The 126,253-nt window shown below is 39.3% G+C and overlaps 5 protein-coding genes across 5 annotated transcripts; 4 read left to right on the top strand and 1 right to left on the bottom strand.

Moving 5' to 3' along the window:
* Window positions 1-26,848: 26,848 nt before the first annotated feature.
* fam43a (family with sequence similarity 43 member A) lies at window positions 26,849-29,572 on the bottom strand. Its single transcript, XM_053513868.1, has one exon. It carries the CDS (start codon window positions 29,393-29,395, stop codon window positions 28,352-28,354), a length of 1,044 nt encoding a protein of 347 aa, XP_053369843.1. The 5' UTR covers window positions 29,396-29,572; the 3' UTR covers window positions 26,849-28,351.
* A 2,600-nt stretch (window positions 29,573-32,172) lies between these two features.
* Window positions 32,173-38,401, top strand: lsg1 (large 60S subunit nuclear export GTPase 1). The gene is made up of 14 exons (XM_053512627.1): window positions 32,173-32,366; window positions 33,478-33,604; window positions 33,680-33,800; window positions 34,366-34,452; window positions 34,545-34,631; window positions 34,719-34,779; window positions 34,873-35,049; window positions 35,175-35,537; window positions 35,628-35,729; window positions 37,147-37,289; window positions 37,378-37,502; window positions 37,591-37,670; window positions 37,747-37,917; window positions 38,009-38,401. The coding sequence occupies exons 1-14, from the start codon at window positions 32,265-32,267 to the stop codon at window positions 38,186-38,188; spliced, it is 1,926 nt and encodes a 641-aa protein (XP_053368602.1). The 5' UTR covers window positions 32,173-32,264; the 3' UTR covers window positions 38,189-38,401.
* A 1,607-nt stretch (window positions 38,402-40,008) lies between these two features.
* Window positions 40,009-52,557, top strand: tmem44 (transmembrane protein 44). The gene is made up of 9 exons (XM_053512649.1): window positions 40,009-40,271; window positions 40,452-40,566; window positions 40,658-40,748; window positions 42,102-42,268; window positions 42,437-42,523; window positions 42,625-42,795; window positions 43,099-43,299; window positions 43,527-43,670; window positions 52,269-52,557. The coding sequence occupies exons 1-9, from the start codon at window positions 40,150-40,152 to the stop codon at window positions 52,437-52,439; spliced, it is 1,269 nt and encodes a 422-aa protein (XP_053368624.1). The 5' UTR covers window positions 40,009-40,149; the 3' UTR covers window positions 52,440-52,557.
* Window positions 52,558-57,296: 4,739 nt separating this feature from the next.
* On the top strand, window positions 57,297-101,040 carry atp13a3 (ATPase 13A3). Its single transcript, XM_053513634.1, has 34 exons — window positions 57,297-57,457; window positions 66,986-67,064; window positions 74,301-74,398; window positions 74,820-74,993; window positions 75,566-75,745; window positions 76,008-76,078; window positions 76,160-76,243; window positions 77,354-77,423; window positions 79,268-79,402; window positions 79,530-79,602; window positions 79,722-79,853; window positions 82,011-82,193; window positions 82,305-82,462; window positions 82,551-82,739; window positions 82,819-82,880; window positions 83,036-83,186; window positions 85,169-85,285; window positions 85,422-85,439; window positions 85,529-85,682; window positions 85,772-85,892; window positions 87,185-87,309; window positions 88,152-88,324; window positions 89,441-89,563; window positions 89,709-89,788; window positions 89,913-89,955; window positions 92,121-92,230; window positions 94,051-94,147; window positions 94,333-94,405; window positions 95,373-95,550; window positions 96,510-96,685; window positions 97,271-97,359; window positions 97,470-97,550; window positions 98,276-98,368; window positions 100,192-101,040. The coding sequence occupies exons 3-34, from the start codon at window positions 74,348-74,350 to the stop codon at window positions 100,390-100,392; spliced, it is 3,765 nt and encodes a 1,254-aa protein (XP_053369609.1). The 5' UTR covers window positions 57,297-57,457; window positions 66,986-67,064; window positions 74,301-74,347; the 3' UTR covers window positions 100,393-101,040.
* A 5,954-nt stretch (window positions 101,041-106,994) lies between these two features.
* tdo2b (tryptophan 2,3-dioxygenase b) lies at window positions 106,995-111,223 on the top strand. Its single transcript, XM_053513546.1, has 12 exons — window positions 106,995-107,077; window positions 107,175-107,283; window positions 107,393-107,483; window positions 107,581-107,651; window positions 107,725-107,852; window positions 109,072-109,258; window positions 109,382-109,489; window positions 109,584-109,695; window positions 109,795-109,852; window positions 109,956-110,035; window positions 110,165-110,255; window positions 110,576-111,223. The coding sequence occupies exons 1-12, from the start codon at window positions 107,043-107,045 to the stop codon at window positions 110,739-110,741; spliced, it is 1,236 nt and encodes a 411-aa protein (XP_053369521.1). The 5' UTR covers window positions 106,995-107,042; the 3' UTR covers window positions 110,742-111,223.
* The last annotated feature ends 15,030 nt before the right edge of the window (window positions 111,224-126,253 follow it).

Below are 126,253 nucleotides of genomic sequence, written 5' to 3' on the forward strand. Positions count from 1 at the left end.
TTACTGACACAGGCACATGTCTGCCCCTCTTCAGATTCCTCACTGATCAGTGATGAATCTGTCATCATGAGAAAGAGAGATTCCCAGCAGGTCTGAGAAAAAGCCTGTTCACGGTCTTTAAGCAGAGCAGCTGGGGGAATGGACACCAGGCCCGGTGTTTTGCTCTTGATTAATTGTAACTACTTTCCAGGACAAGGACTTCCCTTGAGGGGGTAATCAGAACGGCTCCTCGCGATTAAAAGGTTAAAACAAGCCTGTTGTGTCCTTTTATACGGTCTTTACTCGGAATTAAAGGCACACATGATGCGCGGTGTACTTAAAGTAGAAACAGACGACAGCATTTCCTACTTGCTAAGGATGTGACCAGTGCATCCGAAACAAACAGGAAGAAAAAGATGATATCCCAGGTTTCATTTCTAGTCTATAAGGGATTTCAAGTTACTTATAGTTGGGAGCTCATTACGTACTGGGGGCAGTCAAATCAAACTGGGACTTGTGATAACATTTCTTGTGAATGAAGGCGTCAAATTGATTAACAGTTACAGAAGACTTCAGGCGCAGTACAATGATGAGATTCTTGGCCGCAGTAAAAAAATTGAACGGTGCAAACGTATTAAAGATGTTTACATATGTTTGGGTCATTAAAGGAGTTCCTGGGAGGCCAGCATTTTGGGTGTCAAGCATGCAGTCTTATCATGGCTCTGGCGTGCTGTGGAAACGCTGGGATGAGTGCAGTAGTGTCGCAGGGGATTATATAGAGAAATATATTTTTTTAATTTTTTACTCCCATAACTGTGTTCTGTCATTCTGCACTATTAAAAGTCCCGGTTTGACTTGAACAGCCTTTGAAGTTTAGTAAAATAGATAAGTAAATGCTACAAATGACCAAAATCCTTGTTTTGAAAGTAAAGATTTACTGTTTTTTTTGTTTGTTTTTTTCATTGTTAGAAATGCAGTAATTGGTCCAGAGAAGGTCAGAGCATACCGTAGCAAGTGCAGCTTTGAAAAGTTGATAATGAACAGGATTTACAAAGCAGCCAGTGTAATTATGAAAATAATGAATGTCGGTTAAAACAGTGACTGGTTTATGTGAGGAGACATGATTGCGTCATAAAGCCTGATGTGTCCTATAATTAATAATCGGAACACTGCATCCAGTGTAATAAATGTGTTTGCGTGTGTCTGCTTGTTTAATCTATTTCATCAGATTGATTATCTTCCCTCTGTGGTTAATATAACCTCATGTTTATGGCACAAATGGTGAAGGCTCATATTCTCTGGTCTATGGATACGGGTTCGAGACACTTCCACACTGCATACTACCCTGCCACTAATGATGGCTCAGTGTGTTAAGGCAGTGAGTTACTGATCAGAAGGTTGCTGGTTCATGCACCTAGGCTGCCGCTGTTGAGCCCTTGAGCAAGACGCTTAACCCTGTCTGCTCCAGGTGCACACTTTAACGACTGACCCTGCGCTCTGACCCCAGCCTACTAACAAAGCAGGAATATGTGAACAATAAATAATTTTAGTGTGCAGTAATGTATATGTAACGAATAAAGGCTGAACTTTTGAAAGGCTGTTAAGCTTTGCCACGTTACATGACATCAGATCCCCAGGTCCCATTTTGTGAAGATGCAGAGGTCTATAATACTCATCGCTCATGTTACTGGAAGACATGAGGCTTGTGCTATTGACGTTTTTAAATCAGCCCTGAGGGGGCAGTTAAACCTTTCCTGTAACTTGGTGGGGGGGAAAAAAAGAAAACAATCAGGGCTGTTTGCTCACACCGTAAGCTTTGGGCTGCATGCTATAAGGAAGTGTCCTGTTGGTGACCCTGTACAGACGTCAGTGTAGCGTTTGTCTTATCTTACTCAGTGTTGACGTGTGCGGAGTTCAGAGCACTTTTTTTTAGCCTTCACATTATTTGCAATATATTTCTGTCACATAAAATGATTCGATGAGAATTGATTTTGCAAATCTCTCAACAAAACTTGAATTGAATTGTGCTTTATTCGTGTAGTCTTCAACACAATGTGACACCATTATTATAAAAATAAAAAAAAATAAAAAAGCATTGCATGGTAAATAAAGCTTAAGCTTAACCCAAAAGGGGGTTTTGTTTTTAAACCCCTTAAACTCCTCATCCTCTTAACTTTCAATGCATTACAATCATTCATAGTAATATACTTTAACATGAACAACAGAATAATAAACTGAGAATTAAAATGTTTCTTAATTAATTTAAAAGTACAATATATTAACAGGACATTTAAAGGATAGACAGACAGAACATACTAGACTAGGAGGAGGTAGGGATGGGAATCACCAGTCACCTCCTGATACAATATTATCACCATACATTGGTGCCAATTAATATTGCGATTCTATAAGTATGACAATTTTTTAAATATTCAGATTCGATATTGCATTTTCCGAGATTTTGTTACAATTTCAACTCTACAATGAAAAAAAAAGTTAAAAAAGTAACCAAATGTAGCCCGTTCCTTTTAAACAAACAAATACAAATTTAACGTTTAACTTCAAATTAAATTAAACAAAAAGTTACATTGTTACTGAGCCGCTCGTATCGCTGTCATTCACCATTATTAATATTTCTGAACAAACTTAGCAAATAATTCACTCAATTTACGCGTAGACTGAAAATGTGTATATAGTTCAGAGTGCACCACCTGTAGGAGTGTAAAGAAATGTCTAATGTATGCGTTTGTCTACGTACGTTTCTAATGTATGCGATTTTCAACTTGAGACTGGTTTAATGAGTGGAAAATAAGACTGATTCGCTCACAGAATTTAAGCGATTTTTGATTACATAATGCCGTAAAAATGCATTTCTGTTGCACCTCTCTGAAGCTTCTGCGCTCGGAACAGAATCGCTTATATCTGAGGCTGATCAGCCGATCACTGGTCACGGTGAATCGAATTGAAAAAATAAAAGTCAATTCTGGTTACTGGCTGATTGACCAGTTCATCTTTATTATAAATGTAAAAATAGTTTTTTAAAAATTGGCTTTTAAAGTCTGTTCGCAAAACGTGACTCACCATACAAAAGAAGAATACAGTAGCAAAGTTGTGTCATGAGGACATCCAATAAACCTTTGAGGAATTGTTATAATAATGAAAAATGTTATATACTCATCCCAGGACTCTTATTCTTATTCAATCTTATCATTTTGATTCACATTCACATTTCTTACAAACCTCCATAATTCATTTGATTGTGTAAAACTGCTTTGTGACAATTACAGCTGTTAAAAGCGCTATACAAATAAGACTGAATTGAATTGAATTGAATTACTGACTATAGACCAGCTGCGTTACATCAGACCTTAGACATCAGACTCCACTAGATCTTAAAGTCTAGCTGTGTAGATTTGTGTCCATTCAGCTACAAGATGAGATGTTGAGATCCGGCACTGGTGTTGTATGAGGAGGACTGAATGGTGTTGGAGCTCATCCCAAAGGTGTCCAGTGATGAACAGAACATTTGAGTTCTTGGCCTTTGTCAGGTACTTGTTTTGTTCACAGGATCGTTGTCACGCTGGAACAGGTTTGGGCCTCTAAGAAAAATTGAAAGGAAAATCATGTCTCCATGTTTGTTTGCCGACATTTAGGCAACGGCTTGAAGAAGAACCAGCTACAGTATGGGTGTCCACATACATTTGGCCATATTGTGTAAATCATTCTATTAGTCTTCTTTGACATAATTTCTGTTATATTGTATTAAAGCATTATAGAGAGCAGTGGGGAAAAAAATGTACATGATGATAAACAAGATCTGCATGAATTATGCAACCTCAAGATGAAGCAACAACAACTTACATATCAGCCCAAGTCTGAATCTGTGTAATTCTTTCTTTGTTAATATTGACTTAACAATATTGAATGATGGATTATTGGATTAGGTTACCATTCGCAAATGTAATTTAATATAATAATACCGAACATTCCTTCAACACAGGAATTTATTGTTCTCTACAAGCTGGCACTATAATTCCTGACTCACCTAATAATGACCTAACCCTGTCCTAAACATAAATATTGCTACATGCAGTATGCATATAATAAGCAGATTCAAATCCTGCAACGTCACCCAGCAAAGTGAAACTCTGTTTTGTTTTTCTTTGTTTGTGCACATGATTTAGATGTGCAGTGTTTTATTTAATTGAAATACTGTACTATGCTTTAAGTGTATAGTGTAAATGCTATTGGTTTGTGACTTCTGGTTTGGAGTCCTAATATTTAGAGATGAACACAGAAGGGGGAGAGGAAACAGCCTTAGCACTGACACTCATTTTCTGCATCTTCACTTTCTACACACTCTCTGGTGCATTCAGTAACAGAGAGATGTGAGATTGTAGTGGTGTTGCACCACATTATCACCATCGCATGAAAAGACCAGCTCTCTTTGATGTGCTTCGTGTGCCACTCACTGTGCTTCTGACTGTCTTCGTGTAGGAAAGGACCGCACTTGACATTGGTGTACTGTACAGTGTACCAGTCAAAAGTTTGGACACAAGTTTGGATTTACGTATCTTCTACGTTCCAGAACAATACCAGAACCCCTCAAGCACCATGATGGAACTGGCTCTCATGAAGACCATCTCAGGAACGCAAGACCAAAACGTAAGCTGCAGAGGAGAAGTTCATTTATTTTGGACGCCTTCAGCATCATTTTACAAAGTAAAAACAAATAAAAATCAAGAAAGATCATGAGGGTGTGTCCAAACTTTTGACTGGTGTGGTAGTGTTTGGTCGTGTGAGTTGTTCTGAGATAATGAATGGAAGTGGCTTATACGGTCTGTATTTCTGTGTTTTCAGGATCAACCATGAGGAAGATACTTAGTATTCGGTGTCTAATTTCTCCACTTTCCCTACCTATATACGGCTGGTTGATGTTATTTGGTTTTGCTGAAACATAGGCCTACTGTTTTGTAATCAGTATACCAGTGGAGGTTATTTGCATGTTTGTGAATAATAAGCAATATGGGTGTTATTGTAGATCGTGAAATTGTGAAAAGGGTGTTCAAGTCAAACCAGGACTTGGAATTGTACAGAATAAGAGAACCCACTTCAACTCCAGTTATTTCTTTATACTAATCCCCTGCTACACTAAGCACTTACAGTATCCCAGGGTTTCTTTACAAAGGCTAATCAGAAAAAAAAGGTATGAATTTGTCCAGATTGACCCTATTCCAGAGTGATGGGCGCATCAGGAAGAAGGGGAGTGCATGAAGCGATGCACACATCATGCGTAGTGGCCACTGTTCAAGCCTCTGGATAAGCAATTTCCCCCTGGGATTAATAAAGTTCTTTGAATCTTGAATCTTTAATCTGGGGTTGCTTCAGTTGCTCAGGTCTAGACTTGGGTCTAGCAAATTTATTTGACAATAAAATAAAGTCAGCTAACGACCTAAATGTACTGAATCACCAGGATATCACATCAATGTGGTTTTTCTTACCTGATGGCATATTAAAGGACATACACTGTGAAAGAGTGGTTCTGGAAGCATAAGAAATCATCTTCACATATAAATTTGGAAATGCCACCATATTTGGAAGAAAGGGGCAAAAACTAGAAAGCAGGAAAGACTCATGAACTTATGGGTAGACTTCATCTCTTACCAGTTGTCTCTACAATGGGGTCAGGGGTAGCTCAGTGGTTACAATGGGGTCAGGGGTAGCTCCCCTGTAGTGGTTAAGGCAGTGGTTAAGGCATTGGACTACGGTTCGGAAGATCCCAGGTTCAAACCCCACAACCACCAAGTTGCCACTGTTGGGCCCTTGAGCAAGGCCTTTAACCCTCAACTGCTCAGATGTGTAATGAGATAAAAATGTAAGTCGCTCTGGATTTCAATGGTGAAATATCCATCTAGGGTCCTTTGTAGTCCAACTAGGGGCCGTTGAGGCCAATTGTAACCATTCCCATTTCATGACCTTGGTGGGACCTCCAGGCAACAAATACACTCTCATTCACACACTGTGGAACGCCAATTATCCTAACCTGCATGTCTATGAACTGCAGTACCCGGAGGAAACAAGAAAACTCCACACACACACAGACCAAGGTGGGAATCAAACCCGGACCCTGGAGATGCAAGGCGACAGTGCTAACCACTACGCCAACTATACAAGTAATACATTTTAATATAAATAACCCAAAAATTACAGCATTGATTCACTCAACTAACATGAGACCTAAACCCTTCAGTATGGAGCTGCATTTCACTTACCAAAGACAAACATGTTCCCAAAAACAGGTGACGGTGGAATTACAGGTCTTCGCTCTTCTCTTTTGGAGATGTAGGTGTGGTTAGACCTGAGCAGTCCAGACATGTTATTGCTTTGACCACAAGACTCCGGTGATTCGCTGAAACTGACACCTTGCTCAACAACTCTATTTACGGTGCTACATACAGTAATACCTTTAAATAACTGCCCAGAAAAGCTTCTACTGTATTCTGTACTGTAGTCAGCTACAGTCAGATCAGTTGCATATTTTATAGCCCAATTATACCTGAATCAATAGTCTAATAGGTTATTACACGCACTGTTCAACAGATTTGCTTCAAAGGTTCCCTATAAAACCTGTACTTCATTCACCTTAAATTCCATGTGACAAGTTTAGCCTAAGGTTCTCATAAACCATGATGTGTGTGTGTGTGTGTCTGTGTATGTTTACTCTGTGCAGTCATCCTTGCCAAATTTCTTATTTCATGTGCACATTACACGACTCTTTAAATGAAATGAAGCCCTAATTTCTTGAACAGTGACACTGTGTGTAAATGATCTGGTATGCTTCAACTGAAAGGCATTTTGGGTTTGTCCTTAAAGCATGCACAGCAGCTTTATGCAGCTACCTCTTTGTTAACAGACGAGCTGTCCGCCCCATATCTTCTTTTATCTCATGTTTACCTGTCTGCCGAACTTTAAGGGGCTGCAATTGCTAATGCATTCCATTAGAGCAGACCAGATGCTGTGAGAGCTGACACGACAATGGCTTCTATGTTATGTTAATGGTAATTGCATTAATGTAATTTGGATCAAGTCAAGTGGTCATGTTTAATCTTCAGCTATACACCATGTAGCCACGTTGTTAGTAATACCATATTAAAACATGTTGCTTTGGAAAAAGTGTCAGTTCTTCACATCACTGAAAGGTGCATTTAGGAGTCTGGACCATGTTGACATGATTTTGCATCTAAAAATTGTTACATACTGTATTTATGCCACATCCTAAAGGTGTTCTGTTGGATTTGCGTCTTGTAACTGGGAAAGCCATTAAAGTACTTATGACTCACTGTAATGCTTGTGGAACCAGTTTGAGACAACTTGTGCCGGGTGGTATTTTATACAACAGTTAGTTTCGAAATTAGTAATCTGATTAGACAAGGGGCATTCCATAAGTGATTTTATAGAGCATAACAGCACTGGGATGATTAACTACTTGTATCACTCCATTGTCACAATTGTTAATTACACTACTGGTCGGTCACAGCATGGGTGAAAGTAGGGCGGTGCGGTTCGCAGTACTGGAAAGAGGATAGAGCAGCTGCCTGCCAAAACCCACATTCTAAACCAGTCATGGAAGCACTTTCAGCAAGAAAACTAAAGAAAATCCGATAACGTTGCGTCGTATTAAACAACACTTTGTCATCTTAATAACGACTTCTAAGTCATTCCGAAGCGCCTCTGAACCGTCCATGTTGTTTTTTTTTCATAAACTACAATCTTTTAACATAAGGATGAATCTTAAATCCCTCTCTAATCCCTAATCAAGGGTGTGTCTAACAAGTGATTGTACACCCTACATAGTGCACTAGCTTTCCATTTAATGCTATTTGAAGTGCAATAAGTGAAAATCTAAAGTAAATACTATACATTTCTCAGGACTGTCCAAAACCTACATGGTTTATGTTTATAATCTGTTGATAACAAATGCTGTTGAGAATTGATTGTAGAATTGTTGTATAAAAGCAATATCATGCTCAAAGTCATGCTGTTGTACTGAATATCAACACACATCAAAGCCGTGTTTGTATTCAGGAAAACAGGTGATATTACTTAATTATCATGTTAGAATTGAGATTTCCCACTCCCACATTTCACCACCAGCAGCCCAAACCTACATAGCCTCTGATTTCTGTTCTTGGCTGATTGGTTTTTTTTTTTTGGGGGGTTTTTTTTTGCTGCTGCCGGCCATCCAGCTCAGTGTCCAAATTGTATGAAAACCCCAGGAGATACGCAGTTTCTGAAAGACCTCAATCAGCCTGTCTGGCACCAACATTTATGCAACAGTCAGTTATTGACATATTTTTTATAGATGTTTTATGTTAAAATATTGTGACTTTTTTTTACTTTTATTTGCATGAGTTATGCAGTGGACTGCTAGGACATGGTGAGTGTATGTGCATTCCTAATAAAGTGGCTGGTGTGTGTCAGCGTGTCTGCTTGACTGTCAATTAGACACATGTTCAATACTAGTAGTGTAGCTAATAGTCATTTAGAAATTAAATGGCTTGAACAAAAACATCTGGATCAACTGGAATTAGTATAAAGAATAAACAAAGACTAAATTAATTATCCATTCTTTTATGCATTGAAATATTTTCAATCAAAATACGTTTATAGCTTTTTAATGTTGTAAGTAACAAAAATGCTCCTAATTAAAATGACCAATGTATTATTGTTTTAAAAAAAAAAAGATTCTATAAAAATATGAGATTTATAAATAAAGTGTCTTAAGCACTAAATGTGGGAATTAAATAGTGTGCAGTTCCTTGAATGACCAGTAGGCTTCAAAAGTGAGTCCATCCCCATAGAGCCCCATGTTAAAATGTCCAACTTTACAACAAAAATAAACATGTTTTGGTCCCTATAGCTAGATTTCCCATTCCTGACAACTGCACAGGAGTAAATTTTTATGTAACTCATCAGTTACATTTTAATTACTTAATTACATTAAGCCATTAATTTATTTCTGCATAATTATGAGTATAAGTTGATTGTCTGCTTGTTGTGTAATGCATCATTTAGCAAATCAGCTAACTGGAATTGGGGAACTTGACTTTGCAGTTGTGTAGACCTTACAGCGCATTCGTATTCATGGGACAAAATGTATGGATGATTGCATTAAATTAAATGCAAAGTAACATTAGCATATACAGTATATATATTATCATTAACCTTAAAAGCATTTTAGCTAAGCTGAAGTTGAAATAGCTAGCTTGTGGTAAGCAGGCTTGTTCAAACCAACACCCAGGCTTTAACTGGCTTAAACTGGGGTTAAGCTGGAGTCAGCTTCTTTCCAAGATGGCGACAACAAGAACTTCTAGATTTAAGCTTCTACACTCCTCTTCAGAAAAACGTATGGTTGATGTCCAGTGGGTTTGTCCTGTCCCTTTTTCACACCGTTTATGATCTGAAAACTTTTCCCATTTCTTCCAACATAGATTTATTGGATATTTTCTATTTCACTATTGGTTCAACATAAATTAACAAACAAACTCCAAGTAGAATACTAACCAACACCCAAGTAAATACGAAATATGAATCAGATCCTTGATGTGTCGCATCATAATGAATTAACATAAGGAATTAAATACCACACCCAGTAAATTTACTGCTATTATATACTGTACAATACAGTCCTAAAGCATTTGACATGTCATAAGGTGTGTTAGATCTAGATGCCGATGTGAAAACTATACTATACAGTATGAACCTCATCAAATCAGCTCCACTACTGTACCAAACCACTAAAGAAAACCATTTAATTGCCTGTTATTTGGCCTGGGAGTTACTACTCTTCCAGCAGACGGCCTCTCAGTCTCTTCTGCATGACTAATGTCGATTTACAACACTGTATTTGCTGAGACAGTAACATGTAATACTAGAGCGTATAACATGCCTAGGCTTGTCCTAGCAGCAGCTGTTAGATACAGTCTAACTGCTTATCATATTCTATTTAGATCCACTACAGTCATATATCACCTTCACTGTCACTGCTAACTAACATTAAGGCTGAATGGAACAAGATCTCATGAATTTTATCCTTATAGAAATAAAAACAAGCAAGATTTACTTTTTGGGCTGTAGTGGATTTTTCTGTTTGTTTTTTCATTCTTCATGAATTAATATTAAAGGTTTGATTGCTTTGCATACTCTTTGTTTTTCTTTATCGTGAACCAACCAGCTGTTGTTACAGTCATAACTCACATGGGAGCTAGGATTTAAGGTCTACGTTACAAGATACCCCCAACGTGCCCGCCTTTATATAAAGCCTTGAGACAGATGTTTTTTATTATTATTATTATTATTATTATTATTATTATTAATATTTTAATTTGGCTCCATCAATCAAGTCCTAAGGAAATTCAATTCAATTCAACTTTATTTGTATAGCGCTTAAAACGATTATCATTGTCGCAAAGCAGCTTTACACAATCAATAAAAATAATGGAAGTTTGTATGAAATGTGAATGTGTATGAATGAAAATGATCGGATTGTCCTTGATGAGCGAGCCGAGGGCGACGGTGGCAAGGAAAAACACCCTGAGACAGCAATAGAAAGGAACCTTGAGAGGAACCAGACTTAGTAGTCTGCAAATGTACAGTTGTCTGTGTTCTAAATTCTAATTATAAGCTGAAAAAAATAAAAACACCGGACATGCAAAAGTCAAACGGTGACTTTTGATCGTGCAAAATAACAGAACACAGTTATGAGAGTAAAAACTTGCTTTATTTCTCTACTGTATATAATCCCCTGCTACACTAATGCACTTGTCCCAGTGTTTCACTAGTGCTTGGATACCATCAAGATAGAAAGTTTTCTCAGTACACCAAAGCCATGATCGGACTGCCTTCTTTACATCTGAAACGCTGTCCTCTCGGGAACTCCTTTAATAACCCCTAGCCAACTTCCCATAACATGCGAGTGGTGCTTAATTAGCTTCAGGTCATTTAGGTCAGTGCATCTGAGCCCCTCAATGTAAAACTACAACACCAACAAGTAGTGCCACCCTTATTCATGTGTCATGTGAGAAGAAAACTTGACAGTGTGAGAAGACACATGAAAGCTGGGAGTGTGCAGTCACATGTGGATGACTAGAGCACAGGGTGTGTGAAAGGGTGTATCTGCAACATATTTCACTACTTTTGTCATCTGTCACACCAAAGTGTCTAGAGAGTTTATTTTTCACCTACTGTAGCACCGGGCCAGCCGTTAGATATTATGGACAGGGGGACGCCATATGATTATAAAGCACACAGGTAAAGTGAGTTATTTTAAAACACAGAGAAAACTTTGCTTTTATCTTAAAATTAAATAAAGAAGGAGAAAATGGCATCCAATGAATGATGATTAGAGGAGAGTAAAATCAAACAATAGGTAAAGAAATCACTACATAGAATTCAATCCTGATTTCTAATCAGGAGTGGATAAATATATAAATAATTTATCTTCCCCTACTGCCCCATGTTCATGCTGTACGTGCAAGTGACGGTTCATTTCAGCAAAATCAGCAACAGCCAGATGAGATTTTTTATTTTTTATTCACATTGATCAAATTAAATCCAAATGCTTTAATTTCTCAAACACTTCTTTAGACTGATCATACATAGCTAGTACAGGTAACCTGTTTTCACACTATTTAGTGCGGTATTTAATTTGTGGGGGTAAAAAAGCTTACAAACAAGGCCCATTCAAGTCAAAGCGGGACTTTCTGGTGAATAAAGTCGTAAAACAGGAAAGGATATTTACAAGAAGACGTCAAGCATTTTTTTAAATTATTATTATTATTATTATTATTATTATTATTATTTAACAATTCTGTACCCTGTGTATACCACCATGCTGTTTCTAGGCTAAAGACATTATAACACACAATTTAAAACTGCACACATTTTACAAAACTATACAGTTCCATACATTACTTGTTAGATCAACTCGGAAATCTACAGTGACTTCAAAACAATGATTATTAGACAGACCTAATTTATGACTATTTTTGTGTTACCTAGGTGGTGTAACCTCCTCTAGATGTCCGTACAGCTAAGTCACTGGCAATCATTATGTGACAAATAAAGACCAGTTTCTTAGTTTTTGGGTTAAGGGGGAAAAAATTCCTTCTCAAGAGTGTTTGACTGATGGTACTATTAGTTACTCCGGATAAGAGTGTCTGGAATGATTAAAATGCAATGTAATGTAAATGTTAATTTATTTTAAGTTAAATTTACTGCATCAGATGTCTTTGTATTTTATTGCATTGCTTTTGAATTACTTGAACTTTAATTGGGTCAAACTCCTCGGGGTAATCTTCCATGAGCTTCTCATAATATTATTTTTTACAGTTACTTTCTCATAGAGTCATTTTACAGCCGAAGAGTCAGCTTGATGTATTTTAACTAGAATTCTGATATAGTGAATTAAAGTAAACCTTTTATGCAAAATTAAAATTAAATATTCAGATAGTTCCCCAGTTTGCATATACAACCAAAAAAAAAAACATAGGGAAAAAATTTTTTGGTACAAATTTTGACCATATTTGTATTGGCCGGCACTTAACAAGCCAAGGACTTAACAAGATTCTCCTTCTATTATGACCTTACGTAAGTAGACCCGCTCCCCCTGGCTTGTTGCTCATCTCTGCAGGTGTTTGTTAGGGGCGTGGCTCAGCAGTAGCTCATTTACATAGATACTAAAAAGATGTATGGAATAAGAGTGAAACAGAGGAAGTTTAAAGGAGGAAAAAATACATTATCTGAGAGGTATAAATATAAAGTTAATAATAAAGCTTTTAAAGTTTTCTTTTATTCTGCACAATCAGTCCTGTTTTTACTTCATGCATGGTTTGTTAGAGTGGCTCTTAACTAAGCGTCTGCGCAGGAAGATAGTCTCGACAAAATTAAAAAGTAGACAGTCCATAGTCACGCTCACAAAGTAAAGTTCCAGCTTTTCCTAGACTGTCAGAAATACAGTATATTAATACAGACTATGGCTATAGCTGCCGAGGAAGGCTGTTTCTATACAGTGAAGAAGGAAACTGTAAAAGAGATACTGTACATTATATCTGTCTGCCGAGTTAAGTCTGAAGTCTGCCTGTAGTATGAACACAAAAGGCAGGACAGGATGTCAGGCCATGCTGTCGTCCTTTTCTTCTCGAGTAACTCCTCCAATCTCGCGTCTCCAGGCGAGAGAACAGTGTGCTGATTTTCTTTCGAAAGAATGGGAGTGGAGGCAGCCAACGAGAGGGAGGAGGGAATGAGTGCAAGTGAGAGCTCTGGCAAAAGCAGCGAACAACACATGAACGACAGAAGAAGCGCAGGAAGCGAGGAAGATAAACAAGCGTGAGAGGCTGAAAAAACAAGCCAAAAGCGACTCCCCTGACACTACGTTCTGTGTCCTGCATTCGTATTTCACACTCTAACGATATATTTAACTCTACATCTACGACTTTCCTTAAACACCTTATTCTAAATACGGTTGCATGAAAGAGTAATCAATTGTAAAGTGAATCCAATTTTCTGTTGCAGTGACTCAAATCATATCTTTTTTTTTCGGAGCCGTACACATCCTTATGTGCTAAACTGATGTATGCTCCGTATACAGCCGCATCTTAACTTCTCCTTTCTTGTGGCTTGAAGTCTTCACTTTGATACCTCAGACAGCCCAAAATAAACTCGGCTGCAGAGCAGCATGTAAACAGGAAACCGAGCAGGAGGTCAGGGGCTCCAGAGAGGACCTGAAGGAGAGCGGTGCCTATGTCCGACACCAGCAGCGGCACTGTGGACAGGAAGCTGATGCTCTGCTAATCAGAAAGCAAAAAAAAACAAAAAGTCTCAGTGTTGCTCAGATAGGCAGGAATGTCTGTAAAACAATGGCTCTGGAGAATGAGAGTCAGAGATTTTTTTTCACAGGTATGTGAGGCATGAAGAAAGATTAAAGGAAAGCCAAAGTGCAAAACAAAAAAATTCTTCTGGGGAATAACAATTTTGTGGCATTTGGACAATAGGTCTAACACAAGCCACTTAACAGAAAAAATGTACATATTGATGTACAGTGGTGTGAAAAACTATTTGCCCCTTTCCTGATTTCTTATTCTTTTGCATGTTTGTCACACTTAAATGTTTCTGCTCATCAAAAACCGTTAACTATTAGTCAAAGATAACATAATTGAACACAAAATGCAGTTTTTAAATGATGGCTTTTATTATATAGGGAGAAAAAAATCCAAACCTACATGGCCCTGTGTGAAAAAGTGATTGCCCCACTTGTTAAAAAATAACTTAACTGTGGTTTATCACACCTGAGTTCAATTTCTGTAGTCACCCCCAGGCCTGATTACTGCCACACCTGTTTCAATCAAGAAATCACTTAAATAGGAGCTACCTGACACAGAGAAGTAGACCAAAAGCACCTTAAAAGCTAGACATCATGCCAAGATCCAAAGAAATTCAGGAACAAATGAGAACAAAAGTAATTGAGATCTATCAGTCTGGTAAAGGTTATAAAGCCATTTCTAAAGCTTTGGGACTCCAGCGAACCACAGTGAGAGCCATTATCCACAAATGGCAAAAACATGGAACAGTGGTGAACCTTCCCAGGAGTGGCCGGCCGACCAAAATTACCCCAAGAGCGCAGAGACAACTCATCCGAGAGGCCACAAAAGACCCCAGGACAACATCTAAAGAACTGCAGGCCTCACTTGCCTCAATTAAGGTCAGTGTTCACGACTCCACCATAAGAAAGAGACTGGGCAAAAACGGCCTGCATGGCAGATTTCCAAGGCGCAAACCACTTTTAAGCAAAAAGAACATTAAGGCTCGTCTCAATTTTGCTAAAAAACATCTCAATGATTGCCAAGGTTTTTGGGAAAATACCTTGTAGACCGACGAGACAAAAGTTGAACTTTTTGGAAGGTGCGTGTCCCATTACATCTGGCGTAAAAGTAACACAGCATTTCAGAAAAAGAACATCATACCAACAGTAAAATATGGTGGTGGTAGTGTGATGGTCTGGGGTTGTTTTGCTGCTTCAGGACCTGGAAGGCTTGCTGTGATGGATGGAACCATGAATTCTACTGTCTACCAAAAAATCCTGAAGGAGAATGTCCGGCCATCTGTTCGTCAACTCAAGCTGAAGCGATCTTGGGTGCTGCAGCAGGACATTGACCCAAAACACACCAGCGAATCCATCTCTGAATGGCTGAAGAAAAACAAAATGAAGACTTTGGAGTGGCCTAGTCAAAGTCCTGACCTGAATCCTATTGAGATGTTGTGGCATGACCTTAAAAAGGCGGTTCATGCTAGAAAACCCTCAAATAAAGCTGAATTACAACAATTCTGCAAAGATGAGTGGGCCAAAATTCCTCCAGAGCGCTGTAAAAGACTCGTTGCAAGTTATCGCAAACGCTTGATTGCAGTTATTGCTGCTAAGGGTGGCCCAACCAGTTATTAGGTTCAGGGGGCAATTACTTTTTCACACAGGGCCATGTAGGTTTGGATTTTTTTTTCTCCCTAAATAATAAAAACCATCATTTAAAAACTGCATTTTGTGTTTACTTGTGTTATCTTTGACTAATAGTTAAATGTGTTTGATGATCAGAAACATTTTGTGCGACAAACATGCAAAAGAATAAGAAATCAGGAAGGGGGCAAATAGTTTTTCACACCACTGTATATCTACCGTTTGGAGGTTTACTGTAAAGGTATAATTCGGCACGATTGGGCGCTTGGTGATTTCTTTTGCCATCATAAGCAAGCATAAGGTTTTATTATGAGAATGTGATATAACCTCCGACAGAAACTCGGCAGTGACGTGACACTGGTGATTTTTGATTGAAGACAAGACACACGGCTGTATTTTAGATTTGCAGTAGTCTTGAGATGATACTGAACTTAAGAGATATGTTAGGACCGTTATAATGGTGTACAGGATAGCTAAGGAGCCTTTATATTGCTAATTTTGTTGCATAATTAGGGTGGAACTTTTGATTTTGCATAATAACAGAACACAGTTATGAGAGAAAAAAAAACTCTCTTTTTTTTTCTCTATATAATCCCCTGTTACAATAATGCACTTATTCCATCATTTCACTAGCATGTAAGTGATCGAAGCCTCAGGTTTGAAATGCTGGCCTCCCAGGAACTCCTCTAATGGCCCAAATGTGTGGAAATGGCTTGGAATAAGGTCAGAATGGACCAAGGATGCGACAATAACCCTGAGTTCAGCTGAGTTCTTGTAATGTACAAAGGGTGCAGCGGGAAGTATAAGGTAAAAAAAAAGAACATGTTTAGTGATCAAACCAGGCCATTTAAATTAATGATGCAATGTTTGTCCCAAAAATCCCGGCTATAACTTTGCCTGCAAATGCAACTCTTCTGAAATTTTTGGAGGGTGGGGAGTGTGGGAACTGCTTTGATACGTGTTTCAATTCGGTTTTGACACACAATACAATCAAGAAAATCCAGGCCTTCTGTGTAAAAACCATCCTTTAACTCTGGAGCTGGAGGCAGAGAGTTCTCTCAGTTCCCAACATGCAATCATTAGACAAGTCCCGGTTTGACCTGAACACCCCTCATAGTAAAAACAATCCACCCTGCAAACCAATACAATGAATGTCACACTTTGAAGATGTTTTTGTTTTGATATTTGCAGAACAAAACATGTCACGCTTGGAATATTAAACCTCAGTCTTATCGTTGTTTCATCACTGGACTGATCACGGTGCATTGACTGCTCTGTCTGCTAAATGAACTAATTAGGCTATTGTGTCCGCCTGGCATGATACTGTAGAAAATATCAAAATTTCTTCCTAAAAATCTCCAGTCTTCCGGGCATCTATATTCTCTACTATTACCTTGCATTCACTGAGCGTGTGCGACATAACAGCACAACAGCAGCAAAGAAATGAAAATAATGAAGGTTATTTTTCATGAATGACCATTGTACAACACAATGGGTCTCCTGCTTTTTTCGTCAAATTATTCCCGCTACCCACCTACACCCCCCACTCACACTCACACATAGTTCCTACTTCTTTTTCTTTTTCCTTCAATGCATTAGTCTGGTGCATTACTAAGTGATTGGACCCACCTAGGTTATGTCAAAATCTTGTCTAAAAATGACCACCGTGAATTTTGCATTAAGAGAAATAAAGGTACGTACATGATCCAGATCTTTCCACTAGAAGCCAAGTTGTATTATTCACTTCAAGATGAGTGGAGTAAAACTGTATTTATGTAAAACTCATCTGTAAACATTGACTCTTAATACAAGACACAAGACTTTATCCTTTTTAAATATTAAGGCATCTTTCATACATCTGTTATGCAGTGTATAAATATAATTATGAAATGTAATACGTAAAGACTTTATTTTTGTTCTACTATTGCATTCCCATTAAATTACTCCATAATGAATCATAGTTCGCTGGAAAGTTTTATCCCTGAACATACACTTCTCAGATTTTATTCAAGCAGTGATTAATGATGATCCGATGTTAATTACACTCATTAAACTTTATTTCCAAAAACTACTGCTAATTATTCTTTACTTATTTCCTTAAGATTGTGTAAATGGGTCCAGGTTTGATTTCCGTCTCCCTGATGTTCTCCCTGTGATGGTTTGGTTCCTACGGGTACTCCGGTTTCCTCACACAGTCCAAAAACATGCAGATTAGGCTGACTGGCTTTCCCAAATTGCCTGTAGTGTTTGAATGAGTGTGTGTGTGCCCTGCATCTGATTTAGAAAATGTTGTTTTGCTGGTCTTTTAAGTATTTGTGTTACGATTTCAGCTGCTCACTTTCCTACACTTACATCCAACCTGATCTTGGCAGTGATTCACATATAATGTATGCACTGTCGTTGTAAGATTCATGCAAATCCAGCTACATGGATTTAGTAAATGGATTTAATCAGAATCAGTGATTAATTCACCACTGAAACGCCAGTTCTCCATTCCAGGTGTCAGGTGTGCCAATGGCGTACCATTAAATGCTGGCGATCATGCTTCCAGCCTAATTCTCTTGCATTTCTTTGTGTATCTGTGTATCTCACACCCGTACAAGGGACAGGAATTTAAAGTATGTGAAGGTCATGTTGTAGTGATTGGGAGAAGTCAGAGAGAGCTGTGCTAGTCGTTAATTATATCACACAAATAGCCATAAAATGAAAACCACTCACCGGGAAAGTGAATAAAATTGATTATTTCGTTCTTTATTTGTCCCGGAGTTGGATATTTATTAGGCAGCAAGTTAACAGTCAGATTGTGATGGCTATGAGTGGATCAGAACAACTGCAAAATGGCTGGGGTTTTTGCAGTATGCAGTGGTTAGTAGTAACATGTCCGATCCCTGTATGCAACACAACAACGCAACTTTAGTTGTTAATGTCTTGGTGCCAGATACCACAACACAGCTTAAGGGGTCTCGTGGAGTCCATGCGGCGAGGAGTGTCGGTGCAGTTTTTGGTTCCACAAATTGGGCAGGTGGTTTTAATGTTATGGCTGATTGATATATAAAAGTGAGTGCTGAAATGAATGAATGTATCTAATTATTATTATTATTATTATTATTATTGTTGTTGTTGTTATTGTTATTATTATTATAAAAATAATTTTAGTGTTTTTTATAATCATTTTTGATCATGGTTTTTCCAGACATGACTTAAAGCAAAGTTTATAAGCATTTAGGCTATAACAATCCGTACATTGATTGAGAAACGATTCTTTACTATGATTTATGAACAATTTACAACTTTGATTCACTACTGATTCACAACATTGTTTCAATTACATTTTACCATGAACCAGTCAGATTTAATTAGAAATACATAATGGCTTAGAAAACATTACGCATAATTTACACAATCTTGAGCAATGCACTGTGCACTATAACAATTTATCTGTTAACTATTTATGTGGTGGTGAGCATGGTCAAATGATATTTCATAGGGGGGCGGTGCCACCCCGTGACGCCCCTGTAACAATTCCCATCTGATTCACAATTTTGATTTGCAAACAGTTCACTAATGATTCAGAACTTTTATTCACTAAAGATTTATAACTTTGATTCACGACTGATTCTCAGCTTTGATTTATAAACCGTTCAAATTTTGAGTCACTAATGATTCAAAACCTGTATTCACTAATGAGTCACAACTTTGATTCACTAAGGAGTCACAACATTGATTCACTAATGATTCCTAACTTTGATTCATTAATGATTTACAGCTTTGATTCATTAAGGAGTCTCAGCTATAAGTTCTTTAACTATCATTCATATAGAGTTTCCAGCTTTTGCTGACTGATAATGCACGACTTCAGTTCGCCACGCCTGTTTATTCAAGATTCGACCTTTATAGCGTTGAGACTAAATCAACATATAACTTTTCTAGAGTCGAGATTCTGCGACTGCATGACTCTTGCTTGAGTATTTTGAACTTCATGTAATCGGATCTGTAACATACTGTACTTTTAATACCCTGTAAAAGGCTTTGTTCTCTTTCTGCACGTGTTTCCCAGAAAGCTGAGACTGTTGCTGTGGAAGACTGACAGGCTTGTTAGTTTGACCTACAGTGTGGTCAGCTCTTCAGTGTTCGCTGTCGAGACCCACCTTCTTTTCATGCTCAGATTTTCCTTTGTAATTAAATTTCTTGCTGATTTGGAGAAGTTATTGTTTGCCTGCTTATCTCCATGGAATTGCACGTTCAGGCCAGTTTAACTTGCCATGCCAAAATTAACAGCATTTAAACCCTGCATAATATATTTGATTTGGAAAAGACATTGTCATTGTCTTGAACCTCGTATTTGTTTTTCTATTTGAGCTAACAATACGTCCCCTGCCCCTGATTTGAGGTCTATTTCAAGGGGTTTTGTGGGTGACTAGTGGCTTCAGGCTTGCCGGAGACCTAAAACAAAAGTAACAGGAAGGAAGTGACGGTGATTTCACTTTAAAACTGCCATTCTCTTTCTTTGTCATCGCGCACGGAAACTTTTCTCCACACGTCGGCTGCTGGACGGCTCTTTTGCAGCGTGCGTGCAAAGTAAAACATACTAAAAAGCCTAACTTTCTGCAGCTGTATTGGGTAAACAATGAGGCATCGCATATCTGTGGTATTCACCTAGTGGGAGTCAGAAACTCATTTCAAATAATGATAAAAAAAATACAATTATAAAAGAATAATAATAATAATAATAACACCACAGTATATCTTATTATTTTTAGCAATTCTTGCCAAAAGACAAACTGTTCTAAATCCTTAGTGGATTCTCATGTGACCCAAAGAACGAATGGTTGCCTTGTCAAAAAATATAATAATAATAATAATAATAATAATAATAATAATAATAATAATAATACAGGAATCTCAGTAGTCCAACTAGTGTTTTTTTTTCTTTAGTGAGACCGTAGTGGGACCTTAAGTCAACATTCCCATACCCATACTGGCGATTTAGAATTAGCCTAGCATGTTTTTGGCCAGTGGGAGGACATTGGAGAAGAACATGCAAACTCCACGCAGATCCCAGGCGGGATTTGAACGCGGACCCTTAAGGTGCAAGCCGCCGTGTCGCCAATAATAATAATAATGATGATAATAAAGTGACGTTTTTTATTATCTATTTTTTTAAACAATGAGCTACAGTATGTAACCTCCGATTACATTCCTAAAACGAATAAACAGGAACAAATCCTTCATGACAGCCAGTAATCATTACTGTAGGTATGAGCCGGTAGATAATGTGTTCTTTCTTTTTCTCTCTCTCTCTCTGATCTGTTTACTTGGCTACGTGGGGCTCCACAGTGGACCATCTGTTAGGATGATGAGCTCGTGCTGCTCAATTATCTAAAGATTTTCAACACGTGCCAGCTTATCTCCGGGACGTTCACCTTGGAGGATTGTAATCGTTTGCACGTGGACCAGGTCTTTATCAGGTTCATGTGATGAAACATTACCGTTATAACTACTGGTCCAAATGTTGTGTATTATTCATTGTACAGTATAATGAGCGATTAAAATACATTTTCAATGGATTGTATTGTTTGGTAATGCAGCTTAAAGTACATTGTTATCCCAAGTTTATTATTATGTTTTTTTTAATGTTGTTTTAATTATGAGGGGTGTTTGAGTCACGCCAGGACTTGTAATGAGTTTTCTTGTGCATGAAGACGTAAAAACTGATCGACTTTAACTAAATACTTCAAGCAAGGTACAGTGATGAGACTATTAGCCGTGAATGATGATCCCGGCTGAGGTAGCTCAGGAATTCAGGAACTTGCGGAAGAGACACGTCTTTGTACACACAATCGTTCCTAGGAGGCCAGCGTTTCAGACATTAATCAGAAATGTCTGATTAAGTCTGATCATGGTATCCAAGCACTAGTGAAACACTGGGATAAGTGCATAAGTGAAACAGGGGATTATATAGAGAAATAAAGGGAGGTTTTATTCTTATAACTAGTATTCTGCACGATCAACAGTCCCGCTTTGACTTGAACGCCCCTCATAGATTGTGTAACTCATGTCCGTCCGGTTAGACTGTCAGAGGGCTTAGGTTTTGTAAAAAAAAAATTAAAAACACAACTTTCTTTGTGCACAGAATACACTTTTTATTGCTATCCCATTAAATTTTGACTTCCTGTGTGGCTCCACACTCGTCCCTGGCTGTGTGCCCAAGAGAGATGAAACCCATTAACGCTCTTTTGTCATAACCAAAGAAACAATCCAGGGCTAATAATAACCTCACGACAAAAATAAAAGCTGGGAGCAAAAAAAAAAGTCACTCGGGAGCTGTTTGCCAATTTAGACAGTCAGAATTCAGCAGGAAACTTGTCACTTAGCAAAACACTTTCAAAATATAATGGCTGCTTGGATGTCAGATATCTCAGCGCAGGTAAACAAGTCGATAGAGAGGTAAAAATGTCTCGATCACCAGATAAATTCACTTGCCTGTTCGGGTCACTCAGGTGTAGCATAGCCTCAAACTTGCAAGTTTATACGCAGTTTGTGCTGTTTAAATCAGTTAGATGTTAGATGACCTGATTTGGCGAAGTCGTTGGTATAAAATCGTACAAGGGGCATTCGAGTCAAACCTGGACTTGTGATAAGACAACTAATGAATTTGAAGAATTTGAAGCACAATACAGTGATGAGAATCCTAGTTATAGTAAAACGTTTGAATGGTGCATTTCAGTCATTTACCAACACCACTTGCACATTACAGGAACTCAGCTGGGGGACTTATTATTCCAGTCCTGACCTCGCTCCGAGCCACTTCCACATGTTTGGGCCAGTGAAGGAGTTCCTGGGAGGCTGGCGTTTCAGACATGACGTGGACATTCTTTTGATTGTGTAAAGCTGCTTTGTGAAAATGACAATTGTTAAATTGAATTGAAATTGAATTGACAGCTTGTCCCATCATGGCTCTGGCATTCTGAGAAAACGTTCTACCTTGATGGTTTCCATGCACTAGTAAAACAAAACTAAGTGCGTTAGTACCGTGCAATCAAAAACCGAAAACCCCGCTTTGACTTGAACACTCCTCATACATTTGCGAAACGGCAGGCCACTTGCTCAATTTTTCCAAAATCAAGCTCTTTCTAATGTGTGTAAATCCCTCCGTAAGAGACGCACGTAAGAGATGATGGGGTTTAGATATTACAGTGAAATAGGGCATGATGTTTGTTTTATTGTTTAATGGGACGGCCCCAGATAGTGAAGGATATTGGACACCTAGTTTCTAGGTTTTCCCCAAACGAACTGCCTATCTACAAATAACATCAAAAAGATGGGAGTTCCCCGGATCCACCCTCGATGGGGTGCGTTATCTCAGAATGCACTCTTAGATATAAAAAAGTATTATGGAAGTGTTAAATGTAATGTAAATTGCTATAAAATAGTATATAAATAAAATAAAATGTGTTCTACTGTATATATTTACAGGTATATACTCTATAGGGTTACGGGAAAGCCTGAAGATTCGAACCCCCTACCTTGGAAGTGTGAGGCCACAAGGCATGTTCATATCCTTTAAACTGACCCTGGCCTAAAAAATAAAAATTAACGATAACATTAAGCGTTGTTTATTTCTTACTTCTCTTTTGATCTCTCGATAAGCATTGTTCATTTATCAGTACTTAAAGTTCCACTGTGACGCCCACCCTATTTAAAACTGCTTTCGTTATTACCTTTGTGGTGAAACTCCTACCTACTTCACTCCTTTGATCTTTTTTACAATCTGATGTTCCAATAGCATTCTGAGGTTTCGGTTTTCGGTTTGGAGAACCCACCCGTCTCAAATAACAGCTCCTCGAGCGGCTCCCCTTCTTTCATAAGCAAGAAACGGATGTCTTTGTCGCAAGTCGCGCATCACAGGAAGTGCGAATGTTGGTGTGAGACAAAAAAAAAAAAAAAAAAAGTCATCCAGATAACAAGACATTGAGACATCCACATAAAAACTATTATTCTGAGCTTGCAGACCATGGTCTGCTGAGTCTTCCTGCTCGCTTGCTATTATTATCCTAGCAAAACGGAATAGACCAAAATAACTCCTCTGAAATTACTCTCCGGGGCGGGAGGTGGGGGGGGGGGACTTTTGTGTGAGAAATAATGAAGAATATCATCACCCAGTGGGGTCCTGAAGTGCTAAAATGTCATCAGTGTGTGATAATTAAGGACCGTGTTCCTGACGGAGTTGTATTCGAGGTGGGCACCGTGAGCACAGGACATTATGTTCAGAGAGCGATGATGTCCGGATGAGTGTTTGTGCTTGACGATCACACCCACCGGCAGATGTTTTTGGTCTTATTCCTGCCCTGGCTTATGAAATGACTTTTCCCTATAGAGGTATCTAAACAAAGGAGGTTACGTTTGAGCACTGTTTGTTCAGATTTCTGCTGGCATGCGTGTGTGCTGTTTGGGATGCGTTCATTTTGGCATGATCACCTTTTTTTTTTTTTTTTGGTTGTTTTAAACACTGTTGGTGTATAATTTTTCAGTAGAGCAGCTGTGCATGATAAATCACATAGTTATTTCCTAGTGAAGGAAATGAAAGGTGGCCCAAACCAGCAGAAATCTGCGAAAGAATGAATAAACGAGTGAATAGATTTTATTGTAAAATTAGGTATTCTGTGATATATCCATATAAGCTTGGAGGAAGCCGGAGATTACCATTTGTGTGTGGGATGTTGCGCTCATGTGTATCCATGGTACACTGCTGGAAAAAAAACAGCCATAGGTTCTCATCAGGGAGGGTCCTGTTTCACTTGAGAATGTTTTTTCCAGTCTGAAGGCGTCATCGAGACATGATCCCGGGATCCGAGAGAGCGTGCCGGTTTTCAGACGTCTGACACAAACATATGCTTGGTCTATGTATATGAGACCTGGTAAACATGTGACGATGTAATCCCCATAAACAGCTTAGCACACTTGTACAGTTACAGTCCCGAGAGGCTGTTGGTGCTGGTATTCTGTAGCAACCTTAATGAAACATTTTGTACATTTTGAAGTTGCAGAACAATAATAGTTCCACATTGGGATGTTGTGGAATTGGGTCGTTTTTGAAAGGTAGAATTACTTTAATGAAATGACGTCTGAACAACATTGTCTACGTCAGTGGTTTTTAACCCCCACTTAACACCCATGTCAATTAAGAAAAGGTTGTTAATTCGTTGATTAGTTAAATCAGGTCTGCTGGAAGTTTAGAAAGCACTTAAATGTGCAGGGCATTGGTCCTCCAGAATCGGGGGTTAGAACCACCGGACTACATGATGATGGAATGACGTTGTGAATGAACAATGACAATATTAATACCAAACTGATGGCCTGAACGAGACTCGAACTCTGGTTCTTGCTGCACGATCACTGGAGCACTAGGGAACATGCTGTTCAAGATAATAAATGCCCAAACATCATATTACAGAAGAGTTATTTACGCACTAAGATGCACATCATGATAATATTTCTAAAAGAAAATGAAACAGACAGGACATCATTACAAGAGATTGGAATTCTAAAACCTGTTAAAAACTCAAGGGAGCACGGATGTGCTCGGACGCTACGTGGATTGACGTTAATCGGTGTGAACGTCCCGAATAAAGGTTATAATTTTGTTGTTTTAAGGATGCATTTGCAGCATTGCATTTGGGTCATGTGATTAAAATTATCTGGACGATATGTTATCGAAGTCATCCTAACTTTCAGAAACAAAAACATCATTGCAACCTCATTACGACTATATGACAACACTCATTCAGCGAGTTACGGATTTAACCCAATGCTACTGTACGTCTGTACTGTATGTGAACTGAACTAAAAACAGTCTATATGCTAGTTAACACCAGCATGACTGTGCTTGCTTTCAAAAATAAACGCGTAGATAAGCATCTCCGCTGAGCAAAGCTTCTTTTGTCGATTTTGTCCCGTGTTTTTCCCGACAGTGATAGCATTTAACCTGATCTTTGGTTTTGCCTATTCCATTCTTGAATTGCTTGAAAACTGAACGACACCGCCATAGCAGTTGTGCCATTGTGCAAAAAGATTGCAGCTCAATGGTTGCACGGTGTATGTTCGAAGATATCGTTGTGATGATCTCTTGATTAAGTTTCTAGTGTAAAGTCGCAGAGAGAACATGATCGCAACTGGCGGGTGTGTTTTTGCGCGCGTTCTGTTTTTAAGGTTTCTAGTGGATGGATTTTAGAAGTGGAGTCCGTAAAAAGATGACATAAGTCTGCTTGGGAATGCTAACATTCACACATTCACACAAGTTTCCTAAAAGCCTTGCCTGGAAGTAGATCAGCTAAAGAGACTAAATATTTGACCTGATAAGCAAACATATGTATTGTCAATTGCAACAATGGGCATGTTGTAATACTACTACTAATAATAATAATGATGATGGATTTTATTTATATAGCCACCTTCCTAGTCACCCAAGGACACCGTCCAAAGTTCAGACAAGCAATAGGTGAGTAACATCAAGTAATAAATAATATAAGATAAAACAGTTGACAGTTATAAAGTTCAGAGTGCAGCATGTGGGATAAGAGCTTTTGTATAAATGGGTCTTAAGACGTGAATTGAATGTGGTTGGACAGTCTATATTAAGTATGCTTTCTAAAAAAGAATTCCAGAGACGAGAAGCAGTGCGGCTAACTGCTCTAGACCCCATGGTGATAAGCAGGCAGGGGGTGTAAAGAGGAGACTTGATAAGCCAGAACGGAAAGTGCGAGACAGTGTGAAAAACTGTACGAGCTCTAAAAGATTATGGAGTGATTTAAAAGTGTGGAGGAGAATTTTATACTCTATTCGGTATTTAATAGGGTGCCAGAGGAGTTGTTGAAGGTTTGGGGTGATGTGATGTGTAATAGATATTCACATTATAATACAGACAACTTTTGTGAATTTTGGATGAGTTGAAGTTTATGCGGGAGTTTATGTGGTAGACCAGTTATTAGTGAACTACGGTAATCAACACAGCAGGTGACGAATGCATGTGTGCGAGTGGCAGCAGTGTGTGGGGTGAGGAACGGGCGGAGAAGAGGAATGTTGCAGAGCTGGAGGTAACATGATCTGCAGACAGGACTCGAGATAGAGGACAGAGAGCCATCAAAGATGAACCATAAGTTTTTGCCCTGAGGAGAGAGACAGAGAAACTGTGTAGGCTTACTGCTATATGCGAGTCCTTCTTAGAGTCTCTGTGTGAATTGCATTAGTGTGTAATGTGACAAATCTGGACAGTCTACATTCTGCACTAAAACATCATCCCCACCTTGGTACCATCCGCTTGAATAATCGCTCCCGTTTACAGGTTAGCACAACCAGGTGAATAATTGAAAATAAGAATGTTCTATGATTTTTTTTTTCTTTTTATTATAATTATTATTATTATTGGCCTTTTTTTCCAAGATACACAAAAACAACAAACATTAACCTCTTTAAAAAATAATACATATTAGGAATATTTACATCTCAATACATTACATATTTGTCTCTTTTGCACAGCAAAGATAAGAACATAGATTTGTTTTTTGTTGTTGTTGTTGTGGTTGTTGTTTATGTTGTTGTTTAAGAATATTTAGAATGTAACAATGTTGTATACAGCATCATTAACATAACGAAGTAGATACACAACAGTGCAAAAAAAACAAAAACAAAAAAAAACAAAGGAAGTCAAAACGGAATGTCCTGAACATAGCTAGCATTATTCGGATAGTTGAAGTGAGTCGTCCAATTGACACGTGTATACACATATATTTACGACTGTTGTTGTTATTGTTTAAAGGAGGATCATTTCCATCATGGAAATGACTTGGGTAAACAATCTTGAATGTAAAACTTTGTTTAATGTTAATGTAATGAAAAGTATTTTTATATCACACATTACTCTTTGTCCCAGCTTCTCAGTCTGAGGTCGATTGTGTGTCTTGGTTTCATTCTCTCTACAGCTGGGACTTCAATTCAACCTTTAGCCACCAAGTGAACAACCACAAAAACCATCACAAAGATACCTGTGACCTGTGCTTTTTTTTTTTCTTTTCGTGACAAACACATCACATCCTTGCTTGTGTGTCATTTCTGTAACACTTTACTGCCTAAACTACAGATACAGGGGGTGTAGCAGGCAACCGTTGACTTTGTTTCCGTTTTAGAATAAAATGAAATCCAGTGTTCGACTTTTGCTAGACATGGCAGCCTTCAGCAACACTTTCCTTTATCGACTTTGCATAACAATTAATCCAGGGTCTCATAATGAGCATTTCCATATTATATTATATTTATACTTTATATTGCATGCATTATTTTTAAGCAAATGCAAATGATATGACAATTGTGCTATTTGTTCTAGATTTTAAATATTTTAGAATGCCTTTATTGCACAGGGATATAATCTGGATTTTTTTTTTTCCAATTTAAAGAAAATCTTTTTTTTTTTTTTTTATCTGTATTATCTTGACAATTGGTATAGATTTGAATACTTTGTATTCCACAGGTATGTTTAGGATTTTTTTTCTAATGCAAAGAAAATCAGATTTTATATTTTAGCTTTCTGTTAAACCCATGTGCTCACCCATAAAAAAAATAATAATAATAATAATAAACACCCTTGGATGTCATCTTAGATCAGAAGTCTTGGATGGAAACATGGCTTGTTCGTGCAGTCCAAAGTCTCCAAACCTGGAAGAGCACAAGCGCGCGCTCTCTTTCTCTCTCTCTCTCTCCCTCTTTGTGTGTCTTTCAAGTGAAACGGATGATAATAACAACATTGGCACGAATAAAAAAATAAATGCTGACTACAAGTGAGTAACGGTTCTCCTCCTGGACCCGACTGGCGGCTCAGCCGACCTCTGGAGCTTTCCGCGCGTCCGCATCGTCGGACCCGAGCGCGCCTGGATCGTGATTGTTCTCCAGAGACGACTCGCTGCTCGTGCTCTCACCAGATAGCAACCTGGTCACCCTGAGGTCCGCTTTAAGAGTCCGCACGTCGTTCCCGATGCCCATCTCGCCCAGGTCGCTAATGAGCTGGCACAGGCCGGGTTTCTCGCTGCTCGCGCGCTCCTCATCCGTGTCCAGCACGTCCTCGCATTCACACTGCGTGGCTTTTTCCTCGGCTTCCTCTCCCAGCAGGTCCTCGGTGATGGAGCCGAGTTTGGGCGCGCTCCTGCTGCGCTCCACGGGAGGTTTGTAGCAGCACTGGCCGTTCAGCAGTTTGCGCATGGGCACCAGCGGGATGGTCTGCTCTCCGATCAGCTGTTGCTGCTGGTGCCGCGCGTCGTCCCGCCGTTTGAGACGCTTGAACTCGGCCAGCGCCGTGGCTGAAGTCTGGTACAGGAGCAGCGCCATGGCTTTCGCCTTCTCCGGCCGGGACACGAGCACCGCGTGGCAGCGCAGCATCACCGCCTTGTGCTTCATCTCATGCCGGTAGACCCATGCGAAGATGCGGGGCAGGCGCGGATCGGCGACGCAGTACGTGATCCTGTGCAGAAGGTAAAGGTGTCCAGGTCTGCGCGCCTGATCGTCCACATGCACCATGCGCACCCCGTGCGCGCTCACCGTCAGGCGCATCTTCGTGCCGCTCTTCCCCATCTCGCTCTTGTTCCAGATCTTGCTCACGGCCACATCCGTGCACCCGTCACCCTTCGACTGGATGGTCGTCGCGTTGCCCAGATACAGCACCGTGTACGTGGGGTCCTCGCTCGTGATCTTCACCTTTTTCCTCTTGGACTTGAACATGCTCCCGACCCGGTTCAGCGCGCTCTCCGGACACGCCTTGGCCAGCGTGGTGAGCGCGGAGTAGTTCAGACTCACCGCGTAGCCCTTGTGCTTGGACTGCTTGTCTTCCTCGATCAGCTCGAACTTGTTCTTCTTCCAAGGCAACATTATAGTCAGGTTGTGCACAGGCTGTGCCAAAGCAACTCCAAAAAGAACAGTCCTACTGCGTCAAGTGTCTCGCAAGGCGCGTTGCATGTCTCAAAAGTGTCTCACTTCCTTATCAGGCAACGCCAACACCAAGAGTTTATCAGCTGTCCCTCCTGCAGCATGCTCAGCCCAGGAGCCGTCAACTAACCTCCCCAACCCAGACGTGCGTAATTATACACTGGGCTGAACCAAGTCAGAGTCTCTCATAGGGGGAGGACTGGAGTCCCTGGAACAAACCAGAGAAGACATTCAGGGCCACCTGGTAGATCTAAGGCATGTTCATATCTCACACCATGGACTTTCTGTACCTTTAATATTTTTTTATTCTTTTGTATGGATCAGAAACTTAAAAATAAATTTTTCCAGCTCCCCCCTCTGTGCTGGTTTTGTGCTGGTCAAAATTAAACCTATGTTTAGGACACAGACTGAGGAGTTATCAAACCAGACTGAGTTTTATTTTATTTTTTTATTTTTTTACAAAAATAAAGAATAAATATGAACCAAATTACCAGCAGTTAAATAAAACATTGTGTTCAATTGTGGAGCAATCAATATAAGATGTTAAGATGGATTTTATTTTATTTTTTCAGTGTTTTGGGGAGGTCTGATTTACTTGGTAAAAGCTTTAAATTTAAATCTAGAAATGTGATTTGGTTTCATTTATTATTCTTTTTTATTATTATTATTTTTATTTATTATAAAACAATCGCATGCTGCCATCTACAGGCCGTAAGAGGTAGCACAGACATTTCTACAGGGGCTGTATTAAGCCTTATTCAGACTGGATTAACTTTACATGGTTTTCTTTGGATAATTTACTAATTTACAATGCTACTCTGTGATTTTATTTCATTCAAGATCAAACCCGATAATATTTTTCTCCTCTTTCACCCTCTTCCTTTTTAAATTAGGCCAGAAATACAAGCCTTCTGTTTTTCCATTGACATCAGCGGGGCTCAAGCACTGTGACATCAGCACGACATAGCCATCGCCTTGATAATGCTGTTTTAATAGTGCAGATGTCATAATGTGTAAAGGCCTATTATTATTATAGGGGTCCAGCCGCTATGACATCAGCTATTAACATGTCATAGGTTGTGAAGTGCCCTCTTGTCCTTTTAAGGATTTTTTTGACCAACACTCCCCAGGTTAGAATCTGCTGCCCTTCAGGTGCCAGAAAATCTGGACCGCATGCATGGCTCAGGGCCCTAACATGAAATTTTGCTTCGTAACTCATACACACTTGCAGGTATGTATGCAAAACCCAGTACAGAGCTGGGTTTAGAGCTCATTAAGCTGAACAACTTTCACATTACATGTCATGTTCTACTCAACTGTTATTTTGGGTCTTTTGCAAAACACACCCAATGGATATTGAGACACTCTTTCTCTTGTTCTTCTAAAGACTTTTCAGGGGGCCCTTAGTCAAACATTAATAGAAACGCCTGTGACAAAACTACCTGTGCAAACACCCACCTGCCAAACAGAATTTCTGTTTTATATATCAGTGCCCAAACTTCAGCCACTGAATGTAGTGCCGGTCCTGAACCCAGATAAAATGGGAGGGTTGCATCAGGAAGGGCATCCGGCATAAAAACCGTGGCAAGTTGTGTGTGGACCGGATGGTCTGCTGTGGCGACCCCTTGACAGGAGCAACAGAAAGAACAGCAACGTGTATAGATTATTATTAGCATTAGTAGTAGATTTGATAAATCACAGTTCAAGTGTCCCTGATTTGACCTGGTGTAACATCTATCCAAAGGTTCTTTTATGTTTCTTGGTCTTGCCTGTTTTTTTATTTATTTACTTTTTTTTTTTAAACAAAATGACATACGCATATGTACCAAAAAAGTTATTTTTCTATATTTAAAACTATTTCTTTTTAATTTCTTATCTTTCTAGAAAATATATACAGAAAGCAAACTTATACTTAACCCTGTGTCAACATGAGTATCCTATACTGACAACCAAAGACATTAACCAAAACTATGTGGACACCTGACTATCAGCCATAAATGTGTATTTTTTTTTTTTTTTTTTTTTTGCCCAACACATTTAAAGGACACACTTGTACAGGGGTCCCTCGCTGTATGCAGTAGCTTTACAATTTTCCTTCACTGGATATATTCATCATATTTACTAAGAATTAAAGTTTATAACATCAAAATAATTCACTGTGTTAAGAGAAAACATCCATCCGTCAACGCTAGAGGGCGGCAGGCGCATGTCAGAAAGGGAGGTGGTGGAAACAAGTTTTTAAATTTAGTTTGATATAAATAAATCAATAAATTAATTTTTAGCTTTTTTTAGGATAACCAAAAATAGCTCAAATATTGTTTTATGTTTTATATGAATATTTCTTTAAAATTGACAGGTGAAACCGGAACCGTATTCCAGGAGTAGAAGTTTTTAGACGACACTAATAACAGTGACATTCAAGACTCAACCAAAATTAAAGGTTGTATTTTGTTCCCATAATAATATTCTTTATAGGAATATTTTAACCAATTCTGAACAAATAAATACTTAAACCAAATTACAAAACATTAACCTCAGATAAAGTTATATTTTCTAGGTGATATCAGTAAACACACCCCTCTGCGTGACAAAATGGAACGTTCCACATGACTTCCGGTGAGTCCTGAATGACTTGTTGTTTTACTGCACATGCGCACTACATTGGGCCGGAAATAACAGCGTGAGTGCACCCTAAGTAGGGCACTTTATTTACACCGAGGGGACATTTGGGACGTGGTCAGACGCACATGAGGCTGTTAGTGTTGTGTGTTAAGGAAGAGTAAGAGGGATTTACACACACGCGTTAGTCAGGATGGGGAAGAAGAAGGCCCATGGAGAAGGGACAGGTTTAGGAAAAGCTTTAATGAGGGAGAGACTAAATGCAGCCCGAGGACACAGAAGAAACGACACGTGGGTACGATAGAAACTGGACTTATTTTTATATACGTTCATCTTCTCTGCCTTTGCTAACCAGCTAGCTACATTAGCTTAAGTCAGTAAGGAGTGTGATTATAGTGTTAAACATTAATTTTCACAAAGTCTGGTGTTTCAGTGTTTTTGTCAGATGTTACTATGGTGTACTAAAGTATAATTGCAAGCATTTCATAAGTGTCTAAGACCTTTTGTGGAAAAATACATTAAGTTTTTGCAAGGAGTCAATATTTGCAGTCTTTTTTTTTTTTAAAGAAATTCACCCTGGCATGCTGTCAATCAACTTCTGGTCCACATCCTGACTGATGGCAGCCCATTCTAACATAATCAGTGCTTAGAGTTTGTCAGAATGTGTGGGTTTTTGTTTGTTCTTGGTTTGTGGATTAATCACAACTTCTCCAAAAGTTGCTCCTTGAGGATTTTTTTGTACCCTTCTTTATTCATGGCTGTGTTCTTAGTCCAAATCCTGAGTGAGCTCCCACTCTCTCGGCTGAGAAGCGACCCCACACATGAACGGACTCAAGATGCTTTACTGTTGTCATGACACAGGACTGATGGTTCAAACATAGCAATCGTTCCTGTGCGCGGTACAAATCAGTCATAACTAATGTAGAACCAACCTTAGACCTCTTAGACTGCCGTCTCAAACCTCTCTAACAGAAAATCTCTGTTAAAACCTAAATTCCTTGTTTAAACTACAATCTTGGACCCTTTCATAGATTCTTAAATTGGTTCAGTTTCCTAAACTAATTCTGTTGACTTTTTATTAATATACCAAGTTTTTTATATGCAAACTTTTTTTTAAGTCTGTCCATGAGAACGATGCCATCCAAGATCGATAATCTAGTAGCTATCAGTTCCCTCTCACGCTACAGCTCCTGTATATAAAGTGTATAAAGGATGTACTGACGGTCGCATGCTCTAAAGGGAACACAGTCGCACAGTAAATGGACTCTTCTTTAAAATCCATTTTAGCCCATTCTTTGCATTACTATATTTTATACAACAGGCAGAAGTTTGTTCTGGTTTCTACGGTGATGTAGTTCTTATTTTAAATGTAATTACTTATTCTCTCTCTCTCTCTTTTTCACCAGCTCCACACCAGTGAAGTGAACGATGGATACGACTGGGGTCGCCTGAACTTGCAGTCTGTTACGGAGCAGAGCTCTCTGGATGATTTCCTCGCCACAGCCGAACTCGCAGGGACAGAATTCACCGCAGGTAGATCCTTCTGCTGCACCTCCTCTATCCAGACATGTCAGTAAAGTGTCTGACTCTTGTGCTGTGACTTTGCAGAGAAGCTGAATATCCGGTTCGTGCCAGCTGAAGCCAGGTGTGGCCTACTGACATCCGAGGAGTCCAAGAGACTGAAGAAACTACATGAGGACAACAGACAGTTCCTCCGCATCCCACGCAGGTGACTGTATGTCTGTAAGCTCTGCTTTCGGACAAAGGGTTCTGGAGTTCATGTCGGCAGGGTTAAGGTCACAGCGAGGTCAAATGTCTGAAATAGCGTGTTGGGGGGGTTACATGGTGTATCTTTTGCTTGCTGGAGTTCGTTGTAGCTACGCCACAGCAAGATGAAAATCCCAAGTCTCCAGAATACCTCAGTTCATGTGACAAGAACCAACCAATCAGCTTCACTCTTTCCGTCTTTCTGGATCAAATGGGGAAAATCTTTTTCTTTCTCCATGAAGGAGGGGTATACCCAAATCGCAGTGTTTTTCTCTTTTTTTTTGCGATAGAAAAAACTCCCACTTTATATGGAAACGCTGTGATGACAGGATCTGAAAAAAAAAGTAAATCAATACAAATCAATTCACATAAATTACCCATCATATACAGTGTCTACCAGTAACCATAGCAACAGCAACATGGTACATTATGGGAACTTTTTTAGCACCAGAATTTCTGATGGAACAGAATTTTCCACAGGTTTCTCACTCCATCATGATAATGTTTTTTATTTTCCTTCCTTTCAGGCCACAATGGGACGAGAACACAAGCCCCGAGATCCTCCAGCAAGCCGAACGAGACAGCTTCCTGACCTGGAGACGAGAGCTGGCAAGGTCTTGGAGCTCATTTCCGATTCGCCTATTTATTTGTGACTTCAGATAATTTTTTTAATTTTAAAGTTATTTTTTATTTTTTGCCGTGTCAGGCTGGAGGAGGAACAGAAGCTGATTCTTACCCCTTTTGAGAGGAACTTGGACTTTTGGAGGCAGCTTTGGAGAGTTATCGAGAGAAGGTACTTTCGCTAACATGTTTTGTGTGTAAAAGCAATGCTCTGAATCTTCGTTGGAACAACTCAGTATTATATTTTTTACCTTTCTAGTGATGTCGTGGTTCAAATCGTCGATGCACGAAACCCTTTGCTGTTCCGCTGTCCTGATCTAGTGAGTACATTTCATAGGGAATTTGTTCAGCGTTGATTTGCTAGAGTCTCTGTTTTACTGGAACGCTTTGCTGTTGGGTTATTCGCCCTTTAGGAGAAATATGTCAACGAGGTCTCCGGTCACAAGGTGAACATGCTGCTGTTGAATAAAGCGGATCTGCTGACCCGGGAGCAGCGTCGTGCCTGGGCCAAGCATTTTCAAAGCGAAGGGATAAGAGCGGTGTTCTGGTCCGCGCTGGCCGAGGCACAGCGTCTGGAAGCTGAAGAAAAGGTGAGAACTCAGTCATCATTAATTAAGATTAGAAATTGGTATCTGATTTAAAATATATATATATATATATATATATATATATATATATATATATATATATATATTTCTTCTGCCTCATGTTAAAGGGAGAACATCTCGATGACCTTGAGGAGCAAAGTGATCCAGAAAGCGAGCAAACCACAGATGAGGTATCAGGTGCACCCGAAGCTTCACGGCAGAGGAGTGAAGGGGAAGAAGATGATGATGATGATGATGATGAGGAGGAGGAGGAAGAGGACTGTTTTGTGGACTGTACTTCAGAGACAGACTGGCAAACCTGCTCCGAGGCATCGGGAGACGAAGAGGAGAAAGAGGAGTGCGCGGCGTCCTCAGATCACGCTTCCTTCTACAACTCGAGCCGTCTGCTGCACAAAGACGAGCTGCTCGAAATGTTTAAATCTGCACATTCTGGGCCCAGGTGTAAGGAGGGGCAGCTCATTGTGGGACTGGTGAGTGTGAATGTAGAGGTGAACTTGTACACACAAACTCGTTACACAGCCTGTTTATCAGCCTGATGGGGGATTTGATCTGTGTTTAAGGTGGGTTACCCTAATGTTGGGAAAAGCTCCACCATCAACACCATCTTTAGGAATAAGAAAGTCTCCGTTTCGGCCACGCCTGGACACACCAAGCACTTTCAGGTAAGGTTTTAGCTAAATAGTTATATTATACAATTTAAAACAGGTTGAAAAGTTTTTGCTTGTTTTTTATCCTGAAAGACGAGACACAGTAGATGTGGCCAGATTCTGGCACCTTTTTAACCTCTGAATAAACATTGTGTTTATCCTAACCCCAATATTTTTCATTTAATTGTATTTAGGAAAAAACACAGAGGCTTTTGTTAGGTGATGCAGACACGATAAACGGTGACGTTTAGCAGTTTCACACAGAGCGATGTTAAATATAGAGAACAGCTCTTTTCAACAAACAAAAACCATCAATATACATTCAGAAATATTAATTCATCTACAGAAACGAGAAGGTTGATACACGAAAAAGGCCTTAAGAGGTTAAACCATTTAATGTTGGCACTAGAAATAGGGTTAAAAAAATATTCATGTAATGTATTGCAATTCTTTCATGTAATCAATTCACGTATCACCACACTGACTCCAAAATCTTTTTTTTTTTTTTTTTTTATCTGCCAATTATCTTTTTGCATCGGAATTAGTTAAATGTTGTTGTTCTTCAATAATCCTGCAGGTGGTGCACTTTAAACTATTCACACATTGGCAGAAAGGTGTGGTACTGTATGGTAGAAGCAAATTGTTTGCAAAATCTGAAAACAAATTAATATTGAACTAGATAGTTATACAATTGTGATAATAACAGGATCGCAGTACAATTTGGTGTTATAATAACACTGTATCAGGAGGTCCCTGTTGATTCCCATCCCTATTTGGTACTCAGTAGTCAGGTAGGGTCATACATAAACCGTATGAATCTTTCTTACATTTTTCTTGTGTAAATAATAACCATAGAGCATCAACTCAATATTTTATTGTTGGAAACTATTTAAAGACCGTGCAGGAATGATTTACAGGAAAATAAATGACTGAGATGTCAGGTAAATGTAAAATAGTGGGTACTCTTTTTTATTTTTATTTTTATTTTTATATCTAGCCATAACTTTACTCCCCTGTCTTATGTCATTGTATAGAGATCCTGATTTAATTTTTTTCTTTTTAAAAAACAATATGGTATATATCTATATAGCTGATCCTGGGTGATAAAACATAAATTAAGTGAAATGATGACTGGAGGAAAATGCTATGTTTTCCTTCCCATCTCTAATATCATAAGGCAAAAGTTTGAATAACATTTTTTTCCGTATTGGAACAATTTCGGAGATTTCAAAACTATGAAATAACACACGTCATTAGGCACGTAAGTAACATCACTAACAGTCAGTTCTTATTTTAAGACATTGAAGGTCAGCTGTTGTGGGCGATCCAATACTGAAATGGAGATTGAAACAGAACGTCGAATTTTATTTATTTATTTTTTTACTCAGCCTTTTGAATCAGTGTTAAATATTTCTGCTTGTGTGTGTTGCAGACGTTGTTCGTTGAACCGGAGCTTTGCCTTTGTGACTGTCCTGGTCTGGTCATGCCTTCCTTTGTTTCCACCAAAGCCGAGATGATCTGCAGCGGGATCCTCCCTATCGACCAGATGCGCGACCACGTCCCAGCCGTCTCTCTCATATCCTGTCTTTAGCCATGATTTCTTGCTGATGTTTAAATGTACCGCTTTATTAGTAACAATTAAGTGAACCCCTTAACTGAAGTACGTTTGTCAGACGATCCCACGAGCCGTGCTGGAGGGAACCTACGGCATCAACATCGTCAGGCCAAGAGAGGACGAAGACCCGGATCGCCCTCCCACCTCTGACGAACTGCTTTCAGCTTATGGATGTAGGCCAGAAACTATTGTGACTTAAAATAAAATGATAAGCAAACTTGGTTATGGTCTGGAGTCAACTTGTAAATGTGTACGTTTCAGATATGAGGGGCTTCATGACAGCGCACGGTCAGCCCGACCAGTCCAGATCAGCCCGTTATGTCCTGAAAGACTACGTCAGCGTAGGTGTTTACTTCCACATTTACTCCTCGAAATTAATGAATATAGTTTAATAAATTTTTTTATATATCTTTGTAGGGAAAACTGCTCTATTGTCACCCCCCTCCCCTCATCAACGCTAAAGACTTCCAGCCTCAGCACTTAAAGTTTATAAACCAAACTATTGAAAGCGGTCCATCATCATGTCTCAGTAAACCTCAAAAAGTCAAACAGATTGAAAACACCGTCGATAAAACCTTCTTTCATCAGGTAATTTTTTATTATTATTTTTTTTATGATTACTAAGTTTTTCCTTAAGAAAAAAAAAGTTTTTCAGTTGTGCTGTTTTGATGCCTCCTAGGAAAACGTCCGAGCGCTGACAAAAGGAGTGCAGATGGTGATGGGCTACAAACCCGGCAGCGGCCCGCAAGCCCAGTGTAAAGCAGGAGCAGAACAGCAAGCTGGGAAGCCTTGGAAAAAACATGGCAACAGGAACAAGAAGGAGAAAGTCAGAAGGCTCAATAAACACCTGGACGCTTGAATGTTGCTCTGATTCCGCTCATGGACAAAGACATACTGTATACTGCAACTGTCTCTATTTGAGACTGACTGTCATGATGGAAACTTTTAAATAATGGACATCTTTCTGAGAATTCATTCATAATTCCACCATAAAAAAGTAACATATTTGTGCATGATCCAAAGTGATTTTGTATTAACGACACATTTCTAATAAATGACACACCCATATTTATAGAGTGTCTAAACTGTTATTTTTATGACTATTGTAGGTTACATAAATGCCTTTTAATTTCCTTAATATATCCTTATTATATTCCTTATTAATTTCCTTAACATATCACCAGTTTACTGATTTATAACTGATAAACATTAGTCTGTTCATCTGACGCTGTTGTTGATGTTTTGGCTGATCAATGTTTGTGTATTGCAAACCATTGAGGTCCTCATGATTCTTCACTTTTTTTATTAGCATAATACATGGGCATTGTTTTGCTGGAACAGGTTTGTCCATCTTTCTTCCCCTAGTGAAGAGGAAACTGTAATGCTATAAAATACAAAAACATACAACTGGCACTTGTGATGAAATCTGTTAAGAGCGTTAAAACAGATTGATATTTACAGACGACTTGAAGCACAGTACGGTGTTAAGACTCTTTGCCGACGTAAAATGTTTGAACAGTGCAAACCGTTTAAAAGAATGCCATAGGTTCATGAATGACGATTCTGAATGAAGTGGCTCAGAGCCCACTGCAGTCGTTCTTGTGAGCATTCAGCGAGTCGTACAGTATGCAGGATCCTTAAAAACTGATGGGACCATGGAGAGCAATGGTGACCACTGAGTATTTATTCACATTTGTACAACAGTGGTAGGACCACCAGTCAACATTCACACACTATGAGCAATTTGGAAACACCAATGAGCCTAACCTGCATGAGGAACCCACTAAGCACAGGGAGAACATGCCAAGTCCATGCGCTCAGACCCTGATGCGGGAATCGAACCCAGGATCTGTTCTAACCACCACCCCACCATTCCACCAATACTATGAGGTTTATGAGGTCATTAATATGAATTAAAGGTTTTTCCGTGTATTTTTCTTCTTTATATACAGTACGGTATTAGAAAACAAAAAGGTGAATGTAAAGTTCACTGTGAAATGCCAAAAATAAAGTTTTAGTTTTCCTGAATCTTGATTAATGATTTTTTTTTTTTTTTTAAGAAATTCTCCAATATAATGATCCACAGAAGTCTCCATGTGCACGAGACGGTCACGTGATTCCGCGAGACCTCCTTTGTCATCAGTCACGTGAGTCTCAGGGATCCGACACGCGCGCGAAGCAAGTAGTGAGGGGAAGTTTGAATCATTTTACTGACTCGGTTCTTTCAATATCGTTCGTCAAAATGAACGATTATTTTTTTTGTCATTTCGTTCATTTAATCAGAAATAAAATAAAAATGTTGCATTTTCAATTAAAAAAAAGACTCCCAATACGGCTACATACACAAATTTTGGCTACAGTCCCAGGACATATTATAATAAACAGAATGAGTAGCTCATCTCTCATATCTTCCAGTCTGAGTCGTTCGTTCTTTTGAAGACATTGCACCGCATAGCGTCTATGGGAGTCACGTGACAAACGAACGAACGACTCGGAGTAGAAGAGTCATTGAGGAAGAATCACTCAATTCTGTTTCCTGTACATAACCTACGAAGGTTTTGCGATGATTTGCGCATGCGCGCTCAGTAGAACACGAACGAATCACTCTTCTTCTGAGTCACGTTCATGAACGACCCATGATGAGAGGCAAGGCTTCATTTGGACACGCCCCCTTCTGCTCGACACAAGCTTAGGCACTTCGGTGTCACACGTCACGTCAATGTCTCCTGTTTGTGTTTGTGTGTGTGCGTTGTTTGGAGTTTTTCTTTAACACCTCACACACTCCTACCCTACCTTACATTACAGTTTCATCTAAAAAGGATGAATAAAAACAACTTTTCAAGCGTGTTTTCTCAGCTGTGGAGTCACTTTGACTCTCAGGTTGGTGTTTCCACAGCTGTAGGCTTCACCTCCGCCTCATTTCTCATCATTTCCTACCTAATGTAAGTCAAAGGTAGATAGATAGATAGATAGATAGATAGATAGATAGATACTTTATTGATCCCAGAAGTCAATTCCAGACAAATTGTCTAATTTGTTACTATTATATATAATAAGGGCTTAAATGTGCATGTGCTTTCTGTTATCTCTCTCTCCCTCTCTCTCTCTCTTTCTCTCTCCAGGCTGGCATGCAGCAGGTCTAAGCTGAGAGATCCTGCAGACTGCGTGTTGTACTCTCTGATTGGAGACCTGTGTCACCTTGCTGGAGCTTTTCTCTCTAATCAGACAAACGTCCAGGTAAAACCAAACCCGAACAAGTCAATCTGCCTTTGTTTATCTTTAACAGTGTTTAAATTCCCTTTGATCTAATTTGAATTTCTCTTTGTAGCGTATTATGGCTTTGATGATGACAGCTTTGGATGTTATGCATTTCATTTCTGTCACTTTGCCTTTTTGTTGCTGGTTTAATTCCACCGCTGGTAAGATGGCTTATTTATGTGCATATTATTATTATTATTATTATTATTATTATTTTCTTTTAGTAATAAGTGATAAATAGAAATAGCAGAATGACCTAAATATTAAGTGTATCAATCTAGTACCATGGGCATTAATGTTGGTTTGTTGTTTTCATCAGGCTATAGGGGCATTAAACACAGAACCTCACCAATGACTGGAAATTTTAGCACACAGTCACTTTATCACATATCTTTGCACTGGTATCACATTTTAAAGCATAGTTTTGTAAAATGTATATTTATATTATATTGTATATAATTTATATCATAGTCTTTTTTTATTTCCTAAAATCTGCACAGTCTGGAGTTTGTTGCAATTGCATTTCACTACTGTTGTACCATATATGTGACAAATAAAATTCTTGAATCTTGGATCTTTTTGATGTCACACAAGGTAGTATCAAAAGGTTTTAAGATTAGCTCTGTTTGCAAGCTCTGCTTTTTTCATCCGACATCCTTGCTCAGATGCCTTAAAACCTGGCAGTAGAATTCACTATTGACGGTCTGGCTCCTGGGGATGAATTCTTACAATAAAGACGATCAGAACACGCTCGGTCAAGATGCAGACCTGCCACGCCTTTTTCAGTCATGGAGATAATTAGCTCTTCTACTGTGTGGACTGTTGTTTCATGGGTCATCCACGGCACACTGACCAAGTTCTTTGTAGACTTCAACACAATGTTCCTTCTGCTCTTGGGTCAACAGCCTGGGGATGAACTTGGCAGCAACATTGTGCATGAGGATTACCTGGACTGTTTTGTATGACACAATGTTCTTCTGCTCTTAAAGCGCACATTCCATTCAGAACACCTCGAACGACTCATTATAGCATCGCCGTACACTTGCCAAACAATTCTGTGGCAGATTTGCACAGTTATACGCAAAATTTCACTCTTGCTCTTTGTTCTAACTTGCTGTCCATGATGAAATAGCAGACATTGTAACAGCTAACAGACGTGCTTAGCAGACGAACAGCTAACGTGGTCATGATAGCATCAATTGCACATAGGATGATGTCTTTTGGCACACTGATTTTTGAAGGTCTGTGCTTCCTGTGACTGTGCGTGGGCTTGAAACTTTGTGATACCACCTTGTAATTACTTAAACCCTTTTAAAAAGGCTTTGCCCTTGTCTTCATGGAACTGGCTTTGTCATACCAGCATGCATTAAGTTCCAATATTAATGCTCCAGCATGCAAAGACATTTTAGGGAATAGTGTGTGAGTACAAATTTGTGGCGAAAGTTTAAAAGAAGTCTGGTGTGCACATACTTTTGGTCACTATAAGTGAGTTCTGCATTTGTGTCTTGTTCGAGAGCGGAGAGCGAGAATGTTAAGCAGGAGGAGGAGGCAGAACGTCCTCATGGTCTGTCTGCTGTTTGGAATGGGAGGATGTGTTTACGCTGATGTACGTGTACGTCACATGCAAGCGGTCGCTTACGGTTCTCCAAACAGCAGGAAGCTGCTGAATGTCATTATACAGGTGAGTGACCTGATCCTCTCTTACCTGCACACCAACATGTGTGGTTTACAATAAAGCATGCCTTGGGGCAATTCTGCTTTCCTTAGCAGTTTAATGTTACCCAAGAGTGTATTTAAGTTGTTGTGGTTTGTGTGGTTTTTTTTTTTTGGTTTGTTTTTTTGAGAATAGGACCAGACTGAATTGCTTGGCTATGTGCTCGGGCTTCTGTCCTTCGCTATTAGCTGGACCTCCAGGATTCCGTTCTTTCTGAAAGCTGTGAGTAATGAGCTTTTGGATTGGGATTTGTTTCTGAACTCCAATGACCTCGAATCCACTATGTTGTTGTTTTTCTTTTGTCTAATTTTTGCATCGTGCAGAACAAAGGAGAGATGAGTACTTCAACGCATATTTCCTCAAGATGTTTTAGTGCCCTGGCTGGAGCTCTTTATGCCTCTGCTATCCTGCTCTATGATTCACGACTGGAGTCTGTTGTTAAAGCGCTGCCATGGATTCTTTCAGGAGCGTGCTGTTCAATTCTGGATGTCTCTGTATCTTTTTCATTTAAGTTCAGTCTTTATTCGTCACATGTACATTACTGAACAGTGAAATTCTTTATTCTTTGCATATCCCAGCTTCTTGTTGGTCAGCTGAGGTCAGACCACAGGGTCAGCCATTATACGGCACCCCTGGAGCAGATAGGGTTAAGGTCCCTTCTCAAGTGCCCAAGGCGTCTCAAACCACGGACTTCTGATCAGCAACTCAGAGCCATAACACAATAACCATACAACATCCTCATACCTTATAATAATTTTGTGCTCCTGCTGTAATCTTTAACTATCTGATTTTTTTAGATTTTGCTCATTTCATGTTACAGAAGCTACTTTAAGTGGCAGTCCACTGGAGCGATGGATTCAGATATGGAGTGCCTTTTGGGCACGGTTACATCTGGTCTGTATTATGATAAAAATCCTAGAAAGCATATTTCGTCCTGGAAGAACAGCTCATCAAAAATGCCTAAGACAGGAAATATAGATGATCGGCCTATTCGAAAGGTATTTATAGAAAGATACAGTGTGTAATATAAATATACATGAAATATATTCTCTCTAATTATTTCTTGTTTAGTTCTTTTATCTTAAACTACAATAATTATAATCATAGACAGTAATTGAACATGATAAATATTTGAATATGTAACACTATGACACTTTTTATACTGGAACGCCTAAATAATACTGATGTACAGTGAAACTATTTGATGGATTTCAATGTTTTCTAGGCGTGTTTAAAGGTGGTTACCGTCCCTCAGGAGAACTCGGCAGAGAGCCAGCCGCTAAAGGGATCTGAGAAGGTGATCAGGGTGGATGAGTGTTATTCCTCAGGCAGCGCTACTGATTCGTCTCCTCTCAGCTCTGATCTTGAGGTTAGCAACCCCCTTTTCAATAAACCACACCCTGGTCAGTGCAGTTCCTGTAATACTGACCATAATGAAAGTAATTATATAAAAATAATTGACTATTTTTGAATTCTTAACTAGATTACCAAAAGCTGTCATGGGGCAGATGGAAAGGTAGCTTTTTTTAAGGGGATAATGTGGAAATCATAACAAGTGCATTTAACTGACAGGCAAAGCAACTCTGTCAAAAAAAAGTTAAAATTTTAATTTTTTCCATATTTTTTTGCATTAGTGTAAGATTCAGATGCATGGTTTGTATTTCCTACATTTTCCTATGCAGGATTTGTAGATGCTGTAAAACAGTCCTTGCCCTTTTTTCCCTCTTTAAAAAAAAAAAAAAAAAAACCTTTTTTCCAGGTATTTGCTTTCAGCCAGTAGGTGGCAGTAAAGTCTTTGACAGGTGAACAAATGGTGTATAAAGTGTGTACTGCTGCTCCAAGGAATCAAGAAAATATGAATGAGTGGCAAAATCTGCCATCTAACCATTTATTTTGTTATCTAAAAAAGGATAGATTTATGATGATAAAAATCAGATTTGGGTCATGGTTAGCACTGTCTACTTGCGCCTTCAGGATTAGGGATTCGAATCTCATCTTCAAGCTCTGTACGTGAATAACTTTGCATGTTCTCCCCATGCTCTGGTGGATTTCCTCCAGATACTTACATTCCAAGCCCTGACTGGTGTATCCACATTGCCAGTAGTGTATCATAAGTGTGCTACACGCCTGTAGTTCGCCAGAGTAACATTATTGTCATCGCGGCCAACCGTCGCTGACTGCACCTAAGCACTGACACCTGCCACTCCTCCCATAAATGTTAAATAAATATACATACTAGCAAAATTCACGTTTTACTTTGATAATGACCATAATGTTTTTTTGTTTTTTTTCAATTATTAATAGCCTTTGATTACATACAAATATTGGTGCGTGTAAGAGTCAGTAAGTAGTCTGGTTCATGTCATTCTTGCGTGTCTGTTAGCCAGCTTGTCAGGTTACCATGGAAACAAAACCTCAAACTGAAGCCTTTCCATAAAATTGAGAGGTTGAAAATGTTATTCATCCATCCATAATTGTTTATAACAGTTATCATATGTAGGATTGCAGGGGGCCTAAAGCCTATTCCAGACCGATTAGGGCACAAGGCCGGGTACATCCTTGATGTGGTGCCAACTTATTGCAGGATAAAAGCACACACACTAAATCATATACTGTGGGTCTGAAGGAAACCCATCAAGCACGAATAGAACATAAAAAGGTCTCACCCACAGACCAGAGGTGAGATTCAACCCCCCAACCCTGGGGGTGCGAGGCCACAGTGTCGACCAGTAACTTATTAATAAATTCAATGCTGTAATTGTTGCCAAATCCTCGTTGTATATTAAGAGAATATTATGCATCTTGTGTTCAAATTGAAGAACTACTTGAAAATATTGCATTTTAAAGATTATTATTATTATTATTTCTATTATGAGGTTAATGCGTTCTGAAGGTGATCTCAGTATAATTACATCTGTTACTGGAAGGCTGTAGAGTTAGAGAACATACAGTGATGAACACCAAGGTGCTATCAATCAAGTCACAAAGGAAACGTATTGCTCAGGGTTTGGTGAGAATAAAAATATCCCAGACTTCGAGCATCCTGCAAAACTCCATTAAATCCATTATTACACAATGGATCATTTTTCACATCCTGAATCCTCAGAAGTACTGATGAAAGAAGTCAGTGTCTGACTTTAATGTTCTGCTTAACTTTTACTACGTCCACTAGTATACACTGTACATACAGTATAACCTGTACCTTGTGCACATGATTGATGCAGTGCCCTAAAAGCACTGGTTCGTGATCTTGATTTTTTTTGTGCAGCAGGAAATCCTATTTGTGTGCCGTGATGTCTGGCACAGCCAAGCTGTTCCTTTCAAGAATGTCTGGCTATTGAGGATGTCATTAAATTACTTACAAAAGTGAATTGCTCAAAGTGAAAACAATTGAACTTTGTTTTATTGGCTAAACAGGAAAACAGCAAACGATGTGAAAACTCTGAGAGGCGCAACGACTATGGAGTAGGTTATAGTCCAGGGTTCGGTGCTCGTGCTGTCCCCTCCTACAAGGGTAATCTTGAGGAACCGCTCTAGGGCAGATTCTTGCTCCTGCACAACCTTTGCACTTTAGTCATGACTGAATTTTGACTCTTACTTATTTGTACACAGTGTCTCTCACTCGGTACTGGATATTAATTTCCTTTAACTGAATACCAGACCTGAATTAAGTGGAGTTGTTGCTGATGTACATCAAAAACCTCCATAACCTTTGATCTGTACATTAAGTAAAATACTGTAAAGTCCCTGTGTGTTTTAACTCTCTATCCTGGCGCTAAGCCATGCTTCCATGACCACCACACAGCAGGTAACTCTCAAAGTTCTCCTTCACTGTGTCTGGAAATGATTTTCATTCACGCTAATCCTTGAGAAAAGCTGGATTTGGAAGCTGTGGGAAACGGCTGTAAGGTCTACAGGGATTCGGATTACTCGGCTATATTTTTGAGTGGCAGAGGTACCAATGTTATTATATTATTATTTACATCCATATGTAGTGTACGTTTCATTTGGCTAAGGATTTTTTCCAAAGCAGCTTAAAACTGAGGCAGGATGCAAATGAGTAGGTGAGTGGGTCTTGAATATCTTGGGATCCTACGGCATTACCATTTCCCTTTAGTAGAACTAGGAGGCTCAATCCTGTTCCAGCGGTACACTGCCCCTATGTGTAAAGCAATCTTCATGGTTGATGTTGAAGAACACAGGTGTAGTGACAAAAAAAGTGCAGTTCATCGAGTGTCCACTGGGCGCGTCTCCAAAAGTGCGTCAATCTTTATGGAACCCCATGTTAAACCCAACTTTACAACAGACATGGTCAAATGGTCTCCATACCTAAATTTCCCATCCATGTGGGAACAACTGTATAAATCATAAAACGATGCATAATGAGGCGCGTGGCAGGCCGATTTAAATGACACTAGCAGTCTGCCATGCATCACTTTTGCTATCCAGCTAACTGGAATTGTCGTAGTTTAACTTGCCACAAGAAATGTAGGAGTTGACACGGGATGACGTGAATGGTATGGATGATGGAGTTGAATCAAATGCAAAGTAATATTAGATATACATTTTTGATAAGATGAAGTTAAGCTAGCTAGCTTGTGGTAACTGAGGTAAGTACTGAGGTACCAAGACCAACCAACAGCCGAACTCTCAACTGTTCGCTCCTTCTATTTGCCCATTTATGGATCAACCAGGGTTTGGATGGAGACAGCTCCTGCCAAGTTGGTAATAACCAGAGCTCCTACAGTTAAGGTTCAGAAAACCTATGGGTGATGTCACAGTGTTTGTCTAGTTCTTTTCATACAGTCTACGGTCTCGACTCCACTGAACACCTTTGAGATTACTGTATACTGTACCTAGTTTTTGCTGTTTGGTAGTGTTGATTGCAGTGTGATTGAAGTAGGTCTAAAGCAATTAGTTCTCAGGTAATTAATCAAGAGTAGTTTCAGGCTTCCTTAAGGTGTGAATTGTGGGCAGGGCTTAGCTACATATATTGAAGGTGTCTCCGCGGTTAATAAGCATATCCTGCAACAAAGGTAGTGCACAGAAAATTGACTTAAACTCTTGTTTGCCAAGAAGTTACAAGTTTTTATAGACAGTTACCTCAGTCTAGCATGTGTCTTCAACCTATCTCTGTCAGTTCTCACAGACCAAGATGCTTTTACTCACACAGCAGAGGCAGATCTCCCAGAAACCTCATCTACCCTCCAGTACTGTCTCATTGTCCTGCACTGGTGGTAGGTGGGCTCTGGAACTGCCAATCTGCTGTAAATAAAGCAGACTTTATCTCTGCCCTAGCTACTCATTACTCTTTTGACTTTCTGGCACTAACTGAGACCTGGATATCTCCTCAGAACTCAGCTACACCGGCTGCCCTATCCTCTGCCTATGTATTCTCTCACACTCCACGAGAAACTGGCAGAGGTGGTGGTACGGGTCTCCTGTTGTCCAAGAGGTGGTCCTTCTCGCCCATCACCCTGTCTCATCTCAGTTTTTCATCATTTGAATTTCATGCAGTTAAGGTAACCTCTCCAATTAACCTCCACATCTTGGTTATTTACCGTCCTCCTGGCTCTCTAGGAAACTTTCTAGATGAAATGGACATACTTCTTAGTCTTTTTCCTTCTGCTAACACTCCTCTCACTGTTCTAGGAGATTTCAACCTTCCATCTGATAAACTCCAATCCTCTTTCCTTCTCCCTCTCCTCAACTCCTTCTCTTTAACCCTAAACAGCTGCCCTCCTACACACAAGGCAGGAAATTCTCTCGACCTTGTTTTCTGCCGCCCTTCCCCAGTCACAGATATGACTACTATTCCTCTTCATAAATCTGATCATTACCTGGTATCCTTCACTATAACCCTTCCCATTCTATGTAAACCTAACCACCAAAATGTCTCTTTTACCCGCAAAAACCTTCACTCTGTCTCCCCTTCCTCTGTGTCTTCATACACCCTATCATTCCTCCCAGACCCAGACTCCTTCTCCTCTTTACCACTAGAGACTGCGACTGAAACTTTCCTCTCCTCTCTCTCCTCATCCATAGATCTCCTTTGCCCGCTGTCATCTAAACCAAGGAAGAAATCTTGTCCTGCTCCTTGGCTATCTGATGTACTGCGCAACAACAGGAGAGAATTAAGAACTGCGGAGAGAAGATGGAAGAAATCACAGCTTGATGCAGATCTCATCTCTTACCAGACTCTTCTTTCCAAATTCTCATGTGATGTGACTTCTGCCAAAACTACCTTCTTCAGACAAAAGTTGGAAGCGTCTGCACATGATCCTGGCAAACTCCACAACATCTTCTCCTCACTACTCAACCCACCGACTCCTCCTGCCCCTTCCTCTCTGACTGCTGACGATTTTGCCACATTCTACGATGGGAAGATTGTAGCAATCCGCCAGTCCTTCGCTCTCAACCAAAGTCCTACGGCAGAACCTCAGGACCTTTCCTTCCCTCCTTTAGCAGAATTTTCCAACTTGTCATCTGACGAGATTCAACAGATCATCTCGTCATCTAACCCCACCACCTGTTCATTAGACCCAATCCCTTCCACAATGCTCCAGGCCATCTCACGAGACCTCCTTCCCTTCACCACAGCCATCATCAACCAATCCATATCATCTGGTCATGTTCCTGCCGCTTTTAAGAAGGCGAGGGTTATTCCCATCCTCAAGAAACCCTGCCTGGACCCATCAGAAGTTAACAACTATCGCCCGGTATCACTGCTCTCTTTTATTTCCAAAATTCTTGAAAGAACGGTTTATAATCAAATGTCTCTTTATCTCTCACAGAACAACCTTAATGATCCAAACCAATCTGGATTCAAAGTGGCACATTCCACAGAGACTGCCCTTCTGTCAGTCACTGAGAAGCTCCATGCTGCTAGATCTGCTAAACTTTCATCTGTCCTCATCCTCCTGGACCTGTCAGCTGCATTTGACACCGTGAACCACAAGATTCTATTATCTATCCTTACAAGCCTTGGAATTTGTGGAACAGCGTGGCAATGGTTTGCTTCTTACCTTAAAGATAGGTCATATGAGGTAACATGGAGGGGATCTACATCTGCCCCACGTAGACTCTCTACTGGTGTCCCGCAGGGCTCAGTACTTGGTCCTCTTCTGTTCTCCCTCTATACCCGGTCTCTTGGTAAGGTCATATCATCGCATGGATTCTCATACCACTGTTATGCAGACGACACCCAACTTGTCCTCTCCTTTCCTCCCTCTGACACTCAGGTTTCCACCCGGATCTCAGCATGTCTGGCAGACATCTCATTTTGGATGGCTGCTCATCAGCTGAAGCTCAATCTCAGTAAAACCGAACTGTTGTTTATCCCTTGTGACTCATCTCCAGGTCAAGACCTTGTGATATCCATGGACAACAACCAAATCACTCCCTCAACCAGCGCCCGCAATCTTGGGGTAACCGTGGACAATCATCTGTCATTTTCCCCACACATCGCTAACCTTACTCGCTCTTGTCGATTTCTTCTTTACAATATCAGAAGAATTCGCCCATTTCTTTCTTCACAGGCTACTCAGGTGCTTGTTCAGTCCCTTGTTATTTCAAGACTGGACTACTGCAACTCACTCCTGGCAGGCCTGCCTCTGTCCACGATTCGTCCTCTGCAACTGATCCAGAATGCAGCAGCACGACTCGTTTTTAACCTTCCCAAGTTCTCCCACACCACCCCACTCCTCCGCTCCCTGCACTGGCTTCCTGTAGCTGCCCGCATCAAATTCAAAACACTGATGCTTGCCTACAAAGCCAAAAATGGCCCAGCACCCACTTACCTCTCTGCGCTAATTACACCACGCACTGCACCACGTTGCCTCCGATCCTCCAGCACTGCTCGCCTCATCCCACCATCTCTCAGGGATCGAGGGCGGCATTCATCCAGGCTCTTTTCTGTTCTGGCACCTAGATGGTGGAATGAACTTCCTCTAGATGTCCGTACATCAGAGCCTTTGACTATCTTTAAACGACGACTCAAGACGCATCTGTTTCTCCAGTACTTGGACTAACTCCCCTCCCCCCGAAAAAACAAAAAACAAAAAAAAAAACACCTCAGTTGTGTTGGACTAATGGTACTTAGTTATTAACCTAGTTAACCCAGTGTAAGTATGTATCCAATGTTGTAAACATTAAAGCACTTTTTGTAAGTCGCTCTGGATAAGAGCGTCTGCCAAATGCCTAAATGTAAAATGTAAATAAGATGAATACACCCCAGGTCTCCTTGCACAACATCAATGCCTGACCTCACTTAAGCTAAAAGCTTAAAAGCTAAAAAATATAGCTACAACAAAGCTAGTGTTAAGCCTTCCCAGAAGATAGGACAAAAAGAAAACATTTACATGCATGTATCTACAAACCTTTGGCCATATAGTGTACTTTTTCTCCACGCCATGTTTATCTAGATGAACTTTGACTTGAACTGTAAATTCAGCCTTATGTGACTTGTGTTGCAACATCTGACACAGACTGGATGCCCATGTATGTTTTGTAATAGCTGTAAAAAGATTGGTTATATGCTTATCTGGTTGTTTAATGTAAAAAACATTTTACATTTCCGCAGATATCAGTTCAGCCAAAACGATCATCAGTCAGGTTTTTGTACAACGACATCAAATGTGGTAAACTTTTGTTGAGTTTTATTTTTGTTTTGTGCCTGCTAGGAAGTTATTTGTCTCATGGCTGTTTCATTCATAGTGAATTCAATGATTGTAAATTGACTGCTTTTGCACTGATTTGCCTCTACAAAATATTTCCATGTCAAGTTACAGTAACTGTTTTAACAGCATCCTTAGAGCTTGGAGGGGATTGAATTTCTATGTGGCAAACGTGACTCCTATAGATGCTATGCAGTGCATTACACAGGGAACAGAATTGAGCCTTCCTTCTCATGAGTCTCCTGGTCCGAATCGTTCGTTCTTTTGTCACATGACTCCCATAGACGCTATGCAGTACAATACATTCAAAGGAATGGACGACTCGGACTAGAAGACTTTGGAGAAGCACCGCTCAATTATGTTTCCAATTATGTTGTAATGCACTGCATAGAGTCAATGAGAGTCACGTGTCAAAAGAACGAACGATTCGGACTAGAAGATATAAGAGGTGAGCTGCTCATTCCTGTTATCATATGTCCTTAGCTGCATTGTATTATTATCATAACTGGAACTATAGGCAAAATTTGTATATTTAGGGTCTGTTTATTGAAAATGTAAAGTTTTTATAATTTCTATTGAAATGAACTAAAAGACTAAAAAAAGAGGTTTGTTCATTTTGATGAATGAGATTCAAAGAACCGAGTCACTAAAATGATCCAAACTTCCCATCACTAGTTCTGACACCTTTCTATTGAAACCAGTCTAACCTTTTCCTCAATTTGATCTACACTGGCACTTCTATTGAATCAGACTACATGGGCCAGCCGTCGCTCCCCCCCGTGCATTAGTGAGCCTGGGCCATCCATTGTAATGACTAGAGATCTGAATCAGAGCAATTCCAAAACTGCAGCTCTTTTGGGATGTTCCCAGGCTGCAGTGGTCAGGTCCTACCAATAGTGATCCAAGGAAAGAAAACCCCCGAACTGGCAACAGGGTCATGGGTGGCCAAGGCTCACTGATGCACATGGCGATTAAAAGCTAGCCTGTGTAGTCCGATCCAATAGAAGTGCTAGTGCAGTTCAAATTGTAAAAAGGTTAACACTGGTTGTACAACATCTAAAAAGAAATTATATCAAAGCAGATATTTAATCAGCACCTAAGTATCATGATAATATGGTATCGGAAGGTCCCTGGTAGGAATGATTCCCATCCCATCCCTGTTGTCCTCACACAGCCTTTTTGTCCTTGGGTGGAATGCCTTACAGTACTGTATATGCTGAGCTCGATATTCCGGTCCGGTCATGCCCCTAACCCTCCAGTATTTTTTTTTTCTCATTCATGCATTCCTACAGTGGGACTTTCAGGACACGCCTTCCCAGTGGAGTTCACAGAATAGAGACGAGCAAACAATGGACGTATTCCCTCTGCAGGACTGGACGGTAGACCAGAGGTCAAAGTCCAACACGAAATCCAGCTCTAACGCCTTTAATGACGCCGATCTGGAGAAGAGGATGGTTTCCTAATCACCCGACATTAACTTTCAGATGCTTTGAAATCATTCTGGATGATTCTCAGGAGATTTGTCTGTACAATAATATTTAACAAGATATCACCTATAATAAAAAAAAGAGTGAACGTTTATATTTTGTTATATCTTGACGTATGTGGTCCATGTTTCCATTTGAGACTCATGTTTTTGTCAAGGCTTTAAGGAGTTCCTAACATGCATTTTTTTTTTCCAAAGAAATGTTTAATTATTCTTGTTTGTCACACATTTCCTCCTCATACATGCCACAGCACTGAATAATGAGATCACACTGAAACAGTTGAAACATAAGAAGACCGAGCCGAAACAGATTATTTCAGGGAGGTGGCTAATAAACTAGTCTAATAAAAAAACAATCTCGCCCTTTCACAGGCCTAATAGTGCAGTAGGGGTTTTCCTGTATTTTGATAGTCGGGCAGTTTTATCTGAGCTGTACTGCAGAAAGGTCCAGCAGCCTCTGATAAGAGCCAGACCAGACGACCAGGGCTTTTTAAGCTGTCCCTTAAGTCACCGCCGTGGCCATATTTGTCCTTTGACATGGTGGCTTGGTTGTATTGTGCCCATGTCAGTCTTGTCTAACAGATGAGTACCAAGAAGACTTCCCAGAAAGTCTGATAATAGGACAATGTCGTGATTAGAGATTGTTGAACACATTGTGGAAGTGGATCGGGGATGTATTAAATGACTGATAAGGTTCCAAGGACCTGTAATTCAGAGTAAATCTCCTTTTTATTTTCAGCTATTGTTCGTTTATCCAAATCTTTTCATCGTATGAAATATTCAGGATATCTAACATTTTTGAATTATTTTTGGCTGCTTCCAATCCGTCTTTGAACAAAAGGTCTGTTGGGACCACCTCACTGGCTTTAGGTCACGTTGGTGTACAGTCAGACCTAAAAAATAATTGGACACAATTTTATTCCTCTTTCTCAAAATGTAGTGAACAGTCAAATCCATAAGTACTGTATTTGGGCAAAGACAATTTTCTCCTTTTCTCTCGAAATATGATTAAAGTGGACCCTCGAGCACAGCCCTTAACACTATCTGCTCCAGGAGTGCCGTATCCTGGCTGACCCTAAACACTGATCCCAGCTTCCAAACTAAGATATGTGAAAAAAAAGAACCAAGAATTCTAAAAGGCCACGGCTAGAGGAGGCTTGTGGTTTGCCATAATAACACACATCCTGATGACAGCCCGTAGTAAGTGTAATAACAGGTTTTATTGTAACAAGCTGTTGCTAGAGTTAGAATGTTTTGTGTTGAATATAAAACACATATACAGGGGTTGGACAATGAAACTGAAACACTGGCCAATTTAGTGTTGGCGGTTTCATGGCTAAATTTGACCAGCCTGGTGGCCGATCTTCATTGATTGCACATTCCACCAGTAGGAGCAGAGTGTTAAGGTTTAATTAGCAAAGTAATAGCACAGTTTTGCTCGAAATATTGCAATGCATGCAACGAGTTTAAAGGAGGATAAATTGTTGGTGCGCGTCTCGCTGGCCCATCTGTGACCAAGAAAGCAAGTCTTTGTGATGTATCAAGAGCCACTGTATCCGGGGTAATGTCATCATATCACCAAGAAGGACGAACCACATCCAACAGGAGTAACTGTGGACGCAAGAAAAACGTATCCTCAACCCTCCTGTTTCCACCAAAACTGTTTGTCGGGAGCTCCACAGGGCCAGTGTACATGGCCAGGCTGCTATAGCCAATTGGCATTCTCATTGGCCCAATACTTGTGCCTCCATTCTGGAGAACCATGTGCACCCAGTGGTTCAAACATTGCATCCTGAAGGCGGTACCGGGTATCAAGATGATAATGCACCAATACACACAGCAGGACTGGTGACAAAGTGGTTTGATGAACATGAAAGTGAAGTTGAACATTTCCCATGGCCTGCACAGACACCAGATCTAAAAATTATTGAGCCATTTTGGGGTGTTTTGGAGGTGCGAGTCAGGAAACATTTTCCTCCATCAGCATCATATAGTGACCTGGCCACTATTCTGCAAGAAGAATAGCTGAAAATCCTTCTGGCCACTGTGCAGGACTTGTATCTGTCATTTCCAAGACGAATTGATGCTGTATTATTGTGGTCTAAAACCAGGCGTTTCAGTTTCATTGTCTAACCCCTGTATGGATATATATATATATATATATATATATATATATACACACACATACACAGAAACGGATCAATTCAGCTACAGTAAACATCGGCACACTCTGTATGCTGCTTGTCCAATCAGATTTATGGACCTGAACAAAGTATAGACTGTAAGAATCTCAAATATAGATTCCTATATGACCTTACTGACGATTGCCTGGGCTTTACTTGACAACCTGTTGTTGAAAAGGTCCGTTTTATTTTCTCTTGTTAAAACATGGAAAATGAAGCCAGTGTCCACATTGTACATTAGAGACTGGATACGAGTATTACAACATCTCAAACTGCACATATGAATGAGGTTCTTTAAATTAAAAATTTATTTGCCACGTACATAATAGAACAGAAGATTTTCACTACAATAAAAAATGATAACGTAATACAATAATACATTAAAACTAAAGATGTACAATATTGCAATATACAAATTTACAAAAGTTATCAAATAACATAAGAATTTAAATAGAATATATATAAATTATATAGGATTTACAAAATTAAATAAAAATGTTATTTGTGACCTACACAACCATACATAGTATGATATGCAATAAAATGTTTGTACGACTTTCCGAGACCTAAAATGAAAAAATTTCTCTACTAGTAAATTAATTACACTATAGAGTACAGTTAGATCAAAAGAAATTGCAGACTACAGAAAAAAAATAATAAACTCTGAGGTACAAAAGTATAAGAATGTAAAATATATAATTGTAAACTTTGAGGCATAATAATATAGAAGGGTAAAAATATGGTGTTTAGCAGCAGAATAAGTAAAACATTAAGTGTGAAAGAAAATGTTTGTGTGTGTCAGCAGAAGTGTGATTTTCCGTGTTCCCAAATGCAATTTAGTTCTCATTTTATGTGTAACTGAGTGTTATGCAACATAACAAAAAATGTTCAATGTAGCAGGTATTATGCTACATCATAACCCTGATGTGTAAGCGGGAATGTAGTGTGTGTGTGTGTGTGTGTGTGCCTTTATAGCTTAAACGTTGTAGTCACTAATACTGGGTGAGCCAAAAATGTCCCACACTCTGGCTGCAGAACGTATTTTAATAAACTATTAGTTTTATACAAATACATCATTTTTCGAAATAATCTCCCTGCTTTCCGATGCACTTTGTCCATCTGTCAACAAGCTTTTTTATTCCCTGATTAAAAAAATGTTTTGGGCTGAGTCGTGAGCCATTAATGCACTGCTGTCTTCACTTTTTCATCAGAAGTCCTTGTAATCCTTGTATTCAGGGGACCAAACAGGTGGAAGTCAGATGAAGCGAAATCAGGACTATAAGGGAAGATGCTTTAACACGTCAAAACAAAGTTTTTGCGGAGCATCGACATTGTGGACAGAATTCTGCGGACATGCATCGTCAAGTAAGATCATGAAACCCGTAGATAGCAGTCCTCTGTGTTTAATCCGAAGTTTAGGCTTCAGTTTTTTAATTAGCATCTCACTGTAATGACCACTGTTGATTGTTGAACCTTTTTCCTGATAATGTTCCAATAGTGACCCTTGAGAATCCCAGAAAACTGTAAGCATTTATTAATTTTCCAGCTGATGATTGTCTATTTAACTATAAACCCTCTTAGGTGGTAACAGGAACAAACCTTGAGATGAATCAGACTCAACAGGAAACCCATGCTCATTTGGATAAAATCAGCTAGCAGGGATTTATCTGCCGTTTATCTGTAGAGCATCAGGAGGCTGGAGGTTCAGTTTAACAGATGTGTTCAAGTTGCATAGAGACCACTTTTATTATTGGAGGCTCAGGAACAAAACTGTTTGTAGGAAATTCAGTCCTGAACTACTAATTATTATTTTTTTATTCGTACAGCAGGTCATTGTCAAAAGCAGCTTTACAGAATCAGTGGTAGGTTTCTCACCTGCCACGCCAAAAGCCTGTGTTCAATTCCCACCCACTGCCCAAACCCCAGCCACAGGATGCAGTGCCGGTCCCAAGCCCGGATACAACGTGAGGATTACGTCAGGAAGGGCATCTGGCGCAAAACCTGTGCCAAGTTGTGTGCAAGACTAACAACTACCGAACAGCTAAAGAACAGCCGTCTGCATCAGCCGCGACTGAGTACCAAGATCAAGAACATCTTCGTGGTAAAGTAAAACCATCTCCAGTCACCACACGCATCCCAAGCAGACCAGACAAGGCCTCCATGGAACAAGATCTCCAACCATAAGATGAGTCAAAGAGGTCTGGAGGCCAGAGGGAGTCTGGATCACTGGTAGCTCAGAAGCACCATGTGCAGTTTGACCGAGAGAAAGAGCGAGAACCGTCAGTGTCCTGGAGCTCCACTGGGTTTTTTTTTTTTTGAAGCAAAAGTTCTCAACATCAGTGCATGACGCTGCAAAATCTAGTGGAAAGCCTTCCTAATGTGAGTGGTGTTTTTTCATAAAAGCAGAGGAGGACTACATCTGGAATGGGGCGTTGATTAGGTGCATTTGGGTCTAACGGTCATGGTCAAACATTTGGGCAGGGGATTACCCAAATAAAACAACGAAAAGACATGATCCAGCGTGTGACCAGGACGCTCCTCCAGCACGACACCAGCCTGACACACGCGCGCGCGCTCTCGTTCCATGCGGTTAATCGTGAACTCATTTCCTGTGCGTCACTTCCTGTGCAACGCGCACGAATCCAGTTTAAGGCAGTCAAAGCCACACGGGTTGGACTCGCACGCGCTGTCACTTCCATACACGCCGTTTCCAGGACAATCACCGCTCGGTGTGTGTGTGTGGTGGGTTCTTCAGGAACAACACCGCGCTTCATCATGGCTTTAAGGTGATCTTCAGTCCAGGTGGTGCTGGGTAGGTGTTTGTCTGATTTACACACACACTGCGCGCGCTCGACCCCAGTGTCAAGTAAGAGATTGGGCTATAAAAGCTACACACATAATCGCTCTCTCTCTCTCTTTAAAGTGTTTTTAGCTTAGCTTAAGCTAGTCATTAGCATAGACACACTCACACGTGTATGTTGGTGTGTTTTGATTCAACTGGCTTTAGGAGTTATTAGCCGAACGGATGCTAACCAGCTCGGATCGCGAGCACTACATGCTTAGTTCGCGCGTGCGTGCGCGCGCGCGCACACACACACACACACCTCGGTGTGAGCTGTGTCTCTGATGAAGCTGTGTGTGTGTGTGTGTCCCACTGCCACGTGACTCCAACTTCCGCCTCGTTCATCGCATCTCATGTCTCTCAGTCCATTAAGACGTTTCTCTGTGGCGCGCCAAAGCCTGTTTATGAGGATTACCGTGACGTCATTTGGAGCTTGTGTGTGTGGTGGCTGTGGTCAGGCATGATGTGTGATGTTCTGTAGTGTTTATGTGGTGTTGTCATGTCGTGTTGGTGCTGTGGGGTTGTGCAGTGTTGTTGTTGTTGTGGTCAGGTATGATGTGTGGTGTTGCTCTGATGGTCAGTTATAATCTGAGGTGTTGTGATGATCAGGTATGATGTGTGATGATGTGTGGTGTTGTGTAGTGTTGCTGGGGTGTTGCGATGATCAGGTATGATGTGTGGTGTTGTGTAGTGTTGCTCTGGTGTTGTGATGATCAGGTATGATGTGTGGTGTTGCTCTGATGGTCAGTTATAATCTGAGGTGTTGTGATGATCAGGTATGATGTGTGATGATGTGTGGTGTTGTGTAGTGTTGCTGGGGTGTTGTGATGATCAGGTGTGATGTGTGGTGTTGCTCTGGTGTTGTGATGATCAGGTATGATGTGTGGTGTTGCTCTGATGGTCAGTTATAATCTGAGGTGTTGTGATGATCAGGTATGATGTGTGTTGTTGTGCCATGTTGCTCTGGTGTGTTGTGGGTGATGTTGGGTTTGAGCTGTATGTGGTGTGGTGTTGGTATAATGTATGGTGTTGTGTTATGTAGTGTTGAGCTGTGGGGTTGTGTAGTTCTGGAGTGGTCAGGTATAATGTGTGGTGTTGTAATGTGCTGGGTTGTGTGTTGTGTAGTGCAGGTGTTGAGCTGTTACCTTCTGGTACCTACACCACCCACTGGGCCAAAAGCTTACTGCTTCAGTGATGCAACACGAGCCCAAAACCATCCACGAATATGACGTACCTTGACACATTCTAAACCAGTCCCATATTAGAGGGCAGGACAGCATCCTGTAGGGAAGGGTAGGGGGTTGGCGCAGATTGGTTGTAGAGTTTGTTTAAAACTGTGATACACTCTGGGATTTTTCTAATATTGTGATACCGATAGAATCGCAGTACGTACAAGTAAAAATGACCTTGAGTTATCGTCATGATATCGTATCGGGTGATTCCCATTCCCAATACGTCACATTTCTGGCGTCATCCATCTTTTAGTTTTTATTTAGACACGTGCATACACACACTACCTTGAGGATGAGAGCCATGGTACTCTTAAGTGTTGTGTAAAATAACTGAGTTGCCAGATCACACTGACAAACTCGTCCATGGGAAGTGCTGAAAAACGGTGTGCAAATGCAGAAGGGTAACCAGATCTGCTGATTCTAATAAAAGCAGAAAGAAATCCATAAAGCATAACCTTTGAGTGCGAGTGAGGGAGAGAAATACATGAACTTGAATGTGAAAGGAATGAAACTTGCGAGTCAGAGACGAAACTGTTTCTCTCAAGTCGTTTTGACCTTGATGTGTTTTCGGAACGGCGATCACCAGGGAACTCCTGACACAATGTTATCACGATACCTTGGTGTCAGTTTGCTGGTATGAAGATGTATGATTTATTTAACAATGTTTAACTATTTGCATCCCTTAAGTTGATTTTTATCTCTTATGTATGTCCTTCACTACAAATTTAATCCATTGCGGAGGCGAGTTCTTAAAGCGGAAAATGGCATAGCGCAACACATTCTCCAATAGGAAATGATGTAAATGCAGATAATTCGTTCCAGCCAACCAAAAATATCACCAATATAACGCTAATCATATTTTTGCATATCAAAAGCATTTAAAAAAACATAAACAAAGTACAATATGCAATAAATAGACATTAAACCACTTAACCTTAATTTATGATTCCGCTTGGCACCGGCTGCTTTAAAAACCAAACTGAAAGTGGCTGCGGTAGTTCTTCCTGCCATCCTTGATGTTAATCTCGAGACCCATGGTGCTATGTCTTCACCAAATATTGCACAAAATGCACAAAAAAACCACCACGAAAAATATATTTAAACTGGCTTCACTTGATTTTTCCACTGACCCAAACAAGTTTTTAACGGCTACTGGAAATATATGCTACCATCTCAGTTGCCTGTATGCCAAAGATGCTTTGAATGCCAAGGCAAATTTCTTGCAAAATTTTAGGTTTGAGGTGAAAATCCGCAAGGCGGGGACGTTTGTATGCCGATCGGTACGACTGTATGTGAGAAGGTGTTTCAAATAAATGAGTATACATTTTCAGCTCTTCAGAATGACCAGATAGGGAAAAAATAATAATCTGAGCCATATCTACTAACATAGATATTAGTGGTGATGAACACAAACCTAAGCGAGTGAACTAGAACATCATGTATTGTAGAAATGTCAAACGGACCCAGTACACAACCGATGAGGTTAAAGTTCAACCACTTTTTCAAGTTTTTTTTTCCCCCTGGTGTCTTGTTCGCCAACAGACAGAGACAGAGCCATCTGAGTGCGCTCTCTCTCTCTCTCTCTCTCTCTCTCTCTCTCACACACACACACTATTTCATAATACAATAAAAGTCATTTATTAACTGTTAAGTCTATTAATGTTTGAAATCATATGTCTAGATTAGGCTACTAAGATGAACATGGATACAAGATGTCTGTGTTTTCCTGCCAGATCCCGCTCCCTCACGCAGCGCTACTCCTGCCAAGCTTACTCAATGCCATATTATGAGATTTTTGCTTATTTAAAAAATTAATAGTTAAAGGTCAGGTGGTCATGTGTGACCACAACTGGTTTAATCGAATACAGGTTTCTGAATGAACTTGATTAAATAGCAAAACTAAACGTGACATTTGAGTTATCTGGTTTTTTTAGACCAATGAGCACGGATTAAGAATTGGTGTTATCTGAAAGATCTGTCCTTTTAAAGCAAATTTCATCTGTTAGTCATTTTTTAAACACCACTCAGAAATCTAATCTTTAGGACTTGCTGTTCACACTGTTGTTTGAATGTAATCAAATCGGATTTGGCTTGGTTCAGACTGCAGCCCGAATCCGACACTTTATTGACCTATCTGCCAGTGGTTGCTGTGGTAACGATGCCGGATGCTTGCATGCAGCAGGAGATTTCCTCATACATCACCCTGTTTTTGTACACTCCATCTAGCTTTTCCTGTACTGATGCTACCCCAAAAAGTGCTATCAGACATTGCACTTCATCCTCTGTCCAGGTGCAGTTGACTAGGCCTCACCGGTTTCAATAAACCAGTCCAGGAGCATGATGAAATAAAAATGGCCGTCCTCTAAAGTGGTCTAGATGGTTTGAAGTTTATGTAATCACCACGGCAAAACTGCAAAAATCGGTGAATCGTGATAAACCATACTTGCAGTTACCACTCCTTACAGTTACTGCAGACTCCACATAGGTAGCGTGGGGGTTTCAGACTTACGGACAAATCCGACTTACGAACGTGGTCCCGGAACGGAACTCTGTATATCTCTACCTAGGGGTGGGCGATATAACCAAATTCTTAGATCACGGTAGAAGCAATTTTCTACCTCGATAATGATATATACCACAATATAGCAATTTGTATCTGAAAAAGCATAAATAAAAATTCACACACAAAGAAACTGTTTTACATAATGTAATTTTATTTAAACTGTGAATTGCTGAGGTTTGCCGCATTTTTTTTTTTACTTTGGCCATATTTGTTTGGATGTTTGGATTTCAGATGATAGAAAAGGTTTGACGTGTTTCCACCACTTGTTAAAACAGTGCACTTGCATACCTTGCAAATTCGTTCGTCTCATTCGTATCACTTTTCTTATACCCAAACAATTCCACAACACAGACGATGCACCTTTTTTCTTTACAATCTCCTCGTTGTTGGTTTTGTCACATGTAAGCAAACTCACTGCAGCTGCACCGTCTTCTTCCATTGTCAAAGTGTATGTGAAGCCAAACACAGTGGGATGAAACCGTGGCACCTGATTGAACCAAATATCTGCGCGGCCCAGTGGACAGCACAGCGCGACTATCGGAATAGCGCTGAGATGATCTGGTTTATTTGCACAGCCCGGTGGATTGCGCAGCGCGGACTAAGTTGAGCAGCGCTGCTCGAATCACAAACCCACTGTTTTTTATTTAAAAACAATTTATTCAAAATGTCAGGACTGTTTAATATTGTTTCTGCCTTGCCATGCCTGGTTTGTACATGCGCATCCCAGCGGAATAAAATGTATTTTGATGGTCGGCGGGGTCTATTTCTACCAGCGTCGCGCAGGTTTGTGATTCGAGGAGCGCTGTTCAAGTTGGTCCGCGCTGCGCGATCCACCGGGTCTGGATATTTGGTCTGCCCACGCCGGCTCAATCGTGGCAGATTCGTCCCACTTTAGATGTGCTTCCCATAGATGTGAATGTGTAATGCGTGGTTACGTAACGTGCACCGTCACATGATCTCAACCGCGATTAAGACGATAGACCAAAATCTCTATCGGTTGACAAATTTCTACCGGTTAACCATGTCTATCGGTATATCGCCCACCCCTATCTCTACCTATCGAGCGTGACATGTGTTTTCGTTCTTTGTGTTCTAATTGCCTGGAAAATGCACTTCCTCGAAGGGGAGTTCAGGTGAAGTTCATTTAATGCTACAGACACTGAAACAAAGCGTGTTTGGGAAAAGCAGCAAAACATGAAGAAAAGAAAATCAAGCTGCCGGAATGGAGAAACTTAATTGTGATTCGTGTTTAAATTTGCGTAACAGGATGCAGCAGTTTAGTAATTGGGCTCTTTACGTTTTTTATTTTTTTTTAAAATAAAAATTATATCAGATTAAAATATGATTGATTATAGTAATAAAGTGAGCCTCTATTAGTAAAGCCTTTATTAGATGGACATCTGTAATCATTTGCCTTCTCTACTACGCACATAGAACTACGCATCAATTCTCGTCCTTTCCTCCGATCCTTATAGTCAGATTTACGCCGAACTTTCTGCATTCTTCTCTCAGACTCCTGGTAACACAAGCGACTTGAAGGAGCCGTGCGAGAGGAGCGTGCTTTGAGCTGCTGCCGAGGTTACTTTTCACAGACAGGGTCTAAGATTTTTTTTTGTGCATGTGTGTGCCTGCCAATGTTGATACTCCGAACCGGGATGTGAAATATCCTGACATGGTGCAAGTCTCTCGAACCACATCGGGAGTGTTTGTCTTGAGCAAACAAGAAAAAGCGGTGTCTCTTTAGGAACCTGTACGCGGTTTACCTTCATCGCGTCCAGGGGCCGCGCATTAAAGTGGTACGGATTAAAAATAGGGACGAACGTGAAATGTGGGACTAAAGTGAGAAACAGAAACCTTAAATTAAATCTGAGTACCTTCAGGAGCGAAAGGGCGAACGTTTATTAGGGTTGGGGCGATTTTGAAATTATCATATTGATAGTGTGATCAATTATGTCTTGAGATCTGTGGGTGATTTGATGTTTGATTTATTTTATATCTAATGAGGGGGAAACGAGTTCCGTATCGAGTTTATAAATTTAATGAATTAATTAAATACATTTTTCCCTCTCATATGAGAAGATCCTCTTCATCTGTTTATCTTCTCCACCCGGCTCTGCTGTAATCTTAAGGGGCGTGGCTTAAGAGTAGCTCATTTACAAACGGCACATTTGCAGGAGAAGTGAAATAAGACTTGCACTTCTTTTTTTTTTGTAATAAATTACCTCACAGGGGTGGGGTGTTTTAGCTGAGGGGTTAACACACACACACGCACACACTTTTTGGGCCAACGCTGAGACCTGTAAGAACTTATTAAAGAAAAAATACCGTTTAAAAAAAATATATAAATTTTTAAGTATATTTAAAAACTGGTTTATCAAATGCGTTTGTTAGGAACAAAAAGTGCTTTAGGAATAATTTAGTGCAAATGAATCATTTAATGTTTTTAAATAAAACTAAAATGCTTAAAAAATTTATTTAATTAAAAAGTGAACCAAATTTATTGGTTACGTAGAATCAAAGGGCTCGAGCGTAACAAATCACTAGACTAATGAAAGATTTAGAGTTTTATAATATATAATAGTAGTAATTTAAAATAAGTTTTCCCTGGTGTAGTAGTGAATCAAAATAACAAGCTTTACCCCGATTCCTCATTTCAAGCACCTCGCTCCCTGTGAACATTACCTTTTATGGAGTTTTGTGGGTGTCGCCATATGCTACAGAGGTGCTTCTGAAACTCGCGCACAAACATTTACACAACTTTTTCTAAAAGACTGATTAACATTGAGTTGTCTGAAGATGTAAGACGCACCCTGAACATAACCTCGCACACACTCCAGTTTTTTTTTTTTTTTTTTTTTTTTTGAAGTTCTGCTTTCTCTCACACAACACCTCTGTAAACAGTCTCTTTGTTCTCATTGTAGTGAGCGCAAAAACAAAAAAAAAAGAATATTAAGCTGTGTTGGGTTTGAAGGCATCAGCTGTGTGTGTGTGTGTTTTTGTTTTGTTTTCTTTGTCTCAGGCTCTTTCTTGGCTCTGACGCTGCAAGTCATCCGAGATCATGTGCTCCGAGTGTTTTTTTTTTTTTCTGTTACTTATTGCTTCTTTCCAAAGAGATGTTACTTTGTATCGACTCGCTCTCTCTCTGTAGCTGAACTTTTGATTCGTTCAGGTTCACAAGGCCACTGTTAAACCTATCACACTTGCCTTTGATGTGTATTACAAGTGCTAATCCTGTGTGAACTACAGATTGTTTACACACCTGATCTCCGAGTACCGGTGATGCTTTTTCAATGCTAATTCCGGTTGCTCAGCAAATACAGTTTGTCTCTACTTACGAACAAGTTCTGTTCCAGGATTGCGCGTGCAGACGGATGTTGACTTTTTTTAGACTGCAAACTAAGTTTGTGAGGGAATTCCCGGAAGCAATTCTGTCAGCTGTTTTCCACTGTATTGGACTGTGAACTGGGTTTTGTTGAGGATTTTCCGATATTATGATTATTCACCATCAAGACAGCTTTACAGGACAGACTTTTTTTATCATCGTTCTCCAAGACTGATTCATCGACACCGGTGAGGCTGACTCGCACAATTAGGCATTTTATACATATAGTTATTATAGGAAATATTGTAAATAATTGTAAATATTGGTATCTGGTGCACTGCAGTGGCTATTTTTTGTACAATACACGTGAGAGCTACTTCTGCGATTTGTTCGCATCTACAAAATGTTCATAGAACCGTGGTCATTTCGTATCTGTAGAAACTCGTAACTCGAAATGTTTGTAAGTCGGGGACTACCGTTCGGATGTTAATTTCGTGAATACGTCTCGTCCAGGCGGTCTTCGTCGTCATCATAGGGTAAAAAACCATAATGCCGACTGTCATTTCTACATTAATAATAATAATAATAATAATAATAAGACGTGCAGGTTGGATTTGTTGGTCCTGTCGAGCATGAAACGTCTCTGTGCTTAAACAAAAGACCTACTCTGATTAGCAGAGGAAGCGATAAAGAAAGCTCATTTAGCTTCAAGCGGCCCTTGCAACAAAACCCTCGCTTCTCCGAAAGCTTCCATGAATTATTACCTCCCGTCATTAGGTCATTGCTTATTATTAACAATCGTGGTGCCGCTGTCTGCAGCCAGAGGCCGGGTGGGGTGTCTATATAATATAAGTCTTTTTTTTTTTTTTTTTTACTGGAAGGTCGACGAGACTAATACTTTCTGCTTACGACGCACGATGTGCAGCCTGGGATCAAACACCCTCCACAGCCTAGAGCATTCCTTCTGCTAAATGTAGTTTCCTGAGCTGATCGAGGTGTATTGTATTGCCTTTTTTGTGTGTGTGTGTCTGGAAACTTTGTTGCTGCAATGTTTAAATGCACGGAGGAGAGGAAGACGCCTTATAGATATGTGAAGCATTTTGAAACTACATTTGTGCAAGAGTTCTCGTACTGAGCGTGGCTCAACTTCCTGAACGAACCAGAATATCGCTGGTCGGTCCTAAAATCTAACCTGCTTTGCTTTTAAGGATTATGTGGTTCCCTGCAAAAAAATAGGCCTGTTATTATGATGAAAAGGCCCAAAATTCTTCTTAGGATTAAGTCTAGTTGGTCACACAGAGTCTTATTTAATCTCGCAGCCTTTGAGTTCATGAGTTGAATGCTCTGTTTTGTCGCTGTTCTCTTTTGACACAAATGAATATGGACAGAAATAAAGTTTTGGTCACTACCCGGGGAAAAATTTTAAATTTTAAGTAAAATAAATACGTCTAAAATCTTCTGAAACGGCGTACAAAGGAACAGAACGGCTATTTTCGTTACACGGTGAGACTTTTGCTTTGGTTCAAGGACTGAAAACAAGCTTCGGTTCAAGGACTGACGTGAAGGACGTCATTACGGAGAATTGAGTTTCAGGTGGACGGGACGAGCGCAAATCGACACCATTTACAAGACATGGGCGCTGTGGGAGAAAATGGTTTCATGCTTTATCAGGAAAACATGCCGGCGCACTTAGAGCTTTATTCGGATGGGATACACATCACAGGAATACATTTAGTATACAAGATACATTACATTTGCAAACACGTTTGAGGCACCCAAGGATATTTAGTACTCAGTCACATTGCTACTGTGTCTGTGTAACCTGTTTCAGGTTTAAGAAGACAGTGTGTTCTGAGACTTTGTGTGTTTTTTTTTTTTGTTTGTTTTTTTTTTTAATGAAGGATGTTTAGTTGCATAAAAGGAAAACACGAGAGTTTTCAGGTACTGAAAAAAGTTTTTTTTTATTGAAATATATATTTTAAAATTATTTAAGAGCAATTTTTTTATTGTACAATATAGAACTAAACAAAACAGTCTTTCAGCGTTCCTATAAAGCAGTTTTCCCGGAAATGTTTTGGCTCCAGGCCACGAACGTCTCCGTCCTCATCGTGATTCGAGCTTGTGATCTCCTGACGTTATTTTGTTCATCCAGCGTTTCCCAAATGTTCACCAGTTACACAAGCAAATGTCTTCTAAACGATGTCCAGTTCATCACTATCCACTTCAACCAGCACTTTCTGCTAAAAATATCAATCTGTAAACTTCGTCACAGCTTTTTATTAATTTAATTTTCTTTTTTTCTTTAATGTCATTAGAGCTTGTGATTTGTTGGTTCCCACTAATCCTTTTTTTTTGTGTGTATGTCCCTTTGTGGTTTTCAGGGTCCAGGTCTGCATCGTGAGAGAGAGCGTGAGTGCAAGCTCTTCCACAGCCTTGGGCCCTGGTGCCCCGGGTTTTAAGGTAAAACCAGCTCACATTCTGTGTAGAGTAAATTCAAATTGAAATTTTATTTGTCACATACACATACATACACAGTATATGATATGTTGTATGCAGAAAATTTATTATTTTTTTTTTACAACCACTCTTGACTTACAAAAGGAAAAGAAAAATTGAGTATTTTAAATAAATAATTTGAACTAAGATAATAAGAATAAAAACATTTTACAGATTAGAAAATGTATTAAAAAATACTTGGCTGTAAAACTTACATTATGTTCAAGTAATCAAAATTTTAAATGAATTGAGATGGATTTAAGTTGAAATGTCAAGCCATGTCACAGCATAGCGGCATAATCACTGTGCAAAAGTTTTAAGTTAAAATTTTTTTTTTTACAATATATTAATTTAAATGATGTAGATTAAATTTGAGAAATGGGGGGGGGGGGGGAATGTTATCTTGCATTTATGCAACACATTCAGCAGCGACATCATTTCCCCTCTCGTCCGTTCCAACCACTCAGCACTCAGCTTCACCAGTATAATAATCACCGGGCCTGATCATCTGCACCAGTTTCTCACTGGTTTATGCCCTAAAGTTAGATTTTTTTTGTGGTGAAATGATTCATAGGTCACTTTGTGATTAAACAAACAAAAAAAACAACTTTCATCTGAAACTGCTCAGGTACAGGGACCGGATTCAAAATTTATGAGGGACAAAAAGTCTTTCGATTGGACATAACTCTTTGAAAGCAAATATGTAACGTATAACAGTAATGATTAAACTTTTAGCCTGATGAACCTGACGAGTTGTTTAGATATTTTCAGGGGGACGTTATGGTCACACCAGCGTTTGTTCTGTTCATAATTTTTATATATAATTTCCTAATTAGTACTATATATTTCTTCAATAGTCTATTTTTGGTGAATAATTTTTAATAGACTAATAAATCTTAGTCCTGAAGATTTATTTATTTATTTATTTTTTCATTTTGTGTTTTGTGTAAAAATGTCTTCCCAGAGTTTTTTATGGTAAGGAAAACAAAAGTAATAAAAATAAAATAATTAAAAGTTTAGTCCTTCTTTGGATTGACCCAACATGTGGTTCTAGTTCTTACAGATAATCTTCGTCATTAGATGTTTACCTGATTTACACCTTTATTACCCATGTGACGTATTACTTAACTGACTGATTCCTTAGCACATTTGTATGAGCCGTGGCAGTAATCGTTGTGGCCAGTCACATGTTCAATCCAAATGGTTAGGGGAAATACCAGTACTTTTACTTCACTACACTTCTACATGGTGTTGCATTGCCTAACCACAGGGGTGTGTAGTTTATGAAGCGGGAATGTTTGGCCCTTTGCTGACGGTTACTTGCCTTTCCTTCGAGCTGGTGACAAAAACTAAACGAGTCATTAGGATCACGGTCTGTTTGTATCTGCGGAAATTCGTAACTCGGATGTTTGTAAGTCGGGGACTAGCTGTTTTTAAGAGAGAAACACTGGTCATTGTTTTAGAAAAATCTGACACAAAAGTTTGGAAACATGTCGTCTGGTCCAGAGTGTAAATTTGGATTCAGATTGGCCTCGTATCAGTCATTTTACAGACGGACATGTCTCTCATCAAACGCTCATCTTCCTAAATAACTCAGGTTAAAGGTTTACTGACAGTCCTTCGTGTACTGGAGTGGAATTTCAAGCAAGCTTAATGGATACAAAAATAGAGTAAAAAAGTGACAAAGGTAAATTATATTCAGCTCCACCCATTTGACTGTTATAAGTTTTAATAGTTCACTAAAATCTAACCTAATACAACTTTTAATTATAATGTTTTTTGTAGTTCAATTCAATTCAATTCAATTTTATTTGTATAGCGCTTTTAGCAATTTTTATTGCCGCAAAGCAGCTTTACATAGTCAAAAGAATTATTTAGGTTTGTATGAAATGTGAATTTGTATGAATCAAAATGGTCAGTTTGTCCCTGGTGAGCAAGCCGAGGGCGACAGTGGCAAGGAAAAACTCCCTGAGATGGTAAGAGGAAGAAACCTTGAGAGGAACCAGACTCAACAGGGAACCCATCCTCATTTGGGTGAAACAAAAAGCAGTAAATGATCTGCATTTATACAGTGTGTAGGGTGGGAGGCAGTTCAGCTATAATAGCTGATGTTAATTGATGTTAATATGGAGTCCAGGTAGTTATTGAAGACCCAGGTAGACTTGTAAGAAGTTCCAGTCATGAACTATCGAACTGTCAAGTCCCCAGAGAAACAGTTGCCAACACCAGTCAAGGCCAGAACCATTTTCTAGTTGAGCTTTGCCAGTTAATAATAGATTTTTGGTGTTTAAACAGCTCGACTGTGTTGATGGAAATAAAGCAAGTCATCATGACATCTGCCTTTTCATTAATATGACATCATCAGCATTAGACTAGCTGTAGGCTGTGGTCTTGTGTATGAGGACAGAAAATACTTTAATTGTACCGTAACTGTAGATAAGCGTTTTTTCCCCCAGTGTATGTAGATATAATTGTGGCTTTTGAGTTTAAGGATCTGCTCGAGTGTAGGCCGCACACTGCAAACCAACACGTATGATGTTGTGGAAGTGGAGGAGACAGACGCATGGCGTACCAAAAAAATGAAAAAGTGCAGGTTGTCCAAGTCTGCCAGCACAAAAGTGCTTTACTAGTTACAGCAACATCAACTAACACAGAGTATTGATCTTTAACACAATATTTGATATTTCTGTTTATTTCACATTTTAAAGATCCAACCTGCTAATCGTCCTCTCCATCTACACGTATATTAAGAGAAAGACCAAATGAAAATATAGAGAACTAAACACTTTTTGGTGGACAAACATGGCACTGTTTGAGTAATAATATAATATTGAATATAACACTGTGGAATCTTGGATTGTGAGCATAATTCGGAAGCGGAAACAGACTTGTATATCAAAACACTTGTAAACCAAAGCAAATTTTCCCCTAATAAAATAATGGAAACTCAAATTATTCGTTCCACAGCCCAAAAAAATTAAATGCATAAAAATAATTAACACAAAATATAAAGTAAGAATACAAGTTAACCTGCACTTTACCTTTTAACAAAAGTAAAAAAAAATAACCCATTTATGTGTCCGTACATGTGCATGCATGTGTGAACCTAAAGTAAGAGGAGGGGAGAAATCAGACTCTCCCACCCTCTTCTCGTCTTACACAGCAACCCTTCTTCCTCTTTAATTTAAGTTTTCCATGCACACATTAACAGAAATACTTTTTTTCATTGCTAATAACACTCAGATGATCACACGCTAACGGAATCACTGCTGTAAAGTAAAAATAAAACAAATTGACCTGCACATTACCTTTGAAAAGAATCATGACAGCAGTGTTTCCATTTGTGTGTGTGTGTGTGTGTGTAAAAAAGAAGGGGCACAGTGTCTAATGACCAGGCTGACGGACAGAGAGGAAGAAAATGGACCTCTCTAATAAAACTTGCTTTTGCTACCATCAACCATTGTCTCTGCAGCAATCCACCAATCAGGCATATATGGTAGACTGGCCAGAGAGTCTCATCAGACCTGAGAATTTTTCACATGGTCTGAGAATCCTTCAGATGCCTTTTGGCAAACTCTAGATGGGCTGCCATGTGCCTTTTACTATGGAGTGGCTTCCGTCTGGCCACTCTACCATATAGGTCTGATTGATGGATTGCTGTAGAGATGGTTGTCCTTCTGGAAGGTTCTTAAATCTCCACAGAGGACCTCTGGAGCTCTGATAGAGTGACCATCAGGTTCTTTGTCACCTCCCTGACCAGGGCCCTTCTCCCCCGATCGCTCAGGTTAGATGGCCGGCCAGCTCTAGGAAAAGTCATAGTGGTTTCAAACTTCTTCCACTTTCGGATGATGGGGGCCACTGTGCTCATTGGGACCTTCAAACAGCAGAAATTTTTCTGTAACCTTCCCCAGATTTGTGCCTCAAGACAATCCTGTCTTTGAGGTCTACAGACAATTGCTTTGACTTTATGCTTGGTTTGTGCTCTGGAAGGAACTGTCAACTGTGGGACCTTATATAGACAGGTGTGTGCCTTTCCAAATCATGTCCAATCAACTAATTTACCACAAGTGGACTCTAATTAAGCTGCAGGAACACCTCAAGGATGATCAGGAGTCTAAACCAAAAAATCAAAACTAAACTGAAAATACCACATATGGAATTGGGTAATTATATAACAACAACATCAACAGTCAGTTGTTAATTTAAGATACGAAGGTCAGCCTTTCTAAAACGGTTCTTGCAAAAACAGTATTATCAAATGCAAATTTGTAAAAACCCATCAAGCACCATGATGACTCTGAAACTGACCCCCATGAAGACCCCCCGTGTTGTGTTTGATTGCAACACCACAGCAGCTCAGCTCATTCGTTCTGACATTCTACACGGCAATATTTATCTGCTTAAATAAATTAAAAAGTCTGGTCAGTCACATGATTATGATCGAAAAATACCTGAAATGAGAATTACGTAATCAGGAACGTGATGGCGAATGTTTCTTTAACGTCTGTCTGTCTGATGCATGATGCATGCATGTTAACCTAATACACAGATTTGCGTAGATTTATTATTATTTTTCCATCTTTAAAGAAACAAATTGTCAAAGAATGCTGCTTAAACTCTTCACTGTCTGGGCAGCTGGTGTAAAATAGTAGGAAGGGCAAGGTCCTAAGCTAAATTTCCCCTTTGTGTGACATGTGCAAGAGCTCAGCTGAGATAAGATCAGACTCAGTGGCAGGGTGCAGAGAGAGCGGGAGCGCCACGCTGCCTCCCTGCCGCTGTATTGTTGAGGGCGGCCGGACGCCGAGCTCTGCACCGGCAAACCCGAGTCGCTTTCTTTTGTTCTATTGTGACTCGGTGAACTTGTGGAATCTGATTAAAACCAAGTGATTCTCTGTCTTGGTGTGTGCATGCAGTGTGTACAACTAACAATCGCACCCCATATGTAATTGTAATTGATGTAGACAATTACAGCAGGTAACGGCTTCTGTGATCCTTACTATGTTCAGTCGCGTTAAGGAACTTGAGTAACATGTAATAATGATGTTGGCCCACTGTTTGCAGCTATAACAGCTTTAAAACTCTTTAAACTGTTCTTTGAAGTTTTTTCGAAGGTCAGGCCAGGCAAGTTCTACCACACCAGAAACAGGAAGAGGCCATCCCCCAAACTGTTCCCACAAAGTTGTGAGCGTGAAATTGTCCAAAATGTTTTGGTATGCTGAGTCATTAGGAGTTCCTTTCACTGGAAAGAAGGGGCTGAGCTCGACTCCTGAAAAACAACCCCACACCAGTTACAACATGACTGTACAAGAGTGCACAAAGAAAGGACCATGAACACATGGATGAACTAGTTTGGTGTGGAAGAACTTGACTTGACTAGGGATGCATTAGAGTGGAGACTGTGAGACACGCCTTCTAGTCATACAGTGTCTGACCTCACAAATGCGCTTCTGAAAGAATGGCCAAAAATCCCCATAAACACACCCCTTAAACCTTGTGGAAAACCTGTTGAGAAAAAGAGGAGAAGCTGTTATAGCTGCAAAGGGGGCGGGGCCAACATCATGTTAATCCCTATTGGTTAAGAATTAGATGTTACTCAAGTTCATATACATGTGAAGGCAGGCAAGCAAATAATTTTGGAAATATAGTGTATATTTGGTCATACAGTGTAAAAGGTTTGGTTTTCTGTTGTGTGATTTGTTTTTGGTGAAACTTTCACATTTTGGAAAAATCATGAAAAATGACCATCGACTCCTGTTGTTCTTTCGCCTTCACTGGAAAGTTGGCTTCGACTGGAGGATCAGTGAACAATAGCTGCTGACTTCATTTTTCCACCAAAAAGTACTAAATCATTATTTATTTTTCTTCTAACATTGCTATTTAACTAACTTTTTATATACAGTGCAATACCAAATCTTTATCTAATACAGAAATCCCCAGAGTGACCTTTCCATCTTAGTTGGTCTCCCGTTACCAGTTTACGAGTCCATAACACGATAAGCCAACCCTGCCATTTTACTCGAATTTATTGACTTAAATATCAGTAAAGTGGAAGATGGATAAAAATACGCTATAAAATAAAAACATAAAAAAAAAAAAACTATCTACGACCATGTCGAATTCAGGCCAAATCACAGACATGCTGATTCTCATGGGATTATGATCAGACGACCTCCTCAATTATTACAATTCACACAAGGTTCCCCAGGTAATACTAATCCCACGTGAATAGGGCTCTTGTGTGATGCTGAGGTAACCTAGTAAAAAATATTAGATGTTGAACCCAAAAGTTGCACCGTTGGATTCACTCTAACCTTCAAAAGCATTCAATAATCTAAACTGACTTTTCATGGTTCAAAGGTGACATCAAAGGCTTATAAAATCAACATTAAGTGTTAAAGGAAAACTTGGGAAGGAGGATTTTTTTTATCCGGTTCCACTCATCCAGGCTTTTTCTTTCGTTTTGTTTGGTTTCGTTTCTTCCTTCATTTTTTTTTCTTTGTTTCTTCCTTTGTTTTTCTTTTTCTGTTTCTTCCTTCCTTCATTTTTCTTTTTAACTTTCTTACTTCCTTCCTTGGTTTTTCTTGTTTTTTTCCTCTTTTTTCTTTCTTCCTTTCTCTTTCTTCCCCCTTTTCATCCTTATTTTTTTGCTTTTTTTCCTCCCTTCTTTTTTCTTCCTTCCTTTCTTCTTATTTTCTTCCCACCTTTTTTGTTTCTTTTTTTTTCTCTTTCTCATTCTTCCTTTCTCTTCTCTTTTTCTTTCTTCATTGGTCTTATACCTTTTTTGCCTTCTTTGTTTTTCTTTCTTTTTTCTTCCTTTTTTCTTTCTTTCTACAATCCTTTCTTTTTTCTTACTTTTTTACCCTTTTCTTTATTTTTTCCCTTCCTTTTTTTCTTTTTCCTTTTTGTCCTTTTCTTTCTTTCTATTCTTTCTTTGAATTTCATCGTTGTCATACGTTGTGTGGTCAGCTTTTGACTTTAAGGAGTGTAATCTGAAATGTTCATGAAGGCTAAAGGAATATATTGATTTGTAAGGAAAAATAAATCTCTCCTTCTCTGTGTGGTGGGAATGAACAGACAGTGCAGCTGTATTTTTATAAAATGCAGCTGGATAGATCAGGGTCATGACCTCTGTGTGTATGCGTGTTGGTCGATCCCATACTTGTGTATCTCAAACTCTTTGACACTGTGTGATGTTTCCAGGTAAAGTAGCAGTACCCTTTGGAGTGGAGGTGAAACCAGAGCGCAGGATGGAGAAGGAGGAGCTGAAGATTGTTAATAAAGGGATGGAGGATGAAATGGTAAGCTCTTTTTTTTTTAAGATCATTGTTTTTTCATGAGTAAGTAGCTGGAAATAAAGCGCCGGTGCTGCGGCTGTGTTCTGAGCCCGTGTCCCCCCGTGTCTCGGCTCCCTGCGTGCTGCTGTTTAGGAAAAGTGAGCACGTCAAGCTGGTCGAGTCTCTGGGTGTTGTGCAGAGGATTACAAAACGTCTTCAAGTCATGTGACCAAACTAGTGGTGTGGGGGGGGTTAGGAATTCTCAAATCTCCAACATTGTGACCAAAAGTATACGACACCTGATCGTCACACCCGTATAAGATCCTGCTCTTTAACTTTATTAATGCTCTGCTTAGATCCAGGGAAGTGTGTTGCGATTACCATCCACCCATAGCGCAGCACTGAACATTCCAGTTTATTAAGAACGTTTGTGTATATCTTACAGGAGCTAACCGGGTACAGGCTGTGCCGCTGGAAGCTGGCCTTGGTGGCTTTGGGCGCGCTGTGTTCAGGTGGCTTCCTGCTGCTGCTGCTTTACTGGTTGCCCGAGTGGTGCGCCAAGGCCACGTGCACCCGCACGACCGTCCGCGACGCCCAGGTGGTTCTGCTCCGGAGCACTGTGCGTACTCGTTGTACTCCTCTTCCTTCTTCTTCTTTGTTTGTTTTTTTTCTTTCTCTGTTAGTTCTTTTTTTTTTTTTTTTTTAAATCCTTTATATATTTTATATTATTAGGGCGAGTCAAAAATGATCCGCCATCTGGTTGTGGAATAACTAACTTTTACAAAAGACAGACAATTTTTTCTTTCTCTTTTCTTTCTTCTTTGAATTCTTACTTTTTTCCTTCTTTCTTTCTTTTTTCCTTGCATTTTTTACTTTCTTTTTTCTTTCTTTTCGTTCTTTTTTTTTCTTTTTTTAATATAGAAGTTTTGCTATAACTGGAGCGAGGATCATTTTTGTCTTGCTATTGTAATAATAACTAGATCTTTTCAGGTTCTCATGGTAAATAATCGTTTAAAAACATTTACTCCAGGGGATTGTTACCTGCAGGTTGCTCATATGACAGAATCTATGCAAATATAAACCTTTGTAAACATTTTCTGATTTGTCTATGTAAATATTGAGTGTATATTTAAAAAAAAAAAAAAAACAATACGCACAGTTAAGTGCAAGTGTGTGTTTTTGTCCGTTAAGGACGAGTTCAGGCGCTGGTTCATGGCTAAGGTGCGCGTGATGCTAACCCCTGGGAATGGCCCTTACTGCAGCCTGGACTCGCAGAGCACCACCCACATGGCCAACGGCCACACCCCCAACCCCTCCGACACCCCACCCGAAGGCTTTATCAGGAAATATGCCGAGCACCAGCCTGTACAGGTAACCGCACTCCTCTCCACACCTTGTCCTACATGGAGATATATTGCGCGTATTCACAAACCGCTCTTGCGATTTTTGATGACTGCCTAAACAGCCCACTGCTCACAGTGTGAGTAACCGAGTGAGTAACGGTAAAGCACATCATGAATGTAAGCCTTTTGCTTATGACTAATCACTGCATTTGCTGTGGTGTTTTATTGAGTCAGCGCTGAATTTAGGGTTCCTTTTTTTTTTGTTTATTCTTTTACTTTTTTCTCCCCAGATCCGCTATTTTACACTCCACAGCACAAAGTACTACTGGCAGGACGCTGTACAAAACTATGAAGTGTTCACGTAAGCAGTGTTATCTTACTTTTCGCAGTATTGATGAGTATTCATCATGTTTATCTTCGGTCGTTTATGCTGCGTTTGCAGGGGTCTTGAGGATCTAAAGCCCAGCTGTTCCAGCATCCACTCGGAGCACTGCGGCGGCCTCAGCCAAAACGAACAGAAGTACAGGTAACGGCTGAATGATCACAATAATGACGGTTTTTTTTAATACAGGTCCCCGACTTATGAACATTCAAGTTACGAATTTCTGCAATACGAACAGACCATGGTTCTATTCCCAGTTCAGTCACAGAAGTAGCTCACATGTATCGTACAAAAAATAGACACTGCAGTGCACCAGATACCAATATTTACAATTATATGTATACAGTAAACCCTCAAATTGCGAGTAACGCGGTTTGCGAGTTTCGCAAGACGAGCAAAGATTTTTTTTTTTATAAAATTTTATTTTAAAAATTTTGTGCGTAAAACATATTTTATTTTGTGTCTGAATGCGTGTGTGTACAGCGCGCGTGTGAAGCAATAGCAAGTCTCATTAGAGAGGTTAAAAATCCATTTTCTCTCTCTGTATCAGCTTGCTCTGAAGTGTTTTGAAATACGAGCCCGCTTTTAGAACGAATTATGCTCATAATCCAAGGTTTTCTTGGCCATGGTTATGATAGCAGGGTGGGGAAAGGGGACAGATGTTAGTGGATTGGTATGCTCTTACATTGTATATTCGTGTCAAAGACGTATAGGACTTGTTGGACTTAGGAACAAATCTGACTTACGAACGTGCTTCCGAAACAGAACTCGTTAGTAAGTCAGGGACGACCTGAACATAATTGATCACACCATAAGACATCTGATTCGAAGGAACGGTACAGACAGACAAACAAAAAATCTGGTGTAATGTTTCTTAACTTGAGACCGGTTTTGAGTTGTTGTTGTTTTCTTTTTACGTAAATACACCTAATAGTAATAATGAGCTTATTATCCCTATTATGGTCATTATCCAGTTTTAATAGATTTGTTAAAAAGAAAAAAACGGGTGTAATCATTGAAGGCTGCAGGATCATGTGTTTTCTCTTTAAGCCCATTTTGGCAGACACGAGGAGATCTCTTCACATAAACATTCCTTAGCATCCCGCCCCAACCTGTAAAAACTGGTCCAGCTTCAAACCTATAAATCAATGTGTGCCCTGGGGTGATCACGAGAACACAGAGGTTGTTGTTTATTGTTATTGTTATTATTCTTTTTGTGTTTCTTAACCAATTCTCTTTTTCAATATTTTTTAGGAGACTCTTTTTTGGAGATAATGAAATTGCTGTGAAAGTGCCTTCCCTTTTCAAGCTGCTAATCAAGGAGGTAGGATCTTCAGCCCCTAAATAGGGCAGGGAAGTTTTATGTAATATTTGTTCCAGGATGGCGGCTTAGTGGTTAGCGATGTCGCAACTGGGGTTGGGGGAAGACCCACAACTCGTAATGTGTGCCTGCATGTGCAAGGGAAACCCTGTGGATCTAAATGAAATTTAAAAAGTGAAGAAAAAGTTCCTCAAAAGACCACTAGCTCCAAAAGTGAGTAAGTCGCCACCCTGTAGGCTCCCATGTTAAAATATCTTAAAACTTTGGTACCAAAAAAAGAAGAAAAAAAAAAATAATTTGATCTCCATTGCTAGATTTCCCGACTCTACAGCGGGTGACTTTTATCTATCTCATCAGTTAAAATTATATTGAACAAAATTAGGGATGTGGTTAAATGAGTGACGGCTGCATTGCAGGTGTCAAACTGCTAAGCTGAGGCTAAGCTAACGCTAGCTTGTGGTAAATTTGGTACGTAGATCCGTTAAAACCAACACCCAGACTCTGTTTGTGGAGGTTAGGTGGAGTCGGCTCCTGCCAAGGTGACGTCAGTAAGGGTGTGTCCTTTCGTAATACTGTACATGTACATACAAGTACCCTGGGATCGGACCCTGCTCCTCTGTGATCGATAATGGATGGAATATTGAATCTATGCTAACTTGTGGCAACCTTGACTGGTTACATTGACCAGTTTAAAGTATAGAATTCATTCAGAAGTCGAAGAAGAAGGTGGTTGGCATTCTTGTTATCCAAGCTCAGTTGCCTGACCTACATGCCAAACTTGGCATATTAACTATTTAATGGCGACCTATTTTTGCTAAATGCACTTTTTTAAGGCATTTCAGACATTCAGGTGGGTCTCCAGTGTGTGCGCTGATTAGATTTTTTCTTTAATGTCACCCTCTTAAATATTCCCTCCCCCTGAGCTCTGCTGTTCTCTGGAGGGGCTTGGCTTAGCACTAGCTCATTTACATAGACACTAAAACGTCGCATTTGAACGAGGAGTGAAATAGAGTTGACGGTTTGAGAAGTATTTCACAGATGTACTTCGGAAGACCTGAGACTTTGAAAGAAATGGTGTGATAGAGGACCTTTAAAGTATTAAATACAGTATCAAGAGGAAATGTTTTGCACTTTTGATCACAAAGTAGTGGTTTTAAAGATTGATTAAGGCTATACAGCACATAGAACTTTTACACAATAAATAAAAAGTATATTCATTAAAATGAAAAGTAGCACTCGACCTCCCTTCCATGGCGCTTATAATTTTCTTTAACAAAGCTTTTTACGGAATCTGCCAAGAAAAGCATGTTAGCTCTTGTTTTTATCATGCTTGTAAAATTATTTAGGTTGCAAACAGTATGTCGTCATAGTGTGTGTACGGCCTTCTTGTTTTTCCAAAGATTATTATTACTTTAAAATATCTTTTTCCACCTTTCAGAGCATCATTGTGTAATGCTTTTTTTTTGTCTAAACATAAAATTCCCCCTTTTTTAAAATGATGTCATAATGGTATTGGTATGTTCCCTTTAAATGCCTGTGCCCACTGTCTTTGAGGTGTGCTCGGGTGGCGATGGCGCAGGATGCTCGGCCCTGCTTATTGTTGCTTACAATTATATCACAAATATTCATTCTGTTTAAAAAAAAATCTAGTTTCCATGTGACTCAGTTTTTCAGAAAAACCACTAACCTGTCCACAGTGCCATGTGAAACCACAACACAGTTTCTGCCTGATTTGCAGTCGACCGGCGCTGTAGTTTCACATATGTGTCAGGTTCATTTATATCCCTCTTTCTCATTCTGTCTCTCTCTCTCATACTTGACATTTCTTTTCTGTCTCTTCTTTCCAGGTTCTCAACCCCTTTTACATCTTCCAGCTCTTCAGTGTTATCCTGTGGTGTGCTGACGAATACTACTACTACGCTATGGCTATAATGTTAATGTCAATCATTTCAATCGCTACCTCTCTCTACACCATCAAAAAGGTGAGCATCTCTGTTTCCAATCCCATGTGATGGAAATATTATTAGTACATCAGGTTTTTTTTTTTTTTTTTTTTTGTGGCTTGTGTTGTTTGTAATCCATTTAAAATTTTGTTTGTCTGTCTCGTAGCAATACATCACGTTGCACGACATGGTGGCTGCTCACAGTATTGTTCGTGTATCAGTCTGCAGGGCAAACAACGGTAAGCCTCAAGGCTCCACTTATATACAGACATAAAAAAAGGGTTTCGATTCGAATCAATACCCCTCCACCCCGGTCATCTTCTTTTCCTTCTTCTTCTTCTGTTTCTTCTTAATACAGAGATCGAAGAAGCCATGTCTACAGACCTGGTCCCAGGTGACGTCATGGTCATCCCCAGTAATGGGACCATAATGCCCTGTGACGCCGTGCTGATTAGCGGAACCTGCATCGTCAACGAGAGCATGCTCACAGGTCACTGCAAACCATTTTTGTTTTAAACTTGACGGACGGGACGGGACCGGATGGACGGGACGGGACCGGATGGACGGGACGGGACCGGGACGGGGACGGACGGGACCGGGACGGGGACGGACGGGACCGGGACGGGACCGGGACCCGGACGGGACGGGGATGGACGGACGGACGGACGCACGCACTTGATTGATTGACGGACGGACGCACTTGATTGATTGCTGGACGGACGCACTTGATTGATTGACGCACGGACGCACGCACTTGATTGATTGACGGACGGACGCACCCACTTGATTGATTGACGGACGGACGCACGCACTTGATTGATTGACGGACGGACGCACGCACTTGATTGATTGACGGACGGACGGACGGATTAGACGGACGGACTTGATGGACTTGATTAATGGACGGATGTACTTGATTGGATGGGTGGATCAGATAAAATGGGTGGATTAGGTGGATAGATTGATTTGATCGGTGGATGGGATGGGATAGAGGGAGGGATTTGATTGGTGGATGGGATGGGATGGAGGGAGGGATTTGATTGGTGGATGGGATGGAATGGAGGGAGGGATTTGATTGGTGGATGGGATGGAGGGAGGGATTTGATTGGTGGATGGGATGGGATGGAGGGAGGGCTTTGATTGGTGGATGGGATGGAGGGAGGGCTTTGATTGGTGGATGGGATGGATGGAGGGAGGGCTTTGATTGGTGGATGGGATGGAATGGGATGGAGGGAGGGAGGGATTTGATTGGTGGATGGGATAGAGGGAGGGATTTGATTGGTGGATGGGATAGAGGGAGGGATTTGATTGGTGGATGGGATAGAGGGAGGGATTTGATTGGTGGATGGGATGGGATGGAGGGAGGGATTTGATTGGTGGATGGGATGGGATGGAGGGAGGGATTTGATTGGTGGATGGGATGGGATGGAGGGAGGGATCTGATTGGTGGATGGGATGGGATGGATGGAGGGATTTGATTGGTGGATGGGATGGAGGGAGGGAGAGATTTGATTGGTGGATGGGATGGGATGGAGGGAGAGATTTGATTGGTGGATGGGATGGAGGGAGGGATTTGATTGGTGGATGGGATGGAGGGAGGGATTTGATTGGTGGATGGGATGGAGGGAGATTGGATGATAGATTTGGTGGATTGGATGGATGGATGGATTTAATGGATGGGTGGATTAGACGCTGTGATAATTATTGGAACCTGCATTGTCAACGAGAGCGTGCTCGTAGGTCACTGTGAACCTTTTTAGTTTTGGATTTGATGGCAGGACGGACTTGATTGGATGGGTGGATCGGATAAAGTAGAATGATGGGTGGATCGGATGAAGTAAATGGATGGGTGGATCGGATGAAGTAGATGGATGGGTGGATCGGATGGAATTGAGGGATTAGGTATGGGATGGAGGGAGAGATTTGATTAGTGGATGGGATGGAGGGAGGGATTTGATTGGTGGATGGGATGGAGGGAGGGATTTGATTGGTGGATGGGATGGAGGGAGGGATTTGATTGGTGGATGGGATGGAGGGATGGATTTGACTAGTGGATGAGATGGAGGGATGGATTTGATTGGTGGATGGATTGGATTGATGGATGAATTTGATGGATGCATGGATTGATTTGATCGATGGGTGGATTAGATGGATGAATAGATATTATGGTTTGGATGGATGGATGGGTAGATCGGATGGAATGGATGAATTGATTTGATTGGTGAATGGATGGATGGATTTGGTGGATGGGATGGAGGCATGGATGGATGGATTTATTGGATGGGTGGATTAGATTGCTAAATAGATTTGATGAATTGGATGGATGGATTGGATGGATTGATTTGATTGATGGATGGATTGGGTGGATTGATTCTGGAGGAAACGCTAGATATCCAGCAGCAGTACTGACAGTAACACAGTCATTTTTTCGTTATATAAATACGAAAAAAAAAAATCTGATGTTTTTATCCCTGTCTTGGCTATTTTGTAAGCTCCTCATGGTGGTGGACATCCAAATGGTTTCAAAACATAGTTTCTGGAGACAAGTCTGAGAATTTGGATTACAGAAAGAAAAGACTTTGACTGCACGTGACAGTAAAGCGTTCATCGCTCTTACTCACTTTTTGTCTCTCTTTTTGTCCACCAGGTGAAAGTGTGCCAGTCACAAAGACTAACCTGCCCAACCCACAACAGGGAGACAGGGGTGCTGATGGGGACAAGGAGTACAATTTGGATGAGCACAAGAGACACACGCTGTTTTGCGGCACGAATGTCATCCAGACCCGCTTTTATTCAGGAGAGCTGGTTAAGGCTGTGGTGGTCCGGACCGGTAAGTGGGTGCGACTTCGTGCTCTTTGAGACTTGGTGACAAATCCTGAAACTGCAACTAAAAAGACACTGGTGTGCATGCATGCTCATGTTTGTTAATGTCCTCTTCTAGGGTTCAGTACAGCAAAAGGACAGCTGATCCGGTCCATCCTGTACCCGAAACCCACTGACTTTAAGCTGTACCGGGATGCCTACCTCTTCCTGCTTTGTCTGGTTGGCGTGGCTGGCATTGGCTTTATCTACTCCATCGTGCTCAGCGTGATGAATAATGTAGTGCCCACTTTTCCAAAAGTATAAATACATATCTTGGCAAAAATACTGTGACGCGCATTCTCACTGACCGATTCTGTATCCGTAGGTTCCTGCTAAAACCATCATCATCGAGTCGCTGGACATCATCACCATCACGGTGCCACCCGCTCTACCCGCGGCGATGACGGCGGGTATCGTGTACGCACAGCGGCGTCTTAAAAACCTGGGCATCTTCTGCATTAGCCCGCAGAGGATCAACATCTGTGGTCAGCTCAACCTCATCTGCTTCGACAAGGTACAGTCAAGCACATTGTTAAAATAATCTCTGTTTTTACTTTCTTCACTCATTCTTTGTCTTCCTCTTCCTTGTACAGACAGGAACGCTCACAGAGGACGGTTTAGATCTCTGGGGCGTGCAGAGAGTAGAGGACGGCAGGTACGAACTACAATTCTCACCACAGGCTTTAATTACGTTGTGATGTACAGTAGCTTCACGTGTTGCGTTGTGTCCATGGTCGTCTTCTTTTTGGTAAATATCTGCACTTTTGTATGTTGAGTGTCACCGGTCTGTGTCTTTGTCTCACCCTTTAGGTTCCACCACTCTGAGGAGAACGCCTATAAAGAGAGTCTGGTGAAGTCTCACTTCGTGGCCTGCATGGCCTCGTGTCACTCCCTCACCAAGATCGAAGGAAAGCTCTCTGGAGACCCTCTGGATCTGAAGATGTTTGAGGCCACCGGCTGGGTTTGTTTTTGTTTTTTTTATTTGTTGTTTGGTCTGCAAAATCACATGTAGAGTTTAAATAATTTTATATATATATATATATATATATATATATACAGTGGAACCTCGGATTACGAGCTTAATTTCATTCCGGAAGTGGGCTCGTATTCCAAAACACTCTTAAACCAAATTAAATTTTCCCATAGGAAATAAGAGAAACTTAAATTTTTCGTTCTACAGCCCAAAAAATAAATACATAAATATAATTAATACAAAATATAAAGTAAAAATAAAACAAATTAACCTGTACTTTACCTTAAAAAAATGTAAAATTAAACCCGACAGATAAGGGTTTTCGTTTGTGCATGCAGAGTGTATGTGTGTAAAATGTGCGCGTGCACACACACACACATACATTAACGGATAGACCGTTTTTAAAACCATTTAAAAATTAGCAAGGAACATTCCTAGTCACACTCACGTGAGCGCATACTAACAGGATCACTGCTGTAAAGTAAAACAACAACAACAACAAAAAAACAAATTAAACAGCTCCTCACCTTTGAAAACAATCGCGACAGAGAGAAGTTTGTGTGTTTATTTGGCAACCTGAGAGGAGGGGGGGCGGGGGGGCTGAAGGGGGGCTCGCGCGCGTTTACAGCCTCCTTCTCTCAGGTTGCCAAACAAACACACAAACTCTCTGCCTTACACAGACTCAAAAACACTGCAAGCACTAAGACCCAGCAGGGGAGACAATGGGTCTCGGCTTTACAGCTCCCCTTCTCTCAGGTTGCCAAATAAACACACAAACTCTTCTCTGTCGCGACTGTTTTCAAAGGTGAGGAGCTGTTTAATTTTTGTTGTTGTTGTTGTTGTTTTACTTTACAGTAGTAATCCCGTTAGTATGCATTTACGCGAGTGTGACTAGCGATGTTCCTTGCTAATTTTTAAACGGTTTTAAAAACGGTCTCTCCGTTAATGTGTGTGTGAGTGTGCGCGCGCACACGCACATCTCTCTCTCACACACACACACACACACACACACACACACACACACACACACACACACACCGCGTGTGTGTATTCACCCAGCAGGAGAGACAATTACTTACAATTCTGCTGAAAGAGAGAAAAACCGTTGGCTCACTTGTGATGACGTAACGCTCGTTGTTAAAACAAGAAGCGCATGCGTGAAACACGATACTCGGTGCTCGTTAACTAAGACAATGCTCGTTTTTCAAGTAAAAAATTATTAAAAATTGTTGCTCGTCTTGCAAAACACTCGTAAACCACGTTACTCGTAATCCGAGGTTCCACTGTATATATATATATATATATATATATATATATATATATATATATATATATATATACACGGTACGGTTTCCTCCCGTAGTCTAAAGACATGGTTAGGCTAATTGGCGTCCCTGAACTGGCTGTGGAATGTCAATGACAATAAGCAGTTGAGCTGGATATGTCTCCATAGTGGGGAGTGTCTGTTCTTTGATATGCCCGATGGCACGTGGACAGACCAAAGAACCAAAATGTAAATTAATAAATAATATGATTGCACATTTGTCCGTTTTTGTTTAGCATTTTAAAGGTGATTGTTGTAATTCAAACAACTTGTATAACATGACAAATCACACTGAAATAATTGTATTAAAAAAAGTATTTTTTTATACAATTATTTATGCATAGTTAAAAAAAATGTAACTATGCAAATTTTGCAACAACAGTTCTCGAAGGCATACTTGGTCATGTGAAAAGAGCAATGTTGTAACAGAGTTTAAAAAGAAAACTGGGGGGGAGGGTACACTTTGGATACGGTAACGAAGTGCACTAAAAGCTACATTGCTTTAATATAATCTATCAAAATGGGAAGGTTTAATGCCTTAAAATAGACTTTTTTATTTTGAAAGCTCCTAATATCTCTAGTACTTTACTGAACTTTTTTAGCTCGTTATAAATCAATTTCAATGTTGTTATGCTTTGTGTTGCAGATCCTAGAGGAGGCCACCGAAGAGGAGACCGCTCTCCACGAGCGCATCATGCCCACTGTGGTCCGCCCACCCAAGCAGCTCCTACCTGAACCCGCGGTGTCACAGGAGCAGGACATGGTGTGTTTACTCTCTCTCTCTCTCATATCGCACGCTAGATGAGATATTAACACATGGCTCATGACTTCTGGTGAATAAAAAAAAAAAAAAAATTGGCATGTATTGAGGCTGTGTTCTCCGATTGTGTTTTTTCCAGGAGCTGTACGAGTTGTCGGTAAGTAGTTGAGTTTTTTTTGTCCACGTCTTCTCGGTGGGTTCTCTTGCGTGAGGTGGAGCACCTTTTCTTAAACCTGTCCCTTACAGGCGTCTTATGAGATCGGAATCGTGCGCCAGTTCCCGTTCTCGTCGGCGCTGCAGAGGATGAGCGTGGTGGCGCGGAGACTCGGTGAAAAGCGGATGGACGCCTACGTCAAAGGGGCGCCCGAGGTGGTGGCGAGTCTGTGCAAGAAAGAGACGGGTTGGTTGAGTTTGCATAGGAGCTTGGATTTAGTGTGAATGATTTCGCAGTGTGTTTCGTCGTTGTAATCTTTTTGTTATGCTCCGCAGTACCGCAGGATTTTTCCGAGGTTCTGGAAGGCTACACTAAACAGGGTTTCCGTGTCATCGCTCTGGCACACAGGCGTCTGGAGTCTAAACTGACCTGGCATAAAGTACAGAACATTAACAGGTACTGGACATCTCACAGTACTTCCTGCGTGTTTCCTGTGTGAACGCAGTGTCAGCTGTCTCTCTCTCTCTCTTAAATTTTGGTTGTGGTACAAAAAATGCCTATAAATGCTTATTTTTATAGTTTAAACCCTAAATATGCTCCCAAAGCACTTTCATTTAATTGCAAACTCGGCTTCATACATCACCAGTGTTAGGGGACGTTACTTTTTAAAGTAACTAATTACATTACAAGATTACTGTCTTAAAAAAGTAATCAGTTACATTACAGCGTTACTTTCTGATAAACGTAACTAGTTCAAGTACTTTTCTATTGCAGAAAATTATTGCATTCCTCATGCATGTTGTTTTAGTCAAGACCTTTATAATTATTCTACCATCATCACTCAGCGAAGTTTGGTCCATAATCTGTTAACTACTAATACCCCTATCTCACCTACATGGTTTTGCGCGGTGGCTGTAAGTACGGTACATCATGATTCAACGCGAGTTTTGGCGATGTGGTTAGGTTTCCATCTTTCCACGCATCGTCCTCGCATAGTCAAACCGCATAGGTGGGATAGGGGTGTAACAGTAGGGGACAGATAGGGGGCGGGGCTTGTAGGAGGACTTTCTCACACACATACACACACTAACGGATTGGGAATGACTGCAGTCTGGCTCATGGATTTTGAGTACTTAAATTGCGGACCTAACGTGTTAGATTACTCGTTACATCAAAAAAGTAATCAGAGTACTCTAATGCGTTACCCAACAATGTACATCACCCTTTAAAAAAAACCTGTTCTGTAGGGTAAATACGTAATAATAATTCACCGTCCCAAGTCACATTTTCCTCTAACGGTCGCTTTGAGTTCTCTCTACTGAACTAAACATTTATATTGTTCTATTTTATATTGAAATTTAGCTGCGTAACGTTAATATTTATGTTCCAAAATTTGTAAATTATATTGTTCTTAATAATTTAGCGTTAAAACGCATAAAAATATATATTGCAATAAAAAATTGCAGAGAATATTCCGCGAACAATTATTAGTTAGGTTCTAGGGAAAAATCCTCCAATTATAAACCGCGACTTTGCTGTGGGTCGACTGTACATCGAAATTTGAGCATTTTGTTTGTATAAAAAAATAAATAATTACCCCATCTGTACCAGTCATCACTCTTAATTATTCTGTATATAACCAGTTACACATGAATATTATATTTTTGAGTTAAAATATACAATATCCTAAACGTGTATTTAATAATAACTCTTTGTTATTACTTGCTCATCTTGACCTACATCTCTAGGAGTCACATCGAGACCAACGTAGAGTTCCTGGGGCTGATCGTCATGCAGAACAAGCTGAAGCCCGAGACACCGGGAGTCCTGGACGTCCTCAGACAGGCGAACATTCGCACGGTTATGGTCACGGGTACGTAAAGTACTGCTGACGTCTTACCAGACGACTTCGTAATGAAACAACCATTCCTTAAACGTTCTGTTCCCATTCACGCTTGAAAACGCTGTGGGGAGTGTGTACGGTCGTACGGCTCGGTGTCACGCTCGTCTGGTTAATTAGGAATCCTTGAATCCAAAGCCAGTAAAGCCTGCAGTCCTCTGACTCACACACTTAATCATGTAGAGCTCTGACAGTCTGCCAGGGACGAAGAGTGTGCCGTTGTGAATGCAGACTTTAATAAAGTAGTGGTGCTATGATGAGCTTTTTTTTTTTTTTTACTTTTAGCAAAATACCTTAAAAATCTCACGACTAAATAATACATAGTGCAAAAACAGCACTACTGCGAGCAGTAAATTATTTAAAAGGGAAAGAAGCAAATTATGAAGAAGAAATTATGACCAAAAAAAAATTTTTTCAGAAATTCCTGTACCTGCTGGTGAAGCTGAGAGAAAAGATAAGTTGTTGGACTGTCAGCTTGAGATGAAATACCTTAACCTTTAAAGATCAGAGCAGTTTTAGTGGGAGGTTTTTGCATCACTTTGTCTTAATGATTATATCGAGGCTTAGCGATTGCGCAATATAGTGCGTCATATCCTTTGTTCTCAAAACAACCCAGGCAATATGATAAAATAAAATACATTTAATTTATAAACTCTTATAACTGTGTTCTGTTATTTTTCACTCTTTGACTTAAACAAAGTTTATTTATATATTTATATTTTTTCATTTATTTATATATATAATGTGGTAAATAGTTAAAAAGTTAGTTGTTCTTATAAGAATATTAATGTCTTGTGTGTAATCATTTCGTCCAGGTGACAACATACTGACGGCTATCTCAGTGGCGCGGGACTGCGGCATGATCCCACCCCAGGACCGAGTCATTATCGCGGACGCACTGCCCCCTAGAGACGGCCAGGTGGCCAGGATCAACTGGCGCTATGCGGACAACCCCAACAAACACTCCAGCAAGGCTGTTTCACTGGAGGTCCGACTGCTCCCTCTGCAGTACACATACAGACACTGCAGGAGCATTTCTTATGCTTGTATAAATTACTGGAAAAAATTTATATTTATGCACAGGATTTAAGAAATATCACGCATGCAAGAGTGATCTTGTACTGACACAGATCACAAGATAGATAGAGTAATAATAATACTAAAGGGAAATTGTATCTACTATAATAAATGCTGATTTAATCAGAGATCACTTTTTTTTTTTTTTTTAACATTTGAACCTATGGAGCCCCCCAGGGGTCATGTGGTTAAAAAAAAAAAAAGGAAAAAAGAAAAAAGTGCACTAAATACTAGACTGTGCACATGGATTAATAAACCGAGAGCACTGATTGGTTTGCCAGTGTTGTGCCGAAATTGGTTCACCCATCGAGATGCATTTTTCTTAGCCCCGCCCCCCGTAAAAAACGGCATATTCTGAGAAAGGCTTCCGAGAGGTTGTGTGCGGACCAGTGAGCTTCTACTGATTCTTTTTTTTTTTTTTTTTTTTTTTGCAAATATTTTTATTGAAAAAAGGAAAACAATACAGTACTTGCAGTTCAGGCATACAATTTACCTTTCTTCATTTTTCTAAATAAATATATTTATATATTATAAAAAAAACAACTAAACAAAAACACTCAAAAAACAAAAAACACACACCCTCAATTAGTGATTGACCAATTTTTTTTTTTTTAAGTCACTCTATACAGAACCCATGATTTGTTTTATGTTATTCTACAAATAGAATCCTTTTATTTGGTACGTATTTTATAGAATATTTAAAAATTAAACAAGTCGTCAGTAGTACCATTTTTACTGCTGTGGGCAGATATGTACCTGAAAAGCAGAGGGGAAACATTATCTGATGACATGAATTCTAGCGCTTCTCGATGGGGGAGCCAACGTCTGATAAACCAATCCATGTGCACGGTTTAGTAATTTGCAGACTTTGTTCGGTTTATTTGATCTTTTTCACCTCATGACCTGTTGGCAGCTCCGTACGAAATCGTGTTGCCTGATGCTTTTAAAGGGAAAATATAGATTTTTGCTAGACTTTTTCCAAGTCATCTTTTGTAAGAGAGATGTTTTTTCCTCTGTGCCGGTGCAGGAGGTGGAGATCGGTGTTGAAGACGGACCGGAAGTCCAGAATTCTTTGCAGAAGTACCACTTTGCCATGAGCGGCAAATCGTTTGCCGTCATCACCGAACACTTCCAGGACCTCCTCCAGAAGGTTTTGAGTTTTAATCCAAACCTCAAGAATTCAGAAAGTAGTGTAAAGATGCTGTGTAATATTTTGTACAACTGGATTATGTTATTAGAAGGCTAATGGTTTGTTACGTGTGTGTGTGTGTGTGTGTGTGTTTGTTATGGTTTAGCTGGTCCTACACGGAACGGTTTTTGCAAGAATGTCTCCAGACCAGAAAACACAACTAGTGGAGTGTCTACAGAGCGTCGAGTGAGTGGAGCACACACACACACTTACTTACAAATTATTGGATATGATGGTTCCCGTGTTTTTTTTTTTTATTATAATTTATTTTTTTATGTAATGTTGGTTTTGTGTATTTTTCTTTGTGTAGTTACTATGTTGGAATGTGTGGAGATGGTGCCAATGACTGTGGGGTAAGTACGTCTTCAGTCTGTAAGCATGTGTGTATGCATTATACCAATTCAGTTTTGTGAATTTTGTCACACAATTTTTCACAATCAATTTTTTTAAATAATCTTTATCCTGTGCTGTGAAAAGTATTTACCCCTTCCTGATTTTTTTATTTTTATTTATTTATTTGTATATTTGTCAAACGAATTCTGATGTTGCGCAAAGATAATCAGAGTAAATACAAAATGCACTTTAAATTTAAATAATGATTTCCTTTACTACTGGAAAAAGGCTGTCCAAACCTGCCTGGCCCAATGTGGGAAAAAATTAATTGGCCTTAAACCCAATACCTTCAGCAGCAGCAACAGTGTTTGCAAAAACTGGCAATGAGTTTTTCCACATCGCAGTGGAGGAATTTTGGCTTACTCTTTCTTACAGAATTGGTTTAACTTGGGCACATTGGAGGGTTTTTGAGCATGAACGGATCTCATCTCAAACTCAAAGTCCGGACTTTTTGAGCTGGTGTGTTTCGGATGTGTCTCTTAACCGATAGCCGGGAGTTCTTCTTCAGGATTTTCTGGTAGAGTGCAGAATTCGTAGTTCTATCAATTATGGCAAGTGGTCCAGGTCCTGGACAACAAAAAAACAGCCCCAGACAATCACGCTACCACCATCGTGTCCGGAGGTGGGTAGAGTAGCCGTACTTCAACAAAATAGTATTATTTAAGTAAGAGGAAAAAGGTCTTTGGTGAAAAGTACTGAGTAACTGTTTAATCGTAATGTCTGCTTTTATTATTATTATTTTTTTTATTTATTTATTTTTTAGAAATTATTTAAACTTACTGGCAGACAGAATGTTAAAATAATGTACACATTCTGACATTTCCAAATAATAAAATAAATTAAAATAAATGAATAAAACTAAATATCTTTACAAAATAGCAAATTAAGGAACAAGAAAAACAAATGTACTAATCTCACTTTTTTCCACAATATTAAGCTTTTGAAATAAATACCTACTGTACAGTAGGTAACACTACATGTGTTTGAACAGTGTTAACTGTTTCCACTGTAAATATATACTTTATTCAGTTGCTCTGCAAATGGCTCGGCAGGTCATTATATTCAGGAACGTATATTTTTGGTTACTAATGGTTAGAAAAGTAACGAGTCAAGTGTAGCCGAATGTAGCGGAGTAAGAGTAGCGTTTCATCTTTACAAATCTACTCAAGTAAAAGTGCACAGTATGGTGCAGTAAAATGCAGTATGGACGTACCTTTTTTTTTTCTTTTTCTTTTTTTTTTTCAAAAAGTTACTTAAGGAAATGTAACAGAATAAGTGCAACTCATTACTTCGCACCTCTGACTATTGGTATGGAGTTGTTTTTATGAAACACTGTATTTGCTTTCACACCAGATGTAACGAGATTTCCACAAAGTTCAAATACTTTTTCACAGCACTGCATGTTTTACATTTAAGCCTGTAAAATGTTGCAAGTTCTCTATGATCTTACATAGTGGCTCTAAACTATTCATACAGGCAGCCACGCAGCATTATGGGCTGAATTTGTTTAGAATTTGAATGAAAAATTTTTTTTAAAAAAGGGACATACATTCTGGATGTTTGTAAAATCATAATAACAGAATCACAATACAAATCGAGTTGGTTTCTTGATATATCGGCTGGACATTGATGATCCGTAGTATGCATGCATATGTGTGAAATACAGTATGTGTAATATACTATTTGCATGTGTGTGTGTATCTACGTGGGTGCTTCTCAGTAATTTCGAATATTATCTGGAAGTTTATTTATTTCAGTAATTCAATTCAAAACATGAAACTCGTATGTTGCATAGATTAATTACACACAGACTAATATATTTCGAGTGTTGATTTCTTTTAATGTCTTACAGCTAATGAAAACCCAAAATACATGTTCATACTTTACAGAAGTCTAACATATCTTTATTTTTATCATTATTTATTTATTTATTCTTTTTAAATTTAAATATTTACATTTTCTGACAAACTGAATTTGGGGGTTTTATTTGCTATAAGCGCATAATCATTAAAATGAAAACAAATAATGAGATATTGAAATATATCAGTCTTTGTGTAGTGAATCTATATAATAATAAATTCACTTTTTAAAACTCTTTGTTTATTTGTTTTCTCTCCCTCCTCAGGCCCTGAAAAGAGCTCATGGTGGAATCTCCCTCTCTGAGCTGGAGGCCTCGGTGGCATCTCCTTTCACTTCCAGAACTCCCAACATCTCCTGTGTGCCCAACCTCATCAGGTACAATACACCAGTACACGTCTACAAAACACAGCTTAGTCCAGAGCTAAGATTTAAATCTCATTCAGTCAGTACTCATGTTTACATCTCACTACTGTAGTTAGATTTATATCTGATCATTTCAGTAAAATGTAAAAAAAATAAATAAAAAATTAACAAACCACACAAGCAATAGATACAGAGAAAGTGTTTAAATAAATCTAAATTTTTCATAGTTTTTTATATTTTATGTTCGATTTCTACTTAAAAGTCTATTTGACTCTTGTTGAGCTATAGCTGATTTAAGTCTGTACCTCCTGGCAGACGCGACCAAAATTTCTGGCTGAAAAAATATCCGCTAGCCAGAAAATCTGCCTCAATAATCCGCTGCCGTTTTTTCTCCCGAGAGATCCGTAACCTTTTCCTCCCGTGCTCTCTGCCAAGCACGATGATCTGTGCATAACCACAACAGTACGAGTTTTCGCTCGGCTCTCTGACCGCACGATCGGCTCAGTCTCAGGATCTGTTCTCCGTTTTGTTTTGCTCTCTGGAAGGCCTTTTTTCCCGTGGTCCTTCCAAACAGCATGATGTTATAGAAACAGTGTTTAACAGTTGGTCTCGAAATTTGACAACCACAAGAATGAGCTGAACATGTAAACACGTCTGAAACTGTGTCTCTCCTCCTCCATCTTTCTGGAGAACGCGAGCGTATCGTCCAGCTCCGGGCTGATTTCAGGGACTTTTTGTTATACAGTAAATGAGAGATTTATATTTTTTAAATAACAATTTCTTGTTTTATAGGTTATAAAAGTACTTTGTTTGTGTGGTTATTTTTTATTTAAACTCCAAGGAATCGGGGCATGAATAAAGGAAACAAGAGTTCCTGCGAAATGATGTAAAACTTTACTCAAATGGAAGTTGCATTTAATATACAGTGCTGTGGAAAAAAATAAATTGCTCCCTTCTTTTATATATATATATATATATATATATATATATATATATATATGTATTTATTTTTTAAATCATCATTTGAAAACTATATTTTGTATTTACTCAGGTTATCTTTGTGTAATTAGATAATTAGTTTAAGTGTGACAAATACGGAAAAAAATTTGAATGGGGTAAACACTTTTTCACAGCACTGAATCCTTTTGGGTGTTTTTAAAAGACAATAATGCATTTAAACAATACTGTGCAAAAGTCTTGAGCCATTCCACCTGTTTATTCCTTGACATATTAAGTAGATTTAAAAAATAAAATAAAAAAGGAGCAAATGTTTTACTGCGACAGGCTGCAAAGTGCCTAAAGGTACAAATTAAAAACTGGTCAAAGTTTTTCAGGACAGCTGGAAAAAGAAAAAAAAATGTAAGAATGTCTGGCCCTTTGGGAGCAAGATATGAAGAAATTAAGAAAGGCTAGAAAGTTCAGCACAGTCCTGTATGCATTTAAGGAAATATAAAAAATAAGTTTAAAACAAAAAATTGTGTACAACCAGTACTTGGTATAAATTTTATTCAAACACTTTTTGAATTCCTGCAGAACCTTATCATTTATGAGAATTTTCTAGGGAAAACTTTGATTTCCTAAAAAGCATTGTGATACTACAAAGGCTACTCTAAAGTATTTGACTGATTAATTATTGTCCTATACCAAAAAAATTAAAACATGGCTCAGCACCGCATTTTGAAGGTTTTACAAAAGTATTCACAAAAGTACCTTGTCTGTAACATAATGCAATGCAGAACCAGTTTGTCAATGTTATCCTCTTCATGCGACCTCTGGTCTTTTTATCGACTGTCCACCGAATACCGGTTTAAACAGCATGTTGTACGTTGCAGGGAAGGCAGAGCAGCTCTCATTACATCCTTCTGCGTGTTTAAGTTCATGGCTCTGTACAGCATCATCCAGTACATCAGTGTCACTCTGCTCTACTATGTAAGTACTTTGCACAAACAGTACTGTTCATCGCTTTTATAAAAATGAACCTCCGTATTATTCTTTAACACTTCCCTGTAAGTGTGTATTGTTTTTGACCTTGTCGTGTTATCACCTGTTTTCATATAATCAGGTCAATTGTTGGTCCCAATTGGATTAGTGAAATTGATTTGTTTGTTTTTCAGATCCTCAGCAACCTGGGGGATTTCCAGTTCCTGTTCATCGACATTGCCATCATCCTGGTTGTTGTATTCACCAGTGAGTTTTATGTCCCGAACTGTTTACTTCATACCTGACAGCAGTATGCAAAGCTTGCTGTTTTTGTTGCTGGGCAACAATAAATAAAGTGTGATGTGTGCACTCACTGGCCAGTTCATTAGGAACACATTATGCGGCACATTATGCAGTTATATCAAATTATGGTGGTGTTAGTGTATGATCGGGTAGTTTGAATGAGTGAAAGTCCCTATTAAAGTGGACATTAAGTGCACACATTGTAATACTGAACAGGTAGTCACCGACTTAGGAAAATTCAAGTTACGAATTTTCGCAGATACGAACGGACCGCGGTTCTACTTCTGGTTTAATCACAGAAGTAGATCACGTGTATTTTACAAAAACAAATAGACACTACAGTGCACCAAATTATTGCACAAATATTTACAATTATTAGAATCTTTTTTTTGTGCTTAAGTGAAATGTATAAAATGTTATATTGTATGTGCGGTGGGGGCGGGGACTGCGGGAGAAATATGTCGATTATTCAATGAATCAGTCCTGGAGCACGGTAAAAGAAAATGACTGTCCTCTAAAGCTGTCCTGATAGTGAATAGTTTGCAGTCCAATACAGTGAAAAACAGCCCTGAGACAAAATGGCATTCAGGATTTCTCTCGCGATTAAAAGGTGCAGAGACAACATTGTTATATTTTACTAAGAGATTAATTTCCTTAGGCGCTGTTACGGGTTTTGGCCACATGATGGCAATGTGGGGAAAGGGGATTTAGTCAAGTGGATTGGTACGCTTTACATTGTATATTCGTGTTAAAAGCATACAAGACTCACTTTTGACTTAAGAACAGAACCGGAAAGGAACTCATTTGTAAGTTTGGGAACTACCTGTACTTTCATTAGACTGGATACAATCATACTTTTTTTTTTTTTTTTTACTTAGTTTTACATTTGTTTTTTTTAATGCTTATTGTTTGTTTGTTTTTCCACGCTCAGTGAGTCTGAATCCGGCATGGAATGTGCTCGTACCTCGGCGACCCCCCTCAGGACTGATCTCAGGGCCTCTGCTTTTCTCCGTACTCACTCAAATCTTGATCTGCCTGGGCTTCCAGGCCTTCACCTTCCATCTGGTGCGGAGCCAAGACTGGTTCGAGAGATGGACTAGCGAGTCAGAGTGAGTAACACATGCAGTCTGTTGCGAGTACGAACTGCCTTCAGCGCAGAAAGCATGAACGCTGTTCTCTTTTAAGTGTAAGTAGATACCGTGCTGTAAAACTTTTTTTTTTTTTTTTTTTTTGCATATATGCTGAAAAAAAAACAGCTCACGGCTCGTTTTACAGTTGCCAAAAAAAAAAGGTCTTGTTTATCTCCAAGATGTTTAGCCGAATATTCTGTAGACTGTCGAGACAAAAGTTAAAATTTTTTGGAATGTGCGACCCATTAAATCTGCCATAAAACTATCACAGCATTTCCTAACAAGAACATCATACCAATGGTCAAACGTGGTGGTGGTGGCATAATGATCTGGGGCTGGTTTGCAGCTTCAGCACCAGGATACCTTTCCATAATTGATGGAACTATGTGTTCTGCACTCTGTCGGAAAATCCTGAAGGAGATATCCGGCCATCAGTTTGTGACCTCAAGCTTGAGCACACTTGGGTTATGCAGCAGGACGATTATTTAAAACACACCCTCAAGTCCACCTCTGAATGGATAAAAAAAAAAATCAAGGTTTTGAAATGGCCTAGACCGCTTAAGTCCGGACTTAAATACAGTTGTGATCCTTAAACAGACTGTTGATGCTCGAAAACTTTCCAATTTGACTGAAATAAAACAATTCTAAAAAGTAGTGTTAAATGAAGTAGTGGTAAATGAAATGAAAGACTCATTAGGTTTAGGGGGGCATTAACTTTTTTTACAGACAGCCAGGCAGGTTTAGATAGCTTTTTTCCCCTTAAGAAACAAAATCATTATTTAAAAATACATTTTGTATTTACTCTGGTTATTTTTGTGTTATATTTTAAATAGATTACTTTGATGATTTAATTGACAAAACAATGCAATCATTAACTTGATAATCTAATAAACTTATTTCTTTCGCTGTTTCATTTCATTTATTTATTTTTTCCCCAGTGCCTGCAATACATCCGTCCACAGCAACCCCTCTGAGAACGCCACGGAAGAAGATGACCACAACATTCAAAACTACGAGAACACATCACTGTTCTACGTTTCTTGCTTTCAGTACCTCATTGTTGCCATCGTTTTTTCCAAAGGCAAACCATTCCGCCAGCCCAGTTATAAAAACTGTAAGTCTTTACGTGTAGCTACAGCACCATAAAAAAAAATATATATATATATATATATATATATATATATATATATATATATTTATTTTTTTTTTAAACTGAGTATATATTGCAGATTTTATAACTGTCCTTTGTCAACAAAGTCATATTGTCGGTTTCCATCCAGTCATTTTACACACGGGAGTTCGACTGTAAAGGCAAAGGTTGATCCAAGCCCTACTTGTTGATCTCCAGTGTATGACAGAGTCTGCCTCGCTGGTTTCAATAAATTAGTCTGGGAGCATGATGATAGAAAATGTCTGTCCTGTACCACATGATGACAGTGAGGGAAAGCGGATTGGTACTATATGCTTTACATTGTATATTCCTGTCAAAGGCATATTAGACACGCTTTTTCTGACTTAAGAACAAATCTGACTTACGAACGTGCTCCCGGGACGGAACTTGTTTGTAAGTCGGGGACATCCTGTACAGGATACTTATGTTTTTTTTTTTTTTTGTGAACTAACAGCCCTGATTCATTTATTATTACTTTTACAGTGTGGGTGAATCAGTGTGTAACGTGTAGCGATTGTTTATTCACAGGGCCGTTTATGGTGTCTGTCCTCACGCTCTATGTGTTCCTGTCCGTCATCCTGTTCGTCCGAGTCTCCGATATCGATTCCGCTTTAGAGGTACGTTATGATTTGGTATTTGTGCCGTTAAACCGGCTTATAATTTGATCTACGTTTTTAATCATAATCTGAGAAAAGTTCTGGTGTTATGATGTCATGTCTTCTTGCAGATCGTGTGTGTTCCTATGAGCTGGCGCATCACTATTTTAATTATAGTGCTGGCTAACGCTGCTGTCTCCTTTTTCATGGAGGTAAGCGGAGAAACACAGTCAAGTCACAGTCATGTAGTTTGCAAGTGGCAGTGATTGATGAGACCCAGTGCGTGTATTTTTGTTCATCCTGACTTTTTTTATTTATTTATTTATTTTTTCTTTTTTTTTGTCTAATATATTTGCACTTATGGAATGTACGACTTGAGGTTTTGCCAGAAGCGTAAAAACCTTGTGACAGGTTAAATACCGAGTCCTAACATGTTTTTTATCGATGTAGCTCAAAACATCCCATTTGTCTGAATGTCAAAAATCAGCAGTAATACAAAAATCAGCAGTAATCTTGCAGTTGAAACCGAGGTGTACGGTATGCCGTGTGATCACGCCCGCTTCCAGATCGCTTCCATTTGCCTTTGCGAAATCTTTAGAATGCCCAGTAATTCATCAGATCGCTTCCCTCTCCATCATCTTTCTTTAGATTCCAACAAACCCCTCCACCGTGTCCAATCATGTACTCATATAGACTTCATGTTTTCTAAAATTCTAAAGTTCTAAAATGATTTTTTTTATTATTATTATTTATTTATTTATTTTAAACTTCTTATCTCTGGACGCTTTCTCTCATTACAAACTCTCAGCCTGTAATCACTTTCTTCTCATGAGGTCTTGTCTAGTGCATTTCTGTAGCTGTAACAGGTGAAATCTGTTGAAAGCCATGTGATCAGTAGCTCTCTTAATTCTTTCCGCCCCACTGCGATATTCCATAGACCTTCGTCCTTGACGTCGTCTTATGGAAGCTCGTGTTCAGCCGAGACAAGCAGGGCAGCTACGGTGTCCCCGCTGCCGCCCCGCCACCACAGGTTGGAAAATCACACTTGTGTTCACTCTTAGTTCTTCAATTACTGCTGTAACGTGTCTCTCTCTGTCTTCCTCGCTGTCTTCTTCTCTGTCTCTGTCTGTCTGTCCGTCTGTCCGTCTGTCTTTGTCTGTAGTTATTGATGATTCGACTGCTGTTTTCTCGTGTTCTCTCTATCACTTTCACACAGAGATTGCGCTATGTAGCCACTCCACTCAACGTGTTGCCTTCACGCACGCACGCACGCACGCACGCACATCTGGTTTAAGAAGCTCCCAGTCTTCCCAGTCCTCCCCAGTTAACCCACCATTTTCACCTGTTTTACTTGCTTTCTTCCTCACGTTTAGCTGCTGAGTGTTTAATGCTGTGTTTTTGTTTTTTTTTGTTTGTTTTTGTTTTTCTTTCCTAAATCTCTTCGTGCCAGGTCTTACACTCACACGGGTCACAACGCCAAACACAATGGCGGCTATGGCTTTTAGACAGATATCGTTCCCAAGCTGCTTTTCCCTTAAAGTCGCAACCAAGACGGCACTCTTTTTCACAGCCTGTGTGAAAGTGGCTTCTCTCTGTTGTGTTTTAATCATTTTGTCTACTTTTGTCTGTTGCCATGTTTCTCTTCGTCTGTCTGTCTCTATTGTCTCTTTTGTCTATTGTCTTTAATTTGTCTCTGTCTCATAGTGTTTCTCTTCATCTGCTGTATCTTTCTACTTCGTTTCCCTCTCTATCTTTTTGTCTTTCTGTCTTCTTGTGACTCTTTCTGTCTGTTCTTTCTCTATACCCAGTTTTCGTCCCTCTCTCTGTGGCCCTGTTGTAATGTCTTCTCTCTCTGTTTCTGTCTCACTTTTTCCGTTTGTTTTTGTCTTTTGCTTGTTTGTTGTCTGTTTCTCCGTCTTTTTTTCTTTTATTGATCTGTCTGTCTTTTGTCTGTTTCGGTCTTTCTATTTGTCCCTGTTACTTTGTCTATTTTTGTACGCTATCATTCTCTCGCTTTGTCTGTATGCTTCTTTTGTCTGTTTCTCTCTCTCTCTCTCTCTCTCTTTCTCTCTCTCTCCCTCTTTACACTCTGTTTCTCCCTTCCGTTTCTTAATAAACTGCCATCTGTGTGGCTTCATTATGATGTTTTCTCCCTTCATGTTTCTGTCTGTTGGTCTTTTTTTTCTCTCCTAGGCTCCCCTTGTTTGTTGTCGTCACTGTTTCACCCTTGCTCTTTCTGTCTCTCTCTCTCTCTCTCCATCTTTCTCCTTTCCCTTCCTCTCTGTGCCTCTGACTCGTTTTTTTTTTGTCTGTTGCTGTTTTTTTTCTTTCTTTCTGTCTGTCTTTTTTTTTTTTCACTGTCTGTTTGTGTTTTTTATCTGTCTTTCCCCGCCCACTTCTCTAGCGCCCCCCCCCCCTCCCTGTTGAAAACTTTGACCTGTGCATGTCGCAGTATCATTTCTCTGAATGCTGCCATCTAGTGGATAGCATGCACCATTTTGAATGTCCTGATTGATCTCGATTAACGCTAAACTCTCTTTAATAATAGCTCTCATGATAAACATGATTTGTGAACTAAATAACCTCTGAGAAGTCCATGTCTGATGGATATGACACTTTTTAGATTATATATGTGTATATATATTATATCAGTTCCATCAGACCTGACACTTAGGACACACAGGGACTGATTTTTATTTATCTGTTCGTCCATTTGTTTATCTTGTCATCTTTTTGGCGTCTCTCAGTCCAAGTTTAGGCTTGACAGAACGTGTTTTTAATGAAGAGCATATGAAAATGTTCTGTGTGTGTGTGTTGTTGTTTCCTCCGTTTGTGCTGCGTGTGTGTGTGCAGGAAGGCATAGACTTGGGGTCGTCGAAGCTCTCCCCAAGGCTGTGCTGCCGCCGCACGAGGCTCCCCGAAGCACGCTACATGCACCTGGCCCAGGAGCTCCGCGTCGACCCGGAGTGGCCGCCCAAACCCAAAACCACCACCGAAGCCAAACCTCCGCCTCAGTCAGAAAACGGCTCTTACCAAATTATGGCTGCTTCCTAGCATCCCGCCCCCACTATCGCAAACTCCTCCCTCTTCTTATGGCAGATCATAACAGGACCAGCATTAAAGAGAGAAAGAAAGAAAAGCCTTGTCACTCAGACATTTATTAGACTGTATTTTCTCTCCCATTATTATTATTATTTTTTTATTACTAATATTATTATTATTCAGATTTTTTTGCTGTTGCTGTATCATTTTCTACACCACAGGCTGGGAACTGTGGGCCGCTTCCCCACTCGTGACCCATCACCTTCACCAGGACCACACTGTATTGTACAACAATAATTCTTTCTACTGTTTGTACTCGGACTTAATTCGAGCAGCGTTTGCTCCGGAGTCCCGACTGAACTTTTACACGGACCTCGGGTCGAAACGGGTCTCAGACATCAGCAAACCTGCATGTAGAGCCAACTGAAACTGTTAAACTGCAGCAACAGTATTCGCAAAAAACTGGACATTTTGTTGACCTGTTAATGAAATGAAATAATTAGTCGGGGTATTTCTTCCCGTGGAAGAATAAAGTCGTAATTACATGGAGGCGGGCCAAAGGAGCGTTGCGCGTAAACATTTCGGGGTGTGATCGAACGAGGGATGCCAGGTATGAGCGCAAGTCATGGTTTTTTGTTTGTTTGTTTGTTTTTTTCAATGGTTGGGAGGTTTTTTTTTTTTTTTTTGCTCTGGTTGTTTTTTTTTTTGTTTTTTTTTACTGTTTAAAATATTTACAACTTTCAAAGCCATCCAATCAGCTTGCCGGATGTCACCGGTGAAGATTTATTCCCCCCCCCCCTTCATTTTATTCAGTTTTTCCCCCCATTTCCAGAAAGCGACAAATCTCCGGGCGGTACAGATGTTTCAGCATCTGTCGTCTTAATATTAGCAGCTGGTCATGTCTGAGATTAGTCTTTCCTGCCTTTAAAGGAAAAAAGAATGTAAGAAAATTAACAAATTCAAGTTCTGTCCTGCGTTTGTTTTTTTTTATTATTATTCTCTATTTTTTATATACAAAAGCACACAGTGATTAAATCCATTTCTTAACAACCTTCATTAACGTTTGAGTTTTTTTTAAAATAATAATTATTATTATTTTTTTTTTGACATAACGAGTAATAATTGCTTCCATACGTTTTCCACATCTGTCCTGCGAGCGCTGCTTCAGATTGAGTCTTCTATTATATTCAAAACTGAAATGCTGCTTTTAATTAATATTCAGTACTTAATGTAACTTACTAACAGAATGATGATGATGATGATGATGAGCTCTTGGACAATATTTTTGTTACCTCCACTCAACACACAAACACAGTATACACGCACGCTCCCTTAAACACAGAGTATGACGCTATGACCAGCATTTATTATTATTATTATTATTTTTATTTATTTATTTTTTTTGTAAATCTTTGGGTTAAACCTATTAGAGCAGGTTGTATTCTGATCTCGCAGGACTGAAAGCACAACGACTCGGTTCAGTCATTTTTAATACGACTCCTATAGTTTACTATCATATACTGTTTTTTTTTTTTTATTATTATTATTCCGTGTGCCTGCTTGTGCATATCATGTCTGACAATACAAACATTTTTTTGCGCTTGCTAAGTTTTTATTTTTCTTTCTTTCTGTCAGCAGAAGGGCTATAGCTTTAAAAAAAGTTTTCATTCCTATTTTTTTGGTACTGTTTCGAATTGTTATGCGTGACTGCGTGGATGTGATTTATTTTTTTTCTTCTTCTTCTTGTGATTGTAATGTCTACAACTTGTAGAATTGTCCGTCTCGTCTTGTTCTTGGTGCAGAAAAAAAGAAGGATTAATATTTATTGTACTGTAATGTCTTGAGGATGACCGCGGAGCGTTAAGCAACTTGCAAAATATTCACGCTTCCATGTTTTTACATTATTTATGTCCATGTGACCCTAAAAAAATAAATTAAAAAAAAGATAGGTAATACTTATTATATGTTCAAGTCAAACTGGGACTTTTGACAAAACATTATTATGAGGGTAAAAACTCCCTTTATTTCTCTACACTAAACCCAGTGTTTTACTAGTGCTTGGATACAATAAGGTAGGAAGTTTTTATTTTATTTTTATATCATAGTGCCTGCTTCTGGTCTGAAATGCTGGCCTCCCAGGAACTCCGTTAATATCCCAAGCATGTGAAAATGTCTTGGCGCGGGGTCAGGACTGTACAGAGGATGTGTTGGTGTATAGAGGATGTGTACATTCACCTGTGTTGGTGAATAATTGTGTGTACAGGTCACACAGACAGATGCAGCCAGGCAGGTTTTACACTTTCATTAAATCATAAGTTTCATCAAAAGTCTCGATTTGACTTGAACGCCGCTTGTATTTATGAAAAAAAAATGGTAATAATTTAAAATACAACTTGGATCGTCCCACACTGGATTTGGCCAACAGGACAATCGCTTGTGTGCAGTGCTTTTCGTATTAGGGGAAGTTAAATTAATTTCTTATTTTATTTTATAGTTTTTCTTTTTTCTATTTACATCAATTCATGTATAAGGCTGCCCCCCCTCCCCTTTTCTGTGTGTGTCCTCTTTTCCCTCCTTCTAGGACAGCAAACGAACATAATGACACAATATCTTTAATTCTTATTCTCTAAGCCTGCACCTTATTCCTTAACCTTTCAAAAGTTAGTACACTCTGTCCTTCCTTTAAACGTTATAGACAACATTGTATCTTTAGATAAGAAAAAGATACATCAAGTTAACTCACCATGAACCTTGGACTGTAAAGAGAGTTTCCTTAAGCCACAAGTAATATCAGTATGTTGTCCTTTTTCCTTTCTTTTCTTTCCTTTTTTTTTCTTTTTATGCACAGCCACAGTTGAATGTTTATAGCGCTTTATTGCAGATGCTAAACGCCACCTGTTGTCAACATGCAGAATTTTTTTGTATTGGCTTTGAATGACTTTTGAAAATCAATAAATCTGTACATGAACATGATGATGTCTTAATTCCAAACACCATGATGTATTATTTTAAATGTTGATGTTCTTGCAGGAATTATAATTATTATTATTAGTGATGGTTTAATTATCTCAGGGAGTAGTATCAGATGTTTATGAATAAATAACAAATGCCGATGTTCTGAACAACTTCTGTGTCTTAAGCAACAGTTTCTTTAAAAAATGTTTTTTTGATTTGTTTTTTAAATCTTGTCTTTTGTAGAAAATTCTACAGCACCCTTAAAAGGACATAAAAAATAATACTTGGACGAATCAAAGTTCTTTTAATGCAAGATCTCCCAAAAACCAGAGCTGCTCATATCCTCCTGAGACCCGAAAGAAAAAAAGTTTTCATATTAATTTTTTTTTTAATATAACATAAGTCTGTGAGATGTCAAACATGTCTCACCGTTTTTTTTTTTTTTTTTCAAAACTCATTTATTTATTAGTTATAACATGTCCCTTGTAATGGACACTGGGTCTTGCTTTGTCGATAGAAGTACAATAAATTTTAGTTCTATTTAGTAATATATAATATATTTATATAATTATAATATAATAAGTAATATAGTTGGAGGCAACAATTAGCGGGTCTAAGCACCCTGCGCCATCACCACCCGGGCAAAGCTATGATGTCACTAAATGTAATGTCACTGAAAGTGATGTCACTCAATACAGTATGATGTTCCACAGAAGGTTCTTAACCACTTTTTGGTGTATGTTTAAGACATAAGCACAGTTGACCAGTTTGAGATATAAAAAATTTGCATTCCTGATGTCTTTATAGTTTGTATGGAATGTGTATAAATAAAAATGGTCAGATAGTCCCTGATGAGCAGGCCGAGGGCGACAGTGGCAAGGAAAAACTCCCTGAGACAGCAATAGGAAGAAACCTTAAGAGAACCCGGACTCAACAGGGAACACATCCTCATTTGGGTGAAAAAGCAAGAATTGATCGTTATTCATATTGTGTGTTAGACGGCAGGCAGTTCAGCATTCCAGTTGATGTTAATATGGAGTCCAGGTAGTTATTGGAGACTCAGGAAGACTGGAAGTAGGAAATTCCAGTCCTAGAACTATCGAGCAACTGCAGCCACGTCAAGTCCTCAGAGAAACTGCTGTCAACATCAGTCGAGGCCAGAACCGTCTTTATTGTAGAGTGAAACCGTCCCCAGACACTAGATGCATCCAAAGAGACACACGGGGCATCCATGTGACGAGATCTCCACCCTAGTTTTTATAATACGTTGTACTGACAAGCAGCCTGCATCCTTTGATCGAAGTAGGCTTGGCGGATCGTAAGACACTAGCAGTTCACTCAGATACTGCAGCGTGAGACCATTTAATGCTTTATATGTCAAAAGTAGTTTTTTAAAATCAATGCGGAATTTCACAGGGAGCAAGTAAAATGAAGATAAGATAGGTGTGATGTGCTCGTATCTTCTGGTTCTAGTGAGGACTCTCGCTGCTGCATTCTGGACTAGCTGAAGCTTGTTTATGCATCTAGTTGAACAACCAGACAGTAAGGCGTTACAATAGTCCAACCTAGAGGTGATAAAAGCATGAACTAGTTTTTCTGCATTGTTTAGTGATAATATATTCCTTAACTTGCCAATATTTCTGAGGTGAAAGAATGCTATCCTGGTAATATTATCTACATAAGCTTCAAATGAAAGGCTGGAATCTATAATCACACTGAGATCTTTCACTGTTGCACTTTATGGAACAGAAAGGCCATATAAAGTTACAGTGTGATCTAAAATCTTGCTTCTAGCTGCATGCGGCCCTATGACTAAAACTTCTGGCTTATCTGGATTAAGCAGAAGGAAGTTAATTAGCATCCACTCTCTTATATCCATTACGCATTGCTCAACTTTATTAATCTGGTTTATCTCATCTGGTTTTGCTGAGACGTATAACTGTGTGTCGTCAGCATACGAATGAAAACTAATACCACGCTTACAGACTATGTTGCCTTAAGGAAGCATGTAAAGGGAAAAAAGCAGTGGCCCTAAAACCGAACCCTGTGGAACACCAAACTCCACTAGAGAGCATGCAGAATAATCACCATTTAAATCTACATACTGATAGCGATTGGTCAAATAGGATCTGAGCCAGGAGAGGGCTGTTCCCTTAATTCCTACAATATTTTCTAATCTGTGAAGGAGAATACTCTAATCAATGATGTCAAAAGCTGCACTCAGGTCGAGGACAATTCACATGCTTTAGTGATGCACAATTTTTTTTTTTATTTAAATAAACTGTAATTGTACCAAGAACACTGTGTGTTAGATAAAAGATTTACTGGTGTGCTTTAGATCACTGTCCTGTTTCATGACCCAAATTTACCTGTTGGATAGATGGCCTCACATTTACCTCTAGAATTCTCTGGTATACAGAGGAATTTATGGTCGACTCAGTGACTACAAGGTGCCCAGGTCATGTGGCTGCAAAAACAAGCCCAAATCATCACCCCTCCACCGCCGTGCTTGACTGTGTGTATGAGGTGTTTCTGTTGAAATGCTGTTTGTTTGTTTTTTTTGCCAAACATGGCGCTGGGCATTAGGACAAAAAAGGCTGCTTCTAATTGTGTTTTTATGGACTTCACGGTCTGATTTTGGAGTGAATGTGCTGGAACGTCCACTCCTGGGAAGATCGGCAACTGTCTTGAATAATCTTTCTCACTGTAGAATCTCGGACTCAATTTTTTTTATAAAAAATTCTCCTAAATTGTTCTTGGTACAGGCCAATAATTTGACCGCTTCTGAAGTGGTGATTTTTTTTTTGGCCAGACAGTGTATATTTCCTGTTTTCCCCATCGTGTTTATATAAAAAAATTGCCACAAAGCTATAATCTTCTTTTGACACACTGTTCTCCTGCTGTTTAGTCTATTAATATTCCTAATTTCTATTGCAGACGGCTTAATTTTCATTCCGTTCCACTCCGAGCCATTTGTGAACTGTTTCTCGACAAACACGCCGCATACCCGGGCTGTGTCCAAGCGTCGTGTGACCCCTGCTAGTGTTTATTTTTTGCTTGTTTTTGGATTGCCATAAATTTGCACTAAGTACTCATTAACCCAAGCACCAGCTACAAAAACATACAGCTTTCTACAACCTTTGGACTCGTGCTGTGGAGACGTTTTTGAAGCGGAGATTTCTAGAAACAGTCTGGGGTTTCTTCCGAAAAATGATGGATAAATGGGAATTGTAATGAATATAATACATTTTATAATGAAATATACAAAATATTACGGATTATACACAGTATTTTACTCGACTCATGGGTCTTTCACTTAAAAATGCTATCATGGCGGCTTGTCTTGAAATAACGTGACGATTAATTGCAGTGTGCTTGCTGTATTTGCACATTTGCGGCCTTGTTTAATGCCAATACCGAACCTTGACCTTGACTTAAAAAAGCCACCACTCATGTGAGCCATTAAACCTGAGAATGATCACCAAATAAAGCCTGTTAAAGGTGCATCGATTTTCTCCCTGAGTTCACTGGAATTAGCCGTGAATACATGCTGTACTATTTGTCATGATGAGATGTTCTTGATGGGCCGAGGTGGCTGGCCGGCAGCTGATTGGACATAGCAAAGCTTTAAATACCCAAGCATCTCATGGCCTCTGCAAAACCTTGTGACAAACTTTCTGGTGGAGGAAAAAATATTAAATAAAACAATGAGCGGGTGTCCATTTCTGGCGAAAAGTCATCAGTGCGTATAATTTTTTTTTCTTCTATTATTTCAATTAAAGAAAATCGTCAGATCTTGCATAACCTTGTATGTGTTTTTGTTATTTTCACAAAATTAGTTTCAAATACAATCCCGCTGAGGTAGAGGAAGATGATGATGATGATGTCTCGCAAAAAGGAACCAACAAAGCCACCAAAGGAGAAATTGTTTATGGGTATTATCTCCAGGTGCGGTAAATAATAATATACACCGATCACTTTGATCCAGATTTTCACCATTGTTGTCTGTATCGAATATGATGAATGATAAATAAATCAAATTTTCCACCTCCTTCAGCTGGATAAGATCATTACTGCTCAGAAACTGCAAAGTGAACTGAAAGGCAACAAAATCCATGATGAGCATCTCTTCATAGTCACGCACCAATGTACCTCATTTATTTCTTATCGCTCATACACGAGTTTTATGATTATTTCTCATCGCCAAGCGACGTCACGTTTAAATTCTGATTCTGTGTTTTCCAGCTTATGAGTTATGGTTTAAGCAGATTATGTGGGAGCTTGATTCGGTTCGGGAGCTCTTCATTCACAATCATGTGAGTAAAACTCGAGTGAGAATTACAGTATCATTGGTCACGGAGTGTGAGAAGAAACATGATGTGTTGTCAGGTTCGGGACGAGAGGAACATGCTGAAGGTGGTGAGCCGCATCCACAGGATCACCATGATCTTCAGGCTGCTGGTCGACCAGTTTGCTGTGCTGGAGACCATGACTGCTTTGGATTTCTTCGATTTCAGGTAACAAAAATAAAAAAATAAATACAATTACACCTCGAAGGGTCCTCGGGGAAAGTTTGAGTCAAAAATATATAGTGGGAAAGAAGTAATTTAGCATTCTGTTCTAATTTAATACATGATTTTTTTTTTCAACTTAAATGATATTTTTGACTAAAATGTGAGGGGAAAATGATGCTTGTTCCTTGAGTTTATGTAAATGTAGGGGCATCTAGTGCATGTAGGTATCTCAGTGGTTAAGGCATTGGATTATTGATCAGAACTTCCAGGTTCAAACCCCTGCACCACCAACAGTGACGAGGTCCTTAACCCTCAGATGTGAGAAAAATGGAAGTCTGCCAAATGCCGTAAATGTAATGCTTCCGTTCACACTTGAGCTGGCACGTACTCCACAAGTTTGTGTATAAACCTTATTATTCATTTTGGATCAAATCTATTAGACTGTCATCAACGAGATTAGACATGAGAGATCAGACTTTTCATGGTCTGGTTATCTCATCCATTTGTTTGCATTTAAATAGCAATCTAGAAATAGTACAGAATCTTGAATAATAAATATGTAAGATATAGAACATGTCCTTTTCTTTGTTTAAAGTGTTTCAAATTCTAATACTTTTTTAAAATAATATTTTAAATAATTCTTTTAATTTTTTTTAACGTTTTTTTATGTTTTTTTTTTACTTTTTTTAAGTTAATGTGTATAAGGTTTTTATTCATTCTTTCCTTTATTTATTTATTAATTTTTTATTTATTTATTTGTATTAACTTGTAACAACTTGTGTATTGTATTGTCGATGTATTACATTGATGTGATTAGCTTAACAATCAATCAAGTGTAATTCTTAACCCGTAATAATTTTTTACCTGCCTGTATAGAAAGCACAGTCAAAGTTAAAGGCATATTTATTTAAATATAAAAACGTACAAAAATACTTCATTTCCACTGGTGGCACTTGTAACAGCTATCACACACGTATCAGAGTCCAGTCCAATCTAATTCATCAGTTTTGCAACTAAAGCTTTGAAGTTACCAAACATGGTTCCTCCACCGATTACGGGTTAATATAAATACACAATTATACATGATTCTTAAAATTAAGAATCATTCTGATAAAGGTTTATGCCTTGTTAAATGACACATTTCCTCTGATCCAGCATGACAGTGATCAGTATGCCGAATATGAAACCTGTGTTTATATGCATGTGTGCTTGCGTGCTACAGGGAGTACCTGACCTCGGCTTCAGGCTTCCAGAGTTTCCAGTTTCGTCTTCTCGAGAATAAGTTCGGAGTTTCCGACAAACTGAGAGTTCCCTATAACCGTCGTCACTACAGGGACAAATTCCAAGGGAAGGAGAGCGAGGAACTGTGCAAAACGGAGCAGGAGCCGACACTCCTGCAGCTTGTGGAGGTACTGTACACTGGATGGAAATTACATGGCGTGTTACATATTAGAGTATAAATCTAAGAATCAGCCATATTTAATAAGTTGATCTATAACTGTAGAATTTTATTTTATTTATGTTTTCTTTAGAAATGGCTGGAGAGAACACCTGGTCTTGAAAAGGATGGTTTTGACTTCTGGGGGAAGCTGCAGGCAAACATTGAGGAAGGTTACAGGATGAAGAAGCAGAAAGTTGATGTAAGTTTAATGACGAGATTTGGATTTTATTTTATTTAATATCACTTTATCACTACATGCACAAATCCATGTGCTATTCTTCCGTTGCTGACAGAAAATGCCGACCTGTGAGAAAAAGCAGGACATGCTGGAGGATCTCACTAAGCAGACTGAAGTCTTCACGTATCTCTTTGACTCCAAGCATCACGAACATCTCTTAAGCAAAGGTTCTTTGGTGTTTTCTCAGACTATCCCCTAGTGTAAATTCCTTAAGTCTTTCTGACTTCAGCGTGTAAAAGTCATATGTAATCGTTCTTTCTGTACAGGAGAGCGCCGGCTGTCTTACAGAGCCCTACAGGGAGCCCTGATGATCTACTTCTACAGGTCACATATCCAGTTAGTTTAATGAATTTAATGAATAATGCAGATATGAACGGAGATTAGTAGACACAAATGTCTCTTGTTTTGTTTTGTTTTTTCTTTGCAGGGAGGAGCCTCGGTTTCAGGTGCCGTTCCAGCTTCTGACGTACCTCATGGAAGTTGATACACTTATGACCAAATGGAGATGTAAGTCATGTAGTCCAAAAATAAAACCCTGCAAACTAGCAATGTTTTAACGCCTGGTGTATAGTACGGAACACCTCATCGTGTTTTTCGGCTGTCAGAAAGTTAACGTGAACCAACCTTTGCCATCAGATAATCACGTGTGCATAGTGCACAGAATGATCGGCAATAAATCAGGTACAGGAGGCTCTTCAGGTTACCACTACCTGCGTTCTACTGTCAGGTGACTACTTATACTCATCTACTTATAATACTGTACGGTTTATCATAAAATCAACATGTAAAACTAAATTGATTACAAAACATTGATTTCTTTGCTGGTTTTGAAATAGATTTTCACCCCATATGATTTGAAGTAGAATGTATTCTCGGAATCCATATCATCTAATCTGTAATATAATCTATAATCCAATCTATAATCCATAATCTATAATCTATATGCCAGTTGCCATTTGGAAGTAAAACCATCAGATGTTTAGTGTTTTTTTCCCTAGCAATATTAATCCTAGCATCTTTGTGATTTTCACTTTTCTGCTTAAATAGTGACCGTTATAAAGTCTTTGTGGATTTGTTCAACCTGGCTACGTACCTGGTCCCCCGCGACTGGGTCCCCAAATTGAACCCCACAGTCTACAAGTTCCAATACATAGCTGAGTGCAACGACAGCTCATACAGCTCCAGCGGCTCCTGCAGCAGCGAGGAAGACTAAACAGACACGCTTCTGGCATGACAGCAACGTCCGGACACACTGATTCCTATGTGTGATAAATTATTGCTGCCTGTATTTTTGATTGATTTTGATTGATTTTTTTATTATTGAGGCTGTCAATATTTCGGCTGTATTCCTGATTTGCAATTCATAGAATCTATATTTCATATTAAATCCTAGTTTGTTGATTAATTCTGTCATAATTTTGACAATCTGGATGTTGCATTTTGTACATATTATTTATTAGTTGAGTCTTCTATAAAAATAACTTTATCCCCTATAGTGACCGGGTAAATTAATTATGCAGTATGTTAGCAGGTAGTTATTTTGTAAATATGTATTTTAAAACACTGTAGCATAATGTAATTTAGCAAAGTTTAATGTAAAAATGTGTTTATTATATATTGTATTAGAAATTCAGATTTTACCTGCACACTTGTGTAGAAGAAATGTGCGATATTATAAATAAACTTTGCTATTCTGATGTTTATATGGTTTAAAACTGCATTATGATGTGCCTGGCACATATTCAAGGATAAATGGTCTGACTAAACAGATGTGTACACAACAGTGTTTACTGACCTTCACCGCCCACCACTTAGCTGCCAGTGTTGATCGAGCACCAGGAACATGTCATGATAAAGACACATGTACAGTAAGCAGTACTTTAGGCAGTAATGGTAGTTTGCTTTATTTAAAATTAAACTTACATACACGTATTTAGGAATAAAACAACATATAGCATAATGATAATGGCATTCATTTTAATTTTGCTATTTTTACAGAGTAAAAAAAAAGCACACTTAAACTTCAAAATAAAAGTTGTATATACCCTTATTATCTTGAACAACCGTGTCAAAAGAGATATTTTGTGGTTGTGACGAAGATCGTATTTTGTTTCAGAAAAGTCAAATTACATCAAGCAAAGAAAACAACTAAGAAGATTAACCACTGATCAGTAAGGCCAATTTTTTTTTTTTTTTAAGTTTCAATTTGCTAGACCTCATAAAGACTGTAAAGTAATGAAAAAATGTCATGAGTTCAGATTTACCCTGTTCCAGAGAGACACTGGAAGTGTCAGAGTCACAAGAGGGTCCTTGTGCCTACTGTATAAGATTTTGCCAGCTGTGCTATGATTTTGGGTTAAGTTGGCCGGGTCTTTGTTCAGCAAACAGTTTTTTGCCAAAATTAAAAATGAGGTCAGCTGATGGTGTGAATATACTGAATGACTAGGTATTTTTTATCAATAGATTTTTTTTCGTCCCTGATGGTACACACATTGTGAAAGGTTTAGGGAGCATGAAACATCTTTTTTACACATGTATTGGCCACCAGAGACTCTAGTCAATAACCCTCATTGAAAATCTCTGGGATGTGCTGAAGAAAACTTTTCACAGCAGTCTGACTCTCCCATCATCATCACAAGAACTTAGAAACAGAGAAATGTATGTTGTGATATTGCATAAGCTTATCAAACCAATGCCATAATCAAAGCAAAAGGTGGTCCAATGAAACATTAGTGTGTTCAGTTTTGTTTTGGCAGTGTATATGCACCTTAAAAGAAACCACTTTGAAATGAGAATTAAAATAGTGTCAAACTAAATTGATACTTTTACAATAAATATAAATAAGTGCTAAAAAATAGTTGTAGCACAGCAGTTAAGCTCATATCTAAAATAAAATAACTTTCATGCAATGTATTAATCAGAATTTAGGCCTAATCACAACACAAATACAGCACTGGTTAAAGTGGTAAATTGACCACCTATTATCCAATGACCTCCTGGTCTCTGGTCAGGATTGTGTATCCCTGGTTCAGGTCTTATTTGGCCAGTTATTACAGGTTTGTGAATGGTGACTTCTCAATGCATACTTACAGTAAAGTCTGGTGTTCTGCATGGTTGCATGTTAGGCCCACTGTTATTTTTCTATTTATGCTAGTTCCAATTATTATATTTTTTGTAAACAGTGTATTAAATTATACTGTTATGATGATCAAACACATTTACAGTGTATGTTTCACTAAATTCATATCAGCAACCACCTTAATAAAGTTAAGAAATGTGTTTCTTCCTTTTCTCGATAAGACAAAAGTACTGTAACTAGGACCACATGCTGCTAGAATTAAGCTCTCTGATCACACAGTAACTTTGGATGGCCTTTCTGTTTCATCACCTGCTGCAGTAAAAAACCTTGGATTGAATATTAATTTTTGCACTTAAAATTTATTTTTTGAAGCTTATGTAGATAATATTACTAGGATAATATTTCTTGTGCCTTGTGGTTTGTTCAGATGCACTTTTGTTAACCCCAGTTGTGCTTTGATGTTATTATTAAACAGAAAAGATTTCTCCTGGCAACCCTTTTGAAAAAAACATACTTGTTTAGTTTTCTTCTAATTATGCTGTCATGGACTTTAACATTTAACATGCTCAGTGAGGCTAGGATGTAGTTATTGTTTTTTTTTGTACAGGAATAGTCAAACGTTTTTGAGTGACAAATACTGTATTAGTTTTCACAAAGTCTGCTGCTTCAGTGTTTTTTTGTCATTTTTCCAGATGTTACTATAATACTACTGTATATACTAAGGTATAACTACAACATTGTTGTGTCAAAGGCTTTTTTAACAATTACATTAAATTTATGCAAACAATTAATATGTGCAGTGTCAACTCTCCTTTTTTTTAAGAACCTTTGACCTGGCATGCTGGCATGGTGAAGCAGCAGACTTTTGGCCACAGCAGCATTTCTCAAGGCATTGCACGTTGGGTTGAAGGTGCTGGGATGTCCACTGGTGGGAAAGATTGTCAACTGTCCAATAACCACTAATCTTTCCTTTTGTAGGACATTAACCACCAATTTTTTTGGTAATTGTTTTATAACACTTTCCAGATTGATGTGCAACATCAATTGCTTCTCAAAGACCATTGCCTTATGGCATTGTGTTAACACATACCTGAATGCTACAAACCAGAAAACAGCCAAAGCTTCTTTAGAGGTCTCCATACCTGCTGATGATCAATTAATCAAGGTCTGATGATTAGCAGCAACTGGATGCAACTTACTTAAATCCTGTGGCAGCAGTAAGTAGGTACTTAATATTGCTCACATTTTTATCATTATTTTTTTAAATAAGTGATTGTATGATGAAAATAGTTATATGTTGTTGATCTGAGATTATATTTGCCAAATATCAAGGACTATTATGATCTGATGATTTGTTAAATTATGTTTTTACACAAAAACGCATAGAATGAAAATAGGGGGTACTAACTTTTGAACATAACTGTACTGTAGTTCATGCCTTGGTTAACCTTTGATTGGATTTCTGTCATTCCTTACCATATAAATGCTCCATTAGTTGCATAAACAAGTTCAAGTTGGTCCAGTATGTAGTGGCATCGAAGAACCTTCTTAGAACCAGGACACATGGCCATGTTACTCCTATTTAATCCATACTGCATTGATTTCCAGTGAAATTTTACATTAATCATACAGTACAAATCTGCTATTGATTTACAAAGCATTAAATGGTCTCTAATGGTCAAGTTAATTGAATTACCTGATGATATTCAATGTTCTGCCAGACCCACTGTGATCAAAGGTGCATGTTCCTTGTTGGTACCTTGTATAATGAATATTACAGTGGTGGGCAGAGCTTTTTTTTTTATTTTTATAAAGCCACACAGATATGAAACAGACTTCCAGTTAGTCTATTCTCTCTTACTCTCTCTCTTTTTTTCTCTCTTTCCCCGCAGACCTGCCTGATTCATCTTAATGCCCTATTTCTGGCCAGAGTTCTCCTTACTTGGAGACCACTTACTGCAACCAAGAATGGCTCCATATGGTCGTTATAATGGATCAAGATAGCAATTGAGGTAAAGGACAGATAAAAGGTGATTTAATATTACAGGAGTCCACACCTATAATGATTTAATATTACAGGAGTCCACAGCTAGCATTAAGAGACAAGCAGTTATTCCGCTAGCTACAAGATGTGCAAGTCAAGATGGGGGAGGGGAAAGAATTAAATACTTTATCATATTCTAACTTTGTGACATTGTTGAAGATTTTTGCGTGCACATGCACAATATTCATAATCCCTGGCATAGTACATAGTACAAATAATAATAAAAGAAAAACCTGTAGCATATAAGCAATATCACAGAACTGAAAAAAAGATTTCTGTGTGTGTGTCTAGCACTGACACAGTCATGACCTTTCATGCTGCTGTGTGCTTGCTTAACCTTTAGTACACAGTAGAGAACTGAACATTTATTCTTGCACATAACAATATCCAGTACACAGTTTCCCCCTCAAAATTTTTGTCATTCACCCTATTTTGCACCTTCTTATTAGTATTTTTTTTAATAACCATGAAAAAAAAATGTGTTTATACTGGGAGCAATGAAATTAAATAATAGGCAAAATGCAATTATTATTATTATTGTTATTTTGCCTCTCTCAGGATTGCGAAATAGTGTTTTGATCCTTAGATAAGATTATGTAACTGTGACCAGCCTGCTCTCATGAGCAAATCTAGGCAGGTAGCCCATGTAAACTGAGTCAGCCTGCAAAGTGGAGGTAACTGAAAGAAATTTACTGTGTAACTACGAACAAACAATCAAAATTGTGAAAATTTGAAGTTTTAAGGGGAACTATTGACAAGTAACATGTGGGCTATACATTTTGACAACGTGCACACAAAAAAACCCAGAACTGCCTTAAATCTTTATGGCATTGATTAATCAAAGTGCTGGAGACGTTCCTTAGACATTTTGGTCCATATTGATATCATGGCGTCACACAGTTGCTACAGATTTATCAGCTGTACTTATATGATGCGAATCATACCCCATAGTCCGATTCCCCGACCTGCCAAAGTTGCTCTACTGGATTGAGATCTGGTGACTATCGAGTCTGTGTGCGTTCAGTGAACTCATCATCATGGTCAAGAAACCAGTTTGTAATGATTTTAGCTTTGCAAACATGTCACAGTATCCTGTGGTCATAAGGGGATGAACATGGTTAATAACAAAACTCAGTAAGGCAGCAGCATTTAAAGGGGCCAAAAGTGTGGCTCCTTTTTCCGCTACACCATCTCCACCACCAGCTGTCTGAACCACTAAAACAAGACAGGATGGATCCATGCTCTTATGTTGTTTATGCCAAATTCTGACCCTGCCATCTGAATGTCCTTGCAGAAATCAAGATTGACATTTTTCCAATCTTCTACTGTATTGTCCAATGTTGGTGAGCCCATGCGAATTGTATTCCCTTTCCCTGTACTTACAGTAGCTGGCACGAGTGGCACCTGGCATGGTCTTCTGCTTCTGTAGCCCATCTGCTTCAAGGTTTGATGTATTCTGTGTTTAGAGATATCCTTCAGCATACCTCAGTTGTAATGAGATTTTATTTGAGATGTATTTGAGTTACTGTTGCCTTTCTATCAGCTCAAGCCAGGCTGTAGCTCCTTCACTGACCTCTGGCATTAACCAGACACTGTTGTCCAGAGAACTGCCCTCACTGGATATTTTACCCTACTGTAGATGTAGTTGTGTGTGAAAATCCCAGTAGTTTTAGAAATACTAACACCAGCCCCACTGGCACCAACAACCACATCACATTCAAAGTCCTTTTGACTTTTTTCCCCATGTTGTTGCTTAGGTTGGACTTCAACCCATAGACCTGACTATGTCTACATGCCTACATGTATGCATCAAGTTGCTGCCATGTGATTGGCTGATTAGATATTTGCATTAACAAGCAGTTTCAAGAGACGTACCTAGTGAGTGGCCAGTGAGTGTATATACTGTAATACTAGCTGTAATGAGCTACTGTATATGTTGTTCCCATTAAAGGGTCGCCACAGTGGACATCCAGTCCGAACCTAACTTGGTACACCGGATGTCCAACCTGGCACAACCCTCCCATTTTATCCGGGCTTGGAACCAGCACTGCATCCAGTGGCTGGGGTTTGAGCATTGAGTGGGAATCAAACTCAGGAGTTCCACATGGCAGATGACAAACCTACCACTGAGCCACCAATGTCTATGAATAAGCTACTATACACACACTCAGCAAAAACATGGTATTTTTGTACCAGTGTCTCACCTACGTAGGTGAAAAAGTGAATTTTTAGATCGGTTCATACAGTATAACACCATTTTTCATAATAGTTAATGCTTATTATCTCCTATTTCTTGGAGATAATAGATTCAATACTCATAAAGAAATATGAATCATATTATAAATGATTATAGTTTGAAGCGAGACAGTATAACGCTGAAAAATTAACATTTTTGGGGAACATATAAAATTATCCCTCCAAAACGGCTGACGTTAGCAACTTGAAATTTTTATGGGAAATTAAATCAGCGCCAACACTGTGTTTTGGCCGACTGTATATTTTGCTAACTGATTTTTTTTTATGTCTATCTGTGATTTGTACTTATAATTACATATGAAACATTACTTTATAGTTAAAAGGAGATCAATACTAAAAAACATGATGATGTGCTGTTTTTCCAGAGAACTTTCACAAAATCGCCAATATCCCTAAAAATAAAACAAATGCGGTACACATTTTCTTATTTGTTAAATGTGATTTTCATTAAAAGCGTGTTCTTAGAAATGGCCTGTTTCTGAAGAAATGCCCAAAGTGTGAACATGTGTGAACTGTTAAAAACAATTCTAGATAGTATTGCATGCTGTGACCTCTCTTTAAATCATATCCTCATACAGCAGAAGATCAACACCAGACAGATAAGTACAGAATATGTATAATACTGTATAAGGATTGCAATGCATTATGCCTGGTGAGTAATTATAACGGCTATTATGGTCACAACTACAGCTAGGACTTTCCCTAGAGAGCTAAGACTTCAACTCCCATCTTGCCCTTCACCTCTCGTAACTTCACAATCTTTGTTGAAATATGTCATTGCAGTTCTTTTTGTTCCAGTTCAGTGTCACGGCAATCCGATATCGTGGATTGTGTATTTTCTATTGATTTATTTGAATTCTTTGTGCATTTCTACATTTATTATTTTTTTTTTTTAACAATTATCATTCAACCAGGTGTTTACCACCTGAATTTTATTTCGGCCATTATCTTGCACGGTTAGTGTACCAAAGAAATAACTAGGAAATTCTGAGTAACACTAAACACGCAGTTGGGGCCATTGAAAGAATTTGGACCATACTGTAAAATATGATGTTTGTAACTTGTTTTATTTCCACTAGGAGGCAGTGTACAGGTGCTCATGCCTCTGTAACGTTCCAATGTGCAATGGAACAAATGTGGAGCATGCTTTCTCCAAGCTGAATCCCTAAGTAGAGGAAGTGTGTCCCCCCAGAGTCATCTCGTTAGTCCTTTTAATCTGAATCTAAAACCTGATTGCTACACTCCCACTTGTATTTCCTGTTATTATTCCAGAATCAGAGCCAGTCAACACAAGGGAGCAGCTGACTGTAAATAGTCCCACAGAGCCAGAATATCCAGCACGGGAGTAGACGTTGTCTACTAAAACAATATGTCAGACAACGCAACACGTTCCAACAGTTTCTTCAGAAAGCCTTTATCATATGTTTCAGTATTTTCATTTAGTTTTTTTGTGTGTGTGTGTGATAATATTGGCAATGCTGTGACACTTCCATGGAAAAGAACTGCAAGGCCAGTTTTTTTTTTTTTTGCCAAAGATTGTGCAATTATGAGGGGTGAAGTGCATGAGGGGAGTTGAGGTTTTAGCTCTTTCCTAGTTACTTCTGCAGATCCTCACACTGTATCTAAGTGACCGGTGTTCATCTCCAACCCCAGTGATGCTCTGGATCATGATTGCTGTTATATTATTATTACTCACCATGCATATACTGCATTGCATCCTTATTACAGTACTATGCAAATTCTGTACTTTGTTGTCTCGTGCTGCTTTTCTCCAGTATGAGGATGTGATGTAAAGATAGATCAGAGCATGCGTATATTATCCAGAATTGTTTTAACAGTTCACACATGTTCCCACTTTGAGCATTTCCTCAGAAACAGGCCATTCCTCATCATGGAAATCAAATTTAACAAATAGCAACTAGTGCACTGGATTTGTTTTATTTTTGATGGAGATTGGAGATGTTGTGAAAGTTCCCTGGAAATCATGGTGATCATGTTTATTACTATTGATCTCCGTTTAACTGATCGCAGCTGCATTTTCTCACAAAGCTCGGTGCTGACACAGTGCTCCTGCAAGAGTTCAACTCGCACGCTTGCCAGAACTCCACAAGCCCTGACCCAGCCATTATAAGCTTGTTCCCAGAGCAGGGTAGTGGACATGTGGGAGGCAAAAGGAACTGTTTCTTCCCTTTTTCTCCTCATCTGTTGGGCAGATTGAAGCTACAGATTAATAGACTCATTGTGCTGCTTATAGATGAATAAAGGCTTCACGCGTCTATCTCTAATGAACTCATCAATCCTCTTTAGCCGTATTTCTGTCTGTTTTTTTTTTCTTTCTGTGATCTCTCTTTCATTATACACACATGTTCTTGTCTCTCTTGCGTGCATGGACCCATACCTGTTTTCGTTCTCACACACACCACAACATTCTCAGGCCTAATTGCACTGCATTCTTACATGCTTATAAAGCTTTATAGTATCTTTCTTCCATTACGCACTACCTCCAGCACCATAACTCATGTATACTGTTGTGCATGGGCAAAATTTTGTGTTGTTTGTATTGATTTGTGGCTGCTGATCTTTGATGTTAGAGATTAAACCTTCGATGATTAAGAAGAAGACATTCTTTTTGTGTTTCATGCATCTGTATGGATGTAGCCTGAGAGATAAAGTTCTTATGTAGATTCTGTTGTAGTCCTTATGTAATATCTATCTAGTTCTATGTGATTGCAGATACACTGGCACACTTAGCTTTGATTACAGCACACATTGTGGTGGAAAGTTCAAGTGTGAAAATGATTCCTCATGCTCCCACTCTTTCCCATTTTGAATCCTGGAATATGTCGATACCATCAGGGAAGAAAAACTCCATAGATGTGATTAACCTGGTTATTCAGTACATTCAGGTCGTCAGCTGACTTTATTTTATTGCCACAAAACGTTGCTGAGCCTGGACCTGAGCAACTGAAGCAACCCCAGATCATAACACATGGCCTCCAGAGGCTTGTACTGTGAACTGTTGTTCATTTTCTACTGGGCGCGCATGTGCAAAGCATCGCAAAACCTCTCTAGGTTATGTACAGAAACCATAAATGAGTGGGTATCTCTTGAATCGTTCATTCTTTTGTCATGTGACTCCCATAGACGCTATGCAGTGCTGCTCATTCTGTTTATCATAATATGTCCTTTGCTGCATTGTAATATTTACATTACTTGAACTATAGCCAAAAGTTGTGTATGTAGACGTGTTGGGGATCTGTTTATTGAAAATGTAACATTTTATTTTATTTCTGATCAAAAGAGCGAAACGAACTAAATGACCCAAAAAAAAAAAAAGATTTGGTAATTTTTATGAATGAGATTCAAAGAACCAAGTCACTAAAATAATCCAAACTTTCCATCACTATTCTACAGTGTCCATTATGCATGATGGATGCATCACCTCATGCCTCACCACCCTTCTTACACTGAGACACACATCGCTCTCGAATATTTTTAATCTGAACTCATCAGATCACATGACCCTTATTCTGTTGCGAATGCATGTTCGTAACTTAGAAAGTTTGTAACATGAATGTTAGTATGTTCTTACTGTATGGACGATGGATGGATATTCAGATCCAAAATATCAGCTTGTACTGTATTTTTAATCATTTTTTGCAACCTTTTCTCCTCAGTCACGGTAGGCCTATTCCATACTGTGATGTAAATGCACTTCTGCCACTAACTGCATTCTTTTTAATATTATTATTATTAGTTATTAAAAAACACAAAACAAGCAGGTGGCTTTCATCTGAATTTCTTTAGAATCTTTCGTAGAGAACAAGCAAGAAATGTGGTCTGTTTCACATCTGTTAACATTCTTCCAAAGTCTGAATTTGGTTCCTAAGAAATCATCAAGAAAACCAAAGTGATCTCATGTTGAACAGAAAAAGAAAGAGGATAAAATAAAATTTGAAGAAGTTGAAGAAGTCATGTAGCTTAAGAACATAAGAACATTATAAAACATCCAAGATAGCTACAGTATATACTTATAATTACATAAAGTGACAGGAAGGCATCAAAATTATTTGGTTGCTGAACAACCTTAGAGTCCTGCATTTGGGTCTATATAATTAGCATTTTGCTATAATAACCTAATAAACTAATAATAAAAAATAAGTTCCATAATAATGATAATGTGTTAAAACTGGATGTCCTAATGCATAATGACTTTAGGACTGACTTAAGCCGTGCTTTAGATATAATCACTATACCCATCTCACAGGGTGATGTTAACATTGTAAAATCTACAGAACCATGTAAACTTTGAAGAAAAGCAAACCTTTAAGTACAGCTTGTGACAAGGAGATGCTCCCTGAGATCAAGAGGATGACATGCACCACTCAGTGAGCCAGGCTCTGTTTGGAGTTTAGTGATGGGAAGTTTGGATCATTTTAGTGACTTGGTTCTTTGAATCTTGTTCATCAAAATTAACGATTTATTTTTTAAAACATTTAGGTCATTTCGTTCTTTTGATCAGAAATAAAATAAAATGTTACATTTTCAATAAACAGACCCCCAACACGTCTACATATAAAGATTTTGGCTGTAGTTTCAATGATGAAAATATTACAATGCAGGACTATTATGATAAATAGAATGAACAGCTCACCTCTCATATCTTCTGGTCCAAATGGTTTGTTCTTTTGTCACTTGACTCTCATAGACGCTGTGCCGTGCATATTATATTCCTATTACACAGGAAACATAATTGAACGGTTCTTCTCATGAGTCTTCTAGTCCGAGTCATTCGTTTTTTTTTATCTGTTGCACTGCATAGCATCTATGATATTCATGTGACATATTCATTCGGACCAAAACACTCAAAGGTAACAACTCATTTCTGCTTCCTGTACATAACCTATGGAGGTTTTGCAATGATTTGCACAGGCGCACCCAGTGGAACATAAACGGATCACTCTCCGAGACCACATGCTCTTCTTAGTCAGGTGGACATTTGATCATAATCAAATCTTTCATGAAGTTAAGTAGAATTCCACCCTCTATATAGCTATGACATCAGTGTTGAGCAACATAAATGCTTGCATAGATAAAGATTTCAGTACATGCACTGGTGTCATGGGAGATCATGAATTGGGAAATAGTAACAGCGATGGAGTACTGATCCTCTTGGTCTGCACTGAATCCAAACCTATTATTTTATTTAGCCTTCTAACAAGTTTAAGATTGAAAAAAATGGCATCTAATTGATTATGTAATCACACACCAAAAAGTTCTAGAAGTTGAGTCATGTGCACTGGACTTTTTTCTCTTCTAGATGACCTCATCTGGATGTCCAAGGATCTTTACAGACATATCACCAAAGAGACATTTCTGATGCTTGCATAACCAGGGTAAAACCCAGTGGGAAATATTTCATTGATCATCAGATGGTACGGGCAAACAGGTCCCCAACCACTTAAAAAATAAAACACTGCCCAGTTATAATTCAATGGGTGTGTTAAGGCTTTAAAATCGTTTATGTTCTTAGCCCTTGAGCCCTTGACTTGCTAACATCCCACCAAAAATAATCTCTACTGGAGCAGCTAAGAGTCATGAAAAATCAACAGGGGAGGACAGAACTTTTTTTTTTCAGCATTTGCTGACCACAACAATTCAAGATCAAAGTAGTTTATGGGCCATAAAAACAAAACAGTTCTCAGATCTTGTGCAAAGACAACACAAACATTCTCACTGAGCAGCACTTCAATTGGTGGCAAGAGCACTTCCAGGAGTTGAGGAACATCAGAGAAACCAATAATGAGTAGGCCCTGGGTAGTGAAGTGTACTCTTTCAGCTTTAAAATATATACACAAATACAGTGGTGACTTACAAGCATCAAGTGCTTAGCTGCCCTCCATACCCGATAAACATCATTCAGCGGTTCCATGGAGGCATGGAAGCATGCATAAAAATGTGAGAGGAGATCTTGGACCCACTGACCTTTAAAAATTGTAAAGAGCAGGGTTGCATTCTGGTCCCATGTCTCTTTAAAGTGTTGTTTGTTGCCATTTGTCTTGACACATCAGATCTAAAAGCAGGAGGCTTTCTGCAAGATAGGACTGATGCTTGGCTTCTCAACCTGGTAAGGCTAAGGACTAAAGTAAGCAGTGGCACGATCCACAAGCTTTGCCCAGGTGCAGCCAAAAGTTTTGGGCTAACTATCAGTCTGGAAAAGATTTAAGTTCTGCATTAGCCAGCTTATGTCTTGAGCTTTAAAAAATGAATGGTGCAAAAACATTGCAGTCACCAAATTCTGCTATTTGAAAAGCATAACGACTTCCTCACCTTCCCTGGACTTGGAAGTTGAGGCTAGATGCAGAAGCCATGCTCAGCCTGTATCTCTCATGGTTACCCCTAGTGCCACTCATCTGTGGCTGCTTTGGTCCTTATTTGTGTTTTAATGTTAGGACTTTTATTTTGCTGCTGTTTATCACTGTCTTGTGTTTTTGGGTTGACTAATGTTCGAGGTTAGATCATGATTACATATATTATGTAAGCTCCTGGTTTTCATATTGTCTGTTCTTGCATCTGGTTTTCTTAGTGTTTGTTCTGTTGTCTATTTTGGTTAATGTTCCTGTTTATGTGTCTGTCTACTTTTACTGTTGCATTGAGGATGTTTGCATTTATGCTGTGCCTCATCCACCTCATTACAGCCAGCTGTAGGACTGGATGTGGCCACCGTGAACTTCACTAGACTTTTTTTACTGGGGTATTTTGGCCAGGCAATGTAGCACGCCCAAGAAACTTAAAAACCCATCAGCTCATACACTGCTTCTTATGTCTAGGTGCAATACATGTACAGCAAGTGAGAGAGAGAGAGAGCTAGGGTTATTTTTTTGTATTTTACCGATACAACATCACCATAAAACTCCAAGTTGTGATCCATTGTATTTATTCCCATTTTCTACTGTATGACCATGGTAATACTTATCTGGTCAACATTCACATTTACACACTATGGGCAACTTGGAAATGCCAATTAGCATGTCTTTGTACTGTGGAAGGAAAACTGAGAATCCAGAGGAAACCCACCAACCATAGGGAGAACATGCAAACTCCATGCACACAAACCCAATGCGGGAATCGAACCTAGGACCTGAAGGTGCAAGGTGACAGTGCTAACCACTAGGCCACTGCAAATGATTTTAGACGTTAGCTAACATGAACATGAGTCATTCAGCATGGCTGGTTAGTTACTCAGAGCTGAGGCTGTGTATATTTAACATAAGAAGCACATTTCCATGTGATGACTCACTCCAATTCACTGGAGGAATGTAAACTACAGATCTCCAGTACACACAGATAGGAAACTTCTAAACCGTGTTACTTGGGCTTTGATACAGATTTGCTAGTTAGGAAGCTTCAGGATCTGTGGGACGGAGCTAAAGTGCTCAAGTACCGCCAAAGACCAACAGAATAGAGGCTCAGTGGTGATCATCCATGCTGCTGTCATGTCAACAGGTCCACATGTGGGTGAGAAAAGATGCATCCGTTAAGGGACTTAACTGTAAGTACCCGGCTAAGAAAGGAACTCAAATCAAGCTAATAACCAAAACCACCCATCCATGCTGTATTACAGCATCACTCCCAGTAATCCTGGGACCCTGACCCACTGACGGTGAAGGAATAAATGAATTATGCTGTGTTTACATGCACTTAACTCATCATGTATACCTAACATGCACTTTGTATACAGTATATGTTCCATGACCACGAATGTACACAGTGCTGGATAAACACACACACGTGGTGTTTCACATGGGTCTTTAAGAAGTAAACAATTTATATTTAGGTTTTCTGCACTGTAAGTAAGTGTCACTCTAACCTTTTCAATTATGCACTGTCCTAAAAAAGGACCAGATACGTACTGTCTCTCAACGTACTTTTTAAAAGCTTTTATAAACGCTAACTTACAATAGTTTTAAGAGCCATGATACTGTATCTAACCATGCTGCTTGACCATGAACATTTCTTCTTGGCCCTTTGACTAGACATGCTGGCCTTCCTTAAAATAGTACAAATGCTTATTATTCCAAAAGTCCAACATTACATAACTCTAACCGTTTGCACGTGAAAATAAGCTTTTACATCATTGATTCTGTGTCATGTTAGCAAAGCATGTTAAAATAAAGAAATGTAAAATGCTAATATTACAGCATATTTCATACTGTATTCCAGCTTTCTCTCCTTCTCTCTCGCTCTCTCTCTCTCTCTCTCTCAGAAACACACAAAAGCTTTAACGAATGGAGGCTTGCAGCTGACAGAATCTCTCCAGATTTATACTGAGCCTCCAGTATTAAATGCTGATTAGTACCAGATGTTTTTTCCTTTCCTGTTCTTCTTTCACAGTCTAAAATGCTTTCACGGATAGACAAAAGGAGAAAACAGCTGAAGCATGAGATCAGTGGAAAAAAAAAAACCCTGTTTTCTCCTGTAATAGACTTTTCAAACAGAAGTGTTGCTTTGGGAGACGACTGTTTGTCTAATTTCTCTACATTCGCCACCAGGCAACTGTTTTCCTCGAAAACATAAACCATCCAGATTCTTTCTCTCTCACACACACCAACACTAACAAACATGCATCATCATCATGATCATCATCATCATCCTCACCACACAAACACACTTACACAGAGTAAGTGACTGAATGCACCGACCCAGACGGGTTACACACACCAGCTGCAGTACTTACTAGTCACCGGTGTTCCCTGTTTACTCATGTGACGTCGTCACCCCTAAGTTTTTCCTTTACCTCATGCTCCTTTGCAAGAGCTTATGTAGTCCTCATTAGAGTCAGAGAACCCTTACACATATACTGCAGAACATTTTGCTCAGTTTTTCCTTTGAATTAAAACTCAGCATGTACAATGGGCCCTGTGTGTCGGGCCTCACTTGCTATTCATGTATTCATGAATGATGATACTGCTTTTGATGTACATTGCTATAATATATTGGCATATATGAGGGTGAGTCAAAAATTATCCGCACTCTGTTTTTTTTATCTCGAAACTTCTGTCTTTTCCACGCTTTTCTTTCATGTCTCCTGTCTTCCCAGTCACAGTCACTGGTGTGCCAGTGTGAACATGTTGCATCAGTTCATTTGTAAATGCTGTGGAGCAAAAAATGGATGCATGGCTTGTGATTGAAAAAACAGCAGCGTGCAGTGTTTTTTTTGTGGTCTAAAGGGTGTACCTGGTGTCGAAACAACTCACAGAAGTGCATAAACAGAAGTGTTTGGATATCTGCGAACAAAATTTTGAGCGAAAGAGAATCATAACTGGTGACGAGACACGGAGTCAAC

Source organism: Clarias gariepinus, chromosome 15 (genome assembly GCF_024256425.1).
Source record: "Clarias gariepinus isolate MV-2021 ecotype Netherlands chromosome 15, CGAR_prim_01v2, whole genome shotgun sequence".
NCBI classification, from domain to species: domain Eukaryota; kingdom Metazoa; phylum Chordata; class Actinopteri; order Siluriformes; family Clariidae; genus Clarias; species Clarias gariepinus.

Excerpts from the sequence above, each read along its gene's own strand:
- fam43a (XM_053513868.1), bottom strand. The coding sequence starts at position 29,395 with ATGTTGCCTTGGAAGAAGAACAAGTTCGAGCTGATCGAGGAAGACAAG.
- lsg1 (XM_053512627.1), top strand. The coding sequence starts at position 32,265 with ATGGGGAAGAAGAAGGCCCATGGAGAAGGGACAGGTTTAGGAAAAGCT. Across the intron at positions 34,453-34,544 it reads TGGAGACGAGAGCTGGCAAG|GCTGGAGGAGGAACAGAAGC; the intron begins GTCTTGGAGCTC and ends TTGCCGTGTCAG. Across the intron at positions 34,632-34,718 it reads TGGAGAGTTATCGAGAGAAG|TGATGTCGTGGTTCAAATCG; the intron begins GTACTTTCGCTA and ends TTACCTTTCTAG.
- tmem44 (XM_053512649.1), top strand. The coding sequence starts at position 40,150 with ATGAATAAAAACAACTTTTCAAGCGTGTTTTCTCAGCTGTGGAGTCAC. Across the intron at positions 42,796-43,098 it reads GTTCAATTCTGGATGTCTCT|ATTTTGCTCATTTCATGTTA; the intron begins GTATCTTTTTCA and ends TGATTTTTTTAG. Across the intron at positions 43,300-43,526 it reads ATGATCGGCCTATTCGAAAG|GCGTGTTTAAAGGTGGTTAC; the intron begins GTATTTATAGAA and ends AATGTTTTCTAG.
- atp13a3 (XM_053513634.1), top strand. The coding sequence starts at position 74,348 with ATGGAGAAGGAGGAGCTGAAGATTGTTAATAAAGGGATGGAGGATGAA. Across the intron at positions 94,148-94,332 it reads GTGTCACTCTGCTCTACTAT|ATCCTCAGCAACCTGGGGGA; the intron begins GTAAGTACTTTG and ends TTTGTTTTTCAG. Across the intron at positions 98,369-100,191 it reads CTGCCGCCCCGCCACCACAG|GAAGGCATAGACTTGGGGTC; the intron begins GTTGGAAAATCA and ends GTGTGTGTGCAG.
- tdo2b (XM_053513546.1), top strand. The coding sequence starts at position 107,043 with ATGAGCGGGTGTCCATTTCTGGCGAAAAGTCATCA. Across the intron at positions 107,078-107,174 it reads TTTCTGGCGAAAAGTCATCA|TTTCAAATACAATCCCGCTG; the intron begins GTGCGTATAATT and ends TCACAAAATTAG. Across the intron at positions 107,284-107,392 it reads TTTATGGGTATTATCTCCAG|CTGGATAAGATCATTACTGC; the intron begins GTGCGGTAAATA and ends CACCTCCTTCAG.